Genomic DNA, 144,179 nt, shown 5'->3' with positions numbered 1-144,179 from the left:
ACATTTTGTCCAAAAGTAGCAAAACAAAGTTTGAAAAACAACTCGGTAAAATAATTCATGTAAACTTGAGGCACCTTAATAATAAAAAAGGCAGTAGATGGACCAATTGGTTCCTTTTTATGCTCTTACTATGTATCAATGTTCTGCTGCTGTGAGTTTTCATGTTTGCTGAGAACTGTTCGGCGCCAAAGACTATATAAGACGGGGTTAAAGTCAACGTAACTTTTTTTTTTTTTTGTGTTGTTTTTCCCTCTTTTCTTAGATTACTTTGTAATTGCAGTGATGTCACTGTATATGAGGCCTCTTTCAGTGCAAAAACAATGCAAGTAGGAACATCATGAATTAGTTAAATGAAGAATAACATAGTCCGAGGAATGAGCTTCTCATAAAGCTGGTTTTACAACGAGAATAAAGAAGAAAACACGAGTTCCTTCTCTAAACACATGTTACTTGAATACAAAAATAATCTATCAGCTGCAACAGATGGCCCTGTGGCTGCTGAGTTTGTTACTGTCCCATGCCATTCCAGGCTTTAATCATCTTACTGTTTGAGATGGGATTCCCAATCTCCCAGTGTCATTGCCAATTAAAAACCTAGATATATTACGATTTTGTGCAGAGCACACTGGGAAAAGACCTGATCATTTATTTTGTTCTTTTTTTTTTTTTTTTGTGCGTTTTGGCAGGCAGATGTTCTATGTCGAGTGATGTTACATATATTTCAATCACCAAAAAAATGAAGCTAATATAGACATTTAGAGTGTAGGAGGAGGGACACATTAAAAAACTATTCAGGTTCGCTTAGAGAGAAGTAAAGCGACCGTATAACCAGGAAATCTTATTTCTCTTGGCAGTGGTTCTAAGATATTCAAACCTGCACTGGCTTCTTGAAATAAAAGCAATTTAAGGGAGTCCTTGTACAGAGAAGTATTGATTTGACTGATGTAATACTATAGACATTAGACCTTACAAGTAAAAGCTGAGGGAATGTTGGGGGTTCTCATTCTTTCACCTACTTAATAACGTTTTTTTGTGTTTTTTTTTTAAATGTAGCTGGTACTTCTTTCTTGAGACATGCGAGATTAACCTGAAATACCGTATTGGCTCGGATATAGGCCGCACCCTAAAAGTTTGGTGCTTTTTTAAAGAAAAAGTTTTTTTCTTTAAAAAAGCACCAAAAAAACATTCTGCCACTCTGCCCCCCCCCGAGATATGCTGCCACTGTCCTCCCTCCCCGAGATATGCTGCCACTGTCCCCCCCCCCCGAGATATGCTGCCACTGTCCTCCTCCCTCCCCGAGATATGCTGCCACTGTCCTCCTCTGCCCCCCGACTTACCGGAGCTGACTCCCGGGTGTCTTGCGAGGCCGGCGGGGGACATCTACGCAATACGCGTATACAACTTCCGGTGCCGGATGTGCCGGCACCGGAAGTTGTATACGCGTATTGCGTAGATGCCCCCCGCCGGCCCCGCAAGACACCCGGGAGTCTGCTCCGGTAAGTCAGGCGGGGGGCCAGAGGTAAAACGCATCGTGCGGTTAGACAACCGCACGATGCGCTTAGACAACCTCCCGTGCCGGCACCCCCCCGTGGGAAGTGCTGGCAGGGGAGGCTGTCTGAGCGTATCGGGGAGTAGGATGCAGGTCCCCTGCACCGCTGCGGGGGATCTGTATCCTAACCCCGCTGCCTGCCCGGCGCCCGGGACTGCATGTCCCGGGCGTCGGGCGCTAGACCCCGAATATAGGCCGCACCCCCACTTTAAAGACTTAGTGGGGGGAAAAAGTGCGGCCTATATCCGAGCCAATACGGTATTTGAAATCCTTTAACAGATGCTTACATTGCTTGTGTCAAATGGCTCAAAGTCACTAATTTTAATTAGGATTCTTTGCTAATTTCCATTGCTTAGCAATGTATAACAGTAAGTGACTTCATTGTAATTAAGCCTGAAACAAAAATTTTCAATAATTCTAAAACTAATTTTAGATTAAATACTCCAAGCATAGGATATGCAACTACTGAAATTTGTTGATTTGCATCACTGTTTGTTTTCGTCAAATCCTGGTGGAACATGAAATTGTTCAAGTCCGTGTGTGCCATTATAATGTATTTTTCTTTCTTCTGGAGGGCCTTAGAACCTAGCACAATATCGTTAAATCGTTACAACGGACACTTTTTACCCCACTGTCGTATGACATTCCCTAAACTTGCGAGCAGGGTCCTCTTTACCCAATGTATTGGTTTCTCTTAGTCTGTCAATTCTAGTTTCCTCATGCCATTTGAATATATGTATTGTAAGAAGGGCTGCGTAAATTGTTGGTGCTAAATAAACAAAACTAATAATAATAATGAATTGTATTAGGAAATACAGCACGAGAGGAGGAGCAGTAAGAACAGAATTCTTTTGTAATGGCCAAATCGGTGGATGGGTATTTAATTTATTATGAAATCTCTTCAGACTTTTAATGCACCGTAATAAAATCGCATCCTCAATACTCAAAACAAACAGAAAAAACACATTATATAGCCATCTACAGAAAAAAATGAGGGCTGATAAGAACATAGAACATTTCAAACCATCTGCTGTGAAGACTGAAATGTTGATTGGTCCTTGATGGTGTTGTCCTATATTTCGAGTAGTCTTCTGCTTATCCCATACATGTTTATCTTCACTGTATTAACCTCCACCGCTTCTGCTCGGAGGCTGTCCCACTTAACATCCAGCCTCTCCGTAAAGTAAAACTTCCTTTTATTACATCTAAGTTGCTGACCTTGTAGTTCTAGACTCCGATCGCTTGCCCTAACATCTCTCCTCCTTTGAAATATAACCATGTCTTGTACTTTGTTAAATCTCTTTATGCATTAAAGTTTCGATCACATCTTCTCTCTCTCCCGTCCTCCAGGCTATATCCCTTAGGGGGTCCTTTAAAAATTGTTGTGCCTGGTTTCAGCTGAGCTACTCAAGTGCGCTTTAATGTTTGACATATGGCGCAGCTGTTTTTATTCACCTGAACCTCGGCCAGATACGTCTTCCTGTATCAGCCACTGGGGCTGGTTTGTATTGTTACTGGAGCCGTGTCTTCCTTACAACATTCTGCTTGTTTTGTGTTCACCATTTTGATTTTTGTAGCCAAATCCTCTATTTGTCTTTTATGTCCTTAATCACTTTTATACTTTGTTTTACAAGGAATCATTTATTTTTTCCACATTTGCTTTTTATTGTAACATTGCTTAGCCAGACCAGCTTCTCCGTAATCATAACGCACTGATATACATCAGTATTTAAGATTTCGTATATGGGCGTTTTTTTTTAATCCACTTAATTCTCCAAAATGTAGTATTTTTGGATTAGATCGCATTGTAAATACTTTTACTTTGACCTGAAATGCGAGAAAAAGTGACTTGTGAAATCTTTAGTTGGAGGTATTTCTGTAAAGCTGTTTTGAACCAAACACAGTTATATTTGGCTGAAATTATTATTCTTTGTTTTTGTTTGTTGTTGTGCTGAAAACTTGTTTTATTGGCTTCTATGTACAAAGTACACACAGAGTCTGGACCTGCAATGGCAAGCGATGGTTTTCAAGAAGTCTGTGTATAAAGTAGACATGATGACGCCCCTATGTTCTGGGAATGTACAATGCTGGGTATTTTTTTTTTTTTTTGTTTTGTGTACATAAGATGATAGAATTATTATACTAAACTTGAAAAGGGCAGGGGAGACATAGATATAAATAAAATGCCTTTTTATATAGAAGCACATTTCCTATTGGTAAATGATCCTGACTGATAAAGAGCCATTCATCAAATTCTCAAAATACAGTTTAGGCAGAAATGATTGCACAATAGAGCCAGTCACTAGATTTATATTTTTTATGTTTCTTTGGGCACATGATGGTTTTAAATTGCCATGAAACACTGCATATGACTTGGAATTTAGCGAACTCTGGCTCAACTTTCTGCAATTAAAAAGGACGCATACCAGTGGTACGTACTTCACTATACTCCGTTACTTCACTATATGTTATGAAGAAGAGCCTAGGGGGGTGTTCTTCCCCCAAAGTCTTCTCGCCTATTCAGTTTAACAGGGCCAACTCTGCCCTTCTTACTCGGGGAACCAGCGTCTGCCCTTCATAAAAGAAAAAAATGACCAACTCATCCTTTAGTGAATAAGCCCCAAGGTGTACCTATCGCATCCCCATTTATAAAGTGTATGTAATTGCGGTACGTATTATATACTTTCCCTTTCTTGTGCAGTGGAGTACGAAGCATGTATGTTTTCCATTTTAGCATCAAAAGGGTTGGAGAAATGGTAATCCAGTTTCTGAGAATTGTTTCCCCTCCTCTGTCTTCTGAGCTGCCACCTATGGTCTTGTTACCTTTTGTAACATCATGTTTGGATATCCACCAAGAATATTTTACTGGAAGCTCTTTTTCTAAAACCACAAGTGAGCCTTAGTTCAAAAAGTAAGATTTTTATATGCCAGCTTCTATCATTTGAAGCGTCATAAAACACATTGGTGGTCATACAATAGAACAAGTTTGAGGGATTCTGGAGGAATTTGTATAACTACACTTTTCTCTATTAAAGCTGCTGTTACATCTGTTTCTTGGAAAATATGGTAAAGGAATACTGCAATAATCTCATGTTCTTCAATATTATTTTCTCAGGATTCTTTCATTCTAGTTTATATAAATATGATACGAGCACGGCGCACTGATAGGTTAAAACTCTTTTGCCATAGTAGCAGAATACTCTACGCTTTTATGTCTTTAGCATACTGAGGAGACAATAAAAAATGAGGCTTGAATTGCATTTGAGACCTGTTTGTTTACTGGATTACATCATACCTGTCTTATAACATCACGCAACATCCCTGTAAAGTGTAATATACCAATTAGAAGCTAAATTTGTCATCAAAAACATATGGAAATGGGAAACAGTTTGTTGTTTAGCAAACATCTGGTTTGACGGATCTTTTCTGAGTGTGAAAATAAGTCTTCTGTTGGAAGTCTTGCCATTGCATGTACTGCAAATGTTAACTTAAAATAGCCAGAAATGCTCATTTTGAGGCTTGCGTTGCCTTTTATGTTTCTGAATGTGTTAAACACATTTAAAGAAAATAAAAGGTGAACTAGGATCTCAGTTCTGTCCTATAGCTCACAGGTGATTTTTTTATTTTTTTTTATTTTTTATTTTTTTTATTTTATTAAGACATCCATTCATGGAAAAGAAGTGGGAAGACATAAGGGTAGCTGACATCAAAATAAGCTGTGATTTAATTCACCGCAACTTTTAGATCAGGTTTAAATGCTTATGGGCTGCCCTACTATTGGTTGAACTCCCTATTGAGGGATTGCCTCCCTAGTAAGCGTAAGATCCATTAAATATGGTCATTTTATACTACTGAGATCTTTGCAGACCTCCATCTAAACAAAGCTTGGAATGAATTCTCTTATTACATATAATACATCATTAATAACATTTATATCCCAAGATAAGATCCCTGTTAAAAGATTTTGTAACATTAGCGTGAGGTGTCCTTTTATCGGGATAAATGATCTACGAGGCAGAGGAATGGAAAGGAAGGAAGAGAGGCTAGAGTGATTCCAGCTGAAATGCAAGACGTGGGTACCCATAGCTCCAGAAAGTATGGTATTCCAGTAAGTATTTATTTTTAGTGTATTTCCTTAAAAACCTACATTTTTTTTGTCTTCACATGCATCCAGATTGGGAACATTTGCTGTAATTATATCTGTTAACTTTTGTTAACAGTCATTTTCCTGTTAGAGGAGGGGGCCAGATTTTGTGCCTTTGAAATTGGCTCCAGATTGATTTCCGGTGCTCACGATAACTGGCTCTGAAGTTTCTTTTGCAATTTTCTTGCTCAGGAAGACTGGAGTAATGAACAGATTGTCACGAACAAGACAGCATTTAATTTATTTGACCCTTAGGGTGTTTTTTATGGCATGAAGTACACGCGCTCAGTGGCTATTTAACATTTGGTTTTAAGAGCTTTTGATTTTGCTTAAATGGCTTGGCATTTTTATGGTATAATTTACACAATATCTGCAGTTTTTGTAGGATTTGTTATTCTGAGCATGATTACACCATCCTTTGTAGCCTTATGGAAAGCACAGCTGAGCGTTGACTCGTTTTCCTCCTGCATGCAAATTGTTGGAGGAACCTCATGGCGGCATCCCATACCATCTCCGTACCACCAAAGGAATACATGGCTGTCTATTTATCTCCACTAATATATATTATATATGTTAAGAAGACTAAATTTTGTGCTTAATTCCACTAAATGAATGCTGCAGGTCTCCCATAAAATAACATATTTTTATTTGTTTTTCATTATGTGTACTATGCCTGGATTACCGATAACGTGATCACACAGGCCAGGAATTTTTCTTTAAGCACACCACACCTAGGAAGGAAGTTCCTGTCCCAGAGTTACATTCCAATCCAGACTTCAAAGTAACACCCCAGAGAGATTGGTTAATAAATGGCTGTAATTTATTTGAGGAACATCCCGTTAACCTAGTTTATGTACCTTCTTAACCTGAAGGGTTGATGGAGGTTTAGTGATTTAGTACTTTGCTTTTTCTAGTCAAAAAGCAATTGAAACTCTCCTCCTAAAATTAAGCCAGTCCTGTAAAAAAAAACAACAAAAAAAACATATTACTACATACCACAAAACAATTTTTTGCTGTCCCCCAATGATGGTGAGACGCTACCAGGGCCTGAAGATTTTTTTTCCATACTCTGATCGTCACTGCAGCTCTATAGCCCTGCATTGCTGATCACGGTGCTAATAATCGGCCTGCAGGGGGGTCGTCGGAGGTCCAAGGATTGGAGCTGGGAACTATTACTAATGTTGTGTTTTCTGAGATATCTTTATTAGTTATATAATTAATTGCACATAACCAAAATGTTAAATATATATGCAACAGGTTGCTTAGTTAGGGCTACCCTATTCACCCTTCGCCTGTCCCGCTGGCGTCGGTGGGAAACACCCCATTTAAAGGGCAAATGGGCGGGGAGCAGGGCGTGTCAAGACCCCGCTCCGGCGACCCAGAGAATTCGGGTCTTGAACCGGAGAAGCGGTGCTTCACCTGGCAATCTCTGGGTCAAACCCGGAGAATTCCCAGGTATGCTCATGAGGCTAATAGATGGATCTTTGTCTTAGATCACAAAAGTAGTCACGACCACCATGATTGTGAAGAACAAATTGAACATTTTAGTGTAACGTAATCTTATGTATCCACAGGATTGTATTCACATAGATAAACAGATGTATACAACCCAACCTTTTAATCCCCTTTAGCTATTAAATCTCCCCCTGGCAGCAATCCTATTAATGGGATTAGTTTATACAATGGAGTTCCTGCCTTTGGTATCTTTGTATAGCAGCCAAGCTGGAGCCATCTCTGAGTATATTGGGGTGATATCTTTACACTATGGAATATGGGCGCAGTGGTTCAGCTAAGGTTGCGCTGGAGGGGTTGGTGGCTTTAGATACGGCCTGGAGTCGGTGAAACCCAAAAGAAGGAATAACATTAAAACTAAACAAGGAGTGGGGAACTCCATGATTCGGGAAGCTACACCTGATGATTGGCTGGCTCCTAGACCAAAACCAAACTTGTGAACCCCTGATTTAGACCATTTTCTATAGAATGTAATAATACAAGTTTTTGTACAGGTGCACTCTGATGTGATATGAAAGTGTGGAATTTTTAAAGACACGCTTTCAGTGCTAGGCTATCAGTGCTTATACATGTGACATTTTCTATATAATGGCTACTGGAGGCTACATTCTTTCACCATATAATTTAACATTGGGGATCGTAAATTGTTAGATTTGCAAGCACTGTTATTTACCAGTACTCTTTTCAGTAGACTCAGAACAACTATCATTTAGATGAAAAAAATAAATGAAAATGAAATAGTGATTATGTGCTTTCAGTTGCTATTGTAAATTGAGCTCCTCGAAATTAATTCCTTGGGGTGGGTAATCGCCTTCAGTATTCTCTCTTTTCTTGGTTTATAAGGAAAACGCATAAAGCTGCTGTCAGAAGAATGCAATTTAATAAAGGGAGGATTAAAAAGGATATTTAAGGATAGTTTGTAAAGTAGATTATATCTCAGATCGTGCAGACGATCAGACTTAAAGGAAAACGCTCTCGCCTTCATAGCTTTCAGCTTATATACATTTTTCAATACTACCGACACCAATCACCAGCCGTCAGACAGGGACGGTAATTTATAAATCTGGCTGCGATGGCTGAATGGGGAGGAAGAGCGCTACATAAATGTCTGCATAGAATAAAACAAGGAATCGGCCCGCATACTGTAAATGCATCCATCTCGGGTATAAATATTGGTGATTCTATTACATCATAAGGCCAAATATTTCTTAGCTTGCCTCTGCATAAAAAGTACCCCAAATTTCGGTGAAGCCTAAAATATATGAATAATTTTATGCCTAGGCATATAAAAGCCTTGTCACTTTGGGAATTGTTTCACGCCGTACAGGGCTTGCCTGCCCATACAGAGCTTTACTAGTGGCTTTGTTTGTGAATAATAATCTTGCTGATCTGGTATGAGTTTCTAATATGTATACAATATATATAATACGTGTGTGCGGCTTATTTTAATCTGCAAATACAGTTATACAAATTATTGGGGAAAAATGGCAGGTGCGCTTTATGTTGATGGTGTATTTGATATTGGGACATTGCGTTGCTGTAGGTGCAAGCATAAGGGATTTGTATCCGGGTAAAAAAAAATTTGTAGCGAGTGTGATGTCTTTTTGTTACAAACCTCTTTATACTCACACCCGGGAGGAGTGGGGGATTGTTGGTTAGGTGTAGTGTCATACAAGAGGCAGCCTAAGGGCAACTGCCTGATTTTGCAATATTTTTTTTTTTTTCTCATCTTCCAAACCTAGCATGTAGATTTTGTTAAACGTTTTTGTATTTCAGGAACGCATTGTTTGCAGGGCTTAATAAAAGTCCATTGTGTCAGTTTCCGGAGAGTACAAGTCGTTGAGCATTTCATCCTGTAAGGGGTCCCAGTGGCACTTCTGTGTAAACATTCGTCATACATCACCACTTTGGAGTCGATTGTTTTTTTTAAACCTTTGGGCTTTGAAAGCACACACTTGGCTTGTCTAAACGTGATGCCTTTGGATAGATTTACCCTCCATTTCCCTTAAACGTAACCTCATTATCCTTTGCCCTTTTTTCTTTTCTTTCTAAACTTTTCATGTTGAAGCATTTTGATTGAATGTTTTTTTAACCTTGGGTGTTGTGTTGTCACTTATACCTGCGGGACAAGTAGAGTTACAGAAATAGTCACGAAAGTTTGTGTGGTTTTTTTTAATCCATGTATCTATTACCCAAACTTTAGTTTGTTTACATTTTGTAATTATGTTCCCGCCGATCATAACCTTTTGTGTGCTCCACCTCGGCTCGCAATATGAAGGTCTTTTGGTAGAACTTTAGGGTTTGGGTTTTATAACATTTAAAACAATGTTTAATGTGAAAAGGGTAATAAAACTTAATTATGGAACAACAAAGAACACATATTGAAGTATTCTGTAAGTACTATAATATGCATGCTTTATCTTTGGGGGCGGGGGAATACTTGCCTTATTATGTAGAATCCCTCCATGCGTTTTCAGGATGGACCACACAAAATATGAACAGGGACACTTGGCTATCATATGCATTAAAGTGCTCATGATTAGCGGAGTATCACTTTAATGTACTGTTACATTCAGCAGAGCACGTGGAACACTTTTATAATTAAATGCAGCATTCGAAACATCATTCCTGGTACTGGTGAATGTCAAAACACTTCCAACAAATGTCATGTGACACAGACACACTGATATATCATCACCATGGAAACAAACCAAAAAAAAAAAAAGGTTCTGAATTTTTTGTGGTTTTTTTTTTTTGTATGATTAGATCTGCTAATGTTTATTTGCCTGCCATATGAGAGGTGCAATTAATGTTGTGTGTAAGTGGAACAGTGCCTTGTAAATATGCTCTTCCTAAAGGGGGGAAAAAGACATTAATCAGTGGAGCTTAAAAGAACACCTGTACGTTGTGTTGACATTTTGTAGCACGCCATATGGCAGTTACAAAAAAAATAAATAAATAAGTAAAACACTTAGAAGAAGTGTGAGGAAAAATAACTACAAATCTTGTGAGGAGGTGGTGATGTCTAGCCAGTTTACAATTTTAGAGTTCTGGAGCTGAATTTAGGAAAGAAAAGCGGATTTAGGTTTTTATATCATGTCTGATAGGACGTTAGGTTAGGAAAAATTCCTTAGTGCAACGTGGTATTAAGGAGAGCGCTGCTTTGAACATGTCACTAGCTAAACCAATGTGGTAAGACAATAACCGTGGTCGTAAGTAAGCCCACTTACCAACCTTTTCATTGTTTTCTTTGCTTCTTTTACTAAGCCCATGCCCCCTGCTTTTCTCTCATCTCCGCCATATTCTGGTTCACTTCAAAGCATAACCTCATTTAATTTGAAGACCTATCTCACTGAAGTTTTCTGCATTTTGTTGGCCTTTGTTTGGAGAAGCTCCCGGGGTTGGCTCTTCATAATTCACGGTGTTGCCAGTGAGGTGAAATGTTTGAATTCTGATGTCATTTGCAGTCAAGAAAAATAAACCTCATTAAAAGATGATGCTGATAGAATGGGATTAAGTACAAGTGTGTCTAAAGCTTCCATATTGTCCTTCGGTAGAACATGAGCGTTACCTTAAGGATTATAGTTCTACAGATTTGTATACCATTTGAGTAGTTTTAGACACAAGAATATTCACTACTTTTTTATGTAGAGTTCATTATTGACTATGTACATTAAACAGTATTTTCTAGTATGTTAAACAAATAAGAGTCTCGACCAAAAATTATGAACAAAACAGAATGTCTGCGAAGGGTTAGGGCGTTAAATGAATATTTCCAATGCTGCATTTTGTTACTAAACATTTAAGCTGAAATTCAGCATAGTAGGTAGGAGAGCACCTTTTTTAAGTATATATTTTCCTTACTGTTGACACTTTTTAATTTTAACCTCTTTTTTTTTTTTTTTTTTTTAATTATGATTAGGTCTGGCAAAAGAATACGAAAAACACGTAAATATGACATAATAACGACGCCAGCTGAACGAGTTGAAATGGCTCCCCTGAATGAGGACAACTATGAAGAAGATGATTCAGCGGTGCTTGATGTCAAATACAGATATAGGTAATGTGCAGCCGTCTGTGCTCATCTTTCGAACCTAGATGAGGCCATTTACATTTGGAATGTTACATTTTGCACATTCTGTAACTATATCTCGGGGAAAAAAACCACATTATTCATGCACGTGGCTTACAAAAAAGTATTTTTGTTAATCACCCAGTTGTATTTTGGCTAAACAGACAACAAAACATTGATTACGATGGCTTGACACAAAATGACTGAAAGCGGGTGGGATAAAGTGGGCCTTTATTAAATCTGGTCTCGGCTAACCCCCCAAAAAACCTGTTTTGCACATAAATAAAATAAGGAACACTTGCACCAAAACGTGCATCCCTATCTTGTTTGCTCTCTTCCTAACAGTGTTTGCTTTTAGCCGATATATACCATTTAGAGTAGCATACTTTTTGTTTTGGATGATTACTGTTCTTTATAGTATAAAATATTCTTCAAAGTTGATGTTTTAATCCAAACCAATGAATTGCTGGATAAGATTTTGAAAAAGTGACAGTCGACGCAACCTGGAATTAGCAAAGCTTTCTGGAAATGGTTGTCCATCTCGGCCACGTTTCTAGATTTCTGACTGCCTGCTTACTTGATGCTAAACATGAAGACATTTCCATGGCGATCTCTATTTACTGCAGTCACTCTGATCCGTTTTGTAAACCTCAGAAAGTAATGTGCTATATAGAAAGACCTGTCCTTCAGAAGTGACAAGGCCTTTGTTGGTCCACAGGGACAAACTTGTCAGGAAAGAAAGTGATGCCTTTTGATTAACATGAAAAAGAGAAACATATTGATCTGTTTGCAAGTGTCCCCTTTGCCGTTGTTGAGGTTTACTATTTGTTCTCTGAGCTTCTAGCAGATACCTTTCAAGTCAGAATTTTGTATGTTTTTTAAAGACACGTACAACGGTTTAGACAATCAACTTAAAATATGCCCGAACCCTTGCATTTGAAGGGTCCATGAAAAAATAATTTTCTAGGATTTTGCCTGCTTTGCATGGTGATAGCTCTTCTTTTTTTTTTTCTTTTTTTTTTTTTGTGTTCTTAACTCTTTACAATGGAATAGTAATTCCTATGAGCAGAGTGTAGATTTTGCAATTGAAGTGTAATTTCTTGACTGTAGCATAGTAAGCATGACAGAATATTTGTATCAAGGGATATATATTTATTTATTTTATATACCAATAATTGATGATTTTTATTTTTTTTTTATCTGCTTTTTGTTAGGGAACCTTTATGCTGGGACACATAGCGTATGAATGGCATTTCGGCTTTGGGTTTCTGTTCTTGGAGGTGCTTTTTCTCAGAGAATTGAAATGTCAGGTTTGCACATGATTTGACATCTGTAGTCTTGTACATTTTTATATGGCCTTTTTTTTTCTACAAAAGTTTAACCTTTATTTGATTTAAAAAAGCACTGAAAGAGAAAATGTGATTATTACAAGCTTTATATGACTGTAGCCTTTGTTATACCGAGTAATTTTACAATCTTAAACCAGATCCATAGTTTTTGTAATTGTAATTGACTTGCATAGTAAAGTATTAAAATGAATTGGTTTCCAAGTAGTATTGGATTTGCATTTTTGATGCCTGTTTGCAGACAATTTCAGATTTTTCTTTTTTGTTAAGCATTAAAGGGCTTATGTCCATGATGCCCCCATTTTAATTACAATGCATATTAAAGTGTTCTTCAAAACGGGTGGGGGGGGGAGCACTTACCTGTCATGGAAGTGGCAGGATCCCATTGAAATTAAGAGTCCGCGCTAGAATTGACTGGAGGTAGGTAGAGTATTTGCGGGGAGATTTACTTGGCTTAGTACAAAAAAAAATAGCTGGAGGGTAGTGAAATGCATATGGGAGGATTCGGCAGAATCCCACTATGCATTTGCAAATTCAAAGGGAGAACCCCAGGTATCATGCATTAAAATGCATATGATGGCTGGAGTGTCCCTTTAATTCTTCTGTACTAAGCTTTTCGGAAAGGAAATGGTAACATATGGACAGAATATGTTCCCAAATAGGTACCAGACCATCGCAGGAATTCCGTTGTAAAACATCCCAAACAAATTAAATATATCAAACATTAAAATCAGTCACAGCGCAGATTATTTTACCGAAAATCACTCCCTTATCTGCCTTTTTAGCAAAATGACTTGTCAATTAATCCTATTTATTTATTTTTCAAGTTATTTGCAACTGGTGACCAGAATCCTGTAGGATGTGCCATGCCAAAAAAAGCTTGTTTGTGTAGAGGCCGGGTGTGTTGTGTAATAATGTTCTGAATGTGTTCCAGAAGGTCTTATGTGTTTATTTGTTTAATCTAAAAATCTGCTTCTCAAGAAGAGGGGACCAGTAAATACCTGTGGCACTTTTGCAGGGCTGCCTTACTCCTGTACTCCACAATAATTTTCAGTAAAAGTAAATGGGAACACAGAATAGTAGGGCTTATAAGCTTACCCACCATTCAGCGTTTGATGCCCACAATGCCTGTTCTCTATATGCTAGAAGTGGCTCCCTCCCTTTCTGTCACTAGGTCCTCATGTGCATCTCAACTTTTGTCCATACAGTGGCCTGATCAGCTTGTGCTAGGGCTCGGTTTGCCATAGTGAGGTCTGCCTGGCCACATGTCGACCAGCTGACTTAACACATCTACATATTTCCCTGTGAAATTAGTATTGTTCATGCACATACACAAGGAGCGGTCTGTTGGTCAGGGCACCCCGGCCAACAGGGCCAGAGTTTTGTACAAGTCAGGTGGTGAAGATTCGTATACTGCAGGAAAATTACAGGTTAGGGCTGGTGTAACTTAAAAGCCGCTCTAAAGGATGAAGAATTTCTTGTGGTGTGTTAATATTAAATGATAGAAGGGAAGTAAAACCTGTAATGTTGAAAATGGGAATGATGTTGCTATTGTTCATATAGCAATAAGATCATTGTTAGGGTTTTGGGTTTATAATCCTATTTGTAATATAAATATAATAATATACACACAGTTGTGTGAAAAAAGAAAGTACACCCTCTTTGAATTCAATGTTTTATACATATCCGGACAAAATAATCACCCCAAGGCTGTGCAAAGTATATATATTCTTCTAGTAATCCTTCTTTCCTAAGCAGACCTGCTTGTTTCCAGCTGGGAAACTGCATTGTTTTAATTGTTTAATTTAAGGAATACCTTTCTGTTCTTACATGTTTGTTTTCCTTTCAGGTAAACACATTGGATTTTTGTGAGCGTCTGGTCAATCAGAATGCCATCGGAGCCGAAAACTGGAGTGAAGTTTGGTTTTATTGGTCTTGGAGACAGAATGGCATGTTTCAAGTGAACTTTGGATAAATCAGCAATGATTGCATCTCTCCTTAAACCAACTGCTGGAAACTTCACACAGAGGGCAGCTATTTTTCTCCTACTCTCTGTGTGTGCCAAAGAGCGTTTGTGGCTTTTGTGTAAAGACATAGCATGTATACGCTAATTACAGGAAGCATTCTAATCGTAAAACAAAATCAATAACCCTTCAGGTAACACTTAAGTGAGTGAGTCATTTTTGCACGAAAAGTTTGTGTTAAAATTAATTAGCCGCCAGCCACATGGTCAACAGTCAACCTGCTGCTTTGTGCTGTAGAATAAACCCTTGAGTATAACATCCAGACAACGCCACCTCTAGATTTTGGGGATCTCGAATGGCATGTACATGTGTTGTGGCTATAAACCACATTTTGTATTTATCTAAGGAGTATAAAAACCTAGTGCCAGAGGGACATCAGATTAGTGTTTCCGATCGCTACCAGTATTTTTTATTAATGCTTTGGTAGTTTTCTAAAGAATACAAGAAAGTTACTGGGAGATATGTCCATTGCTGTTCCTGTGTGTAAGTTCTTTTACAATTGAGTGCCATAAAGCAGTGAACTAGAATAATTCTACAGTGATCATTTTGATTGTGACGCTTTGTAAATATGTTACAAAATGTTGATCTCTAAAATATGAGTTGTGCTTGGTTGGGATTCTGTGTGGAGGTTTCACTAGTTAAAAATGTAGAAAACTTTAAATGGCTGGGTTTGGATTTCTACAAATCTGCAGTGTTACTGCTTTCTGCTCTGAACACCGTACACACGCACACAATCCAGTATTTACACCTATTATTTCTAGTAATACATTTTACAATGCATATCCCTAAACGTGTTTGTTTAACAAGTATTCCTAGAGGCAACATGTACCATTTTGGGGTTGTGCATTGTTCAGTTAAGATCCTTGACAGTACTCGGTTTGTGTGTGTATAAGATATATATATATATATATATATATATATATATATATATATATATATATATATATATATATATATACCGTATTGGCTCGGATATAGGCCCCACCCGCATATAGGCCGCACCCTAAAAGTTAGGTGCTTTTTTTAATGAAAAAGGTTTCTGCCCCCCCCCCCCGAGATATACTGCCACTCTGTCCCGAAGATGTACCCCCCCCCGAGATATGCTACCTCTCTACCCCCCCCCAGATATGCTGCCACTCTGTCCCCAAGATGTCCCCCCCCCCCCCAGACATACCGGTGCAGACTCCACGGGGTCTTGCGGGGCCGGCGGGGGACGTCTACACATAACACTTCAACTTCCTTGCCGGTTACTTCCCACCGGAAGATTGTTCACGCAGACGTTCACCGGCAGCGGCGATGCGAGCAGAAACAACCTCTGCTGCCGGCACGTCTGCAAGATGTGCTTTAAAAATCTCCCTTGCCGGGACTCCCCCCGTGGGAATTCCCGGCAAGGGAGATTGTAAAAGCACATCGAGCAGACGTGCCGGCAGCGGAGGTCGTTCACGCTCATCGCCGCTGCCAATGAACATCTGCGCGATGCGCTTGGACAATCTCCTGTGCCGGCACTCCCCCCGTGGGAAGTGCTGGCAGGGGAGGCTGTCTGAGCGTATCCGAGAGTAGGATGCAGGTCCCCTGCACCGCTGCGAGGGATCTGTTTCCTAACACCGCTGCCTGCCCGGCGCCCGGGACTGCATGTCCCGGCCGTCGGGCGCTAGACCCCGAATATGGGGGGGAAAAAGTGTGGCCTATATGCGAGCCAATACGGTGTGTGTGTGTGTGTGTATATATATATATATATATATATATATATATATATATATATATATATATATATATATATATATATCTATATATCACTGTTATTGATTCCAGATACTCATATTCCATATTTGTGGGAATACAGACGCTTTAACTTCACATTAATTTAAACCTCCCTTTGCACATACCATGTAACAGACGTACCCAACATATTCCTGTGAGAGCTTTCTATAATTAACATGCAATTAACAGTTTGCCTCAATGAGCAATGTGTTCTGTATCATACTAAAGCAGAACGGTTCTCGTGGACTGGAGTTTGGAGACCCTTGCTCTATAATGAGCTGTACAATTTTGATTTAACAAAGCCAGACCATTCTGTCCAGACAAATTTCCCAGTTACGAACCAGCCAGCTACAACAGTCTCTGCCCTGTACTTGAACAGGTTTGACCGTACATAGCTCTCTAGAATAAGTTTTTTTTAACTTGACTGAAACATGAAGACATCCTTTAAGGAGTAACTTTTCCTTTTTTTTTGTATTGCAAAACATTTTGCCAGCGGAGCTTTTGTAATGCCTCTAGCCATTCACCTGCTTCGGTCTTTGGAGAGAGTTAGACCCATGATCACATTAAAGTTGTGGTTTTAACTCCTAATATCTCGTTTCACCAGACACTGTACTTCTAGTTTGCTTTGTACATTGAAGATGGATGTTGAGAGGATCATACTCCTTTTCAAAATGTCTCACTTAAATATAGCGTTTTAATGGGTGCGGGTAACCAAAATATATCAGTGCTGGGATAGGGAATTATATTATGCCAATGCTGTCAAGCTTCGTCTTGCTGGCCCACTAATCCTGCCAGCATTTTAGGACTTTACATGCAGCCAAACAATATTTATACCCATGTTTCAGAAGAGCTGGTGTGTTGATGGCCCTTTTGGACTCGAGCTTGACACTTTTTGATCTATGCTGTGATTTCCTGCTATATATAACTAATATATAAATATATATAATATTTTTGTACGTTTAATAGAAATTTACGTTGGGATATGTTTTCTTCATTTATGATTAGTTGGTGTGGGTAAGGCAGAAGAATAATGATTGTTGGTTGTTAACCTTTTTACGTGCGAACAGGATGCCCTGGCGAAGTTAGATTTGCATTTTGGGGATTAAAGGGGTTACCTTTCAACAAGTGTATGTATGTATGTATATTTACTCACTCCTGTGCCGGTTAAGGGGTTAACCGAGTGAAAATGTCTTTGTTTTTGGAATTGATTGATACTGCCAAGTATCTACACAGACGTGATTGTCCTTTTTCTATTTGCTGCTATGTGATCTGTGTTGTGTTAATGATACTCTTAGAATTTTTTTGTATGTTCCATTTTGTGTGGTTCTGGGGAAAACAAGCTTAAAAATAGACTACAAATACTTTGTCATTCCTTTTTGATTAGCTATTTAATGACTGCAAGACCTCATCTGTGCTTTAATTACCAGTTCATTTAAGCAAATGAAGCAAGCTGGCTGCAGACTTCCTGCATGTTTTGGTACAGTCGTGTCTGTGTTTAAAAGACACACTGGGTGATCTGTTTCTTTTCACTTGCCGCTGGGCTGCAGTTCTCATCACTCTCAGGCAGTTGCGTGTTTTAGCGGCCCTGAACCAGCAACAGAAATATCATGCCAAATGCCCATGCCAGGCAAGTTCTGCCACCCTAGGCATGTTGTCGTCATCCCTTGATATAATTGCAGGTCTGACCTGTGTGACCATCGGCTGGAATCCGATATACTTCAAGAAGTATAAAACCTTGACCATTAGCTGGTAATATGCTTGGAGATGGCCAGCAGGTTGTAGCTCCAGGCATATGCTGCCCAAGCAGCCCCCTCCATGACTCCGTTATGTAATAAAGTCCAGATTTAATAATTTTGTGAAGGAAGCATCAGAATATTCAGAATCTTTTCATTTGTCACTCTAGCATACAACTGGGCGTTCCGTTGAGGTTTTGGATGTTATTTCATCTTGCGTAAACAGAATGTGTGTGGGGCGGGTGTATTGTGCAATTGGTATGTGACACTTCATTAGTAAATGATGTCATTAGTGTGTAATCGTGTAATATTCTGTGGCCATGTATGGAGAGAAAATAGATCAGTGTCTTTGTACTGCCATGTTTATTAAGACCACACTTCTAGGGCAATGTGAATGCTCAGGATAAATTCCAAAATGTAGTCAATTGTTTGTACCGTTTCTTGTTACATACGCCGTCTGATGTGGCTCCCCTTGTTCACTCAATACAATATTTGTAATGGGTTCTGCACCCAAAACATGTGTGCATTCTTTCGCCAGAAATGTGATGACCCCTAAAAACCAGTAGAGGTCACTGCTGAAACTGTAGTCTATCCCATAAAAGCATTCCAGCTTGAGATTCTTCTGCAAGATGCAGGTGGTTACAGGGTATTTTATTTCTATGACAAATGTAACCTCTCCTACCTGATACAAGGCGTATAAGACACTGGCTTTGTACAGAAGCCAGAGCGAATCGTTACAGCAATAATGAATTTGAAATTAACATCACTTTTTGAGATATTTGAAATTCCATCAGCAGAAGTCATTACGGGTAATACTTGTCGCAGTGTTGCCCTCAATCATGTTAAAATCCCAACTCCATTTTCCTTTTGAAATGCGTATTTCTGATTTAAATCCGCATACCAAATGAAACTGCTGCTTTAACTCTATAAATGCTGGACGGGTCTGCTAAGCAAAATTTTCCTATTTTTTTTTTTATTTTTTTCCAATGTATTTGTTTTGTAGCTTTTTTTTGTATTTGATTTCCTTTTCTTAATGCATTATACTGGGTCAGAGTTTAACTGAATAGAGGTGTTTTATTTTTATTTATATTACCTATAAATTGTACATATGGGTATTTTAGAAAATAAATCTATATCTACATCATATTTATTTGCGTCAGGGGTGTATGCTGAAAATTAACTCTTTCAGTGCTGTCCTGCAGGGCAGTGGTTGGTATTCATTTTTTTGTTTTCTTTTCGAGGCTCTAACTTTCAAGTCATTACTTGTAAGCCATCTTGGTAATCTGTCCGTCTATTCTAGTGTCTTTTTTGTTAAAGACTTTGTTCAGAGGAACCTGGTGTTTTTGTATATCCTATTGATTGTGTTCCTCTCAACTGTACAATGTTAATATTGATAAACTGTAAATATTATTCCTAGACCAGTCTCCAGTCAATGGGAATCCTTCGAGTCTTTGTTCTTGTTACCATGGTAGAATGTTGTTGTTGCTAATAAAAATGTTAAACTCCATGATGGCTCCACGTCTTTATTTTTGCAGCACAAAATATTGTTGCTTCTTTTCTGTTTGAACGTTTCAAGTAAGATGGAAAAATCCAAGTGTTTTGTCAATTAGCCGTTAAGTTTGTTAGGCATGTTTACTAAACAAAAAACCTACCTTTTTGTGTAGAAAGATTTAACACTATAGATCAGGGGCGTCCAACATGCGGCCCGCGAGACCTTGAGGTGCGGCCCGCGTAAGATCGGCAGCCAGGGCAACCGATCTTACGCGAGCCGCACCTCACGCCCTGCTACTTACTTGTGGGAGGGTCTTCTGGACTGCACAGAGGAAGCGGAGTTCACGTGACATCCTACTTCCTCTGTGCTTTAGCAGAGAAGGCAGAGGGAGGCCGCGCCCCCTGCTGAAGTCTGTGAGCGGCATCGAGGAGCTGCAGTGCAGGTAAGGGGGTGGGGAGGTTGTTTGAATGAGTGTGTGTGATTGAGGGAATTAATCTGTGAATGAATGATTATATGAATAAATGAGTGTGTGTGTGATAGCATGGATGTGTAAGTGCTGGAACCTAGGCATGATGGGACTGTGATTGCTGTTAGCAATCACAGTCCTATAATGCCAAGTCAGCCAGTACATGCTGAAACCTGGCCAGCTGCCCCCCTTGTGTAGTGATGCTGCCAGCAGTATGGGGTCTGCACTTACAGCCACCCTGTACCAGCATGTACTGGCTGACTTGTAATGATAAGAGTGTGATTGCTAACAGCAATCACAGCGAACACAGTCCCATCATGCCTAGGTACCAGCATTTACTGGTTGCCTGGGTATGATAGGAGTGTGATTGCTGTTAGCAATCACACTCCTATCATGCCAAGTCATATTGCTAATGTTGTCCAATTGTGTGTTACCTACTTTTATTAAACATGTGAGTTTTTATTATTTTTAAAGGTGGGGGTCATTTTCGGTTTTGGCTAAGTGAACCCTGAATGTTTTGGTCCAGAATTTTCATTTTAGTTCATCCCTAGAATAAATCCAGGGAATCCCGAATTTGTAGTCGCAAAACTTTCAAGGCCCAGAAATCAGTGAGAGGAAGAGTAAAGGTTTTGTGTCATTTTACTTTATTTTAATCTGCATATTTTATTAAAGGCCATATTTTTTGTCACAGTGAAAAATGAGTGCGGCCCACGCACGTATACAATTCTGATGAAGTGGCCCACTGCAGAAAAAAACTTGGACACCCCTGCTATAGATTATTCTTTCTATCCTATTTCTAATATGACAGCTCCTGGTCTAATTATTGTTTGGCACCATGCGTACTAATAGACAGTTACATCATATATAATCTGAGATAGAGGTATTTATTATGGAATAGAATATATGTATGTATAATATATTTTGTTTCATTATGTTAACGTTACTTCTTCCCACTTCAATGTTGCTTAAAGGTGCTATATTTCCTTTACTGCCCCTTATAAGTAAATATAACTTTAGAAACTCCATTCCTAGGCGTTTCCAATACCATAACTCTTCTCCTAAAACTCGGTGAAACACTTTTTTTATCCAACCATTTGTTGAATAAAGTTTCTTTCCCCATTGAAACAAGCATATTGCATCATTTTAGTAGATTTCTTTTCCAGGGAATGTTCAAGTAGAGAAACTACTCAACATCCCTTGATTAGTCATGTCCCAGATGCACAGCTTTGTTGTGTTTTTCGGATGTTTTGGGGTAAAAATTGCAACATGCGCATTTCAGTTTTTCGAACTTTACATTTTGACTGATCACTTTACTGGGTCCATATCTCTTGTAAGGCAGAGTAGAGGTCCCACATTTTGATATGTCATGGTTTTTTGTGGGGGGCGGGGGTCAAAATAGGGACATGCACATTTAGGTTTTCAAACTTAGACCCAGTGGAGTGATCTGTCAAAGTTCAATGTCTCATCTCCGGACTTGTATTTCAAATGAATTCTGCCACAATGATTCCAGGGTTGGCAGTAAAGTGGGGTTTCAAAGATGTACCCAGATGGCCCCTGGAACCCTCGCTGAGCCTGGTGGTGAGTATTCCACATGGGTGCAGGCTGAACACATCTCCTGTGAACCATCATGTCATTAAAGTAAATGGAAGGCTGAACTCTTCCTTTCTAATGATTGCTGAAATGGCTCCACAACTCTACATGTTAATCTAAAGTGCACACAAACCACTTGTAACATTGTATTACTATGAGATCTGTGATTTCTTATGACTGGACTGTAAACACCGCTCACCAGGGGAACCTTTTCCAATGTTAACATTTATGTTGTCAAGTACAATTTATTATGTTCAGCACTGCCTACACATACCTGGATTACAGAAACATTTCCTTTCAGACAATGCACCTAGTAGTTATAGTGCAGCGGGAGGAGATACATCCCATTGGAATCAGCGGGAGTGCTTACTGAGCATTTGTCATGTGAGTCTTGTTAGGCTTCAGGCCCAGACTGGCCATCTGGCATACGGGGCAAATGCTTGATGGGCTGCTGGCACCCAATGTCAAACACACACACACACACACACAATGCTCCAGCAGCACACCAGGTGCCACAGCATGCTCCTAGGTTTGCCTGGCCACATTAAATGTAATGTGCAGCCGCTCGTATCCAGGTAAGAACGCCAGAGCCGCCCAGTCATCGCCAGTCCGGCCCTCTTAGATCTTCCTGGAGCACTAGCGTGAGCCGACTCTACAGCTGGCTGCCAGTAAGTATAGTGCAGATTTGTTAGCCTTAATACACCTCCTGCGAGCCTAGGAGCTGGGAGTGGAGACAAAGAAAATAAATAACTAAATATATAAGGGGGATTCTGCCTCCATAAATTTAAAGGGAGTACTCGCTCAGTATATGCATTAGATAGCTTGGGTATATACTAATATTGTTGATAAATCTACATATATATAACATAATAAGCAGAGGTAATTATTTCAGCTTTAATTCGCTTTATTAACAATGGGTCTAAATGGGTCTAAAGTTTACATACACTTTGTTAGTATTTTGCAGCACTGCCTTTTAATTGCTTAACTTGAATCAAATGCTTTTGGTAGCTTCCACAAGTTTCTCTGGCCACTCCAGTACTTTCACTTTGTTGTCTATTTGGGTTACAAATTGGAGGCATGCTTAGAATCATCGTTCCGCTGGAAGACCCAGTTTTAACTTTCTAGCTGACAATTGTTTGTACAGTTAATTGTGGCACCAGCAGTTGTTTTGACTTCTTTTCTGAGGTCTTGGCTGAGTGGTTCCAATTTTTCCATGGTATCAAGGGCAAAAAGTCCATGGCTCAACTGGTAGGCCCCTGAATGCAGCCACAGGTGCCAATAAACTCCTAATTATTGGCCATAAAAAAATCCTAAATCAAAAACAGTCAATTTGGTGTATATACATTTTAGTGTAATTGATCTTATTAAATTACCCCTTGATGTGAACAGAATAGATGCCTCAATTGACTTGCTAAAAGAAATGTATGATAACATTAAATTGGCAGAGTTGTTAAATACAGCTCTGTATTTTGTGCTTAAGGAGAACATTTTTTTTTTACGTGGGACTTCCCCTTTAAAGATAAATACAAAAAAGTATTAATATGGATTGACATATTGGGCTGCAGCTTGCTTACTAAAGTTTTTCAGCATTGTAGGTAGCGTTACATGCCAGCCTTCTCAGAAGAACCTTGTTCAAAGAAATGGAAGGGTTTTTTTTGGATGTGTGCTTTTATCTTCATCTTTTTGAAGTATTCTCTCCTGCTGGGGAGTAGTCCGTTTTATATATGAGAACTGAAATGAATTTATAATATTTTTGCATGCTACTTTCAATTTTTAGGAAGCGAGTTCTAGTAAAATCCATTGCAAGAGACAAATATGTAGTTCTGTTGCCTCTTAACTGGTTGATAATAGCAGTTTTATGCTTTCTATGTGCTAATTGGGCTAATGACTAGGGCCCCAACCTAACAGATTTGTATGTGCTATCAGAATACCCACACTGGGTGGAGCACAGACCAACATATAACGCAGACAGATTCCCAGAGAAAGAGAAGTACAGAAAAGATTTTCTCTGCCAATCCGCCTAAATTATACTGGCCCCTTGGAGTACCTCCGCAAAAGGGCAAAGCTACAGGGAAAGCCTGTCCCTCATTCTTCCAGTGGGGAGAAAGTCTGCGTGAAGGCTTCATCATTTTGCTGAAACGTTCCAAGAAGCATGAGTAATGGAGTGGATAGAAGCGGGCCAAGAAAGGAGAAGGGGACATGGCAGTGACTGGCAGAAAAGGTAGGGAAGCATTGGGAGTGTGTGAGTATGCAAGAAACATTTTATCCAAGTTTAATAGGTATTAAACAATGGTTGCTTATGGTTGACAATATTTAATATACACAACTACTTTTCCTGAACACAACATAATAAAGAAATAAAGTGACAACTAGAGTTGTAAACATTGCGGTGGCAGCAATATTGATGAATGTCAGAATAAGGCGTCTTGAAGAATATCTTGATTCTAGTTGCCCTATCTTACTGTTAATGGCAACTAACCAAAAATGCTGTCAAATCCGGCCAGGCCCATGTATGCCTTCCTTGACAGAGCAGTTGTCTAATTACTGTAGTTAAGGGAATCCATATGACGGAACAACATTTATGATAAAAAAAAAAGAAAAAATGGTTCTGCACTCGACTCCCAGGAAGCTGGGTGCTAGCAGGAAAAAAGGGACAGCATAAACCCTCTTGAAGCACACGAACAAAGAAAAGGAATCCCAGCACTCCAAACAGCTTCCAGTCTCTAGGACACTTTATTAAGCGAGAGCAGACAAAAGAAACGTTTCGGCCTAACAGGGCCTTTGTCAAGCTAACACTTCACTCCAAATCACACCCTTAAGTAATGAGTATAATTCTATACAAACCAATCAGGTTCAGTAAAAAGTCACACCAAGTAATGCAAACAATTAGTGATAATTACATATCTTATTTAAAAACAATCACCAAGTGATTTAAAAACATCAAATAATTAAAATGTTTACATCTACATTATACAGTATCTTACAAATAATCAGACATATTAATGGCACATACTTATCAAATCCTAAGTAAATACCTTGTGTCTCCATAACTTAATCTCTTCCTGTTGCCCTTCTGCCAATGTCTGATCATGTGACCAGACCAAACCATATGATTGCACGATTACATGGTGATTGTTTTTAAATAAGATATGTAATTATCACTAATTGTTTGCATTACTTGGTGTGACTTTTCACTGAACCTGATTGGTTTGTATAGAATTATACTCATTACTTAAGGGTGTGATTTGGAGTGAAGTGTTAGCTTGACAAAGGCCCTGTTAGGCCGAAACATTGCTTTTGTTTGTTCTCCCTTAATAAACTGTCCTAGAGACTGGAAGCTGTTTGGAGTGCTGGGAGTCTTGAGATGTAGAAAGATAGAGCATATATGGGCTTTGTAGTGTTACAGAGAGCCTGTTTGGTTCTGTAATGATTGGTAAGACTGCAGAGTGCTGTACATCTGGATCTGTAGGTGACTCCAATGAGACGTGGCACTTTCATATAAAACTTAAATATGTTTCGTGAATAAAGAAAAGAGAGGTTTTCTTAGAGGTCCACTGCTTCTCATAAGCAAATTAGGTAATGTGATGGAGTTCACAAGGTTTCAGGCATGAACGGTGGGGTTATGAGGACCTGCTTGTGAGATTACATTATAAAGGGAATTTTATGGGTAATTGTGACAAAAGGAGTGGATAGATGAAAAAGTGGAAGAGCAATGGAACTCTCCACACTTTCAAAGCGAAATCACATAGTAACATAATTAAGGTTGAAAAAAGACCTAAGTCCATCAAGTTCAACCCTTCTACCTATCTTTACTGCTTTTGATCCAAAAGAAGGCAAAAAAAACCCCCAAAACACTATTTTACGGATTTTGTCACTTAGGGGGGAAAATTCCTTTGTGACTCCAAAAGGCAATCACTTTTCTCCTTGGATCAAGAAGCTTTAAAATATTAATGCTTATTCAATCATTTATATCTCTGTATGTTCCCAGAGTCATGCAGGAGAGAATTTGCACAGCTCAGGCATGTAAGACAATTTTCTTCTTTCTATCCTTGCTGCCATATTAGGTAAACTTATTAACAAACTTTGGATTGGCCATGAATTTCTTATGCTATTTATTATTATTAAATAACTGAACCAAGGACAGGTTCTTTTGCCATTTGACTGTATGATTTTTGTGTATAGCTAAAACACCTTACAGAAAATCCAAAGGCTATCAAGAAAAAATACACACATAGTTACGCAATTAAATGTAAAAATTGTGTATAATAGCTGGATAACACAACAAAACAATGGTTTATGATATTTTGTGAAACAGCTTTTTTTAAAATTCCTGTAAATTCTTACTAAAAATAAGAACATACCATTTATCCAACTTGTCACATTGAAATGGATTTATATAAGGTCTTAGAAAACCTAGGGTCATCCCTAAGCACTATTATATGGAAATTTCACACTGTGTAATAAATATTAAAAGGCAGCAATTACTGATTAGCAAATATGCAATGTATCTTATGAACCACTACAGCCATAATTTTAAAATGGCAAGATATATAGTGCATGTGTGGGTAGCATACTTAAGTACAAAATGAACTCAAATAACTAAAGAATACATGCACTGACTTGCATGCAATAAGATGCATCCGCGTTCCCATAAATATTGTGGGGGTTTACAGTGCCTATTCAAAGAAAGAATCATTAGCAACCAAAATATTACCTGTTTAATCCAAGTAATTGTAAAAAAAAAAAAAAGTACTCGTATCTTTGTATGACTTTGGAATTCAGAATTGTGCTAGTGCATAAATGCCACTATTTTAAATCTAATTTTTGTAAATTATTCAACATCTCAATGGAACAGAGTATTGAAACATGTCCCAATATTTTGACAAAAATATGTTTGATATGCAATACTGGCAGATTATATTGTCACAAAAGATACATCTTGGTCTATAATGTTTATTAAACCAGTCTCGAGTGTGCAGTACTACAGTATTGTTGACAGCAAACCCAGATGACAATTGCTACATTCCTAAATATACTTAAGTACACTTTTTTATTTTTAGTAATCATTCCCAATAACAAATAATTATTGCACCCTTTTATTCTATTATTATTTAGAAGTTTCCAGAATTATTTGCAAAATATGTCATAGTACATCACCACAGTGCTGCACTTAGAAAAGTGCTAACATGCACGTTTTCTATTGTTCTACCTACACTAACCATACTGAACATTTTTTTGCCACTTGAAAATGTATTATGAGTGCGTAGGACATTGTACATACATCAATGGTACCTACTAATTTTTGTGTTGCCTGTACCAGAACACCCACCCGCATGTGACATCACAACATGGTTCCACTTAGATTAGCAGTGTTAATATCACAGCCCACCAGGTTAAGTGGTTGCATCTGCCCATGTTACAGGTTGAGGATTACACTTGTAGTTTCCAGCAGTCCCCTAAATCAAGACACTGGGACATTTGTACACTTTCTGCTTCCAGCTATGCAGAAATGTGCTGTTCACACACTGTAGGTTTTAGTTTTGACTTCTGATGTCATCCCAAGTGGCATCTTGCATATTGACTCTAACTGACCACTCTGGTCAGTTCCAAACTCACCCAGGTTCAATCTACTCCCGCTGCTGTCTACTCCCTACCAACTAAAGTCTAATTGGAACTGGTTCTGCCCCCCTGAATGAAGCCGTACCCTCGGGGAGGGGTTTGAGTAGCCCCCAGAGAGCGGCCACAATGTTGCCTCTTGCAAATAGCAGAGCCAAAAATATTTTTTAAAAATATACCTTTTATCTTTGTGAGCAAGTTCTAAATTTCGCACTGTATCTTTCCAAAAACCCTGGCATGGAAAGAGTTAAAAACTAGCATTTGAATTACCCATGGGGTATTAAGTTTTCAAATATATATGGTTGGATGGGGTAAACTAAATTGGCCAGGTTCAAAGATGTCCAAAATTGGACATGGGCACTGACTGACCAGATGTCAAAATGTTTTAAAAAATACGCACCTCCCAAATGTGGCCTTTTAGCCCTCAAACAACCCGACAAACATATGCATTGGTTGTATCACTGTACTCAGGAGATGTTGCTGAACACATATTGGGGGGAGCTGTAAATTTATACCTACAGCACAATTTGTGGGAAAAAAACTCTACAAAACACACTAACCCCTTTTTGCTAGTGTCTACTGCCACTTTGGGTCCATGGAACAATTGTTGGCTAATCTAGTACCTTATGTATAGGTTAGTTTGGAGAACTCCATGGACACAAGTCTTGGTGTTGGAACTTTCCCAGCCAATTTCAGATTACTGTCAACTCTGTGGTTTGAAATATATGAACACTCACAAACATTCTCAGTCTCTGCATGATATGCATTTAGAATAATTATTCAATGTGGGTATAGCAGCACAAATGGTATCCTGGCCTCCTGAAAGCTTATTAGTCTGACATTTTAGGAAGGACATCGGCCTCACTGCAGCTGGTGAGCAGATTTTAAGAACATATTGTTTCCCACTATGAATTCGTTGCATATCAATGAGATCTTCAACAGCACAAAATGTGTTTTAATTAAATAACTATGTAAAGTAAATCATCACCTACCTATCTGAATACAGGTACGTTGCAACGCAAATCAAAATTCTATGCAATAGGTATTTCAGCTCAAGGGTGTAATATTATGCCTCTGTTCCAGTGAATGTTGTGGAATTGAATAATACTGTGTTTTGCATATTTATAAATGCTGCATATTTTATTAATGGATTGCTTCTTCAGCAAAATTAACATTTTGTTATGATATAAACTTGAAAATATGTACCCAGAGACAAAACCGAGAAGCAACCTTTTTGTTTAAAAATAATAGATCTCATTTATTTCCGATTTATTTAAACTTTCACTCTATTATTTATATTCTCTGATGTCACTCCTTGACAGTTACAATTTTAACACAACTTCAAATCAGAAATCACAGATAAAATTCCTTTACAATCAGAGATATGCCAATTTGCCAGTTTACATTCTATAATAATATATTTTAGCGATATATTTATTTACAGTGGCCCTACATCCTTACAAAAGATTCAGTACATTTTTCCACAAATGTGATTTATATATTCTTTATATAACACAGTTTTCTAAACTGAATTCACTATTCAATCATCCTCTTCATCCTCTATCATATTAATTATTACTTTATATAATGTACACATTACCAAGGGCATTTGACATATTTTTTATTCTTTTACTGTTGTCCCAAGTAACAATGGTAAGATTCCTGTTCTCCAGGTATTTGTATATAAAACCCTCATATTAGTACTTTTAGTAATAGAACTATTATTCCTCCCCAAACACACACTACATATATACTTTATACTTCACCATAGGTGTCCTTGCAGCCTTTGCAAGTGTGAATAATGAAAGTTAGATAACTTCTGGATATGAAATGGATTAAATGCTGTTGGTAAATGAAATTATTATTATGTTTACAATTGTGACAATTAACGCTATTTCATTGCAACAACAAATACTCCTTGAACAGCATCTTGAGGCTTTTATATGTCAACGCAATGCACACCATTATCATTGATTTTTTGGAATCTGGGACATCAGTCTATATGTTAAGACTCTGCCCACATAACATTGATGAGTTCATGATTTTACATGTACTTTGGGCATATAGATGTCATGGTCAGAGTCCAAAAGTAAATGGTTTAAAGGGGGCAGCTGCTCTTCATTGGTTGATGCTAGCTAGACAAGCCCCCCACCGGTGACCAATAGAGTCGCTCTAATGGACCTTTAACTCCTGGCGCCGAAGCCATTGGTTTTCCTTAGGCCAAGTTACACCGAGGTGTACCTTGCTCTGCCCTTTGCCAGAGGAACTAAAATCGCCGTTTCTCCAAGGCCAAGTTTCTCAGAGCGGTTATCTCAGACTCAGTCAACTGGCCTGGGAGGAACAGGGATTTTAGTCTCCCTGACAAAGGGCAGGGAAAAGTACAGTTCGGAGCAACTTGGCCTGGGGAGACCAATGGCTTTGGCTTCTGCTAACTGTTACACTGTTAACCCCATATTAACCCCTGCTAGAAAACTGACAAAAGATTAAGAAAAAAGTGTACAGGAATATTAACCCGAAGCAAACACGGGAACGGGTGGAATACGTGGAATACGAAGGTTTTTTTTTCCGTGCTGATGAACACGAAGACTTGGCCGGCGCCCAAATCTAGTTTAAAGTGTCTCCAAGAATGCCACTAGAGCCCCATTTTCTGATACACTGTTCATTTAAGGGATTAAATCTTTGGAATATTTTTAGAATCATACCTGAGTGCTCTCAGTTTAATAAACAGTTCCAACCTTGCTTTATTGTCAGCCAAAATACCCTAATATGAATATGAAACTACATACTCTGGCCTTTTCATACACTCTTGGCTTTTGTGCACATTCTTATTGAGAGGACTACCGCTATGATGTGTTTGCAATTATGTGAAGTGTTTGCAGCATAGCAGCACCAGGCTGATTCCCACCAGGTAAGCATAAAGCCTGCAATAGATTAACTCATAATAATAACCCTTCTGAGTGATTCTGAAATATTAAGGAAATAGTCTTGAATATTGAGCAAACCTAAAGGTCTAACTAAAGCTAATTGCGAAGATGAAAATCCATTAAAACCTGCTTGGATGTTTTTTTTCTGGATCCTGCTGTTGGCACTATCATTGAAGCACTGATTAGGGACCCATCAATCTGTTTGGCCCCTATCATGGGACGACAGTAGGAGATGTGATAGGGTGGCAGGTGTTTTTAACATTCAGTAGCTCTGCTAATCTTTAACAGCTGGAGGTAGGGGAGGCACAAGGTTTTAGAGGCCCTCCTCAAAAATGCTGCCAACCACCTTCCACAAAGAAGTGATCATTTAAAAAACAAATTGTACTGATCATAGGACTATTTTAATCTTATTTTAACACCATTTTTTAGGATTATTTAGTATCACGAACTGTAACACTGTAGGACTTAGAAAAGAGACAAATCTACTTTTATGATAATCAACAAAGTTTCCTCTTTAAACCGTTGAGCACATCTTGAAGCCAGCCAACGCAATTTACCCCATCAAATCATATATTTTTGAAAACTAGACACCCCAAGGTATTTCAAATGCTAGAATTTTAACTCTTTCCATGCACTAATTCTATCACCAGTCTTTGCCAAACTTTGTGGTAGTAATTTATTTTGTGTTTTTATCGCTAAAATTGCTCTTCAGGTATGGATTCACAGCTCCTGGTATACAACACTTTCAAACAACACCCCAATGCATGGGTTTGTCGGGTTGTTTGGGAGGTAAAACGCCACATTTAGGAAGTGCATATTTTTTAACTTGGAACTTTTACATCTGGTCATTCTGCCCCAATGTCCTAATAGGACCATCTTTGAAGCCGGCTAATTCAATTTAACCCATCATACCATATATTTTTGAAAACTAGACACCCCAAGGTATTCTACCACCAGCCTTTGCCACACTTTGGGGAAGTATTTTTTTGGTATTTTTTTTTTACACAAATTGTAGTTTGGGTATAAATTTATAGCTCCAGGTATATGTCACTATCAAACAACACCCTAATATGTATTCAACAACATCTCTTGAGTACAGTGATACCACCCATGCATGGGTTTGACTGCTGTTTGGGGTTAAAAGGCCACATTTGGGAAGTGCGCTTTTTTTCCCCCTATTTTGGTCAGTCTGTGCCTATGCCCTATCTTAGAGCCCGGCCACTACAATTTACCCCATCAAGCCATATATTTTTATAAACTAGACACCCCAAGGTACTTAAAATGGTAGTATTTAACCCTTTCCATGCATCAGATTCTACCACCAGCCTTTGCCACACTTTGTGGTAGTATTTTTTTTTGGTATTTTTTTCACACAAATTGTACTTTAGGTATAAATCTATAGTTCAGGAACATCTCCCGAGTGCAGTCATGCCCCACATGTATGGGTTTGTCTGGTGTTTGGGGTTAAAATGCCACATTATCTTTGAGCCCGGCCACTCCAATTTACCCCATCAAACCATTACTTTTTTTTAAATTAGACACCCCTGGTATTTGAAATGCTTTTATTTAAATTCTTCCATGTCAGGATTTTTGGAAAGATGCAGCGCTAATTTTAGCATTTGCTCATAATAATAAACTTTATTTTATTCTTTTTGGACTTTTTTTTAACATTTTGCTGGAACTGGATAGTTCCTCTGATGCATAATAATTTTTAAATGTTACCCTGGTTTTTTTTTCCTTTTTTTCCTTTTTTTTTTAAATATTTTACTTATCACTAATCTAATAGTGATTAGAAAGCTGGGCTCCATTGACTTGTATGGTTGAATGCAGTACCTGTATTCTACCTGCAAGAGGAGCCAGAGTTCTCTAGAGGGTCTGAAGACCATCTAGCGAACTTTTTCAACTTTATTATTTTTTTTCCCGGGCCGCCGCCATCTTGCGGATGGTAAAGACTGCGTGCATGCTGCGGCTGTGACCGCTCTCCGGAGCAGTCACAGCCCGTCCTGGGGTAAGTGTTTGGTGTCGCTGGATGCCTCCTGATCGAGGCATTCCAGCAACACCATTGAAGTTTAGGAGGTGATCGTTGATCGCCTCCTAAACGCTTTTAAAACGGGCGTCCGCCGCCATACAATGTATGGCGGTTGTTGACGCCCCGGGGAGGGGCCAGACATGGCCCATGATGCCGATCTCGGTGTTGCTGAATGCCTTGACATTGAGGCAACACATCAACACCGTTTAAGCTTAGAAAGTGATCGTTGATCACTTTCTAAGCTTGTTTAAGTCTCATGACGTGTCAGGCATGTCATAGGTCGTTAAGTGACCGTTTTGCATGACGTGCCTGACCCGGCAATGGACGTTAAGGGGTTAATTAGCCAGTGAGTGGCGAGAAAGTAGGACTGTTAAAATGAACCTGAAATCATCTACCAGTCTCAAGCTCTCTTTAAAACAATCTTTATATTTATTGAATAATACCTCTGACAAAGCGCAAGACCATGCAACACCTTGTACACAGTTTCAAAATACTTTTTGTAAAAAAAAATGTCTACTCCTACATAAATTTGAAAACACTGTATATTTCTTGTTTCAAAATTGCAACAAAAAGTCAAAATGTTAGTCTTTTATTACCTAAAATATTGAGGAGAGGACGTTAGGCTTGGTGGAAAGGATGGCCTGCATTCAAGTATGTATAGAGAACCAACAGGAGGTTCAAGGGAACATTTAAGCGAGGTCACATCTAGCAATCAGCAGCCTCATAAAATCAGACTCCCTGCAAATGGCACCGACTAACTGTGTGCTTTTCCCTTTGGTTCTCCTGTTCCTCATCCCTGGACTGTCTCTGGATTAACGATTTGTCTGCTGTCTACAATATTGACCCTGGACTGTCTCTTGATTAACACTTTTCTGCTGCCTGCCGTATTCACCTTGGACTGTGTCCGGATTAACCCTTTGTCTGCTGACAACTCTGATTTTTAATAATTAATCTAAAATGCTTTTACATGTATTTTGCCTTTCTGTTCCTAGGATGAGAAAGTCCCTAATATAACAGGATTCCTAACTCCCTAACTTTATCTAAAAATATAAAGCTTAAAGTAACCTAATCTAATAATTCAAAGTTAAGACACGTCATATCACTGATAGGGGTTTGGTGTACTGCTGCTCTGGAACACCTCCTTATGGTAAGTCTTTTTTTAACAGATTGAAGAAGAGATATTAAAATAATAATGTGCAGATAAGGCTGCATTGAACACTAAACTGCCCCTTTAACTAGTTATCAAAGGATCAAAAACTCATATTGACCCATTTGAACTTTTAGGAGATAGGGATTTTGTCCTAGCGAGCACCTTTCCATTCCATTTCTATTAGATATGCATGATTAATGCCAGAACTTTTTTTTTTTAGCTTTCTAATAGCAATAAGAAAGGATGGGGTTTTGCAGCAATGATCAACTTGGTTGGAAAATGGAACAACATTTACTTTCTGGACAGTCAAAGTTTAAAATGCTCTCAGCTTCTTTGTAATAATATAACCTTCACAAGTCTTAATTCTAACAACCTTCATTAACTATATAAAACACTGTTTTCTGGGAAATGGCATGTTTGTCCAATTGCAGATAAGGTGTGATTGACCACTAACTAGAAAGAAAAGGACAGTGATGAGCCTTGATATTTTATTATTATAGAGGCTGGCATTTTTCTAAGATAACAAGTAATCTACTGGATAAAGCTTAAATTTTGTCAACTACTATTCTCATAATTTTTTCAAGTCTTTATATGAAGCCAAACTTGGTAGGCTTTTCATGTCTAATACACTAAATGAACAAACATATTGGCACACCTGACCATTACACAATGGAATTTTCTCTTGGTGTGCGACCTGTGATCTATGTCTGCAGTTTAGGGCTTCCATACATTATGTATTTGATCTATACCTTCAATGCTGAGTTTGCTTGCTGTTTGCATGCGGTGTTTATTTGATCTATATCTGAACTACTTGGGGGGGGGGGGTGTAGCACAGTGAAGGAAAGGACAAAGCTTGGCTTCAACACATATGACCCTGCTCCAAGGCCAGTGCACAGGAGGTGGGCCATAAGGTACTAAATGGACCCTGATGCATTTGACTGCAGGCAAACAGGTGCATGCATTATTTACTTACAGGAGTTAAAAAATTTAACATTTTCATACTTCACCTGGCTGCTTCTACTGAAACAAGGAACTGTAAGCAGGAAGCATACTTAAGTATACTTCCTGTAGTTAAGATCAGTAGTGCCAGCCAGTCTCATGTATTCTAGTAGAATATAATTTTTCAGGTAACATGTGGTTGGCTCCTGCAACACCTGTTGATTTTAATAGAAGCTTGGTTCTCATTGACTTCAAGGGGAGTGGTACATAACATGTGCATGTAGTATACTTAAATGTACTTCCTGTTTTTAGTAGAGACATCCAGGGTGAGCAGGAAAGACATAAATCCTTTTTAGAACAACAGCAAGAATGCTTGCACTGATGTGCATGCAGTAAAATCCAGTGGTATGTAGAATATACTCCATCATGCATTTTACTTGAAAATGGTGCTGACGCGTGCCACCCATGCTTGATACAGAACACAGAACCTTCACATGGCTGAGGATAAATCACTCTTAGTAATTGGAAATCAAGCAGGGGCCCTCCCTGCATGTTTAGGAAATGATGAATATGACTGTCCTAGACCTGTAGAATGGGAATGCCAGCAGTCCCAAAATTGTGGGGTTGCAGATCTGCAGGGGTTAAATGGTGGCTGAGGAAAGGGTTCTATCTTCCCTGCCTGGCTTCTTCTGTACAGAAATAGCCACCCACCAACCCAGTTATATTGTATTATTGTTGCTGTTTTCCTCCTATTATCATTATTTTAGCCTTGGCCAGCGTGTGATGGAAGATACCTGTAAGCGTGCCCCAGCGGGGGTCATGGCACCAGGTGGCTGTGAACTCTTGCAAGTCAGTGGATGAAATGCCTGCTTGGCCCGGCTCAGCAGCTGGCAGGTAGTTGAATGATTGGTTATAAATGTGATGTTGTTTTCGCTGGCATGGAATTGATAAAGCTGTGGTCAACGTCCTTACTCACCTTTTGGGTCATGTCATTGTTATGGGTATGAGTTAAGGGGTGGGAGGCAGGCCTCTAGGCCTAAGCAGTCAAGAAAAAAATAAAAATAAATAAAAAGTACAGTTTTTGTTTGAGCATACAGCTTACTATATGTACAGTATATATGTAATGTTGACAGTAGATTTCTGTTGTCCTGGCGCTCAAAATTGGGGGTTGTAACCTTATCCAGGAAAACAGAAAACTCAGTCGATGGCGTAATGGGCACCGTGTCCATGTAGATATTCTCATCTTAAACTTTTTTGCGGTTTAATTTATACACATTAAAAATCATATTAATACTTGATAGGCTGAATAGTCCAGAGCACGTATGAACACATGTTTTATGAATAAACCCTTTAACATGGGAATAAATTCATAAGTAAATCATAGAGCTCTGGAAATAGGGCATTTATACATTTTGTGACCTACATTGATTAGCCTTTAGATGGCATAAAGCAGTGAGAAGAGATTTCCCAAGGTTTAATAAATAGATAAAAGGCCCTTTTCTATTCCAGCATGACAGTGCTCCAGTGCACAAAGTAAGGTCCATAATGACATGGTTGGATGAGTTTGGTGTGGAAGAACTTGACTGTAGATTGCAAGCCAGGCCTTCCTTGTCTAACATCAGTGACTAACCTCACAAGTGCTATACTGCATGAATGGGCAGATTCCCATAGGAATACTCCAAAATGTTATGGAAAGCCTCCCCAGAAGAGTGGAAACTGTTATAGCTGCAAGGGGGGGGGGGGGCAACGACATACTAATGTCGCTGTATTTGGAATGCAATGTCATAAAAGTCCCTGATCAGGTGTCCCAATACTTTAGTCCATATAGTGTAAGGTAGATGCAAGATTGAATATCTATCGAAAATACCATTGCATGGAGGGACAGGCACAAAGCATTCACAGGGCTTTCCACTGTTTATGGTGGGAGAACCTAATAAACTTAATCCCTTTACAGTGCACAGTTTGCTACCAGCCATTAAACTCACAATATATACCATGTTTCTGTCTTCATTCTTTCCAATTGTGTTATTCCTTAGTTTCTTAAGGATTTCAAGTGTAATTATTAAATTACACTGTGACATTTTTACTGAGGTGCTTCATTCAGACTTGGAGAATAACTCAAGTGTGAGAGAGAGTTGTATGTACTGTAGGGTCCTTCTTATGAAGATTAGTTCTTCAATCTCATAGTTCCACTCTAGTTCTCCACTCCTGCTATGTGAAGTTACCAACTGTCTGACCTTATGGAACCAGTGGCCCGATCAGGAGGTTTGTAACTAGAGCACTCAGTAGCTCCACATGAAATTCAATTTCTTTAACTCTCTACTACTGTGCTTGCTTTTTTAAAATCAATATTCAAGCGCTGTAACATACTAAATCAATAACCTTGGTGTCTGTTATTCAATGCCTTGTCCTGTGTTTTCTCTGACCTGTTTTTTTTCCACTTGTGTGAATCCACATGATGGCTATTGGATGGCTATCAATTCAATAGGACAGGACTGGTTACAAAACAACCAAGTCATTTTAAAAAAGGGCTAAAATACTGTATTTCCCCATGTATAAGACGCACCTTTTTTTGAAAAATGTGGGGTCTGAAAACTGGGTGTGTCTTATAAAGTGCTTGTAGATTGTAGATTGTAGTTACTACTTCCCAGTAACTCCCTGCAGTCACACTGATGATTGGCCCCGCCCCTTTCCGTATAGCGCCCACACTGCTCAGCAACTCATCTAACAGTAAGTATAAAATTAATATTTGGGCTGCTGAAAGTTAGGGGAGGTGGGGGTTAATTTAGGGGCAGTTATGGTTAATGGGGTGTTTAGGGTTAATTTAGGGGAAGTTATGTTTAATGGGGTGTTTGAGGTTAATTTAGGGGCAGTTATGGTTAATGGGGTGTTTGGGGTTAATTTAGGGGCAGTTATGGTTGATGGGGTGTTTGGGGTTAATTTAGGGGCAGTTATGTTTAATGGGGTGTTTGGGGTTAATTTAGGGGCAGTTATGGTTGATGTGGTGTTAAGGGTTAATTTAGGGGCAGTTATGGTTAATGGGGTGTTTGGGGTTAATTTAGGGGTGGTTATGCTTAATGGGGTGTTTAGGGTTAATTTAGGGGCAGTTATGGTTAATGGGGCCTTTAGGGTTAATTTAGGGGCAGTTATGGTTGATGGGGTCTTTAGGTTTAATTTAGGGGCAGTTAATGGATGGGAGTGATGAGGATGATGAGTATGAATTTTATGATAATACATTTGTTTTTAAATTTCGGGCCCCAAAATTGAGGTGCTTCCTATACGGTAGATATAATGACATAATAATTAATAATAATAATTTCTCACATCCAAATGTTGGAAAACACTGTTTTTTTTTTAAATTGAACTTGGTAAGAAATACTTCATCAATGCCAATAATTCTTTGCATGAGTAACCTTTAACTTATCTTTGCTGTTGCTGCCTGACTCGCATAACCTCACAAGAATGTTTCCATGGTAATACCGTGAGAAGAAGAGACGGATTCAGTCTGGTGTCCTATTAAATTTCTGAAAAGGAAGCAAAACAGCAGGATTTAAGGTGAGGGTCATGGCATCGCTAAAGAATGCAAGAGCTTGTTCAAAGCTGGGAAGTTAGGTAGGGACTCAGCGGAGAACTCAGGGCTAGTGACACCCCCCAACATCACCTGGAGTGTTAACGCTGAATTGAAGACAATGCAGCAGTTCAATCATGTCTTTTCAAAGAGCTGTTTTCCTTAAAGCAATAGCAAAAGGACTCCAGTGAGCCGCCAAGAGACAAACCTTGCTTCTATAATGACGATCTGTTGGAAGTCTAATTGAATGGGTATTACAGTCGGAGGATTTCTCATTAATATCAAATGATGATTCTGTAATCTGTCACCTTACCTCTGCTACTCTGTGAGGCTCTTTGGAAAATGCTAGTTATTATAAAGGATTTGTCAAAGTCTTGCTTCTGTTTCTGTTGAAAAGAGATGCAAGAAATTTTGAGGGAGCAGACAAGTAGCCATGTGGAATTTGTCACTAAATTTGGGATAACCCTATTCAATGAATACCCACTCACGTGGTGAATTATATAAGAGATATGGCTGAATACTGGAATCTTTCCCAATGCTTAAATCATCCAGTTACAATATACATGCAGTAAATGATACCCAGTCAAGGTGGCATAGACAGGGCACCAAAAGGAATCCAGTCCTCATTTTACATTGAGTCAACATACATCATTCATAAATCATGCCTCCAGTTTAGACTTCATCTCAAGTAACATCATGGGATACTCATTCTTACCTCATATTGCTTTCTCGTTACAATGGTTTCATGGTTTTTGACAAATTTGCTTTCAGTCAACCGAATTTTTATCAGTCTTTTATTAAATATGTGGCCTGTAAAATACACAATTCTGTCCACCGCAGCTTACTTCTGTAAGGCAGCACATATATCACTAAACAGGGGAGGGCTGTTCCAGGGAAAATGGCGGGAGCACAACAGGGTCAAGTCAGTAGACATTGTGTAGCCCCCGAGGTAATAAAACAGACACTTTCCAGGTATAAATAAGGGTAGGTAGAGCTTTCTGGCTATTGTGTTTCACAGCCCAGGAGTTAGAATTAGCATGGCTACTTGTACGTGTATGGAAATTAATAAAGATACAGAGAGTCATAGGTTTCAGGTAGGGGTGTTTGGGCTCTAGAGTGTAGATAACAACACATGATATAGCATTACTGAAAAAGCTGCTTGACTGGGCATGGAATGTCATTATCATACACACTGCCCAGGGTTCAGGCAAGTGTGGATTGGGCAGAAAACTTAGGCATGTTAGCAGGAATCATGGGAAGTTATAAAAAATAGAGCTTCACTGACTTCAGACTTCTTTGGTTGAATCTGCCACAATAATTTGTTTCCCTCCCCTCCTATTTTTCTTTGTTTCAGATACAAGAGGAGTAGACATGAGAAAACACAAGAGAGGTCCTGATTGTCCAGGTATAACCAGGAACAGCTGGTACTGAAGCTGCTATTTCCTACAGGAGGACCACGCTTGTATCATGCTTATGACTATGTGCAAAACGCATCAAGGTTATTTTTTCTTTGCTGCTGTGTTATAATTTATTCCATGTGGATTCGAAAGTAAATACTTAACAGTATTGGAGTGGCCTTATTTCCTCTTGTTTTTGTCAAAAGATGACCAGCACTGGTGGGGATCAAAGTGGAACTTAGCTGTCTGAGGTACTGCTATCTCGGGTGGCACTAGCACAAGTTGCTAGGACCATGGTGGTTTGCAAACAGTGGGTCCAACCATGCAGGGGATTATATGCCAGTGGCAATGCGTATGTCTGTATGGCTCAGCTAGTAATTTAGATCACATTAATTAAACAAATTAATTAAACAAATTAACACATTTAAGATAAAAACATTGATAAGGTGCTTCATATCTTTTTTTAATGTTTACCCTAAAATAATTTGTAACAGTGTTCAACAATACTTTGGATTTTTATCTCAATGCCTCTGTGCACCTATCATGTGTCAAAAAAGCAATGTTGAAATTAAACTGAATGTAGGTTTTCTGCAATGATATTTAACCTTTATTGCTTCTTAATATTTGACTTCTTCACGAATAAGAACCCCAAACTGCAAACATAGTAACCTCATATGTAATTTATAATGACCAACAACTTGAATGCAGGTGACTTGAACCACCACAGTGTTTAGAAGACATTTATGGAAGATGTGCAATGTGTGTTAAATATAGGATTGGAGGACATTAATAGATTAAAGGCTTCATGCATGAGTGTGTATAATCTGTACCTCTGCTAAAATACCTGTATGATGTCACTAGAAAGCAGATGCATTACAAGAGGGAATTATTTAGTCATATAAATATAGAAACGCATTAATAAAGAGATGTTCACTTTCCTAGTGCACACAGAGGGCAGGGGGATCATTTGCCCCATGTGCTACTTTCATTTGAATATTGAGACTAATTACGCATTTTAATAATATTTTACAGTTCCAAACATAGTCACAAAGGAATCTAGAGTTACAAATAGCCAAGGCAAAATTTTCACCACAACTGAATCCCTTCTATGTTTCATTTACAGTTTTAATGGGATTTCCACATAGTTCCTTGGTCCAGTTCTTATGCTCATGTACCCATTATAGACACTTTTGACAGTAGACAGGGATCAGCACGGGCACCCTGACTGGTCTGCGGCTACGCAGCCCCTTATCGGCAAAATCTGCGATGCGCTGTGCGTTCTATCAGAACCTGCGGTACAGTAGCAATTTGCGGGACAGTAGCTTGTCTGTCCGATTTGACCACTTGGCTGGCCTTCACCCCCCACGTGCCTCAATAAGCCTTGACCGCCCATGACTCTGTCGCCAGTTTACCATTTTTTCCCTTTCTTGAACCACTTGTTGGAGACCTAGTCGTCTAGCCATCACAATTTGGCCCTTGTCAAAGTCGCTCAGATGCTTATCCTTTCCCATTTTTCCTGCTTCTAACACATCAACTTTGATGACAAAATTTACTTGCTGCCTATTACATCCCACCCACTGACAGGTGCCATGATAACAAGATTATCAGTGTTACTTCAGTGTCACTTCACCTGTCAGAGGTCATAATCTACTGGCTGATGTGTACATCGACTGTACAGCATCAACTAAACACATTGCCTGCAAGTTTAGGAGCTGGGGGCCTGGGAAAAGTAAAGATGCATATAGGTGGATTCTGAAGAATCCCTCCATTCATTTGCAAGATTTAATCAAATGAACAATTATAGGAATCACTCTATTAAAGTCCACAACAACTTATTTTGAATGTCCTTTCAAAATCAGTAAGAAACTGTAAATTGTCTATAGACCTCAGACATATTTTTGGAGGATATATCTCTCACAACCCTCAGCGAGTGTTTGATGGGTACAGTATGATGTGAGTTGTAGTCCACAGTAGCTGAAATACCAGAAATTGATTACTCCAGAAAATTGTATGCATTATTTTCTAAAAATAAAACCCTGTAAAACTGTGGTGGGATTCTGAAGATATTCTGCGTGTGAGAAGCGCAACAAAGCAAATTAGAAATACACTGACCTTGGAGGATATATTCTCAAACTGTAGCTATGGAGATAGTTCCATGCATCTGTTTTCACTCCTGTTAACAGGATTAGATTACAGAAAGGTCAGATGGGCCTCTCATTCATTATCAAATAAAATGAGTTATATCTACAACTGACTGATTATTATATTTATTTCTGTTGCACTTGGGAGAATAGCACAGAGTATTCTATTTCACATGTGTAGAAACTGCTGGGAAACATAAAAATTATCCAATAGGGCCTACGGCGTTAAGACGTACGTGGTATGTTGACCCGTATATAGCTGCATACTTTAATTTATGCACTGCTAAGCAAAACCTCAGAGGAACCAAACACACAAGAAGAAAATATGCATTCACTCCACTGATCCATTGCAAATCCCAATTTAATATTTTATGCACACTTACAGGAGACATAGAAAAAAGGCTTATGCTTTTTTTGTTAAATGCCCATGAGCACAAAGACTACTTTGCAACCAAAAGCTATATCTACATCTTCCTCCAAAGTAATTAATTCTAGTATCCTAGCATTGAAATGGTTACTACGGTGCAGGGGTTAGATGCAGTTATATACAATTTTTCATTAAAACTTCTGTTGGCTCCATTCATAATGGCTTCTCAGCTGTTTTTTCCTCTAAATCACCCATTTTTTATTTTGGAGCAGAATGTTATGTTCATAATCGGATATCCTTGCATATTCCCTGGTGTATCAGCACACCTAGTACATCACCTGTAAATAATTTCAATTAAGCAAAGAGATCAGAATGAAGACAGTTCCATAGGTTCATGGCTAAAAGGTTAGTTTTATGTCATTAGAACTAACAAGATTGGGGAAACCAATTATTAGAAAGACATTCACGTCTTCCTTATAGTATAACCAAGCATTTCTTTCCACAGCTCTGTGCTGTGGAATTAATAAATTCCTTGTGATGTGTAAGTACTGTACCGTGACCACGTATTTTTCCAGGACATATATGGAGTCAAAAATACTACCGTATACTATTGTAAAGCCTAACCATCCAAATATTTCCTTGCATTCTGGAGAAAAAGAAATTGTTTTCAGTTCGACCATAACCAATTGTAACCAATCATGTACAGTATGTTGTTTTTAACCCTTGACTTGTCTGACCACTCTGCAGCAGTTAGGGTAAGAATGAGACACTATTGGTCATCAGTCCGGCAGACATATGCCCTGTGTGCCAGATAACAGATCTACTAGTGGGCAAAATGAGAAATGTATAAGTGTCTCAGAAAAAGGGCAGATATGGTCACCCTACCTTGAATAAGGGAAATAAAACTGCAGTGGTTGACATGGTGACAAACATTTTTAATCAACCAGTTATTGTTGATGATGTTATTAGTGAATGGATTTTTTTGGTGTTTTATGGAATGTTTTACACCTAAGCAGAGCTGCATAGCTATGAAATAAATTTTTTTTTACCCTGGTTATAATCAATAGACATTTAATGTAAGAGCAAACACAACGTATATTTCAATGAGAAGTCTTGTTCTAACTTTGCATACTGTCAATCAATGAAACACTTTGCAGTGTGCAAAAGATCTTGATACATTGTGGCATACCATCTTTTTTTCAGAAATTTGTCTTTGCATTATATTAATGTTTTGAGTCACCACTCAACTTTACTAGATAAAAAGCTTCAATAAAATTCCATGAATATTAGAAAGACCATTTGAGTGTTTCTCTTGGTTATAGCAAAGAGACTGACTAGTATGTTTCATCCATTATTGATTAAACCATACGGTGTGTATACTTATGATACATATATGTCCATTATTCTAAAATTTCAGCATACCTGCTTGGTCAGATACCTGCTTGGTCAGATTCCTGCTTGGAATCATCTCAGACAAAATAATTACTGTACACAATACACAATCTTCTTCATTTTGGCTTTATTTTTGTTGAATAAAGCATGACACAATGTCATATGTCATGTGTTGTTGTTCATCTGAGGTTATCTTTGCCTAATTTTTAAATCTACTAAGGAAAAGCTGATTGTTATTATGTCCTGATATGTAAAACCATAGCATTCAAAGAGGGTGTCGATCCTATTATTATTTGATTAATAACTTGGTTTGAGTGTGCCAGGCAAAACAACATATGGAATATTAATCCGATTCTTTGTTTTAAGCAGTTTGTTAAGGCATGTATCAATTCAGCAGCATGTTACTATATAAAATATATTAAAAACTAGGGAGCATGTACGTATTCAGAAATCTAATGTCTAATTGGATTGTGACACTATGTATTAAAAAGTTATCAGTGAATTTCTCCTTGTTCTAGCCCTTTTTTTGCTGGATTACATCCAAAGAGCCCTTATGTCCACTAAAAAGTATTACAAACATATTTGTTGGGTAAACAAGCTGGCTTTGCGGCACATTCCCATTGTATTATTTTGAAGAAATGTAGCCTTGTAAAGATAATTTCCTCATGTAAAGCAATAGACTAACGATTAACCACATTAGACATATGCTTAGAGTCCCCTGAGCTCTGATGGATAATCAGCCAAATAGCAGTAGCTGCATTGTGCAGGCTGCTGTAGCCATGAGACATTTGCTCAGCCAGGTCAAATAATGCGCAACAGCTTACAAAATAATTAGGTAAGTAGATTTTTGAACAATGCTGTGAAAAAGTATTTGCCCCCTCCAACTGTCTTCTGTTTTTGCATAATTGTCACTCTTAATTGTTTCAGATAATTACATTTAATTTAATCATACAAAAATAACCCAACTAAACACAAACTGCAGTTTTTAAGTGATGATTTATGTATAGAAGGAAAAAAGCTATAAAAAATTAAGTAGACTAAAAGGTCTCAAAAAAGCAGTGGATGGTGCTGCAATCTAAAGAAATTTGAGAACAGATGAGAAACAAAGCCATTGACATCTATTAGTCTGTGAAGGGTTGCAAAGCCATTCCTAAGGCTCTGGGACTCCAGAGTAAGACCATCACTGATCGGCTCAAAAGAAACAATATTAAGGTTTTGGTCTTTTCAAAGTCCTGACTTGAATCCAATTGAGTTGCTGTGGCGTGACCCTAAAAAGGAAGTTAATGCTTTAAAAGCCTCCAATGTTGCTGAATTAAAACAATTCTGCCAAGAAGAATGGGCCAAAAATCCTCCACATGATGTCTTCTCAAACTTTGAATGCCGCCAAGCAGGGGAGGGCTGTTGTGCGGCAGTCACTCCACCGGCGCCTAATGAAATCAAAGCGGCCGGCGTGCACGCACCGCGCCGCCCAATGGCCGTGCCTCAGCTCTTCATCCCACCCCTTTTAAGACGTGGGACAAAGAGCTGAGGCACAGCCATTGGGTCTGACTGCCGCATGATGCAGGGGCGTACCGAGAGTATTTGGCACCTGTGGCATATACTGTATGTGGCAACCCCCCCCACACACTTTAAAACTGCATAGTTTCTATGGTTAGGCAAACATTTACAGGGGTACAGCATAACTATTATATACTGAGGCACACATTAGCATTATAGGAGTGTGATTGCTGTTTGCAATTTATATATATATATATATATATATATATATATATATATATATATATAATTATTCTGTCCAATAAAAGTGTTGTTAACACACCAAAGTTGGACCAAAAAAAAAAATTGATAACAGCAATCACACTCCTATCATGCCTAGGCAGCCAGTATATGCTGGAATCTGGGCATGAAAGGAATGTGATTACAGCATCCCTATGCCATGCTATCACCCAACACTTACACATCCATGCTATCTGAAACCCTCATTCACAAACATTCAGCATAACACCCATCACTCTCACACACTATCCACTCTCCCTAAATCTTGTCCTACCTTTCTTCTGTCACTGTCACTTTTCCTCCTCCTCTTCGTTCTTCCTCTTCTTCTGTGTCCTGTCTTTCCGGTGCGGAAGATGGTGGGCGTGGCTTCAGTGTTTTTCTCAAATCCCGGCGCACAAGTCCTGACGCACAGCCACAGTTGCCGCGCCGGCACCCCTCAGATGAGCTGCAGCCGGGCTGGGCCGCCCCCAGCCAGGTACGCTACCGGCGCGACGGCCGCATTCAATCCAGCCACAAACTAAGCGGCTGCGTTGAATATCCGTCTGCCGCCCATCCAGCCCCTGCCCCCCGGCCCAGCCCGCCCCTGCCGCCAAGGGTGTCACAACCATTTGTTTGGTGTTGGGAGAAAAAGTTACATCCCAATGGGTGATTAAGGTTTTGATTAACCTTTTACTTTCAGTAAATAAAACGAATGTTTAAAAGCTGCATTTTGTGTTTACACACGTTATCTTTGTCTTATATTGCTGGATGATCCGAAACATTTGAATGTGACAAATAAGTAAAAATAGAAGAAATTGGGAAGGAGGGCAAATACTGTATGTGTATATGTATATATGTACTTGTGTATATATCTGGTGTATATGTTGTTAAATAAGATCCATTGGACGGAAGTAGAGACTATGCACAACTAGGACATGGTGGGATGCTGCTACAGCCAAATGTTAGATCACATTCTCTCCACATGTCTCCACTTGCAATTAAGCTACACATCCAGGAAGGCTGGAACGACTGGTGGCATTCTGTAATGGAGGGAAGGAATGTCTATCAGGACTTCCTCTAGGTCCTAGGAGCAAAAGTTAAAAACTCTGTAATGCCTGCTCAGTGTTAGATGAGACAACATTGTTTGATCTTCACATTGCCAATGTTCACTGAGAAATGCCAGGTTATGTTAATAGATTTTACTTAGCAATATAAATGAGTTCAGATAACAAATATCTCTTATGTATAAAACTGTTATGAAAATGATGTGACTGTTTCCCCCTCAAGGTATCGTATAATATGCGGGTTGCTAAGACATGGCATGGCACAGTCTGGTATGTCTATTGGGCACGTCATTAGCCATTACCAGTGCGTTTTACTGCAACAACATTCTGATGTTGTTATGACAACCCTGTTTTCATCACATGGCAGCAGAAGTCAGATAGACAACCTCTCCTTCACTAACACCCTTAAGATATACCGACAAGGTGAGATCAGTTTATTACTAGTTTTAAATTACACGGTTTTAGTAAACATGAAAAGTCATTGCTTATAAATGGCATTTTCTCACTGTAGAGTTCTGTTTCGTTTGGGTTTATGTTAGAGCTGTATTTTATCAATTTTATTTCTCTAGCCAAGGTCTTTAAAGTAATACTTCTTGCTTGTTAAATAATATCCTCCCGCCGTGTACATTAAACTCATTTGTAGGATATTACATTACCATTCACTCCATGAAAGGTTAATAGCCATGACACTGAAGCCGTGTTTACTACATTTAGAGAACTTAGATGGTGCTGATGAATGTTTTTGTTATATTTATACTTATCCCATGGCTTACGCCCATTTACAACTGTAGTAAACAAAGGGCAGACTAGATGGGCTGAATGGTTCTTGTCTGCCGTCAAGTGCTAGGTTTTTATGACAAGTTTCCTTAAAAAGTATGCATACAACATTGTGTTCAAAACAATGCTGGGCATTATGAATTGTGACAATAAAGTTAATCAGCGCTGGTGGTATCAGATTTAACCCTCTCTCCATCAGTCTAATTTTCAAGCTCATTTTAGCAATGTCCACTTGACATTTTTTTCCAAATTGTAATGTGATTTACTAATTGTTATGTTCTGTTTACCCATTATACAGCACTGGTGAATATGATGGAGATACATAACTCAATTTATTAGTGTTAATAACTATAATAATAAGTACATTACTTGAATCATCAGTGAAGCAGCGACCCTCAAACAGAAGGAAACAAATTACTATTATGGATGCATACATATTATGTGTATATAACATCATCAAGGCATGATGAGCAGCTTCTGGATCTGCCATAACACTAAAAATAGCCATATTACGGAAGATATACTGTATACTGTATATATACTATTTTTTTTTTATTTTTTTAAATACAGTATCAAGTAGTAAATCAACCCTACATTGTTTTGTATGGAAGAATTTATCGGTGCAATGAATCCATGCTCAGGTGAATGAATGCCACACACTGATAAAGGAGTCATTTATCAGTAAGTATTGGCTGTAGTCCTGAAGCTACGCATGGCTGGGAATTCTTCAGAGCAAAAGACATTGTTCTCCCACATATCATTAGCTCTCGAGCACCCTTGTATTGATTCAGTACTATTTTATCTTCCCAATGTGTATCTAATTGTGTACATCATCTTTTTCCACTAAGTGGAATACAGATCTAACCTTTATTATTAGAATAAGTGTCAGTAGCAAGCAGCATAGCCTGCGTATATCAGTTCTTCTCACTAAAATGAATTAGGTGCATGTGATATGGATTTTAGCATTTATTTTACAATAGGGATAAACAACATGTTCTCGATAGTAGGCAATGTAACATAAAATTTGACAGCACATAACCATTTGGCCCGTAAAGTCTGCTTATGGTCTTAGATAGGTTTATGCCTATCCCATGCGTGTTCAAATTTCCTCACTGTATTAGCTTCTACCTCTTCCAATGGTTGGCTGTTCCATTTATCTACCATCATCACAGTAAAGTAGTGTAGTTATGCAACCTTGAAATTTTGAACCCATCACTGAAATTGCCATAAAACATGTTTTCATTTGCAGTAAAAGAGTTAACACGTTCATCTTTCATCCATTTAAGCTTTCCACTCCGACCTGTACGAGGAATCTTACAGTGGAACAGTTTGTAATAGCATTATAATAAAACGATGAGTTTTTCCTTTTTGAACCAAATGTCTTCTCGCTGCTCTTTGCTCTGTGACTACTTATAATACAGATATTTAGGAATAACATAAAAAAAAACAATCACTATAACAATAAAGTACCAGTGAGGCAAAACTCTGTTTCAGGAAAGATTGTTCACCGTGAAGATCTATATTGATTAGTATAAGTACTGAGATTTTGCTAATAGTAAATAATAGAAATACATTGTTCTTTAAATAAACAAATTAAAAGTGGTTTTGAAATACATTGTTCTTTAAATATACAAATTAAAAGTGGTTTTGTCCCCAAGTCACCTTACAGTTATCAATAACCCATATTCCATATTTTTTTAAATAAATGTTTCTTTTTAAAATAGATTTAAGGATTTTTAGCTAAATTGCCGTAGAGCTGATTATGTCATTTTGGACACTTTGCCCAAGGTCTCCAAAAATGCCCAGATTTTGTTTTCCACACAGGTTTTACAATTTAACCCTAAGTACTAATTATACATTCACATCCAGGCAAAATTTGCAACAACATAGAGATAACCTGATGGCGAGGAATGAAAAGATACCCATCCATTTGGTATAAAAAAGCATGAGGTTTCAGTTCATATGTATTGCTTCCTTACATTTGTAAACCGTTCCATGGAGTGCATAGAATAGTAGAATGTACTATTGGGAGAAGTGACAACAGCTTTACCCTTATGAGACTGGCAAATGGGATGGCAGCATGTTGTTACCATTTTTGTTTCATGGATTCTGTCCAATTTGGACACTGTCCATCAGAAGTTGTTTCAAACCATGCACGCTAAAATACAAGTGATGAAAAACTATTTATTGTCACATTAAAAATACCAACTGGAATGTTAGAGGACTTGGAATGTTCCGTTAAAGGGGAAGGTCCCATGGAAAAACACATTTTTCTTTTAGCATAAAAGAGTCCTGTATATACAGTGTGTTGTTTAGCATTGAAGGAAACCTAGGCAGCTTTTATAGCATTATATGTGGCATTATGCAATAGCCTCTTAGCCAGTGCATTTGCCCATAGCTATCAACAGTCTCAATTCTGCTTTACTGGCACCCGAAGAAGATCACACATCATGTGCCCTAGCATTTCCCAATTATGCAGGTAAATATGCATTTGCACTGTTGTGATCTGTGGCCACAGTATGCTATTTAATGCAATCTAAATGTGAGTCCACAAAACGAATTAGAATTTCTAGTGAAAAAGTAAATTAATTATTATGTTGTGATGAGGATAATTAGGTCTCTTGTTTCATGATTCATTCATTAATATATTTAAAAGAAATTAGCAATTCACCTTTTTTTCATGTTTATCTAGAAAATTGCAAAACACCATATAAGTTGCGACGATGACGAGCACTCAAAGTCTGCCCAGAAATCAAAGAATTCAGGCTGCGCTTAACCTCCTGATGCAGGCTCCTCCTGGAGAGTTCAACAACGTATTTAGTGATATTCGTGTTCTCTTCAATGATGATGTAGCACTATACAAAGAGGTGAAAAGGTTGTGTGATAAATACAATAAAGACAACAGAATACCTATACATCTTAATGGACATCATGTTCTCATTACTCGGCACAACGAGGTGAAGAAAAACAGATTCTTCGATACACACAGCCGATTGATGTTCAAATTCAATCATTTTACTAAAAAAGCTAGTGATTTCAAGCCTGTCCCTGTGGGAAGTAAACAAGAAGCAGAGCATGAACGATGGAGACATGCCTTCCAGGAGTCCTTAGATGACTATGTCAAAAACCATTACCCCAATGGCGTTTGTAATGTATATTGCAATACATTGCTTCGTAAAAGAGGTATTGTTGTATGTATCGAAGCACATGATCATAATACCTCAGCCTTCTGGAATGGACTTTGGACGTCAGAATGGACTTTACCTCTTACTCTACCCACCACCAAAGTTGCAGGATGTATTAAGTTACAGGCCAATTACTACGAGGGTGGCTCAATCCACTTGTCAACCCGTCATACCTTTGAGGAAACTTTGTGTCTTAATGGAATAAAAGAAGGAGCAAATAGATTGGTAGAAATTGTAAAGAAGTCGGACAACACAATTCAAGCTGCTTTAATTGAAGAGTACAATTCTTTCTCTCATACTTCCTTAAAGACAATGAGAAGACAGCTGCCAGTCACTCGGAGCACTCTGGACTGGAACAAAATATTAGCATCCAGAATTTTAGAATCCAAACCAAACTCATGCAACCTTTGAAGAATGAAGCCTATGGTTTGAAACAACAATGGCAAATAAATGATTTGTTTAAACAGAGTAACTGGTGGTGTTCAGTCTTTGCATACATTGGGAGGAAAGGTCAACCTTTTAACACTTTTAGTACAGAATCAACAGGCTTTTTTAATGGGTAGGTATACAAAAGGGAAGGACATGCTATAATATTAAAACCAAATGTAGTTTTTGGACTTGGAGGTATAAAAGTCAGTGATACTGTTTATAGTGTGAGAGTTGAAAATCTTATTATCAAAGTTTGCCCCACTTGATTATCAAAAAGAAAATAATAAAGTCCTCAAAATTAAACAACAGAATTATAAGAAAAGAGAAGATATATCCTATTGCAGTCTCTGTATTTCTGAACACCGCTGAAGAATAAAAATATTCCCCTGGATCCTGTTCCTGACATATATGTTGTAAATGCTGGAATGGGTGGAGTACGGCACAGTAAAAAAAGTGATACAAAAAAAACCATCTACATAATTTCAGTGTAATCAATCTGTACTATCTTAATTGAGGGCCAAGTGTCAAGTTCACTAATGTAACTGGTGAAAGGCACCCCTAGAAATTATCGTATGCATAATACATGGGAGGAACACAGCTATGAAACTAAACAGAGGAGTTGATTTTGAAACAGAGAAGACATTGCAGTGGATTAAGTATGGGTGAGATATGGGGCAACAAAGTCCACATGTTTATAGTTGAGAATAAGCTAAATTCCTTGTATTACCAACCACAATCATGCATTTTTATTTACGTTGTACCCACTATGGATGCCCTGCCCAGGCCACTAGCGAGCATGAGCAGGCTGCTATAAGGCTGCAGTTTTACTCTATGGATCCATATGATCCATCAAGTGTTAATTTGTTCTTGCATGAGATCTGTAACGTCTAGGTCCCGACATGTCATCATGGTCACCATTTCTTCACCCATAAACAAATCTGTAATGAAGGATGGGTTTTCTAGCAGTCCTTACAGCATTTTATGTCTTTCCTGCTGAAGCTGGTAGCTCGGATGCAGAGAAGACGAGTCACCAAATAGCATCTTTTAAAAGTGCCTGGGAAATTATATTTTTAACATAGAAATGAAGCTATGTAAATGCAAAGCTAGAGAAAAAAAATCTTTAAAAATCGTATCCACTTGTAGAGTTTAAATTACATTCGTATGTGAAAAACATATTAAATAGGTAGGTCTTGATATGTTTATTTCACCATGAACATGAATTATTCCCGATTAAACAGTTTGTGTAATTTTACCAGCTTACTTTATACAACCATGCCAAACCTTGTTAAATACAGGTTAAGTGACATGATCCCTGTATAGAAAGCAGAAAGGCAGAGCAGGAAGCCACCTTATCGTGTTATGCTATGTATCTACACCAAACCAGGTATAGTTGCATGTCAGACCCCAAACTCAGACTGGTCATCTAACAAACTGAGCAAATACCTGATGGGCCAGTGCCTGAAGGCATCGCACACTGACCTTTACTACTGCCCCAGCAGCGAGAGCGTAGCAGGGACGTATGTTCCACGTGTAACCAAGGAAGGCCACAATTACATCATCTAGCAGCCACTGGCCTTAAAGTGCCAGGGCAAATTTTCTACACCAGGTCCAGCACTGGCAGGCCTAGAATAATCTCAACTACCCCCTCCATACACACAGGTGATTACTCAACTGAAAAACTGAAAACGGCCTATAATTAAGTTTAAAAAAATACACAGTATTATTGGAATTAAAAAAACAATCTGTATTTAAGTATATACAAAAAAATTTAATTGTTACTGACAGATCAGGAGAGCTCAGCAAATATTATATACAGTATATCCTGTATATCTGTTTCTCTCACCAAAATGTTGGGCAGATCTCACAGGTATTTGTCATCTTTCTCCCATATGTTTATTACCGTATGTTGTGCTGGTATGTATACTTGTGTGCACTGTAAAATATGTATAATATATTGTTGCTTAAATTCCACCTTTTGTTTTGATTACACTTATTGGGTTGATTTGTGGGAGGCCAAACTTGTTGTGGTCTTGGTACGCGGCTTATTGTTCACTCAGTAAATCTTGCTGATGTGTCTAGTTAAAAAAAAGACATCTTCATAAATTTTAAGATTGGAAAGTAGATTTGTTTGCAATTTTTTGATTACCATTGTGTATTGACATGGGCGTAGGAAACCCTAAAAATCTGGGGGGGACAGCATTTTCCCCCATCAGATCCCCACTTTCTCCCCATCTCTCACACTATCTACCCCCTCCTCTCACACTATCTACCCCCTCTCCCCCCCTCTCACACGTTCTTACTATCTACCCCCTCCCTTCCCTCCCTTCTCACACTATCTACCCCCTCCCTACCCTCCCTTCTCACACTATCTAACCCCTCCCTACCCTCCCTTCTCACACTATCTACCCTCTCCCTACCCCCTTCTCACTAGCTACCCTCTCCCTACCCTCCCTTCTCACTAGCTACCCTCTCCCTATCGCACTCATTTTTGACTGTGAGAAAATATGGCCTTTAATAAAATATGCAGATTAAAATAAGGTAAATGACACAAAACCTTTACTTTTCCTCTCACTGATTTCTGGGCCTAGAAAGTTTTGTGACTACAAATTCAGGACTCAGGATAATTAAAAATGAAATAGTTCTATTTATTCTAGGGATGCACCAAAATGAAAACTCTGCACCAAAATGAAAATTCTGGACCAAAACATTCACGGTTCACTTAGCCAAAACCCTACCTTTAAAAATAATAATAAAAACTCCAATTTTTATTAAAAGTAGGTAACACACCACAATTGGACAAAAAAAATTAGCAATATGACTTGACATGATATAAGTGTGATTGCTAACAGCAACCACACTCCTATCATACCCAGGCAGCCAGTACATGCTGGTATAGGGTGGCTGTAAGTGATGTGCAGACCCCATATTGCTGGCAGCATCAATACACAAGGGGGGCAGCTAGCTAGGTTTCCGCATGTACTGGCTGACTTGGCATGATAGGAGTGTGATTGCTAACAGCAATAACAGTCCCATCATGCCTAGGTTTCAGCACTTACACATGCTATCACACACACACTCATTAATTCATATACTCATTCATTCACAGATTCATTCCCTCAATCACGCATACTGATTCAAACACCCTCCCCCACCCCCTTACCTGCACTGCAGCTCCTCGATGTTGCTCACAGACTTCAGCAGGGGGCGCGGCCTCCCTCTGCGTTCTCTGGTACTGCACAGAGGAAGCAGGATGTGATGTGATGTCACGTGAACTCTGCTGGGTTCCGCTTCCTGTGTGCAGTACAGAAGACCCTCCCACAGGTAAGTAGCAGGGGGGGGGATTCCTACGGCCCTGGGAGGGATTTCTTAATTATCGGTCCCCCCCGCATGAGTTACTGGGGGGATCTGTCCCCCCCGTCCCCTACGCCCATGTGTATTGATGTCATACCGGCCAGATCTGTAAGAGGGCATTAGAACTCGGAATATCCGTTTCCATCCAAATTTGTAACTAGCGACATATGAACATTTAACATAGAATTCTAACTCCACAGTATGATTACACTGTAAGAAAATTTGTGTTGTGGCTTGACGGCACATCTCTGCTGGAGCCACTCTATCAATCACGGCGTAAACATTTGACACCATACATTTAATGTTATCCTAGATGTGATTTCCAGCCGTCATTCACTATAGTAATATCTGCCCCACAGCAATACCTGTAGGCTTTTAAATATTGTAATAGATGTGAATTTCGCATCATTCTGGTATTTGCCTACATTTACTCTGAGCCTTGGTATTTAGCGTCTGAGGAATCCCTAGCTGGCAGTCATCACCTCTGCAGATTTGCATTTAAATATAGGCAAGGAGGTTAAGATTACTTTTTTTTGCAACAACATTTTATATTTTCTATTACCATATTTTGACTTTTCTTTTAAAATTACAGTGCTATGGAATGGGTTGGCTATTTATAAATAAATAATACATAAGAAAAGAGATATTCCTTGGTTTGATAAAAGATAAATGGTATTTCGGTAAACTGCAATTTCACAACATGCCCTTAAGTCTGAGCAGTGAATGGGATTCTCGACATGAAGAGAGATAGAGACTTGTTCATAATGCAGACCCATTGTGAGAAGTCTTTTTCCTGCAGTGAGTTTTATTTGGAAAAGGCTGGTGTGTCTACTGCGGGTGAAACGTGTTCTCCATTAAAAGAGTGTTAAGGACACTAATGGCATATGGATCGCCTTTTCCCCTCTGAGTAATATCAATAAATGTTATGTACTGTGTGTTTAGTGATGCTGCTAGGCATGCAATGTTTTTTTATATACAAGACTATTGGGTTTTCTTTGTACATCAACTAGACTTTCAGACTAGCACATTATAGTTGTTTATGCATTCTTGAGTTCTGATGTCTAGAAAGATAAATATATTTACTCATTATGATCACTATAAAATGGGAAACCACATGCACTATATCTGAAGTATTATTTGTCTATTAGTTTCTATTTGTTTTAATTATATTATAGTTCTACTTACATGTCTTTATTTCCCCTGTAGATCATGGTTAGAGAAACTCCTGTTCATTTGCCAAATTTTGTGTCTTGAGCAGCAGGTTGGCCAACATTAATGTAGAAGGTGGAAGAAACCTGTGGTGTCTCTCTGTATTACTCTCTCCCGTAGCAGTGTGTATCCAGTACTGCTGGTCGTTAGTGTTGATAGAGCTGAAAGGCCAGGCAACTGCCCATGGTACTGAAGAGGTACAGGACATCCCCATAATCCAATGCTAATTAAACTTGCTGACACTATTCTAGCTGATCTGGGTCGATTTAGGAGGATACAATGATTTGGTTTGGGTTGTACCTTGCAAATGAGCTTTGGTAACAAATATAGCGTGCCCCTCTCTGAAGCTTTTTCTTTTCCAGATCGCTCTCCACTCTACTCATTCCCATTAATCCTATTAAACTGTTTATGGGGTAGCAATGTCTATAACCAAAAACACAGACTTTCCCTAGAAAAAGGACCCTTTACACATAAACAGTACTTCGGTGGGCTTAGTATACTTAATAGTATATGCACTAAATTTAAATAATTTCTGTTTACCAGATTTATGCATTATGAAGGACTTTTCCTGCTTGAAAGCCAAGGTGGTCTGCATCTCCTCCAACTTAAACTATGCACTATGGAGGGTCTCCTTAACCTTTCATGTAGGAAAAGCTATTTTAAATGACTTTAAATGTTCACCTTACATGCAAACTCATGGGTTAAAGAATAAACTTGCGAATTCTTTAATTGTTCGGGATCATGTTAAGTGCAGTTTCCTTTCTTCTATGACTGAAACATCCAATTTTATATTCACCTGAAGCACAGGCAGCAATCCACTCAAGCAGACAAATGGTAGGCATAGAAGTGTGATGATTAGTAAGCAGGAAACTAAAGCTTCAGTCACTAATTTCAAATAACTGCCAAGTGGCACCACTGAGTTAATGATACTATTGAATTGTAATCATTGTTTTTGTAACCTCAGAATGCTTTGGAGTAGTTAAAGAATAAAGGAGGCAGGTTTATCTGCCTGGTAATGTCTGGTGGTATTAAATGACTGCCTTGTGTGAGGGTCCTTTACAAAGTGGAGGGATTGACAGACTGGGAATTCAGTTCCTTAAAGAAATTAGAGCTCTCTCTTCTTTTTATTTTTTTTACATTTTTGTGTTAATTTCATTTCCAAATTGAGCATTAGCATGGTTATACAGAGGAAATAACACACTAGGTGCCACATGGACCATCAATCCATTGCAAATGTGTTGGTTGCTCCTCCTAATGGGGTTTATTCACTATAGCAGGAGTTACAGGAGGGTTTCAAATTACCATTGAGCTTTTCCTGCCAAATATTCCAGCTGGTCCTATATAATGCATTGTGAATTTGGGGAGATTTTTTTCAAAGTCTCCCACCCTTTCAACAATGCATTACGGAGGTATAGCTAAGCCCTTCTCACGGAAAACCATCAAGGAATGTCATCTACAATTCTTGTGTTATTCCACAGTCACAAATTATTATTTAAAAGAAGGGTGAATATAAAGTCTGTTAAAGATAACCCTTTATTGTTTTATAATTATTTTACTTGCACACTGTTAATCGATAGCTACCCTTTTTTTGGATTCATTACAAGTGACCTGTTAAATTACAAGGCACACATACTGTAGTTTTTTGGATGTTTATACAGTTTTGGAGGTTTATACACTAAAGAGGTATTTGCCAGGAGAGAGTTGTGGCTTTAACCTCCTCACTTCACCAATCATAGCGATGGGCCATCCTTAGTGATCTTCTGCTCCAAGAATAGCTTGGATTGTCCATTATATTCTTGTCCAGCTCAGCCCTTCTTCCAGAGAAATTTGCCAATCCTTTTACAATGGATAGAGTTTTCCAGAAGTTGAAATCACAACTTTGCTGCCAACTCGTGCCTTAGTAATCAAACCCTATTAACAATAGACACGTCATTACTAGAAAGGCACACACTATATATGTTACCAAAGCTCATTGGCCAAGTAATATCCAATCCATACAACAGTATTCATTTAATCTTCCTGATTGATGGATTCAAACTGTTAGAATCAAGTCAGCAATTGTAATTAGCAATGGATTACTGGAATGCCCTGTACCTCTTTAGGGACCTATTATAGTCAGGAAGACTACAACCTTTAGAATTCCATGCAGAACACAGCAGATTTGGTTTGTAGCATGAAATATACAACAGGCCATATTTTATAGAGGGGAAGCCTTTGACCTCATAAGGAGTGATTGCGAGTTTTCATGAAATATGGTTGATGGCTGCAAGCAAAATAGATTTATTTAACGCAAAAGTGTACTTATAAACAACATTTTGACCCTGAAGATCTTTGCTAAGACAACCAATTGAAATGGGTGAATTGTTGGGTTTTATAAGGCAAGGACTATACGGGATGATTGAAACTTGGCTGGGTAACCCTTATTTTGACACTATATTGACCGTTGTAGCTTTTTTTTATGTTTAAAACTCTTATGTTACCTATATTTGCTTTATGACACTACCAAGATTTTACCGAATTATGGAAAAGGATGAAATGTTTGCATCTCTAATACAATGTTAGGACTGTTTTTCCTATAGGCTGAGCTACGCAGCAACATCCAGCCTTGGAAAATCCAGTATAAAACAAAACAAAACACAAATACTGTAAAATCTTGCAAAGGTTGCATACCAAATATACCTATTTTAGGATGTTTATTGATATGGTTAATATTATACATAAAAACATGGTCCCATATTTACCTGCAAATTTAGTTCTAAACTTAGCATATCAATTATGGATAAGTGGGAACCGTGAAAAAAGTTTAGATTCCTCTTTAAGACATAATACACCATTCAAGATCTAGGTTGAATTTAGTTATACTATATTTTAGCTACACTAATAATCCAGTTAAAGTTGCACCTATGTATCCATCCTTACCATCCATCACCTTAGGTGAGCATACCAGGCAATCCAAGGGGCATGGTTTTAACATTCATTAGCTAAAATGGTACAATCTGCTGACAGAAAAGAAATAACAGATCATAACAAGGAAATGTTACTTTAGACAATATGTCATCTCTCTTCTATTTATTTATGTATGAAAAAGTCATTTGGCATAATATGACAATGCAGACCACTGTTAAGTTCATCGCTATTCCATTGTACTCTTTTGCCCTCCTTTAAACAAAAATGTGAGACTTAATCCAATGTTTCTTTCGGCAGGGTGCAAATAAACAGTTTGCTTCCAAGAGATACATTTTTTCTACTGTCTTTTTGCTCTGCTCAACAGGCAGCTTTCTCTTATTGTCCTTTAGCTGTGACTAGCCATGTGCAATCTTGCCACAATATTGATAGCATCCTGAGAGAATATAAACATTGTCATGATTCTACTTCCAAGGTGGCTCTGATGTTCAAGAAACCGCTCAGAAAGTCAATATTTTTTCCAAGTCACTCTGCCAATTATGACACTTTCTTTCGGCCCACAAATGATTTAAGATAATAAAATATGAATGAGTACATCTTAAGTGGCTGTATTTTTTCTCAGTTTTGTTTTCCCAAAATATTAAGATCATCAATCACAAAATAATCTTGAATCACACAGTACATGACTTCTTGCTACCCATCTGCACAAGCAAAAAAAAAACAACAAATCAAGACTCCAAAAAAAAACCTTCAATACTCCGGATTACATTAGTTGGCATCACAATAATCACTTTCATAAATTCAGCAGTTATTAAAAACAGCTTTAACATTTTAAGTTATGATAGCAGTCAAGGTACTTCTAACTATCCTTATTTTGCTACACTTGGCTTCTTAAAGCTTGACCTCACCAAAAGGACACAGAATCTGACACAGGTATCAGTCACACTTATAAAACAGCTCTTTGGAACATCTGCTGAGCTATAAATCTTCAGCAGGGCTCAGAGTTCCATTACAACATGGCCAGAAAATGTTTTTTTTTTCTTAACATTTTTCAGAAACAAGAATAATCCAGATTTAGCCTCTATATCGGTTGGTTATAGTGGAGACAGCGCTTTGTAGTATATGCTTTGTAGTATTTTTGTGTTATACTACCTTTGTTTCAGTTAAATTAATGCAACACACTTTTAATTTAAAAATAGCCTCAATTGCAACAAAATTGGACATGTTTGTTTTTACTTTTGGATATATCTTGGCAAACTTGAAATATTTATATTAAATATAGTGCACAAAATTAAAATGCACAAACACAGGCTGATCCAAAATAATAACATGTTCTTAAATGAAAACCTTTTACTGCACATTCCACTTACATTTTTTTTTTACATCCTTCAAGATGATTGTCTTATGTTCTTTGAATAACATATCCATATAATAATGTAACATTTAGGTTTATCTACCACTAATTCAGCTGATGTATATTAGTATGTCTCCATGGGACAAAAAAAGAAACACAGAACATAGTAGAAACCTTTTACGTCATTACCGAACAGAATTAGCACCAGGATCACCCTTGGACAAGACATACTTTCTATTGTAGTTGTGGCATTGCCAGTACTACAGTTTTAGAGCAATGAAGAAGAGACCTACAGCAGAATACTACTAGATGTTCGAGACCTTCAGTACTATATTGATTCAAATCTATGAAGCACTAGGTATCCTGATCACTCTACTTCACCATCACATCAACCACTATAGCTTCTTGCTACCTGAGCCTCGATGCTCCATTAAAAGCCAACAATATTGTTTTCATCTCATTTACATTTGGACAATTAGAGTGTCACTAGCCAGTTTCTCCTATTTTTGTCTCACCAGTTCTTGGTGTATGAAGGAATTAGGTTAGATATGGTGCTATGTAGCTGCTTCACATTCTCCAACTGTAAGTTTCAATGCTCCTTGTAAGTGTAGATTTTTCAGTGCTTTAAATTCCAAGGGCATGGCATGTGGGCCTGCCTGTGATGTATAACCATATTTTAGGCTGTCATAGTAGTGATATTTTACAGGGTTCTGGTGGAGATCTCGGGGGAATGGCCAAAACCCATACAAGTAAATCCTGTTGCAGAAACGTGTTGCGAGAGTGTACATCAGGAGTCCAGTAGTAGGCCTTTTTATGTGTACCTTATTTGTGAGCCAGTACCTAAAGCGGGGGAGAAAAGAAGATTAGTCCACAGCGCACTATTGAGGCACATTACACATTTATGTAGCAGTTATATACCAGTTCATTCATGCTCAATAAACCATTATTGAAAGGGAGAATTTGAATAGTTGCGGCTATATGTTCTAGGCTAAACCAAAAATGGTTGTGATATTTTTTAGAGGACCAATGTTTTTAGAGTAAGATGCTCATGTATCTATGGATACATGATTAGCATAACCGCCTTTGGGAATTTCCCATGACATATCAAATTAAATAATTAATAGTTCTTGTTTTTGTGATATACAGCTAATTAAGCTTTTATGGGTTCTTTTCTACTGCGGTAAATATCAACATGATCAAAGACAGTGTCGAACATTTTTACATCACATAGCTATAGGCAGGAATAATGATCTAAAATAAAATATGAATAGTAATCAATTGGTATGATTATTAAGCCTTTGATGGACACAGGAAAGTGGCATAAAAAAGTTGTATTGAGGGCTCCCTGTATGTGCGTTTCGGTTTTGGATATAAGTCTTGGAACATATCCATGTAAAAAACAAAACAGTGGACTTTCATTTATAAACAGTGCTTTTTGGATCATCAGTTGCCATTGTCCACTTCCTTGTGAACTGGGCTACCAAAGATGCTGAAGGTATGATCAGAAAGGTCAAGGGGAGAAGAAGTGGTCCACATTGTCAAAAGCAGCAGAAAGGTCTTGCATAGAGTAGTGGCCCTTCGATTTCTGTATTTATTTGTAATTCTGTATATGTTAAAATAGTAGTGCGTAGTGTAGTGATTTGCTCCTATTCTTTGCTCCAGGTTCTTCAAGAGCTTGAGGACAGTATTTTTTTAAATTGTCACAGATTCTTAATAGGATTGAAATCAGAAATTGGCTGGGCTAATCTGTATTTGCACCATCACTGAAACTCACTAATTTCACTAAAAGAATACTCTGTAAATGGCTAATAAAGACTTACTCTGTTTGCAATTTCTCTGTATATCTACTGTGGTCACCATAGAGACACAGAGTGTGACTTTCATCTGTGAAGGAGACCAGTTGGAGGCTAGAACAAAACTAATTAATTTTGCATATTCAAATAAGAATGCCTATATACAAGGGCGTTCTGGTATCTTCATTAGAGCTTAGAGTGCTTATAAAATCTGTACCAATTATTTCATGTGCTGCATTAGTCAAAACAACTGTTAAATAACAAAACTGCTGAGTGACAAAACTATACACAGGAAAATACAATCAGTTAGTGCTGTCATTAGCCACTCCATAAATATGAAAGAGTCACAAAATATCAAAACAGCCAAAAATATAGCTAAGCCTCTATCTCAAGTCCAGTCTGGGATTGTCAGGGCCACTGGTAGATATATATTATACCAGTGGATTTCTAACAGAGGTGAAATATAAAGTTCACAGAGAGGGATAAAGAAAGATGCATGGAGGAAGTTCCAGTATGACACATGAGCCAGCCCTTGATTTACTGTTCAATTTAGGTCGAACAGAAACAACTTCATAGAATATGATTTTATCTTTATTTTCATAACTACATGTGTGCCAGGTGTTTTTAGACATGTTATGATGTATGCAAATGTTATTTTACTACATATAAATTCAGTTACATGCATCCCGAATGCATGAAAAGTTTTCTTTAGGTTGTACACTTTGCAAGAGCAGCACAGAAAGTGATAATCCTGATCCTCGGATACAAGATCCCATCAGAGCAAAGAGAGGTTCATTGCCGGTCCTTGTGCCCTGCAGACACATCTTGGTAACATTTTTCATATTGCTCTATGGAACCGAGACTTAATCACTTGATTAGATGTTAATTTGAGAGATTCAAAAACCCTGGCGATTACATGCCACATTTATAGAGTAAGTAGGTGTGAAATTCTCTTTAGCAAGAGTAAACGTACTTGTATGTTGCCCTGTTTAGAAGTTCTTCAATCAAACAATTGCAAAAAACAATAGAATGTGTTATAATGGATATTGGATGTTTATTTTTTTTTTTATAGTACTTTCAAATTTTAAATATTTTAATAAATATAAATATTTTAATAAATGTAGCCTTAATGCAGTTTAATTAAGCTTTAAGCTTATTAAAGTACCGTTGTATCAGATGCTTGTAACACTTGCCAGAAATGTGCAATCCACCTGGTGGCATACATTTTTTAGCTTACTTAACCTCTTTGTGACCAGTGATGTACCAGATGTCTGGTACAGTGATGTACCAAAAGTCATGAGAACATGTCCCTATAGCACCAGTGATGTATCTAGTATGTCATGGGTAAAAAATGTCCCCACATCGCCACAATGGTGGCAATCATGGGGGTATATCTGTCTTCACAAAAGTCTGGACAGATCAGCAACAGTGAAGCTGAGCCCACTGAGACTTTGATTGCACTTACAGGAGTGATCATGCAGTCGTATCCCTCAGTTTACCAGCAATCCCATCCAAGCTGCCATAAGCAGCTTTAGGAAAAAAGCCCAGACCTTCCTGTGCTGCATGATCATTCTATGATAGCGATTATGCAGTCTTAACCCTTTCAATGCTTGTGTCTTCATTCTTGTGAGGGCCAAATCACAGTCAATGCAGTCCTCCTATCGAGCACCAGTTGCACTGAGATGGAAGTCAAAGGTGCTTTCTGGTCAATTGCACACTACTGCAGAGCCAGTCAGAAGTGGTAATCAGATCACTACTGACCAATATGAGTGATCTGATCATTATCATTATGATGACCCCTCCCTCTCTCATAAGTGACAGCTGTCATAAAAGAGTGGTCATCCAAGGTAAAAAAAAAAACCCCAAAAAACAGACACAAAACACCCCTAAAACTCTGGTTACTAATCCCTTTCACCAATTGTTATTAGTAGAAAAAAAAGTCCAATTCCTATCCCTGTAATTCAATATAACAATAGCAGGGATTGCACTGTGCCCCAAACCCTGCTATTTTCATTAGTAATGCAGGCGGAGTAAGAGTTTGCATCTGGTTTGCTAGTGTAAGGGGTAGGTTTATGCCTACAGATATGCTTTTCAACACACAGATTGAACAGCAAAAACTTCATGAAATGTGATATTATCTTTATTTTCATAGCTACTTATCAAGTTTACTCCAGGTGTTTCTTCACATATTATTTTATGATATATGCAAATGTATTCATTTTACTTTATATAAATTCTGTACTGTGCATCCCAAATGTATGACAAGTTGAATTGCTTTAACATGTACCCTTCAGTTTTGAAGAAGGGAAGAGCAGAACAGAAATTGATAATCCTGACCCTCAACAATCTTCAAGGTTATTCTGCATGGAGAGGCTCTTCTCAAACTAGAGGAGTTGAAATTTTCTACCAGGAGTCTAGAAACAGGCATTTCAGAATGGAGAATAAAGGAGCAGAATTACCTTAAGAGCCAAGCGTGGAATTACTTTGTATACTACCTTATTGATCTTTTATTAGTCATTATATCACTGCTGCGTTACAGTGTAAGGCAGGCTTGATATATTAGTTGACCGGTAGTTACAGATCATGTATCAATTGAACCAAAACATAAATTGTAGCTTTTAAATATGATACATTGAATGAAACACATTATCAAATACTTTACAATTGAGCTATTATTATTATTATCATCATGATCTTTTATTCATGCAGCACAGATAAATATGCCATAATTATAGGTTCCAAAAGTACAAACTGAATGGACAAAAAAAAAGTCCATCAACAGAACTTTTTTGCCTGTACCCTTATTTAACAAAATGCCCTAACAGCCGCCAACTTTTCAAATAAAAAATTAAAATCTGTAATAAATTAAAAAAAAAATGTTTGTTACAGTTAATGGGTACAGTGTTTGTGATATGTATCTTTTTGTGTAATTTACTGTGCCGTCCTCTCCTGCTATACCCAATGTCAAATTATATGACCAAACCTGTTTGAGCTTGTTGGACCTCTCATTCAAAAAACATGGGCATCAATATGGAGTTTACCCCCCTTTTGTGGCTATAACAACCTCCACTCTTTCCATAAGAAGGCTTTCCACAAGATGAAGTGTGTCTATCAGAATTTTTGCCTATTCAGCCAGGCCTTCACTTCCAACATATGAGCCTGACCGCACAAAGAGCATTTTAGAGGACAGTTGTTCATTTACTTTTAGTCTGGGGAATTGTATTGCCCAGTATATTCATACTGTTCTGTAATTTCAGACTAATAACAGGGATGTATTAAAGCATGTTTAATACAAGTTTGATGAATAGATGGAAAAGGGACTTTATACAGCAGGGGTTACCATAAACATTTTGTGTGCACAGTCAGAGCACAGCCAGTACTTTAGTATCTCAGAACCATTAAATTGTTATATATGAAACTTGTGTTTTTTTGCAGTAATGAAATTAGACAAAAGTAAGGGATGGCTCAATGACTGATCTAATTTCATTACAGGTAAAGTCCAAATGCTGGTTGCCTTATAAAGTCTCATGATCAGGTGCACATGTAGATAAGCCAGTCTCTACTGTTAGGAGAAAAATGACTGGCATCTTCTATCACCCAAAAGCCATTGATATGAGCTCTGGAGATGAGTTAAGTAAATAATTGAATGTGGCAGAACAGAGTGAAAATGGGCAGGTAAGCAGCTGCTACAGAATACATTTAATTTAATCACTGCTAGAAAACAATACCGTTTAATAGGCTTACAGGCTGAAAACTACAGATGGACTTGTGTTAGTCCTTCTGGGTTATTTCTATAGATTACTAGTTGCCTGATGGACAAAAATTGATGGCTTTCAGAAGGTTGTATCACACCTGGCGCAACGTAAGGCGCATACTCCGTGAGGTTACATGTTTGAAGACATTCCAAAGGTACTATTTAAAGAGGAAATATCTAACTCCTAGTTTTTAGCATGACTAGGATGCCTTGTTTTTCAACCAGTGTAATATTATTTCTGGAGATACGTAGTTTAAAAGCTCTTATCATAGAAGCTAAGCTTGGAGGCAACCTATGGGATATACATTATCAATTTCCCATTTTATGTAATCTTCCTTCACCTCTAATCCTTAAAACTACTTGAACCAATAACCTAGAATTAGTAGAATAATGGGGCTGAGATTACATTATGCGGAAGAATAATAATGCAGATACTAATAACTGGTGGTTAGGATGGCTGCCCCACATTATTTATGATTTCTAATACCCTTGTGTGAATGGACCAAAAACTATTCAACCCTTTCAGTTCAGCCAAAATTCGGAGTGCTTTTTCCATTCAGAAACAACATTTCTTCATTTACTCCCTCACACACATGTTTTTGTTCCATTTTTGGTTAAACAACAGATTTAATTTCCTGTCCTTTAGGTTCGGACAAAATTCTGAGGGCTTTTCCCATTTGGAAACAAAATTCATCACTCACAGTCACTCACTCTTGTGTACTCTCTCATACTCTCTGCCTCACCACAGTAGAGCCCTGCATGGGACTGCTTTTTTAATCCCGCTCCCGCCCTCCCCCGCTGATTTTTTGTCCAATCCCGCCCGCTCCCGTAATGTGGGTGTTCCACTCCTGCCCGCTCCCACCAAATTTGTGGCCAATCAAGTCCACCTCCTTTGCTGAACTGCAGATTTCCCGTGCAGTCCCGCAAGGCTGCCCTCGAGTTGCTCCCTCACAGCGTCTCTTCTCTTGCTCCGCCCAGGAACAAGGCGGAGTCACGGGAAGTGACGTCACATCACGTGACTCCGTTTTGTTCCTGGGCGAAGCAAGACAGGAGACACTGTAAGGGAGCAGCGAGAAGGCAGCCTTGCGGGACTGCGCGGGATTACCGGGACCCACAGGTACAGTGCCTGACCGCCCGCTCCCGCAACACCAGCAAGACCGCCCACGCCCGCGGGACCCGCTTCCCAATGCCTCTACTCCACAGTATCAGCTCCGTTGAAAGACCTCCAGGAGTGCTTCCACAAAAGGGTGACGCCTCGTGCATACCCTCTACCCCGATTGGAGGAACGGGGGGTGAGGCTCTCCCTCTGTGGTGAACTGTGGCTCTGCCCTTTGGTGGAAGTACTCCAAGAGACCAGAATATTGCAGATGTATTCGCTGACAAAGAGAAGCATTTCTGCATCTCTCTTGCTCTGCAAATCCATCTACATTATTCTGGCTTCCTGGAGTACGTCTTAAAAAGGGGAGGAGTCAAAGGGTACATCAGGAGTCAAAGGGTACATCCGGGGGACAGCCTCTCCCACATTCCTCCAATTAGGGAGAGGGTGTCCAGGAGGATTGGTTAATGAAGTAGATAGCGGGGAGAAGTGGACGATAAAAGAAGAAAGAACAAAGAAAGAAGACAGAAGAGCAAGAAGGGGCAAGACAAGAAGCAGAGCTGTGGAAAGGGAGACAGGGAAACGGAAACGGTTGTTGGAGAAAGTAGAGGGACATTTAGAGAGTGTGAGACAGTGTGTATGATACATATAAAAAGCTTATTTTAAACTAGAGATGACTTGTAAGGAAGAAGTAAGTTTTGATTCCTGATTGTAATAGAAGCTCTAAATCAACACTAAAATTAATGATGATAAGAAGCCTTACACAAATTTATTAAAGTGTTGCGGCTGTCAAGACAAGATACTTATTCCTATGCACAATAATATTTTGCTGAAACTAAAAGTCATATGAACACACTTTTTTTTTTATAACTGAAGAAGGTAGCAAGGAATTGAACACAAGTTAAAGTAATATTTATTCATGTACTGGACTTTTAGTGCTGGAGGCTTTTATATTTTTACCTCACATCAACTCTCTAACAACCCATGATCTAGAGAATAAAAATCCACTCTTATCAGATCTTTCCCTTCAGCTACTTGCAGATTAACTTTAATGCCGATTTTAGAAATCTATGGGCGGTCGTGAGTTTTATGCTTATTTGGCACTTTCTGGTCAGTGACCTTGAAAATTACTTGTCCTCTCGTTAGCTGAAAACAAACACAAAGAAGCCGATCAGAATTCTACTTTCATTTTGTATGTGTCAGTATTGTGTTCTTCAGATTCTCTGCCAAACGCACACTAAGACTAGGCTAGTCTCGTATCCATTTGATTTTCTCACTGTGTGCTATTTAATATTTTTTCATACATTTGTATCAATGTCTTAAAAAATGTTTTACTCAGGTTTAGTGCTACACTAAATTAACTCCAATTGAGCCATTAGTGTGGTGTTAAGTATTTCACGGTAGTTTAAAATATATTCAAAAATTATTTTGCACATGCTTGTGCCCCAATATATATATGATCCAGGCATTCATGCCCCCCCCCTTCATGTTATGTATGGGCAGGTGCATGGTATTTGTATTGTTAGCCCTGCCAATAAGACTAATGTCCATCTATGCAACGGCACATTCAGCTTCTCAGTGATCACTCTGTGTGTCTTAGTGACCCAGTGGTTGAACCAGCAAATTATTAGCAACACGTTCCAGCACAGATGGGACCAAGATGTAGTGAAGGCCATTAACAAAAGCTGGCATTGCTTGTAACCAACCCAATACAGGCATTACACATCTGATTATTTAACACTGCATGTCAGGAGGTTGAGCAATGTCTCTGGCATTCAACATATTTTTTAATGCAGATTTTAGGCTTACACAAAACTAGCAGTATTAAAAGTAAAAGCCAAAATAGACCCTTAAGTCCAGACACTCAATACATTACAGGATTTAAAAGGATCATAGTGGTTGAAGCACCTAGTGAGCAGGGGTGGTTATGTACAAAAAGTCATGAAAAGAAGGCTTATTGTTTTATTAGCCAACAAAATGTTCCAATGGAATTCATTGGTTGCTATAGTTCTGACACCACTTTTATAACCTTTTTCTAACTAATGAATCTGTGGTCTAGCAGGAATTTGAAATCAAACCAATAATTTACGATTAAAAATGGCCATCGCTTTCCACATGACTAGCAAACCACTTTAATTCACCCTCCAATGTGACTATGAAGGAAAAGTCTTACCCTCGGACTGCATGGAGCAGGCGTAAGGAAGGGTAGGCAGTGTGCACATTGATATGATGCTTAATGATGAGGTCATTCACCCACTCCACTCGCTCCTCTCCACCCTTGGCCATAAATGCTGGGATCCACAAGATGCTTTCATTAAGACTTTTCAGACGTTGCAGGAATTTCTCCTTCCATGTATCATCAACCAAGTCCTCAAAGGCACGCTGGACTACTGATGGGTTCATGGTTACTAGATTGGTCTTTCTGCCAACATCTCGAGCATATTCCTCAACAGGTGCCAGATTGCACCTACAAAAAAATGTTGTTTTACATAGAATAAGGTAACTCAGCAGCATGTAGGTAAACATCCAGATACAGTTGTAAATCACCATGCCTGATTATAATGCGTTTCATCAAATCAATGATACTGTAGCTTCTAATATTCTTCCATCATGTGATGTCTCTCACAAGTCAGTTGACGGCCACTTATTTCACAGTGATCATAGAAAATGTATTTAAAGTCATTGTTATTAATATACATAGAAACATTCAATTTGATAGCTGGTAAGAACCATTTGCCCCATCTAGTATGCCTATTTTTTCTGATGTAGACTTAGAGCTTAATCTTGTTTTAGATGCAGAATAGTTTTAGGTCTATCTCATGCATGTTTAAATTCCCTCACTGTATTAGCCTCTACCACTTCTGATGGGAAAGCTGTTCCATTCATCCACCACCCTCTCGGTGAAATAAGACTTCCTTACGTTACATCTAAAACTCCAACCCTCCAATTTTAGATTATGGCCCTTGTTCTAACATTTCTCCTCTGAACTAAACATCCCTTCTGTACTTTGTTAAATTCTTTTAGTATTTAAGTGTTTCTATCACACCTCCTCTCTCTCTTCTTTTTTTCCCAAGGTATACATATCGAATTCACTTAATCTTTTCTGATAACTTTTATCCTGTAAACCATTTATCATTTTAGTAGCCCTTCCCAGTTGCCATACCATGAGAGCTACTTTATGTATTTTGAAGGGCACATGTGGAGCTACCAGTTTGGCTGCAGGTGGTCTTTGAGCGGGATATGAACTTTCATACTTTCTAATTGTGCCCTCTGTTATCTGCACCTGTTGTGCTAGAAGGCACTGAAACAGTAGTAACAGCTGCTCACTTAAAGAGGACATTCGATAGCCCAGCGTGAACACGGCTGGGGACCAATTCCTACAAAACATACTCTTCCTCCAGAGCAGCCGCCAAAGTGTTTCTTATATGAAGTGCTTTGCTCTCTTATCTCTGGATCACCTTCTTTGTTAAACACATACAGTGCAGTAAATGATGATTACATTGGCATGGATACATTTTTTTTTTATTTAATGCGATTTGCAGACAAACTGTGAATCACAGATCCTTGGTAATTGAGCCAAAAGATGTAAAGAAGTAGCCAATAAAAACATTCTTTACAAAAACATTTTTTGTTTCAAAACCTAGCAATGTTTATGCCAAGACTACCAATTTAACAATTACTATTTAATTAGCATTTAATGCTTTAGTGTATGCCAACCCGGAAAGATGTTGTGCTTCAGGTTCAATGAAGGGTACTGAACAACTTCTAACCATCTGGCATCACATATTGTTGGCAAACTTATTTTATCAGTTAACTTAGGGGAATTGATGCTCTCTGAGCTGTAGATAGGGGTTTCTGAATTATTATGTTGGGATGTGGGAAGAAAGGGTCACACCAATATGAAGGTGCCTTCATTTGTAATGTAATCATTGATGAGAACAAACAGCACAAACCAGAATTAAAAAAAATACTGTTATATACAATAATTATACAAATATTTACTTTTTACTTGATTTGCACTATATTTTATACTACACTCATTTAGAAATAAGGAAATTATTTTTGCACTAAAAGCATAAAAATAAAGGCATTGCTAGAGCAGTAGCGTACCTAGCGGGGGGCGGGGGGGGGGGCGGTCCGCACCGGGTGCCGCTCATCAGTGGGGTGCCAACTTGCCGGCACCGGGCACCCCTCCAGAGACGGACAGTAATGTCCGCCACTGGAGGAGCAGGCTCAGTTGGGGTGATCAAGGATCTCCCTTTAACAGGCTTCAAATCACTCAAGGGAGCCGGAGGTCTGTTAAAGACCTCAGATACCGCTCCCTTGCGACGTGCGCGGCAACTGCTGCTGTGCGCCGGGGTTTGTTGTCAGATCCCGGCGCACAACACTGAAGCCGCGCCCACCGCCGTCCGTGCCCTCTGAACTGGAAGAAGACAGAAGAAAACAGAAGAAGAGCGAAGAAGAGGAAAAGGAGCTGACTGCTAAAAGGAGAAAAGAAACAGAGGAAAGGTAGGAAAGCATTCAGTTAAAGTGAGAAGGGAGGGGGGTAGACAGTGAGACGGGGGGTAGAAAGTATATTGGAATAAATAAACAGTGAGAATGAGTGAGAGAATAAATGAATGTGTGAATGCATTGTGAGAATGAGTGAGAGAATGGATGAATTGTCTGAATGAGGGATATAATTAATGAGTTTGTGAGAATGCATTAATGTTAGCAATCATACTCCTATCATGCCAAGTCAGCTAGTACATGCTGGAATCTGGGTATGCCTGGGCAAGATAGGAGTGTGATTGCTGTTAACAATCATATATATATATATATTAATATTGTCATTTATTTTTTTTGTCCTATTTTGGTGTTTTACTTACCTTTAAATAAAAGTGTGAGATTTTTTTTTTATGGTGAGGAGTCATATTCGGTTTCGGACAGGTAAATGCTGCATTTTCAGTTTCAGTCCAGAATTCGTTTTGGTGCATCCCTACTACTAAGCCAGACAGTGAAGTGGTAGGCCTACACCACATTAATGTTTGGCTTAGTATATAGTGATAGGAGTAATGCTGCACTATTGTTAATGTCTGGCTCAATGTATAGTGATAGGGATTACGCTGTACCACCATCAATGTCTGCCTCTGTATATAGTGATAGGTATTATGCTGTACCACCGTCATTGTCTGCCTCAGTATATAGTGGTAGGTGTTATGCTGTACAACCGTCAATGTCTGCCTCAGTATATAGTGATAGGTGTTATGCTGTACCACCGTCAATGTCTGCCTCAGTATATAGTGATAGGTGTTATACTGTACCACCGTCATTGTATGCCTCAGTATATAATGATAACAGTAATGCTGTACCACCTTCAGTGTCTGCGCCCGTATAAAGATAGAAGCTATGCAGTTTTAAAGTGTGTGTGTGTGTGGGGGGGTGCCACATACAGGATCCGCCCCTGGTGCCAAATACTCTAGGTATGCCCCTGTGCTAGAGCTATATAGATATCGAGTATATCTATTTACAGTGGATATAAAAAGTCTACACACCCCAGTTAAAATACCAGGTTCTTGTGATGTTAAAGAATGAGACAAAGATAAATCATGTCAGAACTTTTTCCTCCTTCAATGTGACGGATAACGTGAACAATTCAATTGCAAAACAAACTGAAATCTTTGAGGGGGGAAAAAACTAAAACTCACAATAACCTGGTTGCATAAGTGTGCACACCCTTAAACTAATACTTTGTTGAAGCACCTTTTGATTTTATTACAGCAATCAGTCTTTTTGGGTAGGAGTTTTGCGGCGATGCAGCTATTTAACTGTCGTTATCACGTTGCACGGCAACCCTGTACATGTATGGGCTTTGTCGTTAAGGGGTTAATGTTGCAGTAGTCCTCTTGTAAGCATCCCTGACCAGTTTTCGTCTCATCTTTTCATCAATTCTGGAGGGAGGTCCAGTTCTAATGTCTCTGTTGTGCCATATTTTCTCTACTTGATGATGAAACATTGAGCATGGAGCCCATGGCAGGAAGCCAATGCTCTGCAATTTAACATTGTTGTCTGCCTGAGGTTTGCCAAAGAACACCTTGACATTCCACAACACCACTGGGAAAATGTTTTGTGTACTGATGAAACTGAGACTGAATTGTTCAGGAAGAATTTACAGCACCACATATGCTGTAAAAAGGGCACTACATCATCGAGGGGACAATGAATTCCCAAGTTTATCAAGGTATCATAATGTGAGGATGTCTGTCCACCAGCTGAAGCTCAATAGAATGTGGGTGATGCAGCAGGACTATGACCCCAAACATAAATCTACTACAGAATGGTATAATAAAAAAAGAAAATCTACCTTTTGGAGGGGCCCAGTCATAGCTCAGGCCTTAACCCAGTAGAGGTGTTGTGGATGTCACACCACACATCCTAAGAATATGACTGAACTTAAGCAGTTTTGCTTAAGTTCCAAAATTCCTCCTAAACGTTGTACAGGTCTGATCTGCAGCTATCGGAAGCGCTTGTTTCAGGTTTTTGCTGTCAAAAGGAGGTCTGACTAGATTAAATCCAAATCACTGATGTTTTCCACCAGCACTATGAATGTTTAATGGGTGTGCTCAATAAAGAAAAATTATGATTATTTGTATTTTATTAGCTTAAGAGCAATGCATCTGTCTATACTCATAGGCAAACACCCTACCTACTGCATTATCATTTAAGACATAAAACAAAAGTAACGTACCTTATTACAAAGTCATGAGAGTCAATTTCATTTCCACAGCCACTATTCAGCAATATCCCAGAGTTTCCTACAATAGCACATGTTTTAAAATGCTTATTTTTGAGCGGCGATGTTCTTGGTAAGAGTTCATACAGGTTCTTAGATATGTTCATGGTGCTGTCTCGATCAAACACGTAATGTATTATATCACCAGGCTTCAATGTTCCCTTCAGAACAGAGATGTCCCTTTCAGCATCCAAGAAATGCAATATTTGTTTTCTGAAAAGGCACAGAAGACATGATTATCTCTAAGTACGAGAGAATCTTTCAGCTGGAAGATGAAGCACTTTTCCCTGAGAAAACTGGTTACACGGTAGTGTATTCCTTGGAACTTTGATCTCTACTAATCTCCTTTATGATTGTTATGGACGCACGCTGTTTTTTCTTTATGAAGTCTGTATTTTGGCTACATCAGTCTTAAAAGAATTGCATCAAAAGATTGTCGATGTAGATATCCTGTATGTTAACTGATGTGGTTGAAATTGTAAATTTTAGAACAATTACGTTTGAAAAAAGGTAGGTTCCTCTGATGGCAGTAAGCCTGGCCAAGGTTAGAATATAGCGGAAGCTTTGTTTACTTTGAAAGTTGTTATCCATATAATATTCTGAATTAAGTTTTCTTCTCTTCTGGCTATGATTTTATAACACAGATCATTCCTACCTTCATATTTATAACTTCATGATCAATCCTATTTTCATGTTTCCATAAGCATACACTTTAGTCAAAACAACACAAGGAACATTTAATACATTTCTATCTGTATAACATAATTGCAAAAGGCCTTTCTAATGATCTATTAGCCTTTTAAATTTAAACTTGGATTAGCTATCACAATGAACACAGGAGTGATGGCTGCTGATAAAGATATTGCATAAAAAAATCAGCAATTTCCAGCTACAATAGTCATTTACAACATTAACAATGTCTACACTGTATTACTGAACAATTTAATGTTATTTTAATGGACACAATTAGTTTTTCTTTCAAAAATAAAGAACATGTCTAAGTGACCTCAAGCTTTTCAACGGCAGCGTAAATATATATATATTTCCGGCGCTCAGCATTACAAACCGGCACCGAGACCGAACAGGGAGACTCGCCGCAGGACTGCTGAAAGGTAAGTACAAGGGGTGGGGGAAGGGTAGATAATGGGGGGGCGGCGAGGAAGGGTAAATAAGGGGGGGGGGCGGCATTTTAAAATTCGCCCCAGGCGGCATTTTGCCTTGGGCCGGCCCTGCCTGGATATATGGAGCATAAAAACGAAGCATGCAGAAGCGCATATCCAGCAGTCGGCTACAGTCCCAGTCATCAGGTGGCAGCTGGCCTGAAAGTGCCAGGACTGCTTCATCATCAGTCTAGGCCTGCATATATATATATATATATATATATATTTAGTTTTGGAAATATATATGCATATACTGTATGATGAAGGAATATGTAGGGCATTTTCAATAAATTTTGTAAATGAAGCGAGCAATGTAAGCCATCTACCATTTGTATAATTATTCATTTTATAATGTTCCATTTTTTATGTTACATGTTTGATATACCCAGGGCATAACATGCAAACTAGCCCTCCAACATCTCTAATGTTACTTACCTGATCTTTTGTGAGAGGGTCTGGTTGTGTTTCCACATGGTTGAGGTTGATTTGATGTTGTACTTGATGTGATCATTGCTTCTGTCAGGTACAGCTGGAGTTGATGACTCGTTTATTGCTAATTCTCCTCTATTAAAAGAAAATGGACAACTTTTTCAGCGGTGAATGGAGATGCAGAATGTTTGTACACAACATTAGCAATTTGCTCATAAGGTAGAAACAAAAACTAAGCACATTCACCAACCAAAGACACATTGAACTGAATATAATGTACAATTTCTCCTGGGTAACCACAGAGGAAGCATCGGTGGTATACATGGGAACAGGATTTTTGCTTTAATCTCAGGGTGAAGGGGAAGATTCTCAGGGTCACACTTTCTGGAGCTGTCTCCTTATGTAAGACTGTCAACTTGTGCTTTTGCTGCCAGTATGTTATGCTTGATATCCCTGCTTGAATGCTGGTGACTGTAAAATAATCTTTAAATAATGACAAGTTGAGGATTCCATGAGGACCAGTAGTAGACCCATTTGGATAACTACATAGAATCTTCATGATAGGCTATTAAAGGGTTATTATTTCAAGAGTCTCAGGGTCAGCTTATTTAGAAAGTTGCCAGGTGTGGAGAAGTCTGTGCCAGTAGCTGTGCCAGAAAAACAATTCTCTTGACACACAGGCAGGAGTACAACTCACTTCTGTAAGAGTCTCATAGGGAATCCATCAGGTAACATCTACTGTCAACCTGGAGACTTCTCACACTGGCCTCCACCTTAAAATTGTGAAGAACAAGCAGCTACACTGTACTACAAAAATGTATAGTATTCATATTTCTTGTTGGTGCTTCCCCTTGAAGAGAATATACATTATATGATCTGCTTGTTGACAGAAATCAGAGTAACAAAAATTCTTTACTTTCAGATAAAAAATCCTTAGCATAATGGACTTATTCCCCTGTAACCATGAAAACTGATGTCTATTGAGGTTCAAGATCCTAAAAAAACATGAGCAAAAAGTCAGAATGAATGGGATCAAAGTATAACTGTCAAAAGCCTGTGGGGCATATAATAGTTAACTCATCTTCGAATGAAATGGGAAAGGAAGGGCAAATTCACCAGACAGCTAGAAGAAAGCACAACTTGTAAATACAGCTTAAGGAAATGCTTGTTTCCATTTTAAGCCATCGTTGCTTTGGATACAGCAGATTCTGTAGGATAAAGCAGATTGATAAACTTCCCCGTGAGCTCGGGTAACACATACAGTATTACAAATTATCTGCTTTGTGAATTAGGCAGCTTTTGTTGTGTCTAGGGATTTGAATTACCATTACAGAAGAATGCAGTGCAAACCTTGCAACTATGTTATTCTCCTCTTCAATGTTAGAGGTGCTTGTGAAATGTTATGCCATAGTTATTGATATTTATACGACAAGCACCCTTCTAACCTCACTAATTCTCGAACCATGTTCTTATTTTTTTTTTACTTTAACTGCGTCTGAAGCGCTTTGACCCATAGCACATGCTAATTAGTTTGGCCGGTGTGACCACTACGTGCCCTGGTACTAGATGTTAAGTAATCTTGTCAGGCAATAAAGAATCACTTGCTCTGCACTCCTGCTTCACATATTAAGTAAGGTGTTCTCCTGATGAGGAATCCAGCTGCTTGTATACCACACCGTTCAATGCTCAAAGCTCATGTCATCTCTGGGACTGATGCCCCTTCCCTTATTTCATTTGGTTTTAGAACATTATGGTAGTCAACCAAGTCTACCGAGGATCATCACTGCCACTGACATTACTTTGCCCTCAGGGGAACTCAGGTGAACAATATAGCGGCGTTTCTGGTGATGTCATCTTCTCAATCCTACAATAGGGGGAGAGGACATCACTTCACATGCTGTCATTTTGTCCTCATGTGAACTGAGGGCAATATGGTGGCCCTTGCCTCCAATTTGAAGATCTGAGGGGACATCACTACAACACAGCCATTTTGGTGGAAGTTGCTGCCTGATTATGTCCGCTGAGATGTGGACGAAGAAAGAAGATACCAGGTTAAGGGTTGAAGATTAAATAGAAAAGAGAGAAGAAAAAGATGCGGAAGAAGATGCAGAAGTGGAAGTGGATGGCAGAAGAGAAATTGTTTGGCAGAGAAGGTAGGGAAACATTAAGATAGCGTGAGAGAAAGAGTGAACGGGAATGAGAGTGTGAGAGTGTGAGTGAATGAGGACCCACAGATTTCGGAAGAAAATTCAGAGCATTTTGCTAGAAGCTGTTTTCCCTGTTGCTTTCACCCCAGGAGGTTACCAGTTCATTTATACTGGTAAGCAGAAGTGCTTTTAAGAAAATGACGATGCTGTTATGTGTTATTTTAGTCTATTACATACATTCTATTGCAATTTCCACAAAACTCAAACTAACATTTTTTTTTTATTTTTTTTTTAACCAAATGTTCTTTCTACTGAGATATGATCAAAACTCAAGCAGTTTAGTGCAGGACCAGAAACAAAATATATAACAATTAACCTGACAGGTCATTTTAGTAGCCATCTTAACATTTGGGAATATAGGAAAGGGGATATTTATAATATTTTTAAGCATAAAATGCAAATGTATAATAAGTTGTAGAAAAATATTAAAAAAAAAATATTTGAATGTTCTATGTTTCTGCTTATAAAAAATGGCAGGATCTCAGAGCATTTCCACGAACGATGGGTAGACCTAAATCAATAGTTAAGTTATTTTATGCACAGTAATAAATCATAATAGTGTTCTTTGTGTCTCATTTTTGGGAACATGATAATATATCACCATGCATTGTATTTTAAGATGTCTTTGCAGCTGAAATGTTCTTTGTTTTACCTTTTTAAAACTAGGAAAGGCAATTTTATTTTTGTCTCAGCACTTCACCATGTGACACAGCAGGGGTCAGTGGACACGGATGCCTGAAGACATATCTTCGACTGCTACCTGCTGTGAGCAAGTTCATTGCACCGAATGAGAAAAAGCACATTTCCAACATTGTCTTTGCAGTGATGGGCGAGGTCATCTCTGCAGCAATAATTTCTGCTCTTATAGAATTTAACAGTAGAGTTGTGCATTTCTTTTCGTAAAAACCTTACTTTTAACAAAACTTGCCTGTTTTGTGCATCAACTATAGCAAAGGCCATCTCTGACAAAATTTCGAAAACATAAGTGCCGAAAATTCGTCATGATTCACCCATTTGTTCCCACGTGTGGCCACCGTTACAAGCCGTTTTGGGGCCATTACAAGTGGTTTTGGCACTCATCGGTGAGGCAAAGTGGGAGGGACTGTATGTATTGAGGGTACATATAAATGACTGATAAGTAGAAGTAGCCTAAAAATGGGATGATTATGGCTGTGATTGATGGGTCCAACAACCTGTGGGAGTTTTTCCTTACTTTTTTTCACTCTTATCAGCATTTACAAGGAGGGACAAGTATTACACACATAAGTGTGCTGACGCTATTTTAACTGTCAGTAGTAGCAGTTATAGTTGATGAGAGTTGGAGTGTAAGACAGTGACAGTTAGCTTAGCGTAGGCTCATTACTCACCTATCGCACTGTAAGTTAATGGTTTATTTTATTGCAGAACATGTACTGTTGTGGTGTGGATTGAAGACGTGGATTGAAGACGCTGTAGTGACTACTGTAGTGTATTACAGGGACTGCAGAAGATATTTTTTTCCTGTCCCTTAGTTGATTAAGGCAGTTTCCCACTTATGCTACTAGCCAACCTGTAATTTATGGACGTGTTCATTTTTAACAAGGACAAATTATTTTTTTAATTATCTTTCTATCATATCATCTATTGCTCTTCATTGATGAATAAGTATTGGTGACAAAAACAGGCATTCTACTGGCCTTGTGCTTACGCACAGTGTGACTATCTTTCAGTTGTTTAAGACAGTTGCACATTTAGGCTAGTACCAGCCAAACCTCTAATTTGTGAACAACATTTAAATATTTTTTCATTATCTTCAAGGAATTGCTGAATAATACATATTGGTGACAAAATCTGGCATTTGACAGTGGACTGAAGCCAGAACACTACTACTTTGGGCCAGGACATCCCCTTACTTGCCTACCTTGAAAAACAAATGCATGACTCGCTGGAACAGAATGAGTTCCTTCCAGCGGAAAAATGTAAAAACTGAAAAGCTGATCAGTAGGCTGAAAGAGGAGCTGAAAAGTTGCATGCAAGCCATCATGGTAACCCTGGGCATCCTCTGTTACCCAAGTGTTAAGGGTAAATTGGAGAAACATGCTTGTCCATAGAGTATGTGAGATGCAGCATAAAAGGGGCATGCTAATCTGAGAAATGCAGGAGTTGAAAATGGAAATTCTCAGCAGCAGTGGTAGTATTCCCAATCCCTTGCATCCATGTAGAGCAGCCACATTAGACCCACCGGAGCATCACCCATCTGGGCAGCAGCCCTTGATACTTTGGTGGGTGCTAGTAGCAACAAAGCTCCCCAAAGTCAGAGTAGAGCCTCTGAAATAGTGAAAGGCTTTCTTGAGGAACTCCGACTACCTCCTGGTACTGACCCTCTACTCTATTGGGAACAGAAAGTTGTTGTCTGGCCAGGCCCAGCAGTTACTTTCATGCCCACCCACCACTGTCACAGGCAACACACTTAACTCCGCACACCTGGTTGAACAGATGGCTTGGATTTTCTCCACATCAGGATACCCAGAACTTAAAATTTAGACTAGTGAGTGCTAAAGTATATTTATTATTAATCTCTAGACCAAAGCTCTTCCATACTTAATAACATAATAACCTTGAAATTTTGTATCAACACAAATGCTCATAAAATAATAAGAAAAAAACATTAATTCTAGCAAAAAATAAAAATAAAAAAATAATAATAAAGCAATTAAACTTATTTGTTCTCTGTATAGTATACTATAATTGTTTTGGCATTTCACATTCTCGTGTAAACAAAATTGAAACCACAGATGAGGTTAGATTAGGTTCTTACATTTTTCCAGATCCTACATTTGATGATCCATAAGCTTAAAAAGCATGGTCAATGTTGCTTAGACTTATATACAAATAAACAAAAACCCTCCTTACAAGTTGTGTTAGCAGCCATTTTAAACTTTCCGTTCTCAGGGTCCGCATGATTGACATAACGCTATTGCTTCTATTTTGTTAAGTAACTGCTGACCTTTGACAGAATCTTTTTTCTAACTGGAGTTTAAGAGTTGGATAGATTTTAGGACATTAATCGTTATGCTGGTTTTGCCACCATTTGCCCGATATCTCAGCATCCCTTCACACATTTCTCTAAAACAATTACTTGGATTATAAAATCAATAAAGGATAAACTATAGATAGTGTTAATAAATTAATTAAATTATGCTAATAGCTGAGTTACAGGTTCTTTTAATTTTTTTACCAGTGTGTATCAGCGTGAGAGTGAAAAGTTATATACACTACGGTTCAAATGTTTGTGGTCACTTATAAATGCCCTGTTTTTTTTAAAGAAAATCTAATTAAATCTATCGAATAGATCAGAAATACAGTGTAGACATTGTTGTGCATGCCTATTGTAGCTGGAAATGGCTGATTTTTAATGGAATATCTTCATAGGCGTGCAGAGGCTCTTTATCGGCAGGCATCACTCCTGTGTTCCAAAGGCACGTTGCGTTCGCTAATCCAAGGTTAAACCACTAACTGATCATTAGAAAACTCCTCTGGTATTATGTTACACAACTTGTGAACAGTAGTGTATGTGGTACCCATTTTATATTTGGCTAACTTGAGACTTATTTTTTTAAGTGATCTTAATTGTAAAATTAATGGTTTTAGCTCAAGAAAAAATCTAATGGCTGTATGCCTAACAAGCCTGTAAAACATAATGAAACGTTAAAAAAATGCAGATAGATTCCAATTACAAGTGACACTGAATTTATGGCCATAGAGCCTGCAGCGATTAGATTTTTCAGTGATATTTCTGCCAGCTCTCCTAATTTCTAGAGGCATTTTTCAAAGTCAGTTGTGGAAACATGGATAGCTGCAAAGGATAAAAGTAGCCTGCTAAACAAAAGTGGTATAAGATTGAGTAATTTCCACATTTGCTGTTGTCAAAAACAATTTAACAAACTTTGATGAAGCTCAGGTATGCTAAATAGTGTCACAATTGCAATGTATTGACCAGAGCTTGATTCAGAGCCAATGCGTAGAGCAAATTTTATGTTATGGTAAAATGAGATTGAGAGTTCTTGGGTACATTTTTTTGAAGGGACAGTTTTGTTTTATTAATACAAAATTGTTCTGGCCAGGTTGATTACTAGTTTATTTAAGGTACAACCTGTCAAGGGTTGCAGTTGAAGAACATAATTGTCTTTCCCATCCATCCAGATGGAGATTCATATGTGCTCCACAACATGTGGTGTACCCATGCCAACGAAATGCTGAGACACACCAAGATCAGATGACCAGTGATGTTTTAGTCATTAGACTGTAAATCACTGGAACTTTGAAGGTGAGATTACACATTTTAATTCTTCATTTTAACTATGCACTTTAAAGAACCAAGCTTCTCAGGTGAGATAAAGTCAGTCTTGCACAATCAAACTGAAAAGGTATGAAATTCCATACTGGCCACCACTATGATTTCTACAAATTATCACACGTAGCCCTCCAATTTCAAGCCAGTACTCATTTCACCATGCCCTTTTGATTTTCAACCCTACTTAATATTATAGTTGAATTTGTGGTAATTGATATTGGGTGTACTATCCAATTTCATCACTCTAACCTGTGGTAATTTCATATATAATAGCACTGTAATAACCCCTTGTCAAGCGATATAATTTTAACCTTCATGCACTTAACAGAATATTCACTTATTCACAGAAACTGGGACATATTCTCTTTTTTAAAGCTATTTAGCTTTGGGTGGTCCTTTTTTCTTTTATAAGAAGTGATGTTTATATGATCCTGGCAATTACCCTAATATGACCTTAAGGGCTAGTAGTTGAAAACACCTGTTTACTTCATGACCTGTGCCATGTTTTATTCCGAAGTAGAAAACTTGAAGGTATGAATCAGATTCTTGACCTTTACAATAACTTACGACCTGCTGTCCAGCATTACGGTCAGTTTACTAACCATAGAAGTTGCAGAAACAAAAGAGTGGAAACAACGCCTCCTTTTCAATGAACACATGTTCATTGTTGGTGTTTTACTGTTTAATACTGCTTGTCTTCTGGATCATATTATCTTTCGTCCATGATACAAACAGGTGATACATAAATATTTTGCAAGCTTCTGACAACAATCTTGTATAACCTGAATTACTAATTCAGCTCCAATGTGGGGCTTAATATCACATGGATGGTTCCAGGATGGTTTGTTAGAAAAATTTGGTTGAACCCTAGTTTTTCTACGTTTTCCTGCTACTGGTTTTGCAACATCTTTATCAATCACCCCAATAAATCTAGTAAGCCTAGGGCACGTTTACTTTCAAGGAAGATGCAAAATCAGCTCTCTTGCTTCCCCAAACTGTTTGCAGACATGGCTGGTCTTGACACCTCGCAATGTTTACTCTAGCCATTTGGAGAAGGTGTTAAACATGTATAATCAAAATGTGTATTATGTTGCATAAAATAGATACTGTGATGTTCTGAGGGCTTCACTTCACTCACTATTTTGATACATCTTTGCAATGTTAAAATGAAGTTGTTATGAAAGGGAACTCAGACATGGGAAGAATTAGGATGAATGATAACCATTCCATATAAAGGGTGCATCACGAGTTAGGACAGAAGCTGATTAATAGCTGCCTCACAGCCAAAACAAATGAACGAAAAATCTCATTTACAAACCTATTAGATTTGCTATGTAAGCTTTCCACAGCTGATCTGATTGTGCCTCTCCCTCCAGGACTCCTGAAAGACAAAAGACAATGCATTATTTATCAAATTCTGTTACTGTCTGTAAGCTTTGGTTTAACAATCAAATGATCCCCTATAGAGAGCTCAGGGGTTTCCAGAGTGCCTGTCCAAAAACTGGATTTAATATCCACTTCCAGACACAGGAGCCTGTAACACACAGCATTTCTTTGAAATGAAAAGTACCCAACAAACATAGCATGACACATGTGGTAGAAAGGAAGGAAATGTATTATTAACTCTGTATTAACTCACTTGTCACCAAATATAATATGGGCCACAACAGGAAATTTGACATCTATATATACTAAAGAAGCAGTCATAAAAGGCCTACAGGTAAGGGAGTATGTAAAATCATCCCAATTATTTTAAAGAAAAGAACAATCTAAATGCAGTCGGATATATAATGTCAGTGAATGTTGTCAGATATTTTATGCTAGAAAACATGTATTCTATATATTCTGTATTTTACATGAACACAAAATGGAGTCAGAGCCATTTTATTTTATTTAATCATATAACGGTTATTTCTGTGTGTCTTTGTTCCCTCTATAATTGAGAACAAAGAAGTATTCAGTATATATGATCCAATTAATGTTATCTTCCATGAGAAAGTTAAGGAGTAGACACTGCATATCCTTAGGAATGTAAATTGGAATGGGGGATACATGGTAAGACTACCAAAACCTAATTTACTACCTAGGAGGCAACATCTGGAGATATGGGTGACTACAAAGACCTGATGTACTATATAGGAGGTAATATCTAAAGATAAGGGTGACCATGAATGAATTCCTAACACATATGTAATGGTCTTAAGTTATTTCTTAAACCAGAGCGTCTCTCGCAGGTAAATTAAGAAATTACAAGGATGTAAAAATGAGTGGAAGCCCTAATTATAATGGGTAAAACCCACCGTTATGATTGGATAATTCCAATCAAGAGGTGGAGGCTATGATAATAAGCCCTGTCTTTAAAAGCTTATGTCTTTAATAATTAGGGACTGACCGTAAGGCTCACCTTAAAAAGAAACGGACCTGAAACAGACAGACCCTGACAGACTCATTTAAATTTACCCCAGAGAATTGGAATTTTAAGATCCTGGCACCATAATCTTACTCTTAGAATTACTTTGAGTCCCAACCTATATAACTTTTAGTAAGTTATATTTCTTTCCACTTAATTTCTTGCCACTGAACCTGGATTAACTTCTACAAGGACCAGTTGGACAACAGCAACAAGTGGTGGTAAATATAATTGTTTTATTATTCTAACTAGAGGTGAATTTTGTCTTCTTCGTATAGAATTCCCTGTTTCTGGGAAATAGTATATTGCATTATTGTATATGACGGCTTGTGAGACTGCAGCTTATAACCCGTGATAATAACAATAATGAAAAGGTATTTTTACCTGTAGATGAAGTTTGACATTATTTGCATCTATTAGGAATTTCACTAAATACTCTTAGACATTATTAAATTATTTTAAATTGTCATATTAGTTAAACTAATATAATAGAGTTAGTGATCTTTTTATTACCGCCCTGATTATCATTTTTGGTTGCTGAGTGGGATGGAAATTAATGCTGTGTTAGACTCATAAAGTATTAATTCATATTGATAACTTTCGATAATATACCGTATTTGGATATACTGCAATTTGACATGTTTTAAGAACTTTATATTCTGTATTCTGCACTGTGTGACTTATATATAAATTTTATAAATTGCCTTCACAATAAATAATAATTTTGATTGATTATCGTGGTGATATATATCTAATTTGAATTATAATTTTCGGCGATCTGAAAGGATTTAGGATCGGAGATAAAATATAGGGTATCTCCTTAAATTAATATTGTGGATGTGGTACTACAATCTTTGGTAGCGTCGTTATTTTGCGTGTGTGATAAAATATTGGTTTTACCGATTTTGTCTCATTAATATCCCTAACAATGTGTACTTCTATTTAAACACAACTTTAAACACAATATATATATAGCAAAGGATCACCAGAGCTGCTTATAACATGGACTCCGCTCTGTAGGTAGCAACAATGAATATACAAAAAGGCTCTCAGTGAGAGAGACGGGGGAATAGAGGAGTAGGTACTCACTGGATACAAATGTATCACCCTCAATCATGAATGTGGAGAAAGTAGGAACATCAACCAGGATAATAGTCAAAGCAGTTCTTGTCTTTATTTCTGAAAACACCGACCGGTTTCAGTGTGAACAAACGCCCTTATCAAGGTTGATGTTCCCACTTGATAAGGGTGTTTGTTCACAAATCAATTGTAAGGAATCAATAAGACATATTTAAATAAAAAGTTGTGGAACGTAAAGTTAAGCAAGAGTTAAAATAATTTAGAATCAATGGGATAATATTGGAAAGGGATTGTTCCATATTTAATCATTCTGTACAGGTTTCTAACAAGAGGATGTCTAACTCTGTAGTGATTACTGAACTACAGTTCCTATGCTTCTTAGCATCTAGAAAGCCAGAAATTGCTACCATTGCTTTATAAAAATAAATTTGCCCCCACGTTGCCCTATGTTTTTGATTCTAAATATATCCCCTGTTGCTTTGTTTTTTGCAGCTGGCAACTCTTACTCGAATATCCACCAACGGCTAGGAATGTTCCTCCTCCCAGCACTGTATTTCGTTATTAATTGCAGTGTGTACGTTCTGCACGAAGAAGCTTTAAAGGTCACAGACAACTTTTTTTTTCCAAATTATCTTTGCTCAGCTAGTGGTTTCAGACCCTGCTGTGAACAATTCACAACAGAGGACAAGAAAATGATTGAGAGTCAGATTATCTACAACCCTAAAACATTTTTCCCTCATCCTAATACAATATCCTAAGTGAGCAGACACACTAACACTGTACTTTCACACTAAACCTAAAGTGAGGTCCATGGCACTAGGTTTGTCTTCTACAATGACTGTTCTTTATAGTATTTGATACTTGGATTGTTTTTAGGTTAAGAATACTGTGTGTCTCAGTCTGCTTTTTAAATTTCATTTATTAGCATTCTTTCATCATATTTCTGGGTTCATTATGGTGTAGATGACAGGACAGTATTCTATGCATTATGCACACCAGGTCAGCTTCTTCATGCATGAGAAACATGCTGGACTCGCCTTTCTAAACAGTTAGTTAAGTACGTCTGGGGTTTGGAAGGTGACTTTGCAGGAGAGTTGCAGTTTTCACTTACAAAACTCATGAAACCATTGGAACACCCAAGCCCAATGAGCTTCTTTTACAAGACAACCATGATTGGAACTGTATTAGACATAGTTATTAGCAAGATTACTTGAAAATGAATTCACTGAATGAAAGTTCTGCCTTTCATAAAGATAAACTCGCCAAGTTTGTATTTTATAATGAACAATGAAGTCACTGAGTTAAAATCCCAGCTGTTTTGCAAACTTGTGGCTGGGTGAAGCCAGTCAAACATAGAGGGCCGCCGGGTATGCTTATGTAATTGTGATGAGAGATTTATGAAGCACACCTCAAAAAAATGATGTTATTCTTGGGGGAAAGAAATATGTATTAAGGCTATCTGATTTGTAGCAGTGGACCTTTAAGCCACACCAGGGTCCATTTTCCTTCCATTTATATTGATCTTGCAGCTAAAAGATGAGGTCATTTAGACACTGGAGATGGTTTCCTCTGACTGTGCATTATGTTTTAAATCTAATATGTGCTGCATGGATCATTTCCAGCAAAGCCATAAAACAGGCTCAAATATTAGGCTCAACTCATTATTTGTGAATTGGGAGATAAGTGAATCCAGCAGCCGGTTGGCATTGATGCCTGCCTTTAGGCAACCAAAATATGTTTTTCCAAATAAAGCTGTCAACCTTGTGATTCTTCAATTTACTGTTCACTGTATAAGAAGTGAATGTTACAGACATTGATTGAATTGTGTTGTTTATTTAAATTGCTGTCATATTTAAGTAGTACACAATAATGTAAATCACTAAAAATAAGACATCATTTTTTCCTAAAGTGAAAAAAAACATTGAGAGGCCATCTAATGAAATTTAGGAGACTTAGGAAATGTTTAATGTTAATTTAGTGTGAATTAATTTGAAAAGGCTTACTTATCCCAGTGTTGATTTCACACATAGTAGATAATGAGATTATACACATTAGGGTATTTATCTGAGGCTATGTATGAAGGTTTGAATCCATCAGATTGTATTTATTACTCAAACCAAAACAGTAAATAGGTTTATAATGCTCTATTATATTTATGTATCCTGATTGTTTTGGAATCATTTACAAAAATGACTAGTAACATTATATATATAGCCATCCATGGAACTTTCCAGGATTGGTCCCCAAACAGCTCAAGACCACCAACTCTTTAGAACAAAGGCAGGACCAAGTAAAAGATAGAGCTAATCATGTACATGGAAAAACTTGAAGTTTTATGTATGCCACTTTTTAGGCATGGGCTGTTCTAGTTATATGTTAATGAAAATAGAAATAGTTGAAGCCTATATCCCTCACAGTTGTAAGGCAAGGAAGTAAATCCACTGAACAAACAATATAGAAATGAAAAAAGGGGAAGAAAAAGTAACTTTTAATAGATACAAATTAAAATTTGGATGTATAGTAATCCTAGGGAAAATAAAAATAATAAAAACACAATAGACTTGATTGCCCTTTATAAATAATAAAGGATAAGCCACAAAGCAAGTGACATACAAAAATTTGCTACAGATGGATGGGTATGTAGTAGACTTGGGCACCAGGGGGCTCTTCGTGTTCGTCTTCGGGGGGGAAAAAATCTTCGTATTCCGCGAATATTCGCCTGTTCCTGTCTTCTCTTCGGGCGAATATTCCTGGACATTCTTCGTGTTCGTTTTTTCTTAGTTTTTCCGGTTAAGGGGTTAATACGGGGTTAACGCAGCTCTGGTGCCAGGAGTTTAAATGTACGTATGAGCAACTCTATTGGTCGTCAGCAGGGGGCTAATCTGCCATTGGTTAATGGCAGACGAGCCCCCTGCTGGCGAACAATAGGGTCGCTCGTACAGACTGTTAAACTCCTGGTGCCGTAACTTACCCTGCAGATCCCACTGGCCTCCCTGTTCTATCAGTTAAATGTCCGTACGAGTGACCAATAAAGTCGCTCGTACGGACATTTAACTAATTGAACAGGGAGGGAGACCAGTGGCATCTGCAGGGTAAGTTGCAGCATTGGGGTTTTAAAAGTCTGTACGAGTGACCAACAGAGTCGCTCGTGCAGACTTTTAAAAACCCAATGCTGCAACTTACCCTGCAGATCCCACTGTCCTCCCTGTTCTATCAGTTAAATGTCCGTACGAGCGACCAATAAAGTCGCTTGTACGGACATTTAACTGATAGAACAGGGAGACCAGTGGGATCTGCCGGGTAAGTTGCAGCATTGGGGTTAACTTTTTAACTTTTATTAGGGGTTAACTTTTTTTTTTAAAGGGTTAAGGGGCCGTGCGAGTGAGCCTATTGGTCGCTTGCACGGCCCTTTAACCTATGGATTTCCGGTAAGCGGTAATCCATAGGTTCGCTGTCAGGGGTTACAATTTACAAAGGCCGTGCGAGTGAGCCTATTGGTCACCTGCAGGGTCTTCCTCTGGCATCAACCAATTGGTTGATGCCAGAGGAGGTCCCTGTAGGGGACCAATAGGCTCATTCGCACTGCCCCGTAACCCGTGACGGCGAACCTGCGGATTTCCACTTCCGTGAACTGCCGCGATGCCGCGAAAACAAGGTAAGTTAGAAGGTGGGGGGGGAGAATGGTAGACGAAGACGAAGACGATCACAAAGATCTTCATGGTGCGTGTCTTCGTCTTCGCCTACGTTTTACCGCCGCTGTCTTCTCTTCGGCGTGTCTTCGGAACGAACACGAAAACGCACTCTTCGTGTTCGTTTTCATGTTCGCCCGAAGACGAATACACAAGTCTAGTATGTAGGGCTTGGGGTACATAAATACATCTATATTCCTGTAACCTAAGCCCTATTCCTGCCTACCTAAGATATGAAAGCTTCTGTGTACAAGCTTATCAAATAGTAGCCTACAAGCTGGGAAAACCAGCTATCACCGCTTTCTACTGCATTCCCAGAAATAGAACAAACATTTAGCATTCAATTGTAATCTTTCAGGTTTGACAGTCAATTGCTGGGACTTTTTGTTGGTGCTTTATCTCTTAGGAAGGGGGCACTAGTACATAGCCCTACACACCCTGCTCTCCCCATTCCCTGCCCAGAAGACAGCTGGCCTTTTTCCCTTTGCCACGTACCATCCACCATTAAATCTTACCCCATTCCATGACATCATCATCGTTACAAAGAAGAGAAAGTAGTCACTTTTGGATATTACCCTTTGCCTTTCCTCTCCATTCTCTTGTCTGTTCCCAGGCAAACATCTCCTATTAACATCTACCAGTGGCTTACTCAATCACAATTCTGACTATGCTGAAATAGCAATGAGAAGTAGATAAACCGTGTAATTAGCCTGTTTCTCAATCTCTCATTTGGAGTTAACTGAAGGAGAGGCCAGCTAGTTGGCTATCTCTCAGCTTGTCTGTTCACCTGGTGCAGGGAATCAATCAGCAAGAAGAATTACATGGGCACACGAGAGGAGTGACATAGACCTAGAGTTTCAGATCTGCTCATTACTGTCTGCATAGAGTTTTTTTGGAAGTAGAAAAAAAAGAGGTAATGTTTCAACCTGGTTTTACCTATAGTAAACTGGTTACAGTCATATTCAACCAATAATACGACTGCATATGATTATGATTATTATTATTATTATTATTATTATAAAACTGCTTTGTTACAGGGAAATCTGTTAAAAATAATAGAGAAGAGCTGTGAGATTTTATTTTTATCCTAGTAAAAAAAAATCATCAGACCTGGTCATCTGGCACAATGGACAAATGACTGGTGGCCTACTGGCAAATAGCCCCATTTACTTGGCCTAACTGCTGATTGGGTCCCGCAGTGTGTGGATAGTACCAGGATATCCAAAGCCACATGCTGCCAGGATAGAAAAGCATGAGGCTGCGTATATGCAAGAGAGGCTGCTGGCCTTAAGGTGTTGGGACAACTTTGCCTTCCTAGCCTGGCCTGTCACTGATACATACTAGAGCTCTGCGCAGGACTGCTTTTTGAATCCCGCTCCCGCTGTTTTGAATCCCGCTCCCGCCTGCTCCCGCAATGTGGGTGTTCCGCTCCCGCCCGCTCCCGCCACATTTGTGGCCAATCCCGCCCCCGCTCCCGCCACATTTGTGGCCAATCACGCCCGCCTCCTTACCTGATTTCCCGCGTAGTCCAGCAAGGCTGCCCTCGAGTTGTTCCCTCACAGCGTCTCTTCTCTTGCTCTGCCCAGGAACAAGGTGGAGTCACAGGAAGTGACGTCACATCACGTGACTCCGCCTTGTTCATGGGCGGAGCAAGATAGGAGACACTGTAATGGAGCAGCGAGAAGGCATCCTTGCGGGACTGCGTGGGATTACCGGGACCCGTAGGCAGGGCCGGCCTTGGGGGTGTGCGACCTGTGCGACCGCACAGGGCGCCATGGTTGCAGGGGCGCCTGACCGGGACTTAGACTAAAGCATCGGTTTTTTTTTTGTGTGTTTTTTTTTTAAAACTTTATTTAACATCATTCATGTTAAATAAAGTTTTAAAAAAAAAAACGATGCTTAAATCTAAGTCCCGGTCAGGGGCGCCGAGCGGTTGCTCGTGAAGTTCTCAGCAACCGCTCGGCGCCCCTTACTCTCCGTGACTTCGTCGCTGTGCCGGCATCTCATGTTGAGCGCCGGACTATTCCGTCTCTCAACATGAAATGCCGGCACCGCGGCAGAGAGAGAAGACGGATGCCTCCCACTCTCACCGCAGGACTCCGGCATCAAGGTAAGTGGGGGGGTGTAGTTTGAAGGGGCAGAGGGGGGGTGTAGTTTGAAGGGGCAGAGGGGGGGTGTAGTTTGAAGGGGCAGAGGGGGGGTGTAGTTTGAAGGGACAGAGGGGGGGTATAGTTTGAAGGGACAGGGGGGTGTAGTTTGAATGGGCAGGGGGGGGTAGTTTGAAGGGGCAGAGGGGAGGGGTAGTTTGAAGGGATAGTTTGAGGGGCGGTAGTTTGAAGGGGCATGGGGGGGTAGTTTGAAGGGGCAGAGAGGGCGGGTAGTTTGAAGGGGCAGAGAGGGGGGGTAGTGAGGGGGGGCACCAGAGGAGTAGTCCGCACAGGGCGCCACAACGCCTAAGGCTGGCTCTGCCCGTAGGTACAGTGCCTGACCGCCCACTCCCGCCCTCATCCCCAGAAAAACCGCCCACGCCCGCAAGTTTTTTGGCGGGTCCCGCAGGACCCACCTACCAATGCAGTCCTCTAATACATACCTCATTAAATGGTGCTATGGAGAATCTAAACCAGTGATTGACTAGGGGAAAGACATGGGAATACTGATATAACACTTTCGGGAATATATGTTTAAACCTACCCTGTTGGTGGTCGAGTTGAAACCTACTGTAAAAAATACTGGCTACAGAATTGCTTCCTTAGGATTATTATCATCTTTGATGGTCTAAAGGTGGAATATTAGCTGGGAGGAAACCTACTTGATGGGTTATGATTGTCTTGACACCCTTTTAAGTCAGTCTATCTTTCCTTTTCTCCTTCAAGTACAATATTGCCACAGTGTGTCAATTTAAACAGCTATCTGCATTTTTAAAGTTGTCAGCTGTTTATATCTCAGGAATAAAGTCTAACTGAACAGTGACTAGATGATGGACCCAGAGCTTCTTAAAAAATGTTTTATTTAAATCATGTCACTTTATCTTAGGCTTCATAGTTCCTTTGTATGAATGCAATCTAACAGCATATATTGCTTGCTTTCAGATGCCTGGATCTGTATGTGAATATCAGAGTTGATGTTTTTTCTGTTTTTCCAGTTTCTAGCGATAAGTTCAGGGGTTAAATATATACTAACTTGATCATCTTTTCAGGGAAGTTAAATAGTTGATTTCGACTGTTCCCTTACTCTTGGTGGTTGATAGGTAAAACTCAACAGTTCTTTGGATTCTTGTATACATATATATATGTATATATACAATATGCATATATATGCATATAGTAATAAAATTGTCTCTCTGGTTTAATAATAAAGAAAAACAATGAGTCATGTGCAGATGCACAGTATATTTTTATATACAACTCAAATTAAAAGAGCATGTGGTTATTTAACATAATAAATAACACTAACAGGTCCGACTGGAAAAAAAAATTGTTTTTAAAAGCACTGTTGAAGAGAGGACCTAAACCAGGGTCTGTTATATGACACAAGCAACACCGTTAAACTCAGGGATGAGCCTAAGGTTGGCACCTAGGGGCAGTATTACTTCAGCTGCACCCCCCTTGTAACCAACACACAGACATACAAATAATAACATGCAAACACCATACATGTACGCACATACACACTAACACCATACACAAAAATGTGACATGTCTCCCAAGGGGCTGTCTCCATTGCCAGGGACCCTACTGCACCTCCCTTAGCACTCCCCTGGCTGAACTGTTTAACAGAGGACCTGCTAAACTAAGTGCCAGCGCCACCAGGGAAATTAATCTATTTACTGTGTACTGGGCAAACCTGTCAGCAGTTAGGCAACACAGCTAGCTTTACTACAGTTACACGGGTTCGACCATAAATAGGGATTGTTTCAAAACCGTTAGTGTTCTATTAATAGCAAGCCAGCTTTGGAGAGGTAGCCTTGTAAGGAATATGTACACACAAAGGACTGTATCTTTATCATATAAATGGTATTAGAACTATAGCAGCAGGTACCGGATTCTATACAACCCTCTCAAAGTTAATAATAGAATAAAAAATAGTGTTTGTATCATGAGAAAAACCCAGGCGCATGTACTTCAGTGTAACTGTTAATAAGCATGAATGAGAACAATGTAGGCTCCTTGAAGAATTTGATAAGTTTCATATCTGGGTAATCCAAGCAGAATTTTTTGCAAAATGCTTCTTGGTTACCTTCCCTGGCTGCGTTCTGACAATGTGTTTGTCACAGCCATCAGTCTGGCACCACACAGACCAATACATGTAGATGCATTCAGCAATACCTTAGAATGCATACAAGCCCGGTGTTAGGATCCAACCTTGACAAAATTGCCACCAGGACCTGCCTTTCTGCATACTTTCTGTATGCTATTCTGTAACATGTTTCAATAATCAGTTGCCACTTTGATTAAACAATTAAAAACAACCCCCCCCAACAGACACACACACACAAAAACACATGCACAACAAAAACAACTAAACCAACAAGAACAGAAGGTATAGAATGATCGAATGTTTATTTGGAAATTATAACATGCATGGCGAATAAGGTAAAGAAACTAGATACGGTATATTGCCATTTTTTAGAGTCTCTTGACTTCGACATAAGTGCCAAGAGATTTCCTCAATCCCATATGTATGTCCCAAAAAGGCAGATACTATTGCTATTAAATGATCAACCTCATTTTAAAACACATAGTATCTTAAAATTATAAACGTTATTCAATGACCTTACACAATTTTAAAGCAAACATCTGTGCAATCATCCAAAATATCATGGGCATAGTGACTACTTAAAAAGCTGTTTGTCCATGAACCAACATGAGATTGTCAGTATCAGATTCCCTTATATTGCTTATTTCGGTGGCTATCTTTGTTCTGGTAAAGCTGTGTCATATGCTTCGCACACAAACTGCATATATATATACATAGAAAATTTTATCTCTGGACTAGAAGCAAGGTAGACATAATTAGCAGTTTAACAGTAGGGGAAAGATTACATAATGGGAAGGAATAAAATGCCCCCCAACTGTTCTGCTTTTGCCACTCTATCTTGCTGTCCATCCAAGCTCTGGGATCCTGTGGTCCAGATACAAGAGAATGCATACTTGGCATGTGTAGAATTGTGCGCATGTGCAATAGTGCTGCAGTAGCACTACTTCCCATGCTCCACTCCCCGGCATCCTAATTAGACAGGGGTAGAAGCTGGGAGGCATGATACAATTATGCAGCTCTTGAGAACAGAATGTAAAGATAACTTTGCTTATGGTACAACAAGTATATATTACTGCTACTAAAAACCAGACCTGGACATCTGGCAGACCGACGGGCCAGTGCCACCATACACTTGCCTTTGCTGCTGCACAAGCAGTAGATCTGGTCCTTCAGTGTGTTGCCTTTGGTTGGATACATGAGGTCTTCCGCTGTGAGAATGTAAGAGCGTAGTGTCACCACACGTCTGCACATATGTCATTTAGCTTGCCTTAATGTGCCAGAATCTCTTTCATCCACTGTCTGACCCAGTTAAACAGCATTATATGGGTTTAATGAGTGTACTGTATATCTTATATGGATTATATCTTCTAAAAGTAAAAGACGTATTAACACTTAAACATAGGAACATAACAGTTCATCCCTGTGCATTAATGATGTATTATCTAGGCTTAATTCTTTGATTGTGCTTGATATTGCCAAAACTCACCTGCTAGTAAATAAATCCTGACCCCTTTGTGACTGGAGTGTTTTTCAAATATTGTACCCTTCGTGAAAATCTGTGTTTAATTTTCTTCTCTCTCATTTACTGTTCCCACACAATTGAAATATTGTTTTTTTGTTTAGGACAACAAGGGCTTTCTTTAGATACTATTATTTCAATCATATGATATCATGTATTTTTTTTTAATAAAGTAAATAATAGTGGGAAAAAAACACATTTTCTGACTTTTATTTGAAAACTATTGTACACATCTACAATAAAAAACCTGCTAAATGGATTACCAATATTTCTCCTGAGTTCAGAAATATCCATTTTTTTTGGCAGGTTATAGGGCAATAAGTACAAGTAGCATATTGCTATTTTATTAGGGTGTAAAATACCCCCTTACATTCTACACCATTGTTGTACTTTGGGGGTAAGAAAGGGCTTTTAGCTGGAAGGGCACAATTATTTTTTCTTTTTGGAAATAGATAGTTCCCCTTATAATACCATGATGACATCACTTGATTATTTATTATTTTAAAAAGTTAATACATTTCAGTTATTCTTTAACTATTTCAATATTTTGTTATATTTTTGATTTTCATATTTTATATTTACAGGACTCCACTGGCCTGCATTTCTGATCGCAGCCTCTGTGATCAGCCTGCAGGGGGAGCTCAGAGGTCCCAGGGGTTCTAACCTCATTTAACTGCATGACATGCCCGGTCTATTGTCACTAACTGTATGCATTTCCATGATGTGCTTGGCGCATTAAGTTTTGCAAATGGGTTAAATAAATGAGCTCTGTTGTCTATGCTTAGACCCAGGCAAGGAAAGGGTTACTATGAAAATTATTTTTGGAAATACTCCTTTCATTTAGCATTACAGATCAAGCATACAAAACATCAGTGTTTGGACACTGAAAAATGTTAATGAGTCATAAATATTCAGTTGGGGATAATTAATATGACAGAGCCTGTATCCTCTGGAAGGTTTTTATTGACACAGTTCCATAGAGGTTTAAGAGGATGGATGTGTTTTCACATCACTCAACATTAATGTCTGGCAAAGTACATCGACTAAAAAAGTGAAAAACTCACCCCATTTTACAGAATTACTGAACATTATAGCACTAATTATATCATTATATATTTGTACTGTATTTAATTCTAGCTATTATAATCACATTATACTGTAGAGTTGTAGTGGAACTATCCAGGCAATTCTTATATTGATATGAAAGGGGTTAAATAAAAATTTAAAAATAGGGCATGGGTAACTGCCTGACAGTGTACTTCACAGTGTGCATAATGGGGAGATTTACAGAACCTTGGTTAATATAGTTAAAGTTACATGATAGCTATTTATGCGCAGGAAGTATTACACTGTTCCATGTTACAAATGTATATTATGTAATAAATTCTGCAGATTACATGAAAGACGTGTGGTTTTGGTATCAGGGTGGTAACCTACATGGGGCCGCTGCCCCAGGTGCCACAAGCTGCCTCCTTGTGCTTCCTTCCACTTCCGTAAGCAAATGTTTACATCAGTCAGGAACACAACCTTTGCCCTTGCACCAGATCACACCAGAACATCACTAACATATAGTAAATTGGTAAATGGTAAATTTATTACTTCTAAATATTGGAAGCATTTGATGATATCGGAGATTAGAAGTAGATTGGCTAATAGAAGTCCAAATGGGCAAAAAACAATTCGGACAAATCTTTTGGTTCATTTTTGGCCCATTCGTTTTCAGGCAATGAATTTAGTTACATGTCCATTCATTTTAGACTATTAGGGGCATTTTTGATTTGGGTATGAAATGTGTTGCCTGGTGCCCATATTCACTTCCACTGTCTCATTCACTCTCTCTCTCTCTTGTTCTCTAAATATTTATATATTTCTCTATTCTATCTTCAATCTTAAATCCTTAATCTGCTATCTTCTTTCTTAGTCCGCATCTCTGCAGACATAACCCAGTGGCAACTTCCGCCACAATGGCAGCTGTGTGGTGACACCCCAAACTAATCTAACAATATAAAGCTAAAAATAAGCTTATCTAATAATTCAAAGTTAAGACACATGTCATATCAATGATTATGAAAGGTAAATATAGAAATATAGTTCTATCACATCCACTTCTTGCATGCTGGATCAGTCTGCATACAGCATAGCGGAAGACAGACTTACCACTTTCGTAGGTAAGTGGTGTGAGCAGGGGTGCATACAGGCTGTTTGAGGACAAAGATGGCACAGGTGGGTTGTTTGGGGGCAATGATAAGATGTTGGAGGCCAAAGCTGGCACTGTGGGACATGTTTGAGAAGTTAGGGGCCCAGGGGCAATTTTTCTACAGGGGCCAAGTGGTTTCTATTTACGCCCCTGCTTAAGTGATGCTTTCCATGAAACCAAAATCAACTCAAAAATATACAGTAGCTGAGGCTTTTTCAAGTAGAATAATGATTTTAAATAACAAAAACATTTAAATCAAGTAAATTGTTATAAAATAGAAGAAAGCCTCTGCAAGAACTTCAGAGAAAAAGTAGTTGAGTGATCATAATTAAAATTGACTTTTTGTTTGTTCCAGACAGCTTGCTTTTTCCGTATTTCTTCTTATTAGTGCCGAAGACTTAAAGGTTAGCTGGAATTTGTAAAAAAATAAAAATAAAATCTTTGGATGCTCTGACACCAAATTCACTCATAATGCATTTCCTGTCTTGTCTTGCACACAGCAGGATGGTTCCTTATTTTCCATTTTCTTTCCTTTTTTTTTTTTAAATACAATGCAGACACAAAAGAATCGTTATTATCAATTCCTCACCGTTTCCAGAAACCCTTTATACTTGTGTTCTTAAGCTATTCGTAGATACAGTGCTGTGAAAAAATATTTGCTCTTTTAAAATTCTTCTATTTTTGCATGTCTGTTAAATGTCTGTTAAATGTTTCAGAACATCAAACTATTTTTAATATTAGACAAAAATAACCAGAGTAAACAAAAACGTTTTTAAATAATGATTTCATGTATAGAAGGAAAAAGCTATCCCACCCTACTTGGTCTATGCAAAAAAGTAACTTTAGTTACTAAATCAACCAATTAACCTAATGTAATTAATAATTGGGTTCAATTTTTCTAGACAGACCCATTAAATAAAATGTGTCTTGTAAAGTGAAGTAGGCTAAAAGCCCTCAAAAAGCAGCACATGATTCTTCAATCTAAAGAAATGTAAGAACACATGACACCTATTAGTCTATAAAGGGTTGAAAACCCATTCCTAAGACTCCGGTACCCCAGTAAACCACAGTAAGAGCCATTATCTAAAAATTTTGGAACAGTATTGAGCATTCACAGGAGTGGCCGGTATTCCAAAATTCTTCCAAGAGCTCAACAACATCCAGGAGATCACAAAAGAACCCAGACTAACATGTAAAGAACTTGCCTCCGTTAAGGTCAGCACAATGAGAAAGAGACTGGGCAAAAATGGCACCCATGGGAAAGTTTCAAGGTGAAAACCACTGCTGGCCAAAAAGAACACAAAGGATTGTCTCACATTTGCCAAAAACGTGGGACTTTTGTACGGTACAATTACATCTGGTGTAAAGCTGACACAATAATAACATGTAAAAAATGTCTACATCAGTGTGATAACACATTAGCAGCGGCACGGACAGATTCAGGCTGGGTTCAAAACTAAACCCAACCGTTAAGGGAGATTATTTTGTGCATCTGAACAGAAGACATGAGATTGCTACACACCTGAAGATTCACAGTAGCTGTTGGAAAGTAACTAAGCAAAATAGTGACAAACCACTAGTATGGCTGAGAAGAAACCCCAGTTTGCTTCACTGATCCAGAAAAATGATATTACTCTAATAACACTTTTGTACAGGCTTCTTACTAGTTAGAGCTTTCATTCTGGTTGCGCAGAGACTGTCATAACTGAAATGAGAAAATCACAGGGATAAAGTCTACTAATTATAATCACAAAAAGTTGACCTATTTACATTACCTTCATTGATTCTGACTACCCAGATTTCCATTTCAAAAGGAAAGATCATTAAGCCAAAGAGACATGCATTGACTTTCAAACACTGCATGAAGTTATAGAGCTGTTAATGCTTCAAAGTTAACTCTCTTGTTGCCAGTCTCAAGTGGTATCCGCTCTACTGTATATATGTCTACCAAGCACCATCAATGTTACAGGTCACTGTGCTAGACAAGAAACTGCTTGTTTTGTCACGGAATGTCTTATAATGTCTTATAATGACTGTATATAAGAAGAAGAACTTATTGTGTTTTCACCAGGGTGATCACATTGTCCATTTCTTCTAGGACAATTCACATTTTATATACTGCTGAGGAGCACAAGTAAAATGTTACTCTTGTGTGGTGTATATTTTATTCCTTGAGTTTCAACATCCCACATAGTTTAGGGTAGCACTGTCTTTGCTGGTCAACAATATGTCTAACACACATGAGCCCAAGCAAGAATTGGCAATTTAAGTTATTTAATTAAACCATGCCAAGAGGTTTCTGACATTGATGGTCATTTTATAACAGAGATTTCAATGTAAGTGATTTAGATTCAAGTTCTCCAACCCACCACGGTATGGCACACATTGGAGAGACAATGACACAAACAGAATGGCAGACATAGTTGATGTGAAAAAAGCAATATAGTAGTAAAACAAAAAAAACGCAAAATGGAAACATGCTACATCAGGAGATAGTGGTGGAATATGACATATAATGGCATGGGTTTAACAAAAAGGTGTATAATAACAAAAGTGTTGTAGAACAGGGAGCATAATGATGTGGACTGATGGGAATGCTACAGGAAGAGAATGATGGCTAATGAGAAGGTTAATGGTATCCAGTGGCGACTCTAGAAACAATATATAGGGGGGGCACACAAGATACCACAGTCAAACTGGGGGGGCATTAATAATTTCCAAAAGTAATGTGCTATGGAATTATACTTTTGTTATTGGGCTAAAATAATACTTGATCATTCAACATGGGAAGCCTGAAGCCACAACTGAGTGCGACTAATCCTTGAAATAAATATTATAACACAATAAATAACTTTTCCACTAAATGATTTCAGGGCCTTGAACGTTTTGTCCCCTGAAGTCACTAAAACTTCAGGAGGGCATTTTATCTCTGGATAAATATAAATTAAATAATTCCTACTGAAAGTTAAGTGCCAGGAAACAGATGACCAAACACACACACCAACACAGGCTCTGTCACACCAACACCCAGACACACACGCCAGGACAGGCTCTGCCACACTGACAACCAAACACACACACACACCAGGACAGGCTCTGTCGCACAGACACCCACACACACGCCAGGACAGGCTCTGCCACACCGACAACCAAACACACACACCAGGACAGGCTCTGCCACACTGACATCTGAACACACACACCAGGACAGGCTCTGCCACACAGACACCCAGACACACACACCAGGACAGGCTCTGTCACACCGACACCCAGACACACACACCAGGACAGGTTCTGTGACACAGACACACACACCAGGACAGGCTCTGCCACACCGACAACCAAACACACACACACACCAGGACAGGCTCTACCACACAGAAACACACACAACAGGACAGGCTCTGTCACACCGACACCAAGACACACACACCAGGACAGGCTCTGCCACACTGACCACTGAACAGACACACCAGGACAGGCTCTGTCACACCGACACCCAGACACACACACCAGGACAGGCTCTGTGACACAGACACACACACCAGGACAGGCTCTGTCACACCGACACCCAGACAGACACACCAGGACAGGCTCTGTCACACCGACACCCAGACACACACCAGGACAGGCTCTGTCACACCGACACCCAGACACACACCAGGACAGGCTCTGTCACACCGACACCCAGACACACACACCAGGACAGGCTCTGCCACACCAACAACCAAACACACACACACCAGGACAGGCTCTGCCACACAGACACCCACACACATCAGGACAGGCTCTGCCACACCCACATCCAAACACACACACACCAGGACAGGTTCTGACACACTGACAACCGAACACACACACCAGGACAGGCTCTGCCACACCAACACCTATACACACACACCGAGGACAGGCTCTGCTACACTGATAACTGAACACACACACCAGGACAGGCTCTGTCACACCGACACCCAGACACACACACCAGGACAGGCTCTGTGACACAGACACACACACCAGGACAGGCTCTGTCACACCGACACCCAGACACACACACCAGGACAGGCTCTGCCACACTGACAACTGAGCACACACACCAGGACAGGCTCTGTCACACCGACACCCAGACACACACACCAGGACAGGCTCTGTCACACCGACACCCAGACACACACACCAGGACAGGCTCTGTCACACCGACACCCAGACACACACACCAGGACAGGCTCTGTCACACCGACACCCAGACACACACACCAGGACAGGCTCTGCCACACCAACAACCAAACACACACACACCAGGACAGGCTCTGCCACACAGACACCCACACACATCAGGACAGGCTCTGGCACACCCACATCCAAACACACACACACACACCAGGACAGGCTCTGACACACTGACAACCGAACACACACACCAGGACAGGCTCTGCCACACCAATACCCAAACACACACCAGGACAGGCTCTGCCACACCAACACCTATACACACACACCGAGGACAGGCTCTGCTACACTGATAACTGAACACACACACCAGGATAGGCTCTGTCACACCGACACCCAGACACACACACCAGGACAGGCTCTGTGACACAGACACACACACCAGGACAGGCTCTGTCACACCGACACCCAGACACACACACCAGGACAGGCTCTGCCACACTGACAACTGAGCACACACACCAGGACAGGCTCTGTCACACCGACACCCAGACACACACACCAGGACAGGCTCTGTGACACAGACACACACACCAGGACAGGCTCTGTCACACCGACACCCAGACACACACATCAGGACAGGCTCTGTCACACCGACACCCAGACACACACACCAGGACAGGCTCTGTCACACCGACACCCAGACACACACACCAGGACAGGCTCTGCCACACCAACAACCAAACACACACACACACCAGGACAGGCTCTGCCACACAGACACCCACACACATCAGGACAGGCTCTGGCACACCCACATCCAAACACACACACACACACCAGGACAGGCTCTGACACACTGACAACCGAACACACACACCAGGACAGGCTCTGCCACACCAATACCCAAACACACACCAGGACAGGCTCTGCCACACCAACACCTATACACACACACCGAGGACAGGCTCTGGTACACCAGATAACCTGTCTGATAACCAAAAACACACAAACAGCAAGACACAATCTACGTCCCAAACGTCTACATCAGGATGGATTTTTCACACTGCATTGTTGTTTATACCCCCCTTAGTGTTTTTGCCCCCTGTGTATTGATGCCCCTGCTGCCTATTTATATTAACATTAGCCCCAGTTGCCGATAGCAGGTATAGATCAACACATTAACACACAAACCAAGCTTTGCATGTATAGATCAACTGAAATTCACTTGTGATCTCAAATAAACAGAATCAGACATACAAATCCTGTATTTGCAGGTATACAATAGTATATGAAACGTAGCATTGCAGGTATAGATCAAATAAATACATGGAAACAGCATTGCAGGTATTAATCAACTGAATAAGACATATTAACCCTGTATTTGCAGGTATACATAAATAATGTATGGAAACAAAGCATAGCAGATATGGATCTACAGAATAACACACAACCCCAGCTTTGTAGGTATAGATCAATTGGAATTCACAAAAAAACACGTAATTAAAAGGTATATTTAAAACCCCCTAAATTACAGGCATAGATCACAGGTTGCATACCCCAAAGCCAGCCCTGGCGTCCACACAGCAATCACACTCCTATCATACCCAGGCAACCAGTAAATGCTGGTACCTAGGCATGATGGGACTGTGCTCGCTGTTAGCAATCACACTCCTATCATGCCAAGTCAGCCAGTACATGCTGGTACAGGGTGGCTGTAAGTGATGTGTAGACCCCATACTGCTGGCAGCATCAATACACAAGGGGGGCAGCTAGCTAGGTTTCAGCATGTACTGGCTGACTTGGCATGATAGGAGTGTGATTGCTAACAGCAATCAAAGTCCCATCGTGCCTAGGTTCCAGCACTTACACATCCAACCAGTAAATGCTGGAACCTAGGCATGATGGGACTGTGATTGCTGTTAGCAATCACACATGCCAAGTCAGCCAGTACATGCTGGTACAGGGTGGCTGTAAGTGATGTGCAGTGATGTGCATGCCAAGTCAGCCAGTGTCATGCTGGTACAGGGTGGCTGTAAGTGATGTGCAGACCCCATACTGCTGGCAGCATCAATACACAAGGGGGGCAGCTAGCTAGGTTTTCAGCATGTACTGGCATGACTTGGCATGAAAGGAGTGTGATTGCTAACATCATGCCTAGGTTCCAGCATTTACTGGTCGGATGTGTAAGTGCTGGAACCTAGGCATGATGGGACTTTGATTGCTGTTAGCAATCACACTCCTATCATGCCAAGTCAGCCAGTACATGCCGCATGTTGGACGCCCCTGCCTTATCACTTTCTAACCCCTCTCCCTACTCACTATCTACCCTCCCCCTTTGTAGTTCTCTCACCTTAAGGTCCAGTGACGGGAGCACGAGGCTTCTGTCTTCGTTCTCTGCTGCGGTGGCCGCTGCTTCACTGCTGAGCGCCGAAATATGACGTCATATTTCGGTGCTCAGGATGAAATGCTGGCACCGCGACGGAGGTAGAGGCCTCGTGGAGGAGAATGGGGGGCGCCGAGCGGTTGCTAGGCGCCCCTCTCTCTCCTCCGCATTAAAAAAAAAAAAGACGGGATTTAAAGTCGCATTGCGACTTTTTTCCAAATTCGGCAGGGGGGCAACAGGGGGGGCAAGGATTAACCTAGGGGGGGCAATGCTGTAGTGGCATTTGAATCACTTCCATGCCATGGGCCTTGTTTTTATATACACACGTATACTATATATTTCACAAAATAAGGATTTAAATAAACAAGTAGTTAACACAAACATTTTTTTCTGTAAACTCACTTTTTCTTTAAACAATGTAGCAAATTGAACAGTTAACCTGCACTCTCTATAAATAATGTCTGTAATCATCGTCATTGGATAAATATAGTTATTAAAACCCATTCTATTTTAGTGTTGCTGCGATTCAAAATACATCTTACACAGTCAGTGTGGGGGGGTATCAATAACACTTGAATACTAACTGATACAAATGGCTGTGAAAGCCTTGCTTGAGAATATACACAGGAATGCTAGATAATCACATGTTGGCTGCTAACAAGCTAACCCATCATTTCATTCTCACATTGTTAGGAGCTATGAAGAGATTCAATATTTTCTATTGATTATCTTATCTCTAATACACTAAATGCTGCATACTCAGGACCAATCTCATAAGGACACTCTGATGTCCCACAGACTCATAAAGCCTACAGCATTCACCGAGTAGATTAGTCAGTGCAAATTATGGCTTAAAGGAACATGTCAAACAATGATAAGTAAATATCTATAAATAGAAATAATTTTTTTTTGCTTCAAGCATAGTCGGCACTACATTTATTTTCTTTTTGATGGAATTGAAGAACCTTAGTGGCCGCTATGTTACTAGCAGAAGAGAGTCAGCTTAACCAATATCCCTATAATACAGTGGTCTGAAAACATTTATAATCCATAGAAAACACATAGACAGAAAGGTTCATTCTGTATGATGAATTGTCAGTATCTTATGGTAGTGACCCAAAAACCTTATATCAGAGCATCCCAATGACACTTCTGCTCCCTTGCCAGCCCTTTCTTGGCCCACATTGTCTGGTAAGATCTGTAATACTAAACATTTAGCCACAGTAGCAAATCACTGAGTCTTATTCATCCTATCACTCTATGTAATGGTTTACTGCATATCGTGTTGAGTCTTTCCTGAGGTACACAAGTCTAAACAAAGTATCATTAAAAAGAACCAAGTGCTTAGTTATTTAATTATTGCAATGTATAGATGAAAAAGCTAGGCTTTTCAAGATGTTGGTCCATCTACTAAATTCAGTGTTAGAAACATAATTTCTAATGCTGTTATATTCCCATAACCTTACCAGAAATAACTATTTAATCATGTAATAAATGTGCCTGATTTAGATTTTTAGGGAATGCTAGCCATATGACACAAAAGTGGGCACTGATACGATGTTGTCATAGAAACTAAAAAGCTTCTTGGTTCTGGTTTACTTTTATGTAATTAAACCTACTGTGGCAGATCTGCTAAGGATTATTAGTTTAATATACAAGAGAGATCGATTAATATTTTTTCTAAGTGCCACAGCATCTTTAAAATGGACTGCATCACTAGTTTCCCTCCTTGGATAGATTTATATAAGAAGGGAGTTAGCTGTTTTTGACTTCCTACTTTTGCAATAGTCAAAGGGCTAGTGCAAGGATTTTTGCCACCTTAGGTGTAACCTTGTTTTGCTGCTCCCCTTGGCTCTACTGCTACCCTACCCCTCTACCTCATGTGACCATATCATACACATGACATGCCCTCCCCTGCATTGATGGCACTTTTGTCCTTTCCTTCACTGTGCTACACCCCCCATGTAACCCACGTATAGATCAATTAAACACCGCATGGAAACACAGCATTACAAGTATAGTTCAACTGAAAATTCACAAGCAAACTCAGAACTAAAGGTATAGATCAAATACATAATTAGGAAACCCTAAACTGCAGGCAGATATCACAGGTCACACACCCCAGAGGCCAGCCCTGGCACCCAGATTGCACACATTGGCTTGCAGTAGCAGACAAATTTCACACATAGGACTTGCTGTAGCATCCAGATCGCACACATAGGGCTTGCAGCAGCACCCAGATTGCACACATAGGGCTTGCTGTAGCACCCAAATTGCACACATAGGGCTTGCAGCAGAACCCTGATTGCACAAATAGGACTTGCCACACCACCCAGATTGTACACATAAGAACTTGCCCCAGTAACCACATTACAGATGGCACCCACATCCCTTTTCTTTCTCATTATCTCGTCCTTCTCATTATCTCTCACTTATTGTCACCATCACTCTATCTCTCCCCTCCTCATTATCTCTTCCTTTCCTTCTTCATTTTTTTCTACCTATCCTTTCACTCCCTATCACTTACCTTTCTCCTTTCTGAAGTCCTTCTTCTTGTAGGTGGGCCCGACCTCACTGTAGAGCGTCTGGATATGATGTCATATCCCATGGTTCTGCAGTGAGGTTGGGGATACCATGATCATTTGCCGGCAACAGTTTGCAGGGAACTATTTTTTTAATGACCTGCCTATAAGTAGCGTCAGCCCTGCTCCAAGATCTCAACCATAAGCAGTATAAATTCCAATTTCATAATTACTAGAGTGTATACTGTATATTGTACACCCTTTTTGAATTCTATGGTTTTACATATCAAGACATAATAACAATCATTTGTTCCTTAGCAGGTCTAAAAATGATGTAAATACAACCTCAGATGAACAACAACAAATGACATATTAAACCGTGTCATGATTTATTCTACAAAAATTAAGCCAAAATGTAGAAGCCATCTGTGTAAAACTAATTACACCTTATGATTCAAATAGCTTGTAGAACCACCTTTGGCAGCAATAACTTTGAATGGGCCATTGCAACACCTTGATTATTTTCTTTTTCACCCACTGTGTTGTAGATTTGCTGGTGTGCTTCAGATCAATGCCGTTTCATGACCCAGTCACGGGTCTCACATTTGACTCTAGAATACTTTAATATACAGAGGAACTCATGGTTGACTCAATGGCTGGAAGGTTCCCAGGTCCTGTGGGTGCAAAACAAGCCCAATTCATCACCCCTCCATCACCATACTTATCAGTTGGTATTAGATGTTTGTGCCGATATGCTGTGTTTGGTTTCACCAAACATGGCGCTGTGCATTATGGCCAGACATCTCCACTTAGGTCTCATCTGTCCAAGTGACATTGTTTCAGAAGTGTTGTACTTTGTTCAGATGCAACTTCACAAACTTAAGCCATGCTGCCATGTTCTTTTTAGACAGAAGAGGCCTTGTCCTGACAACCTTTCCAAACAAACCATACTTGTTCAGTCTTTTTCTAATTGTCATTGACATGTAACATGCTGAGGACTGTAGAGATGTTTATTTGCAATTGTTATGAGCATTGCATGGTCTGACCTTGAGGAGAATGTGCTGGGATGTCTACTTGTGGAAAGATTGGCAACCATCTTTTGAATGTTTCTCACTGTAGAATAATGGAGTTTAAATTGTGTGAAAATTGCCTTATGGGCCTTCCCAGATTGATGGGCAGCACCAATTGCTTCTCTAAGATCATTGCTGATGTTTTTTCTCCTTGGCATAGTGTTAACACGTACCTGAATGCTCTAGACCAGCAAACTGCTAACACTTCAGCTTTTATAGAGGTGGTCACACTTGCTGATGATCAATTAATCAAGGGCATTTGATTAGCAGCACCTGTCTGCTACTTAGCATCTAAATTCATATGGAAGCAGTAAGGCTATACTTAGTTTCTCATACATGGCTTCTCCATTTTGGCTTTATTTTTGCTAAATAAATCATGACACGGTGTAATATGTCATATGTTGTTGTTCATCTGAGGCTGTATTTACCCTAATTTTTAGACCTGCTATGGAACAGATGATTAATATTATGACCTGATGTATAACCGTAGAACTCAAAGAGTGTGTACTTTATTTTTCACATGACTGTATATACATACATACAGTGGCGTCGCTACAGGGGGGCAAGGGGGGGCAATTGCCCCCCCTAGGTTAATCCTTGCCCCCCCTGTATCCCCCCTGCCGAATTTGGATCCCGTCTTTCTTTTTTTTTAATTTATTTATTTTTTTAACGCGGAGGAGAGAGAGGTGCGGCCCGAGTAAGATCGGCAGCCAAGGCAACCGATCTTACGCGGGCCGCACCTAGAGCCCTGCTACTTACCTGTGGGAGGGGCTTCTGTACTGCATAGAGGAAGCGGAACCTAGCAGAGTTCACGTGACATCACATGACTCCGCTCCAGTCCCGCTTCCTCTGTGCTTTACCAGAGAAGGCAGAGGGAGGCCGCGCCCCCTGCTGAAGTCTGTGAGCGGCGTCCAGGAGTTGCAGTGCAGGTAAGGGGTGGGGAGGGAGTTTGAATGAGGGTGTGATTGAGGGAATGAATCTGTGAATGAATGAGTATATGAATGAATGAGTGTGTGTGTGGTAGCATGGATGTGTAAGTGCTGGAACCTAGGCATGATAGGACTGTGATTGCTGTTAGCAATCACACTCCTATCATGCCAAGTCAGCCAGTACATGCTGAAACCTAGCTAGCTGCCCCCCTTGTCTATGGATGCTGCCAGCAGTATGGGGTCTGCACATCACTTACAGCCACCCTGTACCAGCATACACTGGCTGACTTGGCATGATAGGAGTGTGACTGCTAACAGCAATCACAGTCCCATCATGCCTAGGTTTCAGCGTTTACTGGTTGGATGTGTAAGTGCTGGAACCTAGGCATGATTGGACTTTGATTGCAGTTAGCAATCACACTCCTATCATGCCAAGTCAGCCAGTACATGCTGAAACCTAGCTAGCTGCCCCCCTTGTGTATTGATGCTGCCAGCAGTATGGGGTCTGCACATCACTTAAAGCCACCCTGTACCAGCATGTACTGGCTGACTTGGCATGATAGGAGTGTGATTGCTAACAGCAATCATAGTCCCATCATGCCTAGGTTCCAGCATTTACTGGTTGGATGTGTAAGTGCTGGAACCTAGGCATGATGGGACTTTGATTGCTGTTAGCAATCACACTCCTATCATGCCAAGTCAGCCAGTACATGCTAAAACCTAGCTAGCTGCCCCCCTTGTGTATTGATGCTGCCAGCAGTATGGGGTCTACACATCACTTACAGCCACCCTGTACCAGCATGTACTGGCTGACCTGGCATGATAGGAGTGTGATTGCTAACAGCAATCACAGCAAGCACAGTCCCATCATGCCTAGGTACCAGCATTTACTGGTTGCCTGGGTATGATAGGAGTGTGATTGCTGTGTGGGCAGTGTGGACGGCAGGGCTGGCTTTGGGGTGTGCTACCTGTGATCTATGCCTGTAATTTAGGGGGTTTTAAATATACCTTTAATGCCGTGTTTTTATGTGAATTCCAATTGATCTATACCTGCAAAGCTTGGTTTGTGTGTTCTTCTGTAGATCCATATCTGCTATACTATGTTTCCATACATTATTTATGTATACCTGCAAATACAGGGTTTGTATGTCTTGTTCAGTTGATTAATACCTGCAATGCTGTTTCCATGTATTTATTTGATCTATACCTGCAATGCTACGTTTCATATACTACTGTATACCTGCAAATACAGGATTTGTATGTCTGATTCTGTTTACTTGATATATACCTTCAGTGCTGAGATCACAAGTGAATTTCAGTTGATCTATCCATGCAAAGCTTGGTTTGTGTGTTAATGTGTTGATCTATACCTGCTATCGGCAACTGGGGCTAATATTAATATATATGGGCAGCAGGGGCAAAAACACTAAAATCCATCCTGATGCAGATGTCTGTGACGTGGATTGTGTCCTGCTGTTTGTGTGTTTTTGGTTATCAGTGTAGCTGAGCCTGTCCTCGGGTGTGTGTGTATAGGTGTTGGTGTGGCAGAGCCTGTCCTGGTGTATGTTTGGGTGTAGGTGTGGCAGAGCCTGTCCTGGTGTGTGTGTTCAGTTGTCAGTGTGGCAGAGCTTGTCCTAGGGTGTGTGTTTGGGTGTCAGTGTGTCAGAGCCTGTCCGTGTGTGTGTGTGTTTGGATGTGGGTGTGGAAGAGCCTGTCCTGATGTGTGTGTTCAGTTGTCAGTATGGTAGAGCCTGTCCTGGTGTGTGTGGGTGTCTGTGTGGCAGAGCCTGTCCTGGTGTGTGTGTGTTTGGATGTGGCAAAGCCTGTCCTGATGTGTGTGGGTGTCTGTGTGGCAGAGCCTGTCCTGGTGTGTGTGTGTATGTTTGGTTGTCGGTGTCGCAGAGCCTGTCCCGGTGTGTGTGTCTGAGTGTTGGTGTGGCAGAGCCTGTGTTGGTGTGTGTGTCTGGGTGTTGGTGTGACAGAGCCTGTGTTGGTGTGTGTGTTTGGTCATCTGTTCCTGACACTTAACTTACAGTAGGAATTATTTAATTTATATTTATCCAGAGATAAAATGCCCTCCTGAAGTTGTAGTGACTTCAGGGGACAAAACGTTCAAGGCCCTTAAATCATTTAGTGGAAAAGTTATTTATTGTGTTATAATATTTATTTCAAGGATTAGTTGCACTCAATTGTGGCTTCAGGCTTCCCATGTTGAATGATCAAGTATTATTTTAGCCCAAATAACAAAAGTATAATTCCATAGCACATTACTTTTGGAAATTATGAATGCCCCCCCAGTTTGACTGTGATATCTTGTGTGCCCCCCCTATATATTGTTTCTAGAGTCGCCACTGCATACATATACTAGTCATGGGCTGGCAGACCAAAGACGATTCCGACTAACTTTTCTCCAATTCTTTTCAGATAGCAAATTCTGTTTCCTGTCCATTCATTTCTCTCACTCACTCTCTCACACTCTCATTTTTGTTCGCTCTCTTACATGCCCTCTGAATGTCTCCCCACCTTCTCTGATAACCACGTCCATGTCTTGCATCTTCTTGTTCTCCTCTCTTCTATCTTCTCTCTTCTTTCTTCGTCCACATTTCAGCAGACATAAACTCCCAGGGAACTTCCACCAAAATGAAGGAGATCCGTTCTCTCCCTGTTCCTCTAATAAGGGGGAGAAGACTTCACCAGAATCTTTGCCATTTTGGTGGAGGTTTACCCAGGGTTACATAAGGGCCAAATGGGAAGAGGATTTCAAAGGAAGCTCCACCATTTTGGTGGAAGTTCGCCAGGAGGTCATGTCCGTGGACATGCATATGAAGAAAGAAGAAAGAAGAGAGAAAATAGTAGAGAAAAAAAACAAGACACGATATGAGACATGGTAGAAGACCTGCGAGTCACAAAAGCAGAACCGGTTAGCAGAGAAGGTATTGAGACAGAGTATGAGAGAGTGGAAATAAAGGAGCCTGCAAATTTTAGATGAAAATCCAGAGCTTTTTTCTTTGTTAAATTTACAATTTTTATCAATCAGAAGAGGAATGCATATTAAAGAACATTATGGGTATTTTATAATAAAAAGGTGATAAAATAAACAAAAGCACTTACCTTAGCGAGAAACAGAAGTTCCCTTTCTCCTCCATGCTCCAAAGATTCTCACCATTGATCAGGGCCAGGAAAGAGCTTATACTGAAATCAATGGGAACCTGGGCTGGAGATGACTGATGGTAAGTCAGTCAAATGTGTCAGGAAATGTGTAACACTAAGCACAGAAATAGTTGGGGGATGGGGGAAGGAGCAAATGCATATAGGGGGAATTCTACAGAATCCCTCCATGCATTTACAAGGTGGAACCATCTACATTGAAAGGGACTTCTTAGCTGTCACACGCATTAAGGTTCATATGATGGCTGGTGTATTTCTTGTATAGATGAGGTGCCAACTCATCTCCCACATTGAATGCACAAGGATTCTCCTAGCCCCAGCCCATACATTACTCTTGTTCACTTATTCAGCTTTTATAGTCAGTGGAGGGGAATGACTGGATGGAAACATTGCTAATAACTTTAAAATGTTGGGACAATGAGACATTACAATAAATCGATGTATTGTCTATTTAACTATATTTAAATAAATACATGCGCAATATAATAATAATTTAATTCCATTAAAATGTTCATATCAAGCTGAATCATGTTATTTTGTAATGTACCTAATGCTGCACAATCTTTACGTAATTGAATTCCGACTTAATTTATAAAAAAAGTTGTAGTTCAAATACCGGGTTAAAGGAACTTGTGGGATGTATATCAACCTTCATTTCATTTTACAACAGGCTGAATACTATGAATCAAATGTCCGATTATATATATTATATTGTCATATAATAATGAAATGCCTATTATTCTCTTTCTACTATATAGGGCAGGGGTGTCCAAGTTTTTTCTGCAGTGGGCCACTTCATCAGAAATGTATGTGTGCGTGGGCCGCACTCATTTTTCACTGAGAGAAAATATGGCGTTTTAGCTTTATAATGCATATTTATACAGGGTTAATTTGGCGATAATGGAAAAAAAGCAGTGGACAAACAGTTTTTTGAAATCTTAACTCCTCAGCATTGGTGTGTACTGGATAAAGATGACATCAGTGCTCGGAAGATAATACAATATCGAATCTTATGTGATGAGATTGGGAGTAATCAGTAGAATAAAAAAAGTAATCATACATGGGGCACCTGAAGCTACAATTTAGCGCCACTAATCCTTTTAATAAAAATTGCAGATTGAAATAAGAGTAAATAACACAAAACCTTTACTTTTCCTCTCACTGATTTCTGGGCCTTTTTGTTCTGTGAAGTGACTACAAATTCAGGAGGGCTTTGTATCTGGATAAGTAAAATTAAGTAAAATTAAATAGTTCTATTTATTCCTACAGTAAGGAAAGTGCCAGGAAACAGAAGACCAAATACAGGCTCTGCCACACCAGCTCCCAAACACACACACCAGAACAGGCTCTGCCACACCAATACCCACACACACCAGGACAGGCTCTGCCACACTGACACCCAGACACACACAACATGGCAGGCTCTGCCACACCGACAGCCAGAAACACACCACCAGGACAGGCTCTGCCACACCGACACCCAGACACACGCACCAGGACAGACTCTGCCACACCGACACCCAAACACACACACCAGGACAGGCTCTGTCACACTGATACCCAAACACACACACCAGGACAGGCTCTGCCACACTGATACCCCAACATACACACACCAGGACAGGCTCTGCCACACTAACACCCAAACACACACACCAGGAAAAGCTCTGCCACACCGACACCGAAACACACACACCAGACAGGCTTTGCCACACCAAAACACACACACCAGGACAGGCTCTGCCACACAGACACCCAGACACACACACCAGGACAGGCTCTGCCACACCGACACCCGCATCAGGATGGGTTAGGCTACACAAAGCATAAAAATGCTTTCCACACTGCTTTGTTGTTTGTGTGTTTGCCCCCTTGTGCATTGATGCCCCAGCCAGGCCCCACTTTAGTATTAATGAACTCACTCTCACACCCTTGTGTATTACCCCATATGCATTTGTGCCCCCAGCCAGCTCCCTTTGTGCATTTATGCCCCCACACCCTTGTGCATTGATTTTTATGTAATGCTCCCAGCCAGCCCCCCTCCTTCGTACTGGTTAATATAATGTCCCCATACCCATGTGTATTGTAAACAGCCACCCACTTATCCATTTTTGTATTGCTTTTTATGTGATGCCCCTACCCCCTTTTTGTATTATTAAACTGTTGTCCCAAGGAATCCCCCCCTTTGAATATCACCTTTTCGACTAGGGCGACTTTTTCTGCTGGCTTCCTGTCCCTGCCGACTGCTCTCCTTCAACATGCTCTTCTCCCTGTCACGAGAAACTTGTCCGTGTGAGCCCGCCCCCTTGAGTGTCAAGTCACATCTTCAAGGGGCGGGACGAACAGCCTCAACGCACTGGACGGCATGGTGCCTGCACACCGGCCGCTTTAATCATTAAGTGGACAGCGGAGGCCGCCCATGGACCGACCGGCCCACCAGGAAAGCTCATGCGGCCGCAAGTTATACGCCCCTGATATAGAGTTATGACAGGTTATTCTGCCTCTGGAGGGAACATTCAGGGTGACAGAAGCACCCACAGCAGCAGGCACCCTGACAGCTGAGGTGGACTGCCCCCATTACCCAGGCCTCGATACAGCAATGTCCAGCAGCAAGTATCCAGGGCTTTTAAAGAGGTGGCAGTACATTGTAAATGCCCCATAGGAAACAGCAACCTCCATAAGTGCTTTCATACACAAAGTTGTCTGTTTATGAACAATTTTCCTGTTTCAGCTGATGGACATATACTTTACATGTTGCTGACCATAAGAGCCAGAAAAAGTTTACATCTCTGCAAGTAGGAGGAAATTCTCACATAAAAACCATGTTCATGTTCCTCAGTTTCAACATTTTACTGATCAGAAAATGCAAAGTGCTGCTGTAATGCAGAAAGTTGCATGCAAATAATTTGCTTTGAAGAGTTTATATATTTCACATAAAGCAACATATGCATGTATATGTGCTCTAGGAAAAACAACTGATGTGGTAATCCTATAATTGGAACACGATCAATGCAGTTCGGAAACCTTAGGTTGCCAGTTCTTCTGGTAACATTATTCTTCATTATGTACAACTGGGAGTTAAAGTCCTGTTCCAATTATTGATGCACTACAATATCATACAAATCAATTAATCCCCTATGTGCCACCTGTGGTGACAATAAGGACATTGATTTTCTTCCTTTGGGCGTCAGATAAAAATTGGCCCTGGCACTTTAAACACAGCAGCTGATAGAAGACATACATGTAGCCATACATGTAGCCATACTGTAGATTCTTACACTTCTGCGGCATGCCACCATATATACCTGCTAGGTGGAAGCACACTAAAAGGACTGGATCAGCCATACCAGAAGCAATGATCGTTAATGGAATATACTGGCCCACCAGGCGTTTGCTCAAGGTGCCCAATGGCCAGTCCAGGCCTGACTGCAGATCAGAACCCACTCTTGTACCCACACGTGGCAACAGACATTGAAATGAAATGAAAATTTTAATTGAAAAACCAAGGTAAGCAATTTCAGAAAGACCATTTTATCTCCCCATTAAATAGTATAAATAATATATAAAAATGATTGTTTTGGTTATATAATTGCTTCAAATTACCTTGGCCAGCTCTTCATGAAAGTCTCAAACAGAACAAATTCTGATACATATCTGCTATACTGTGAGTGATTTAGAAAAATGGCATATGCCAAAAACCAAGAAGAAAAAAGTGTAATTGTGCCTTTGTATAAATATTATTGCAACAAAAAGTGTCAATACCATCATAATTAAACATCCAATGGCTGGGTGTATTAAATATAGACTTTTTGGCCCATAATCTACATTTTGATTTACACAAAACATTATGGTCTAACACAACTTTCTACATCAACCCCACTGTGTCTATAAAAAAAACTGTTATGCTGCAGGCAAAATCATTATAAAGCAATGGAAGACGGGTAATTAACCTGGATCCCAAATCATTCATGGGCAGCAAGCTGCAGGCAAGCACAGAGGGGCCAGCACCATTGAATGTATGCATAAAAATGGCAAGAATGGGGGGGGGTACTAAAGCTAGTCTATCTGGTATTAAGTGACAATCAAGCATATATATATTCTGACAAATTATAAAGCTTTACACACTTGGTGCCATGATGAATAGCAGTACCATTTTTTATTCTTTTTGTGTATATGTAGCCAAATTCTTGCCACTTACTTGTGCTTTATTAATAAGAATTGTAATATAAATACATAATGACTGAGCCAGTAACTAGCTTAATGCATTTGCTTTTTGGTTCACTGTCCACTTTCTTTATGCCTCTTGACATTTCAAGAGCTTGTATACTTTATCTAACAATCTTATATGCTGGACCATCACATTTTACATACATTTTAATAGGCCATATTATGTTTTTCATGTTTAGAAATATTCTTAAAATACAAGGGAAAGTAGAATTTAGAGCATTTTCTAAATGTAATTGTGTGTTATTCCAGGGAAATGGAAAGTATCATCACAAGTAGTTAGTTGCCTAGTATATTGAGTATGTCATGAGTCTGTTATGTCTGAAGAATAAATTACAGCAATAAGCTTTTTCACATTATATTCACTCCAAAACATCTAAGAGAAGTTCCATCTCCAAGTCGGGATTTCATGCATTATGAGGGTGGCAGCAGGAGATCTGTGACAGTTTCAGGAGGAAGGTAGAAACTTACTGTAATGATTTAGTGGTCAGTGATTGCTTCATTTCAGATATAATCTTGTAGTCTAAAAATAACAATATTTTTTCTTTTAAGCCTGAACAGCAATTTGGGAACCTGGCTGCTGTCTTAGCGGGGGAGAATGTTTTCAGAACAAACTAAAATATTTGCCCAATATTTATAAGAAATGGAGAGAAACCAACAATATTCAATCCCTGTTGCAAGGGTGAGTACACCAGGAACTGGGGTGATGTCAGAGGACATGGGACATTGTAAAAGAGAGGTGGGTAAGTGGCTGTAGCATGGAGAACTAGAATAGAGTAAGAGAGGGAGTGTAAAATGAGATACATGCATATGGGCAACTGAAATGGAGTGAATGAGGCTCAAGAGAAGAAGGCATCGTGAGACATTAAGAAGAAAGACAGGAGGTGTGCGGAAAAGAAGGGGAGGGCTATGAGGAACTTCCTTGATGAAATTGAGGAATGAACCCTTTCAGACAATGGGTTAATATATTTATTTGGGAGAAATGTTTAACGCATACAATAATGAAACTTGAAGGTGTGAGCTTCGGTGACATCATCATTAAGCCAAGTAATTAAGTCTGTCTAATTAATGCCCTTCAATTAAGAGGTCCTAAAAGGAACAGAGCCAAAAAAAAAAGGAAGCTGCTGCAACTTTTGTGCTAAACTGAACTCTATTACAACTACATGTAGCATTGGAAAAAATAATTCCTAGTGCTGCTGAATGGCCAAAGCTCTCCCAGAAATAATTATTTTATAGTGTAAAAGTTTCATATTTTTTTCCCACGTGACAAAGTAGACAGCGGCAGGTTGTTCTGTATATTTTTTTGCAATCAAACATTATTAAAACTACTTTCCTTACAAGGAACATGGATGGCATATCATGACCAAAACACATTAAGGGCCATTTTAGGGACAACAACTTTTGAACTGGAAAAAAAGCACCCAGGTAGGTAGCACAAACTTTAAATTTGTCTATGCGGTTTCTTTACCCCATACATTACAGCGTACTAAAGCTTTAGTCATTAATATGAAAAGTTTTAAATTAACTATATTTGCCCTTGCAAAGTTTAATGGCCGGAAGACTATGTAAATAGTTTAACATCTAAATACTTTAGTATCACATTGCATCCTGTGCTCTTGTGTCATATTCTTACTGACTGTGTTATTCTTTACAAGAGCTTCACGTCAGGATTCCTATCAGACCCAGCTAGAGACTTCCTGAGCTATTTGTAAAAACAATTTGAGAGTTACAAAACGCCACAAGAAAGTACGGGCAAGAAAGTACAGACACAAAAGCAGCAACGTAAATATATTTATTACCATGATCCTCTTTTGTAAGAACATAGATTAGCAAAGGTGTTAATATTTATATAGATCGGGTTTGGGTAACAGCTTGAGACTTTCATAAATAATGCAGATCTGCTATATGGGCTCATCCTCATCTTTGTCACAATTATTATTATTATTATTTTTATATAGCGCCAACAATTTACGCAGCTCTTCTTACAATACATTTATTCAAAGGGTATGACAAAACTAGAATAGACAGACCGATACATTAGGTAAAGAGAGCTTACAATCTAATAGAAATGACTCAGTACATTTTAAGGAATTGTATGGTTCTTAAATTAGAATGCTATTTGAGATCACTGGCTACTTGAGTGAGGAAAAAGCCTTAACCCTAAAAATTGCAGACCAGAAAAGAATGGCAAAAGCCTGCTATTTGAAATTGCTGTCGCTTTGTGGATAAGAGAAATTACAAGATAAAAGGCATTTGAAAGACGGACACTTTTAAGAGCTGCAAATGCCACGCATTGAAGGCAATATCTACAACTCCTTAACCCATTCTTAAAGGGTTATCATCAACAGTGCTTTGAAGAAAGAATAGGACAGTCATTTGAAAAATGCTTGCACCGACCAGAAGGGCATCCAAGTCAGTGATAAAAATATATATCTGTTATCTAGCTTTCTCCTGCTCTAGTTGCCACATAAATCTGGTATGTTGATATTTTGGGCGAGCCACATAGATATATGTTTAGATTGCTGCTAGAATAAGATATTTAATATATAAGTATTATTATGGCTGGTAACTGTTACACGTAAAACTGACCCAGTATGTAACAATGGAGCTCAAACGCATCTGAGCTCACAAGCTATTTATTATTTTAACACCTACATGTTGCTGCCCAGAACATCAAAAGCGCTGCCTGTAGTTGTACAGTGCTACGGAATATGATGGCGCTATATAAAACAATAAATAATAATAGTATATGTTATGTATAAATTAGTAACTTATTCCTGTGAGTGTATGCATCCCACATGCTGCAGGAGAGTACTCTGCATGCTCATTAGCAACATATAAAAATTCCTGGTGAAATTGTCCAGAGTGGTCACCTTAGTTGCAATGGATTTGGGGTCTACATAGATGGTTCCTACTTGGGGGAAAAGCAGGTTCTGGCTACAACTACACTTTGAATGCAGACATTGATCAGTTATATTGCTATAGGCTAACACTTGTGAGAATATAAGGAGTTAAGATATGGAATGTTCCCTTCACAGAAGCCAACATGTCAATCAAGCATGCATTCTAAAGGTTGACAGAAAGAAAGATACGATACACAATATGGGAGAAATGACACATTCATCACAACTTATAGATGCAACAATGGAAACACTCGATCCCACTAGACATTCTCAGTTGAATCTGGACATGTTTAGATGCCTCCATGCTTTTCACATCCATAACAATGTTCCAAAGCACCTATAATTCTATAACAACTACTATAATCTCAGAATGGATTAACCCATTCTACTCTACCGTTTAAACAGTTGTAGGTACCTATTGAAATACATTTTGGGCCATAGATCATCTTTGGGGTTAGAGCTTCGGGGTGGACTGCATCAGCAGCCAGACTTGAGGAAAGGATGAGTGTCCGTGCAGCAAACCCAGCAGATACCGGGAAGCTCTGAGCTCATCCTTAGAGTCGTCTGCTATTGATCCAGGACACGTGTGTTAAGACAGGGGGCAAATCACCGCACCCAACATTGTGGTGGATCTCTCATCATGAAGGACACGAAGACAAAGGCAGCAGCCCACCAAAGCACAAAGCCGCAGACTCAATAGTTGCCGTCTAAGTCCTACTATTCTTAAGAAAACTGAAGTTCTAAGATTGGGGAATAACCCCCTCCCTGTATATTTAGCAGACGTGGAATTAACGTGTTAAATAAAGGTAATAGCTAGGAAACCCTAGGTTCTCTTAATTGTCACTGGACTTCAACTCCCATCATCCAAGCCAGATTGCATACAAGTACATTGAAAATGTACAACCCCCCCAAAAAATATAACTTGGTTGACAATATCTGACAGTAGAGATGTTGTGGACTACAACTCACATCATGCTAAACAGCATATGCTCTCCAAGTAAGCAGTGCAGCCTGCCCAGGGACTATGCAATTCTCTGCACTGGAAAGCACATCTTAACGTGCCAAGGTCTCCCTGCGATCGGCAGCCTTACTTTGTGATGGAAGCCAAGCCTTGCATCTGTATCTTTGCTTCTCCACGATACACTGTTTGGTATCATCAGCTCTGCTTTGTCTCCAAGGCATGATCTTGCATTAAACACATCGCTTTCCAGAAACACACTGGCTTTTGCATTAGAATTAATTCATTAAAAGCCTGTGCTATTTACACTACACTCTCAAGTGCAGGATTGCCATCTCAATACTAATGTTAGCATTGCCTTTTTTACTGACATAATCTAATATTGTGTACATTCCATCTAGAAATTAAAGCATTTAGTTGATTGATTATGATATTAAAGCTCTATGTGAGGATCCTGCATGGAATCTATAGTGTGCTCTGTTCCTAAGGAGGGGAATGGTCTGTATTACATAAAAGTATAAAGACAAAGAAACTAGCAGTACACAGGCAAGCTCAAACGGTGAGATAAGAGGGAGTAAATGTATATTTACCCGATCTCTACTTCCAGCTCAGAGATATCAGCCAGGATGAGAAACACCACTAACAAGGTGACAGTGGCCAGCACCCAGCTCTTAAAGTCCAGATTCATGGCTCTGCATGTGAGTGTGGCGAGGTATATCAACAAGAAGGAGAGGAAAGAGAGCTCTGTCCGCAGCCCCAAAGATATCCAAGTAAATCCCAGCTCATTGCAAGCTTAAAGCACTCCTAGCCAGAAGGCAAGTATCCTGGCTGTCCTCTCTCTCCTCCTCTGATGACTTGATGTGGGAATGGTGCTGGTGGCAGATCATTGTCACCTATCATCAGAGTCCACGCTGCTACAGACACAGGGAAGGAGAGGAAAGAGATCCATGCAAAGCACTCACATCCACAGACTGACACAGAGATCCTCCCTTTTTTCCCCCTTCCCTCTCCCTCTTTTAAAGTTAGTGTGACAAAAGAGAAGTCCACACCTGGGAATAGTCCCCAGCAGCAGAAAACAGGAGTGGAGTTCGTTAAGAAGGAAGAAAAGAAATTCATAGCTACATTTCACTAGGGGGAGAAGAAACCATGGCTTTGGGAAAAGCAATTACTAAGGCTGAGCGCATCATCTGCAGGTTATAGGCAAGGAAGGGGTTAACCGTGTTGTTGTTTCTGTGGCATTAATGCCAGACAGATTTTGTTTGTCAACGCAGAGTTAACCGTTTGTGCGCCAGAGAGGTGTGCCATGCCTTGCTTGCGTAGAGATACACTATTTCATCCTAGGACATGTAACCAGTGATTTAAACTAGACTTGGGCACCAGGGGGCTCTTCGTGTTCGTCTTCGTGTTCGTCTTCGCCTGTTCCTGTCTTCTCTTCGGGCGAATATTCGTGGACATTCTTCGTGTTCGGTTTTTCTTCGTTTTCCCGGTTAAGGTCGCTCCCAATAAAGTCGCTCATACGGACATTTAACTAATTGAACAGGGAGGGAGACCAGTGGCATCTGCAAGGTAAGTTGCAGCATTGGGGTTTTAAAGCCTCAATGCTGCAACTTACCCTGCACATCCCACTGGTCTCCCTCCCTGTTCAATTAGTTAGTCTGTGCCGGGTTAAATGTCCGTACGAGCGACCAATAAAGTCGCTCGTACGGACATTTAACTAATTGAACAGGGAGGGAGACCAGTGGGATGTGCCGGGTAAGTTGCAGCATTGGGTTTTTAAAACCCCAATGCTGCAACTTACCCTGCAGATGCCACTGGAAATCCATAGGTTCGCTGTCAGAGGTTAACTTACAAAGACCGTGCGAGTGAGCCTATTGGTCACCTGCAGGGTCTTCCTCTGGCATCAACCAATTGGTTGATGCCAGAGGAGGTCCCTGTAGGCGACCAATAGGCTCATTCGCACTGCCCTGTAACCCGTGACGGCGAACCTGCGGATTTCCGCTTCCGGGAACTGCCGCGATGCCGCAAAGACAAGGTAAGTTAGAAGGGGGGGAAGAATGGTAGACGAAGACGAAGACGATCACGAAGATCTTCGTGGTGTGTGTCTTCGTCTTTGCCTACGTTTTACTGCCGCCGTCTTCTCTTCAGCATGTCTTCGGAACGAACGCGAAAACGCACTCTTCGTGTTAGTTTTCATGTTCGCCCGAAGACGAATGCACAAGTCTAATTTAAACACTGATTTACAGACAATTATTTTTGCTATAGTTCCTGTATATTTTGTTAGGAGGATAACCTGTAATATAGCAAACATTGGTGAATTTGCTTTTTGTTGTATGTTGGCAGGGCAAAGGTTAACAGAGTAAAGAAGCAAAGGTCAGTTCCAGTTGCCTCTTTAACCTGTTAAATATTTGGTGATGTTACCATCATTCTGTACGATATAGGACCAGGTATGGTGGAAATGGAATTAATCATAATTAACCATTTAGTGCCAGATAAGGGTACAATGCCAGTTACTCTATTCTAATCTTTTGTGTTTTTCTGTTTAAAATACTTTTGGAAAAATGAAAATAAGGGCAGAGAATATTTAAAACAATCCCCTGAAGCCCAGGAGCAGAATTATAAAGGAGATGCCAATTAGAAGTAATTGAGGTCTTTAAAGTTGAAGGCAGCTGCGGAGTTTTGTAGGTATCCTGAGTTGTGATCAAAACATTGGTAGCAAAATAAGCACAAGTTGTTACAGCTTTTAGAAATGGAATCATAACATTGGTTTATTAGGAACTTCTGTTTGTCTTTGGTGAACTTGATACATTCAGTTACACTAAAGGATTAAAGATTTGCCAATGTACTGTTATATATCACACAGCCATGTTTGTAAAGACCACTTGTGGTGGAAAGTCCTACATGTGGACCAATCGCAAAGAACAGCCCATTGGTTGCCATGGTTACTGCATCCTTTTCAGAACTTACTCTAAACAAGTCCCAGTCACATCATTTACAGAACCATTGCTAGTTAAATGCCTGAGCAATTAGTGTCCTCCTTCTCTTGGAATGTATACCCAAAGATCAAAGCTCTAGGTCTAAAAGCAAATGGAATTGCTTTATCTGAGAAGGGCTTAGATCATCCCTATCACAATTTCAAACATTTTAAGATTCTAAGGCCAAGAAAGACTACTGTCTTAATTATGCCGTATACGAAAGCACAACCACCCCTTTAAAAGCACACACCATTATCCTTCCCTCTCCTTAGAAAGTGCTGGTGGTAGAGTGCTGGGAAAGACCACTGCTATAGTTTACTTACAGTTAAAAGCAGCAGGAAATTACATTTCCATTGGCATTCTAGGGCAGTGCATGGAAAATTGAAAGGTTTTGTCACATATGCTCAGCTCCTGTAGTGCCCTCATGTATTAATTTATTTTTAGAAGCATTGCAGGAAGGACAAAAAAATAAAATGGGGGCGGCATGAGTAAAAAAAATCATTAAGCATGCAGGGCTTGTGAAAATGGCTGGACCATAGCCAAGAGTTAACACAACTATCGTTTAGGGTTGCCCCATTATTGGCTATTTTCTGCTAAAAAATGCCCACTGCAATCAGCTATTTAAAATTTGACACTGATATGGTGAGAAGGGAATTTATGGCAATATAATGTCATCTGACTTTTTTATTTAAACGGGGTATGACAAAATTCTTGCTGGATTCCAAAATATGATGCGTCATGTAAGAAGCTACTAAAATATGCCACTGCTTGTATAATCTTTGTGTTATTTCTCTCAGCAGATAAATGGATACTACGGTATTTTTAATCTCATAAACTATACCAGCTGAAAAATATGCTCAGATACTGTACTATATTTTGCTCAGCTTTTTTATTTCTTCCAATTTCGGTCCACAATTACATCACAAGTGTTTTGGCACCCATGGGGTGCAGAACCTCACATGGTCTGATGGCCAAGTGACTCTCGCTCAGAATAAGCAAGCCAGAGAAGATAAAAATAGCCACCACAAAATGACAAAACTGCTTTGTCTGCCAGTCCCTACAAGAGAAGAGAGGGAGGGAGGCAGAGCCGTTCTTCCACCCATGATATACCATGAAAAATGCAAAAGTTGACTCATTTGCTTTTGAATGACAAAAGAGTCTTGGCAGTGAGCGGATGGCAATTTTGGTAAATTCTGTGCTTTGGGAAGTATCATATCTACTTGAAAAGATAAAATAAGGGGTTAAATGGGGTTTGCTTAGCCTATTGTTTTACCCAGACTGTCTTGACTGGCTCAGATCTTCTAATTGGACTTCCTATCAGGAACGAGTGTCTTTTTGGAAGGGAGGTATTACTGAAAATGTAGCACAGCCAATGTGAAGACACAGCTGTGCTTTTACAGAGGCTGATAAAAAATAAATTCTGATTGCTTATATGTATGGAGTGCATTATTTAATCTAAGATTGGGACAAAGCTCGGTTGCCTCTAAACAAAAGCGCTAAATACTGTATTCTCAGCAGAGACCCCATCTCTGCAGTGCTACTGTATTATCACCTCTTAAGTTCTATGAATAGCTGTTTAGCATACATGCATGGGCATTTCCCTATTGTATAAATCTGTTGTTGCAAGTCTTTGATTTTCACACCCCCCTTCTAGAACAGAAGAAGCTTTTTTTGTACAGATAAAGAACACTTACAAGCAAATTCATTCATGATAGACTGGCCCAGAAGCCTTCATTACCCAACAGTCACATAGCATAAAGTGCTGCCAACATTGCTGGGAATTCTGGGTCAGGGCATGCAAATGAGCGGCTTATAACTTGTATTGTGTTTATCTGGTTATATAAGAATGGCTTCTTTTTAACTAACACATCATGCAGATCTTTATTTATTTTTTTAAATAAATGTAAACCTATTGTGGGTTTGATGGAGACTAATGGGAAAAGGGTCAGAGGTTAAATCAATCCTATTGTTCTGCTGAAAAACAGCCTCAACATTTTTGACCCATAATTCCAAAAATTTAACTTGTCACTTCATATTTAATGCACAATTTTGACCTTTGTTAATCTATAAATGGTTTTATTTTAAGTTGTTCTTTTCCCCTAAATTATACATTTAATTCATTCACTTACTCTTAACCATATTTGACATTATTTAGACATGTACATTTGCTTTGAATATCCTGTTCTGCCTACATTTATTAAGTTAACAGTTTTATGATTTGATTGAAAAAATGTTATTCAAATACGGCATTTGTCACAGGAAATGGCCACTGAAGGTTACTTTTGTAGTGGGGAAGTAGGTTGACTTTTTGGACCACTGCCTCCGAAAAGACTTTTAGACTACTGCCTCCTGTTTGGAGGGGACCAAGAAGATTCTGTACTCCAACAACCCTTCATACCCCTTTACAGAGTACGGCCACAGGGGATGAAGAATTACATATCCAGCAATCCACTGTGTCTCTTCCAGGCACTTTTTTTGTCACCTATCCACTTCTTTGGCTTCATAGGAAAGCATTACACCTCAGGCTTCAATTATGGAAAAATAATTGAATACAGGATTCCTAGTATTGTTAAATGCCCAAACCTACATGAGAAATAATTTCATCACTGTGTAAAATTCTGTCTCAGAGTCTGTCTCTTCCTACTGAGTAGAAACCTATAGGTTGTTGCCACATTCAATGAAAAGTGTACCTAAAAGCTTGAGCTTTTAATGTGATTAAACCTTTGTAAGCAAGTGACCCCCCCCCAGGCAGGTGTAGACACCAGACAAGCTGCTTTATTACTTTTAAGATTTTCATGTACTGAGTCACAGTTTATGTTTAGTTCTACAGGACTATAATAACACAGGAGTTGTAGGAACACATGTAGAGTAGATTTGACAACAATTGTTCGGCTTTAAGACGCCTAAAAAACAGACTTCTGCCTGAGGGGCTAAATAATTTGACACTTTTTTGTTTGGCTTTATCTCATTTGTTTTTATACAATGAATTTTATTTTCTGCCCTTTTAGTTCGGATGAAATTGCCCAAAAATAAGTCTCTGTCTCTCCCTCTGTGCTCCCTGCCCTCTCCTCAAGTCCTGTCTGTGCCCTTGCACGCTCCCCCTAAATATCTTTGTGCTCCCTGCCCATATCCCCCTAGTCCTCTCTTTACTCGTTCCCCACAGCCTTCTCTGCCCTCCTCATCCTGTCTGTAATATTGCCCTCTCCCCCTGCTTTGGGTCTGCCATTACACCTGCTCACTCACTTTCTCCAGACATTTTTCTGGTCTCCTCGGATCTCTCTGTGACAGGAGAGATGGGAGGAGGAAATGAGATAGAGGCAGGGGAGGGATTCAGTGTGTGAGAGAGCGTGAAGCTGCAGAGACGATCCTGACATGAAAGAGGGGAGAGAGCATGTGTAGTGTACAAAGTGCCTGCAATAGAAGCTGCACTAAATTATAATATAGTCCTCGTTGTCACAGCTTTCCTTACAAACATTGAAATTGTTAATTGTCATTTGCATATTAAATTATGCTAGTAGTTTACAAAAATGTGTATGTTGAGTTGCAATACCCAGTATAATAAAAAGATGTGTTAACCTGGTGGCAAAGTGTCCCTGGAAATTTTCTGGGGTTTTTTTTTCAATAAAAAAATAATAATTTGATAGCAGATAAGACCCATTTAGGCTGGCTGTTTTATCTGCTTTATTGCTGAAACATTAACCACTCCTTGGTCCAGGGGAGGATCCAGAGCATGACATTGGGAATGGCACTAACACACACAGACACTCAACACTAACACACATGCACACAAACTAACATACACACTTAGACACTCACACAAACATATCCAAATACTCCAACTAACACAACCAGACACACACATACTAACATACCCAAAGACACATGCTCATTCACTAGCACGCACACTAACATACCCAGTTAAGACACACATAGGCAGACATATACTAACATATCCGTCAGACACACACTAACATACCCAGATGCACACACTTACATGCCCAGGAAGACACCCATACATACCCAGGCAGACACCACCACATAGGGATACACAGGCAGACACTAACATACAGACACATACGGTACATACATACCCAGAAACACACTAAAATAGCCAACCAGACACACACTAACATACCCAGGTAGACACACACTAACATACCAGGCAGACACTAAAACACATACCAAGACACAATAACATGCACACAAAATAGCCAGACACACTTACATATCCAGACACATATAAATATACAGGCAGACACAAACTAACATACTCCAACAGACAATAACCTACATATTCTCCTCTTGGAAGATAGGGAAATAAAGAGGTAAGTTCAGGTGTTGGGACTTACCTCTTTATGCCAACTCCCTAAGCATGCCTCTGTCTCTGGGTTTTATGCATCAAAACTCTAAAATATGAATCTGCCTGACGTAAGGTTGCCGATTTCACAACATATATATGTAAAATATACTCAATCATAATGATTATGGTGTATATTATATTGGTAAAGGTTCACATGACACTTGCCGCAGTTATGCCTCCAATGACTTTCTCCAACAAGTTTGTTTTTTTAGTTCTAGAGCTGGCCTGGTTAATTAGACAAGTTTATTTATATACACAGAGTAAACAGTAACCACTAATGACCTCCTCAACATTTGTCAATTTCATCCTGTCTGCCCCTGACAGGAAGCTTCCCCGCTGATTGCTTGCAGGATATAAGTGACAGGTATTAGACTGACGCTAAGGTCTTTGGCTTTAATAACTGTCTGCATGGTCAAGCTGATGCTAATGCAGTCTCATTGTTGCTTGTAACATTCTGTTTTGTGACTTTTTCAGACTTGATTAGCTGCTACGCTACACATGATTTAAGTAAATATTAATCACCGGAGAACTATACATTTAGTGTCTTTTTATGGCTTAAAAAAAAGACAAAAGGACACCAAAAGTACGTAGACTGTACTGCCTTTTATTTCGTGATAATGTTGATCTACAATTTCAGTTGATGTATCATTTCTTTTCAGAGAAGATAGATTCCCTCAAGCTTCCAAATTATTGTCCAACTTCCCAGAAATGCCCCCAATCTATCTTTTCCAAGGTGGCATTTTCCCCAGCACAATGTTTTACCTGTCAGCAATGCAAATTTATTGATAATTGAAAAAGTGTACTGAACAGCATGAATCTTAACCACTAGCATAACACTCATCTTCACTCTGACTGTCTGCAAATTGGTACCCAGTCTGCTATATTTACACATTCTACCGTATAAAGAAACAAATAATATTGAGCATGTTTCTGTCAGTAAAATGTCATTGTTTAAGGACTGTAAATGCAATTTTAAATACTAGAATTTATATCTGCAAACCATTCCTTTTTTTTTCTATCATTTTTTATACTAACAGCTATATATCTAAAGAATGGGTTGGATGAACTTGTACAATGAATTGAATGCATCGCCCTAAACAAAATTGGTACCTGACCACTGGTAAAGATCATCAATCAAAACATCTACTGTTTCTCTTGTTCATGGAGGATATAGTTATTTTATTTATTATTAGTAATAGTTCACACTGTTTCCAAGGCAATCAGCTAATTTCCACAGAATTGTCACCATTGCAATCTTACGAATATTATTTGCCTGACCAACTCTGCCATCTTCATTGCAATAGTTACAAAAAACTTAGGTCCCACGAGTTTCTGCCTAGTTTAGCTCCTGCTATGAATCTCCTGTGAAATCCTCTCAGGAAAGGTCAGGGACATAATATAGGCCCCTGCAGCTCCTGTGGTACAGTAGCACCCTTGCAAAAAATGCATGCCCCCAACAAAATTACCACATATGGTACATAGCGTGACATGTATCTGATTTCTGGTACACAGTAGGATGGATGATAGATAGAGCACACAGGCTAACACATGAAGAACATAAAAGAGTACACCAAAAACAAAGAAAACATAGTATGTGAAGTGCAAGAGAGTTTAACGTTTGCCAGGAAATGCCATAAATCAAAAGAATAGTAATAGTCTATATGATTCTGTATAAAAATATAATTGTTCCTACATATTCCCACTTTATTAGGATGGAATATTCTTACATTTAATTACATGAATAAAGGAAATTATCTGTAGTGCTGGGCAAAGAGTAACTAATACCCTGCAGAAGTCATTGGTGTTCTCTGGTAAATGGTCCATATGATAACTCTAAGCTCACCCTGGTAATAGGGATGTAAGGCCTATCAGCTCTCGGTTTATGCATAATTAGACAAAATCTGCAGTATAGAAGTCAAAACAGGCTAACAAAACCCTTGGAAAAAATAATGGATCCATACATCCATTCACAGTTTGTAATTGTTTTTTTATTCCTTAGCTATACAGGAGTGTAACAAAGCCTAAATAGTAATTGAGAGGAAATGTCCTGTAAAATACATTGAACCTGCGATTTTTCAGCCTTATGAAAAACCGTGGTCTGTACTATAGAATGTCTCCAGACTTTGGAAAATAAAAAAAATAAAAAAAGAAAAAGGCTGTAATACAGCTTCACAGAAAGCTGTCATGCGGGGAAAATGCAATTTAATAGCACTCACACAGGTGTTAAGATAGGCTCCTTCTACGCTGTACCCATGTGTATTGTTTTCAAGGGAAAGAAACAGCAGCCCTGGAGTATAGGTCATACAAAGACACAGAATTATAAAAGAGCTTTGCACGGTGGGAATGTATGACTTGTATATTAAGGGTTGTATATCACCCACCAAAATGTCCTCAGAAAACATTGATAAGAGGAAAATCAAGACTGCGGACGGACACTTTTTAGTTGTCGTAAAATGCAGACAATCTTATGATGCCAATTGCCCCTGTAAAGTACAGTACCATTATATTTTACTGGCTAAAATCTGAGCTTCATATAAATAGAAATATCAGGCATTGCTTTGTATTGTGTCAGGTTCACTCTTCTAGTCTGGAGCCGTGAGTGATACCTGAGGATGTCCTGCTGCTTTGTGTTTTAGGGATGAATACCTCCTTTTCAAAGCTTTTCCTTCATTTTTTTTGCAAAGCCAGCGAGTAATGGAAACACAAAAAACAGAAGCATTGACTTGTTTTGGGGTATTGCTGTTTCTTAATGAGAACACTGATCTCTAAACACTATCTCTAAGTAATTCAGACTTACTCTGAAGCCATGCTTTTAAAAGTCTCCTTTGTGTTGTTTGATAACGTCTTGATTTTTTTATGATGCTAACATATTTTGTACCTCTTTTCAAAATCAACCTTTTGGATTATGAAAAAAGGCTTCGAAAAGCATTGCTGTTGTATGTTTTTTTATTGATCTATTACTGATTCATGGAGACACCTACTCGATTTAGTCTCCATTGTATTATAGAATATACTGAGGCTACATAGCTTAACACCATTGACCAATATTCCCTCAAGTCATTTTTATAAAAACATATACTTCAAATACCAAAAAACAATATGACCTCAAGAAAATTAAACACGGAAGGGGCTAAGGAAGCAGGCTCAGATCTCTATGCCTATAAAACACAGACCTACATGGACAATGTACACGGATCCTCGGTAAGTGGGGACGCTAAGTATTTAGTTTCTGGAGTCAGAGTCTACTGCTCCAAATAAAGTAGAGCCACAGGATTATCACCGCTACACCAACAACACCAACAAGGAGATCACCGAACATTGTCAGCAGCACAATATGACAAAACAGTAGCAGGTGGACTTAGGATAATGGGGTAAGGGACATTGGTTAAAAGACTCTGGGTGGTCCTGTATAAATAGGTCCCTCCATTTTGTAACTGTCACTTCTAATCAGTTTTTCTTACCTGAATCTTCCTACCCTTCCTCCCTGTTTCCAGTAGTGTAACCGAGGTTCTTCTCGTGGCGGGGCTGGTCAGTGAAAGGTGAGGGTGGAATAATTGTTGGTTAACCCCTTAACGACAAAGCCTGTACATGTACGGGCTTCTGTTAAACAGCTGCATCGCCGAATGTTTCACTCTGTGTAACATCCATAGTTCATCTACATGTTTTGAGTAGTTCCTTTCTTCTAGATAAGTGGTTTCCCAAGTAATGTGAAAATGACCCACAAAAGTCAATAAATATCTCAACATTCTCCATGTACAGTTGGTATTTAGGTATGTTCTGCAAAGACCCAATGACTAATACAATAAACAGCATATTTGATATCTAGAACACTCAGTGTTCAACAGAGAGATTCTCAGTGGGAAGGCAAAGTGTTAATAAGAACACAACAACATAACTGCCTGGTAATCTATAAGTCATCTTAACAAAATCAATAAATTGTATTGTTCTTGAAATATTCGTATTCAATGTATTCTTCTAAATATACCGCATTGATTCTGGTAATTCTCTTCATTAAAAAGTGAATGTTTTTTCTTTTGCAACACAACAGAATGTTTATTTGCGGAATATTTAGTGATTTTGTTGCGTGCCAAAGCAAACTGGGAATTTTAAATATAATTAGTCACTAAGCTGCATATGTTGCGATTATAATATACTGTGTCTTTTAATATTATAATGTTTATGTAAAATTATTTCTATATGAGTGCCTGGTTGTGGCCATTGGCTTAGCGCTGATATTTGATGTGATTATGATGGCTGTGTCAGATTTTTCAACTACAAGCTATAATTTCAATAAATGAATGTACTATTCTAAAAGGTGTTGAGTGCAACAGTTACAGGTTATGTATCTATGGGTTTGGGCACACAGAGTTCCAGCTAAAAGACTGCAGTCTGTGTTAAAAACATAGACTTGGCCTAGAGTGGCAGATCACCCTTTTGGGCAAACAGGCTCCCGATGCAGTGATGCTCACTGGGCTGGTTAGAATCAAGATCTTTAATACCCCCAGCCAGCCTATTTACACTATGGAGATCTGAGTAAGAAAGTAAGAAATGACATCATATCCTAGTGCTTAGGTAAATGCTGAGGAATCTACCCTTGATCAGGTCTAGGGTCAAAATACACAGGGCCGGCCTTTGGGGTGTGCGACCTGTGCGACCGCACAGGGCGCCACACTCCAGGGGGCGCCGCCGCGGGGTCCGACGCCACCATAGCGTACCGCTCCCGCCAGCAGCGTACCTAGCGGGGGGGCGGTCCGCACCGGGTGACGCTCATCGGGGGGCACCCGGCACCCCCCCAGAGACGGACAGTAATGTCCGCCGCTGGAGGAGCAGGCTTGCAAGGGAGCGGTATCGGAGGTCTTTAACAGACCTCCGGCTCCCTTGAGTGATTTTAAGCCGGTTCAAGGATCTCCCTTGAACCCGGCTTAAACTCACTCAAGGGAGCCGGAGGTCTGTTAAAGACCTCCGATACCGCTCCCTTGCGATACGCGCGGCAACAGCTGCTGTGCGCCGGGGTTTGTTGTCAGATCCCGGCGCACAACACTGAAGCCGCGCCCACCGCTGTCCGTGCCCTCTGACCCGGAAGAAGACAGAAGAACTGAAGAAGAGGAGCGAAGAGAAGGAAAAGGAGCTGTAAGGAGAAAAGAGGAAAGGTAGGAAAGCATTGAGTGAGAGTGAGAGTGAATTGGATTGGATTGGATTGGATTGGTATGTGTGTGGATTGGTATGTGTGTGGATTGGTATGTGTGTGGATTGGTATATATGTGTGGATTGGTATATACGTGTGGATTGGTATATACGTGTGGATTGGTATATGCGTGTGGATTGGTATATGCGTGTGGATTGGTATATGCGTGTGGATTGGTATATGCGTGTGGATTGGTATATGCGTGTGGATTGGTATATGCATGTGGATTGGTGTGCGTGTGGATTGGTGTGCGTGTGGATTGGTGTGCGTGTGGATTGGTGTGCGTGTGGATTGGTATATGTGTGGATTGGTAAGTGTGTGAGAGTGATGGGTGTTATGCTGTACCATTTCCAATGTCTTTTTCATCATTTAATTATGCTCTAAAAGTACATCATAACTCCCATCATTCTATACTGTTCCATACAGAGCTGGGAGGCAGAGGCCTTGCACCCCCACCGCAGGACTCCTGAAAGGTAAGTGAACTTCAAAGAGGGAAAGGGTAGGTAGTTAGGAGGGGGTAGATAGGGAGAAGGGAGTGAGACAGGGGAAAGGGGGTAGATAGGGAGAAGGGAGTGAGAAGGGGTAGATAGGGCAGAAGAGAGTGAGAAGGGGTAGATAGGGCAATCATACTCCTATCATGCCAAGTCTGCGAGTACATCCTGGAATCTGGGCATGATAGGAATGTGATTGCTGTTAATTATATATATATATATATATATATATATATATATAGATATAATATTGTTATTTAATTGTTTTGTCCTATTTTGGTGTGTTACTTACGTTAAATAAAAGTGTTAGATTTTTTTATGATGTGGGGGGGTCATATTCGGTTTTGGCCAGGTAAATGCTGCACTTTCGGTTTCAGTCTAGAATTCGTTTCGGTGCATCCCTACTACTAAGCCAGACAATGAAGTGGTAGGCCTACACCACATCAATGTTTGGCGTAGTATATAGTGATTGGGGTTTTGTTACAAGTTTTGTTACAAGTTTTTATTTCTTTCTTTTTTTGGGATGGGGGGGGCGCCAGAGGAGTAGTCCGCACAGGGCGCCAGAACACCTAAGGCCGGCTCTGAAAATACACCCCTACATAAAAATAAACAGCCCAAAAATAAGGTTTCCTTATTCTCCACATACCTTGTACCTACAAGATTTTGGTGTGTATGTCGGGGGGGGGGATAATTATCTAGACTGAGTTTTGTTATTTACTAATGAGAAGCCAAAATGAATATAGTAATTTTTATTTACAGGCAGTAATAAAAGTAATTACATGGCATGCATTTTAATATTTTATATTAAAATATTTATGTTATTTAATATTTTTTATTTTTAGAGGGACTCTTTCTAAAATGAAACAATTGTTAAAATCTTTTGATACTTAAAACCTGCTCAATATAACAGAAGCCAAGACGCTAGAGGGCAGGTCAAAAAAAAAAGAAATAAGAAAAATGTATTAAATAAATATTCCCCCGGGAATAGTCAGACCAATAAGGATTATGCAGCTTAACGCGAGACCCTGCTGATAAAAGTCAATTAGTAAAAAAAAAAAACTGCAGTCTGCTTATATTTACCTGCTTTACAGCCAACAAATCACATCTGCTTACATAGCTTCGTATAAGCCTAATTTACAGCTTCACGCACAATGGTATTTGTTTATACCTTTTGGAATTAATTTTATTTGCCGTAAGTGTGGGATATTTCAACACACCGAGCACTGGCTGCATTTCAGCTATTCATTGCAGGCCTTTAAACCGGACCGGTGACTAAGAACAGCACTGTCAAATGTATTTATATAAAATGTCAGTAGCTTGTATTAATTGCTTATAACCGGTATTGTACATGTAGCGATTTGTGGTTTAAAATGTGGTTTATTCTCTAGTCAGGTTAAAGTGGAATTGGTGCTTTGCCATCAAAAATGTCTGTATTCCTAGCTATAACCCTATATAGTTACTGTCCCTTTTAAATGGAAAATAACTTTGCGAGAGCGGGAGAATAGAAGAGTTAGTATATAATATTAGTTATGCTTGTCTTGCTACCTTATGCCACACAGTAAACCTTTTGGGGTTTTCTAATACACGTAAAATATATTTTTTTTAGCTCAAGGAATCAATGCATAGGAGTTATTTCTGCTTTACAGAACATATGTTTTATAAGCTTCCCTAACTGAAAAGATTGACGCTTGTACATTGGATTGTGATCCTATGTTTTATACAGTACTGATTTTTATATTGTAGTCACTAGGAATAACTCTCTGCAGCAAAGCCTTTTAAATATCCAACTAAAATGTCCTATATTTTTTACAGTAACAGTGGATTAATATGTCAGTTCTTAGAGGAGGATGCAAAAGAGAAGAACATTCTGTGTATGATAAGGTATGGTCTCTATTGGTTAATTTTAATTTGGTGTCCCAGCCATATCCAGAATATGGAATTATGAGTGAGGAACCCCATTAAGATTTTGGATTTGGGGGCTTTCAGTATCTCCTAAAATAGTAATGGAGAGAAGATTCAGAGCAACAGTAACTGGGTGAACGTTAAGGCTTTTGAACCGTTGATCAACCATTCTAGTTGCATTTAATCATGAATACTGTCTGAGGTTGGCTAGCTGCACAATTTCCTTTGCCATTTATTTGGAGTTGCTTGGATATCATAAACAGTACACATTGTACAGTGATAATTGCAATGTGTGCTTTGCAGATGTATACTAATTATGAGGCTTTATAACTTTATTTTGCATGTGGTTGGCACAGACTCCAGCTGTGATATTTATGAAAGAAAACAGCACTTTAGCATTATCTATGCATTTTCATCCTCCCCTCTGTGAGAATGTGATTGTTGAGCAGTGGGAGATTGTCCACTCTCATCCCAGGCAGCAAGACAACAATACTATTTCAGAACCCAATGCACATTGGCATGTTTTGTCCAATACACTCTAGTACTCGCTGAAAGACACTGCATAGAAAGGCTTGTATAGGGAAAACTGAACTTATTTGAAACAACCTTGCTTCAAATTATTTTAGATTCTTCATGTCACAACTTCTGGATTGGCATATTGAAAAAGCCACTTTTTAATCAATGCGACACCATATTTATGCGGGTTGCCCCCAGGTCTGACTCAGGGCAGCACACCCAATCACTCACCAAACATCTGCCAAGCAAGAATGTCCTCTTCCCCTGCTACCAGTATGACAGGGTATTATGTAACATGATGGCAGTCCAAATTAGTTGACATGGAAATGATAATATAGTAAAATCAGGCCAGTTTCTAGTACATTTACATCTCCTCAACTGGCTCATTGAGAAAATTCAATTGGCCCAAGTAAAGCAGCCCACAGGCTGATGCCCACCAAACATGCTACCTTTGGCCAAGGACAGAATATGTCACTGATGTGTATTTACTAAGTGGGAATTTGTGGGTGAGGCTGAAGGAACTGAGTTATTTTAACTCAAAAACATCATCCTGCATTATGAGACAGCAATCCTGGCAATTATTTCCTGCAATAAAGGCTGAGCTGCCCATGCCGACTCGATCCATGCATAACTTTGAATCTCACTGATATAACTGTGGCCCATCAAGCCTTTGTTGTTGTTGGTATAAAATAATCTATACAACATTTTGTATGTAAGTTCTACTGCAAAGTTATTTATCAACTTCTACTTTAGGGGAAAGCAGTAAGGCCTGTCTAGGAAGCATCATCACCATTTTTGTGCAATTGTATTCCATCTTGAACCCAGTGGGAAATATTTAAATTTAAATTCTTCTTGTGGCCTGCATAGTTTTTCTTCAAGAAATCTTCAACATGGCTTTATTTACAGGGCTATATATACCCCAAGTGGACTCCTCATAAGTGGGCAGCTAAGATTTACACTGGAGGGAAACTAGAGGGAAACGACATACCAAGTACCACTGCAGAAAGCATGATTTCACCCATGCCGCACCCCTCCTGTGGAATTCCCTTCGCCGTTCCGTTCAGACTTTCTGCCTCATACACAACTTTCAAAACCTCTCTGAGAACCCTCCTGTCCAGGTAAATGTATAACACTCCTTTCCATTACTCCCAACCATCATAATCAAGCCATCTGAACAATCAACAGCTTCAACACATCATCGGAACCAGATCAACTCATTCCCATCCAAGCAGTCCTTCTACTATTGTCTCACTTCCCCCTCAAGCACCGACTAGATTGTAAGCTTGCAAGAGCAGGGCCCTCCTCTCCTTTGCACCAGTTTGTCACTGTGTGTTTTTGTATGTGAAATTGTTCTAATGACTTTAACAGAGCTGCGGAATCTGCCGGCGCTTTATAAATAAATGTAATGTAATGTATTTCTGCACCATTTTTGGCATCAGTAAGACATATATGTTAACATGAAGAGGAAGGTCAAAGGGTAATTCATACATGTAAGATCCAGACACGCATATTGCTGTTGGAACATTTTATTATGAAGATATTTTAAATGAAACTGTGGAGGTGGGGAAATGGTGTTCTGCCACATTATTGTGTATTATTATTATGTACCTGTGTTTCACATTTTCATTTAATTAACACAATTTGTAATATGATTTCCCTTCAGGCAGCTGCACATGCCACAGCAGATTTCTACCATCTGTGTGCATACTTAAAAATGCGTCTATAAACCTCTGCTTTGAAAGGGCAAACATTGAAAAGGTTACAAGGTCTATAATTCATTAACCGAAAAAATTAAGTGATATGTATAAACGTTATACTTCTCTCCATTATAAACAAAATATTTTGGCTAAATAAAGACGGGTATTTCTCCAAGAATGCAACAAAAAGCCTTAAATGCAAAAGGACGACATAAATCTTTGGGAAGACCTCATCTTAAAAATGGAGTTCAACTTCTGGCGCATAAAAATTCTATGGCACTTTGGAGAGTTCAAGAAGGCCAACACAGGGGGCGTGGCCTGCTCGCGGCCAAGATGGACGTGTGAGGCTGGAGCTCTGGCACACCCGGCCCGTATTTTAGCTTTTACTTCGCTACCACACGCACGATGGGCAAAACCAACAAGCCACACTCCACCCCGAAGGCTTCGGGGTCCAGAGAAAGGGGTTCACTTGCCTCGGTGCGCTCCTATTTTGCCGCCTCTCCGGACCGAGATTCTCGGGACCCAGCGCATAGGCCGCCATCTCCATCCGCGAGCCTGGATAGCGAGGCGACCGTTGCGAGTACTCGAAGACCGCGGTTGCCTTCGCCTGAGACGTATGATTGCTCCTGGAAAGAGAAGCTCGAATTGTTGCCAACCAAGGCGGACATTGCTGAGATTGTGGACCAGGCGACTAAAGGGATCCGCTCAAGCCTTACCGCCATTCAGTCAGACATCCGCCATATTGGCGAGCGCGTGGCGACGCTCGAAGAAGAACAGCCGCGAGTGCACGCCACTGTGGACTCCCTGACCTTCCACCTTCGAGAGCAGTCGAACATCATTCGACACTTGTCCCGAAAGTTGGAAGACCTTGACAATAGAGGTCGCAGAAGTAACCTTCGGGTTCGCGGATTGCCGGAGTCGGTGGCGCATGACGATCTGCCTACCACTCTTCGGGCCATCTTTAACAAGATCCTGAACAGGGATGTTACAGTTCCTATTGGATTTGATAGAGTACATAGGGCCCTCAGACAGAGGCCTTCTGACTCACTGCCACCACGCGATGTGGTCTGTTGCCTGCAGGATTTCCCCTTGAAGGAGGACATTGTGAGGGCATTCCGTGCTCGCCCCACCTTTACGTGGGATTCCCACGCCATCTCTGTTTTCCAGGACCTGTCGCCTGCCACGCTACAGAACAGGCGTGCGCTCCAGCCACTCACCAAGGCTCTCCGCGCAGCAAACGTCCCCTATCAATGGGGCTTCCCCTTCGCCCTGCTGGTGCGTAGGGGTTCTACGACTCATGTGATTCGCCAGCCTGAAGATGTCCCTCTTCTCACCGAGGCCCTGGGCCTCCCGCACTGTGAGGTACCAGCCTGGGAGTACTCCTTTACTCCTCCTGCCAGCCTCTCCGACCCCTCCAGGGAGTGGTCCCCGAGACCTCAGCGACCAAAACGCCGACGACGCCCGGACGACGCTATGCCCTGATGACGGCGCGCATGCCTCTCCTCTTCGCGTTTTCCTTTCTACCGGCCGACCATCGTGGGATCGTCCTCGATGCCTCTTGTCGCTACTTGGAGATGGCCCGCTGTTTTTCACATCTGCTCACAACCTACCTCATCAAGTTGATGCAGCCTCCTATCCGCTGTGCAGTGGAGACTTTCTGCTCTCGCAGCTCGTCGCTCCGGTCGTTCGCCTCAACGTACCCCAATCGGCCTCGTCGGGCCACTAGCGGGTCTAGGCATGGTATCATGTGTGGGACTGCGGGCGGGGAGGGTTGTGGCTTCCACCGGCTCGTACGACTACCCGAGTCGGTAGCTGACCGTCTGTACTCCTCGGTCTTGAGTAACCCGCCTGGGTTGTGTAGTTTTACTTAATTTTTTTTTTTTTTTTTTTTTTTTTTTTTTTGTACCTGCACCCGGGGCGCCGTCTATTGGTTCGGGCTCCCCTCTTTGTTTTTTTACTTTTTGGCGTATCGTGTTTTACCAATTTGTTTTATGTTTTATGTTTATTTCTATTGCGGATCGTCACGTCTCGGGGTTTTTTCTTTTCTTTTCTTTTGTCCGTTCATACGCGTTCATTTATACACGCTCTCTCCCACACATTCGCTCGCACTCACATGCATACGTATGCACGCATTCATACCCACACATAGCTGTGGTCTCTGTGCGGCTCGCGCCCTGACTTTACATGTCTCCTCTAGCACACTCTTGCGCCTCGAGTCTGAGTCCGCTTATATTCCCTTTCGCGGCGCTCGCTCTTTGCGGTCGTGTTCTCTGTGTGATCTCTGGGCCGGGTGTGCCCCCCAGTCCGATGTCATTTACTTACCTTACTTTTCCACCCCCCGGAGCCGTCCTGTCTCTCTCCCTTGTTGGAGTGGAGTGCAGGTTTCTGACCTACTGTTTGGTCGTCGGGCTCATTACTTGGTGCTTCGGCATCCAGGGTCTCTTGTGGCTCATGTTGTGCCTACATTTGACTCTTTTTGTTGTTGTTGTTTTAGTTTTATACGTTTTATTCTTTTGGTTCCCACACTGCGCGGGTCCTGCCGGCTTCCTCTGCTCTCTCCAGGTCTCCCGTAGATGGTCCCGGACTTAGTTAATGTCGCCTCTCTCAATGTGAGAGGCCTTAACCAGCCCCAACAAAGATCTAAATTGCTTCACAATCTTCATTTATCCAGGACGCATATCGCGTTCTTGCAAGAGACTCATTTCAGGTCTTCAAGGGAATTTAAACTGACAGACCACCGTTACTCCCAGGTGTTCTTCTCTAGCTCGCCCGATTCTAAGACCAAAGGTGTGGCTATTGTACTCCATAAATCGCTCTCCTTTCGCCTGTTGGATGTCTGGAGGGACGCAGACGGAAGAGCCATATTCCTGAAAGGTTATGTGGGCAATCATAAGATTACGCTTGGCAATGTGTACGCTCCTAATCGCGGCCAGCATCTCTTTCTCTGTCGTATGTTGTCTAAATTTGCGGATTTTCAGGAGGGTATAGTTGTTTATGGGGGGGATTTTAATATGACCCTTGATCCTCTGAGGGACTCCTCAGCAAAATCCTCGCACATACCATTTAGGCACATTAAGAAAGTGAGGCGTGCCCTGCATGTCTGTCAATTGGTGGATGTCTGGCGCTCTCAACATCCCCAGGGGAAGGATTACACATTCTATTCGGCGGTTCATAATCGTTATACTCGCATAGACATGCTTTTTCTCTCCCACCACCATTTACTGCACTTACACTCGTCTGACATTGGTATTCGCTCGTTTAGTGATCATGCCCCTGCCCTCCTCTCTCTCAAACTGTCTCAGTCCTCCCGTAAACCGTGGAGCTGGCGGCTTAATGAAAATTTGCTTGACAACCCCTCTTCCTTTGCTGACCTTTCGGACCACCTTGCCAACTATTTTAAAGACAACATTACAGATGAGGTTCCCTTTCCCACAGTTTGGGAGGCGCATAAAGCTTTTATCAGGGGACACCTTATAAGCCTTGGTGCCGCCCTTAAGAAGCTACGGCTAGCTGACATGACGGTCCTGACTAACCGTATCCACCGTCTGGAGCAATCGCATAAGGCTACGTTAGATGCGACTATGTTGCTGCAACTGCAGGCGTTGCGAGAACAATTGGCATCCCTCTTGGATAGTAGGGTTAAGCGGTCCTATCTATTAGCGAGGAAGCAATTTTATGAATTTGGCGACAAGCCGGGCAAACTGTTGGCTCGGGCTCTTAGGGCCCAGAGGTCGACCTCGTTTATACCTAAAATCCGAGACCCTGCAGGTCCGCTTCGGTTTGAATCCCACGAGATTGCCCGTTGCTTTCACGATTACTATCGTGCACTTTATAATTTGCCGCCGGCAGACATGGCCAAGCCCTGTCACCTGGCAATGATGAAATCGTATCTTAACAAATACTTTCCGCGGCGGCTGGATGTCGATGCCTTAGCTGTTCTGAACTCCCCGATAACATGTGATGAAATTAAGGCTGCGTTGAAACTCACCCCCAAGGGCAAAAGCCCGGGCCCGGACGGTTTGACGAGTAGTTACTACAACCGTTTTTTTCCGGTCCTTGGTTCCCACCTAACGAAGTTCTTTAATCAGCTGGCTGATGGTCAAATCCCCGATCCGCACACCAATCTGGCACATATTGTAGTTATTCCCAAGCCGGGTAGAGATGCGGATTGTTGTTCCAACTATCGTCCCATCTCCCTGATTAATACTGATCTCAAATTGTTGGCCAAGGTTATGGCTCTTCGTTTCCAACAGTTCATACCGTCCTTGATTCATAGGGATCAGGTCGGCTTTGTCCCCGGGAGGGAGGCCAGGGATAACACCATTAGGGTATTGAATTTGATGGCTTACGCCCACGCCCATAAGCTCCCTTATGCGCTGGTTTCTATGGACGCCGAGAAGGCGTTTGATAGAGTGGCTTGGTCCTTCCTTTTCCAGACGCTAGACGCTATCGGCCTGTCGGGGAATTTTCTTAACCTTATTAAAGCCTTATACTCCAACCCCACTGCTCAGGTTAAGGTTAACGGTATTCTGTCCGGCGTTCTTCATATTCGTAACGGTACGAGACAGGGCTGTCCCCTGTCCCCGTTGCTTTTTATTCTGACCATGGAGCCCCTTGCTTGTGCCCTTCGGGAGACTACCGGTGTCGCCGGCATTACCATCGCGGGCCATGCCCACAAACTTGCAATTTACGCTGATGACATGCTCTGCATGATCACGCAACCACATTCCTCTCTCACACATGTCGTAGCGGAGTTAGACTCCTTCCAGATACTCTCGAACTATAAAATAAATTTGCAGAAATCCGAAATTCTGGGTATCAATGTGCCTGACGCGCTTCGGGTGAGCCTCATGCGATCCTTCCCCTTTAAGTGGCAGCCCGTGGCGATTAAGTATCTGGGTCTGATGCTGCCTTCGGATTTATCCCAACTCCGCCAGCTGAACTTTGATTCCCTGCTTTCCTCTGTTATTACGGATCTCCGTAGATGGTCGGTTCCGCACATCTCTTGGTTTGGCCGCATAGGAGTTTTGAAAATGAACATTCTGCCCAGGTTCCTGTATTTGCTGCAATGCCTGCCGATATCTCTCCCCAGGGCGTATTTTAAGACTTGCCAGAGGATATTTCGCAGATACATTTGGGGGAATTCGAACCCCCGGTTGGCGTTCACCCATTTGATCAGGCCCAAACACAGGGGTGGCTTGGGGGTTCCGTGTATGGAGTGGTATTGGATGGCGGCCCATCTACGCCGCATAGTGGAGTGGTCGTTGGAGGTCCCGAAGCTCTGGGTGCCTCTGGAAAACTCCTTCCTGGCGCACCACATCGCGGCGGTGCCATGGCTCCCGGACCGTTATCACAATCTAACAATACCTACTCACCCCACTATTTCGGCCACCTTACGTGTCTTTAAGCGGCTGACCTCTCGTCGCCTCTTAACGACGTCTCCCAGTCCCCTTTTTCCCCTCTCGCACAACCCCGCTATTGATCGTAATATTCAGGCGGGCCTTAAGAGTTTCTGCATGCCGCTCCGTACTAAGCACGTACGCTTATTTCAACTTCTCCAAGGTACTACATTCCGACCCCTTAGGGACCTCATGAGGCAGGCCCCTTCTTCCTTCCCCTGCGTTTTCCTGCATCACCAACTTAAGCACTACATCTCCACTCTATTGCCGAACGCCCTTCTCACCAGACCTCTCTCCCATTTTGAGAACCTCTGCGTTTCACCTCGCGAGCCTCAACACCTCCTTTCGCAAATTTACAATCTCCTGGTGGATGAACATTGTAAGACTAAGCCATTCTTTCTAAGCCTTTGGGAGAGGGATCTTTCCCTGCCCGCCTCATTATCCGATTCTGAATGGGATAAGATTCTCTTGTTGACACATAAAGGCTCCGTTTCTAGCAAGATACAAGAATGTTCTTTTAAATTACTCTCTCGTTGGTATAAGGTCCCTCAGGACCTACACCATTATATACCTCTGGTTTCCCCTCTGTGCTGGAGATGTGGCGTTGATACTGGCTCTTATATTCATCTCTGGTGGGATTGCACAGACATCAGGCCATTCTGGGTTACGGTTGGCACGGTTGTCAGGGAGATTGCTGATCCTGACTTTGTGCCCTCCCCCGCGGCTTTCCTTTTCCATCACACCCGTTCCTCCTATGGTTCTTATAAGCGGTCCTTAGCCTTTCACCTCATCCAGGCTGCTAAATCAATTATCCCCCGATTTTGGAAGACCCCGGGTCCACCTCCCGTCAGTGCCTGGGTTTCTAGGGTGAACACTATTTCTCAAATGGAGGACTTAGTTGCTTCTTCCAAGGGGGAGGAATATCGGAATACTCTTCGATGGCTCCCGTGGTCGACGTTTGTGTCTTCGCCGCGCATGCGAGAGATGGGTTTGGTTTAGCGTCCCTTCCGCCTGATTTAGCCTTCTCTTTCATTGGCTGCCCTCCCCACTAGCTGGGCTTCCCTTCTCGATTGGAGCTACTGGTGGTATTTTGGAGTTTTCAGCACCCATGTGAGGGGTATCGCGTCTTAGGTGGGACTGCCGTGCAGTGTGTTTCTTCTTTTTATTTCCTTTGTTGTATTTACTTTTTATTATTGTTTCTTATTGATGTCTCAACATCTCTAGCGTCATGTGCTTTTTACCATATTTTTCTACAGCGACCTTTTTCTATTTGTTCGGCTGTGGACTCTGGCATGCCGTTTCTATATTCACGTGACCTTGTGATGTATACCTATGTACCGGTTGCAGTGTTTTGATCTGGGTCGTTTATGGAGCATCTTACATTGATTTGACACATTGTGCACAATGTCTGTGTAACTTTTCTGTGCGCCTCTGTATTGCGTTTGTGCATATTTTCAATAAAGGAGAATTGAGAAAAAAAAAGAAGGCCAACACAATTAATTAAAGGATCTGAGACTTTTAATTTACAAGACTAATCTAGCCAAACTGTATTTCTTTACAAAATAACTTACAGACTGCACTCCAAAGCACATTTTAGCTTGTTTGTTTATTTTGACCACATGGGCCGCCCATGTGCATCAATGAGCCTTGGCAGCACATGTCGCTGGTTCACCGCTTTTCCTTTCTTGGACTGTTTTTTTTTTAGGTACTGACCACTGCAGACCAGGAACACTTCACAAGAACTGCAGTTTTGGAGATTCTCTGACTATTTGTCTAGCTATCATGATTTGGTCCTTGTCAAAGTCATTCAGATCCTTATGCTTGCCCATTTTTCCTGCTTCTAAAACATCAACTTTGCTGATGAAATGTTCACTTGCTGCCTAATATATCCCAACCACTGACAGGGACCATGATAACAAGATTATCAGTGTTATTCACTTCACCTGTCAGTGGTCATAATGTTATGGCTGATCGGTGTATAGTGAAGTGTCTACATAGAATCACAGAATTTGATTGCAGTTAAGAACCATTTCACCCATCAGTTTGCCCAGTTTTCCAGCTATAAAAAACACAAACCTTAATCAGTCCTTGGTCTTGTCTTATATTCAGGATAGCCTTATGCCTATTACACGTTTTTTTTTAAATTCACTCGCTGTATGCACCTCTGCCAATGCTGCTGCCTCTCATTTGTTCAGATTATATATAATAAATTATTAGGTATTACATAGAAGATTTCTATTTAGTAGTTCAAATGTCAGCGTAACAAAGCCATCTTAGAGACGTTGCACTAATACGCTGTTTTAATTTTAAATCATAGTGACCTTCTAAACCTAGGCTTTTGGTTCAGAAAATGCAAAATTAAAAGATAATCTCAATAGAATGCTATTCTATGAGAGAATCAATAGAAAGTGCTCAACATGTCTACTATGCCTGCTTTGTTGTTCTGAGTGTCCAACTCAGTGTGAAACAAGCCTGTTCCAGTTCAATAAATTGCTGAAAAGCATAGTTTCTTTAACAAATTAATCTCGCCTGCTACAGAATACTTTTTTTGTTATATCCAACTGCAGCTTCATCTCTTCCTTGTGTCATTTATGACGAGAAAGCCATTGAGTAGTCAAAAATAATAATAAACTAATTTGCATTTTAATTAATTTTTAATTGAAGGCAAATCTGTTGTTTCTGTGTAAAGATGCAATGTTGACTTTCTAGGCTATGTTGTTGAGAACAAAGTGAAATCATAATGTGATAAAGAAGTGATAACATTAACCTTAATGAGGTATGAAAGCTTTACTAAAGGAGAAGGGAGAAAAAGAGAAGGCAAAAAAAAATGAAAAAGGAATCTGAAAATGGAAAAAACTACAATCCCCAACAATTGGCAAAAATAGAATTATTGTATTTCCACAATCTAGATTTTACTTCCACTGTTTTCAGAGGACATATCGCGATCAGTGACATATTCTGGTCTAGGCTGGATTGGTCTACAGAGGCTGGTCCAGGTGGATGGCAGCAGGGAGACTGAGGTAGCATTGGGAATGTAAAGCTGGTGGACGTCTATGAAATAGGCGTGGCCGACAGCTGTATATGAGAGGCTACAAGCTCCATTTTTATGCTACCAACGGTGGCAGCACATCGTAGAGCCTCATGCTATTGAATTGGCAGATTGGGTGTGCATGAAGCAGTGTTGGCCAGCAGCCCACCAGGCATTTTCACAGAAAACCAGTTGGCTAGTCCAGGGCCATGGACATCCTCTACTGCTAAAATGGGGTCTTGGTCATTCTCTTGGAAGATCATGCCTATGATTGTTCTGCTGCTACAATGAACCATTTGCAAGAAAGATCTCTGAAATATCCAGCCAGCCCACTTAACACTGTGTGGGTCTGAGTGGGCACAACCT

General features: G+C 39.9%; 2 protein-coding genes and 1 pseudogene across 3 annotated transcripts in view; 2 read left to right on the top strand and 1 right to left on the bottom strand.

Annotated features, from left to right (window-relative positions):
- Nucleotides 1–14,476, top strand: part of LOC149300023 (membrane protein FAM174B-like) — an 18,215-nt gene extending 3,739 nt beyond the window's left edge. The window contains exons 2-3 of the mRNA XM_089485507.1: nt 11,128–11,265; nt 14,473–14,476. Coding sequence (XP_089341633.1) covers nt 11,128–11,265; nt 14,473–14,476 — 142 coding nt within the window. The remainder of the gene's footprint in view (nt 1–11,127; nt 11,266–14,472) is intronic.
- A 35,055-nt stretch (nt 14,477–49,531) lies between these two features.
- Nucleotides 49,532–50,404, top strand: LOC149300022 (F-actin-capping protein subunit alpha-2 pseudogene; annotated as a pseudogene).
- A 9,390-nt stretch (nt 50,405–59,794) lies between these two features.
- Nucleotides 59,795–118,951, bottom strand: LOC149300021 (alpha-2,8-sialyltransferase 8B-like). Of its 2 annotated transcripts, XM_089485737.1 has the most exons (6): nt 118,854–118,951; nt 82,103–82,165; nt 74,251–74,379; nt 72,611–72,868; nt 68,057–68,350; nt 59,795–60,080 (listed from the first exon to the last, which is right to left on the bottom strand). In XM_089485737.1, exons 1-6 carry the CDS (start codon nt 118,949–118,951, stop codon nt 59,795–59,797), a joined length of 1,128 nt encoding a protein of 375 aa, XP_089341863.1. The 2 variants fall into 2 exon arrangements, with proteins under 2 accessions (XP_089341863.1, XP_089341864.1); XM_089485738.1 differs by lacking the exon at nt 82,103–82,165.
- Between the last annotated feature and the right edge of the window lie 25,228 nt (nt 118,952–144,179).

Source organism: Sceloporus occidentalis, unplaced genomic scaffold (assembly GCF_023333645.1).
Source record: "Sceloporus occidentalis isolate IW3139 unplaced genomic scaffold, rSceOcc1.0.p SCAF_26, whole genome shotgun sequence".
NCBI classification, from domain to species: Eukaryota; Metazoa; Chordata; class Lepidosauria; order Squamata; family Phrynosomatidae; genus Sceloporus; species Sceloporus occidentalis.
Note: the sequence above shows the minus strand (reverse complement) of the source record. Positions and strands in the feature narration are given on the sequence as shown.

Bases quoted from the DNA above. Each gene is read 5' to 3' on its own strand.
- LOC149300021 (XM_089485737.1), bottom strand. From the start codon at position 118,951: ATGAATCTGGACTTTAAGAGCTGGGTGCTGGCCACTGTCACCTTGTTA. The intron at 82,166-118,853 runs GTAAATATACAT...TTTGTCTTTCAG, and splicing joins GAGCTGGAAGTAGAGATCGG to GAGTCCTGGAGGGAGAGGCA. The intron at 68,351-72,610 runs GTACGTTACTTT...ATTTTTTTGTAG, and splicing joins TCTCATGACTTTGTAATAAG to GTGCAATCTGGCACCTGTTG.